The sequence below is a fragment of the Anomaloglossus baeobatrachus genome, chromosome 1, assembly GCF_048569485.1.
Source record: "Anomaloglossus baeobatrachus isolate aAnoBae1 chromosome 1, aAnoBae1.hap1, whole genome shotgun sequence".
NCBI classification, from domain to species: domain Eukaryota; kingdom Metazoa; phylum Chordata; class Amphibia; order Anura; family Aromobatidae; genus Anomaloglossus; species Anomaloglossus baeobatrachus.
The window spans coordinates 695233949-695378127 of record NC_134353.1 but is presented as its reverse complement, the minus strand read 5'-3'; the positions used below and the strand labels follow the sequence as shown (position 1 = coordinate 695378127).

The following is a 144179-nucleotide window of genomic DNA, read 5'->3' as shown; positions in this document are numbered from 1 at the left end:
GGAGGAGACAAGCTAACAGGGGCCGGGGCCTGTGAAAGGTCCGGTCTGGACTGCAATGCCTCAAGGAGCTTAGAAGACCATTTGTCCATAGACTGTGCAATGAATTGAGAAAGAGACTGAGAGAGTTTCTCAGCGAAAGAGGCCAACACCGGTGACTCTGTCCCTGCAGCCTGCTCAGGGGGAGCAGTGGGGTCTACCTGAGCCGAAGGGCCCACCAGTGCCCGAGGCTCCGGCTGAGCAAGCGTGGCAGGAGTAGAGCATTGCTCACAGTGGGGGTACGTGGATCCCGCAGGCAACATAGCCCCACAAGAGGTACAGGCAGCGAAAAAAACCTGTGCCTTAGTAGCTTTGCTCCTTGTGGACGACATGCTGTTGTCTCCTAGGAGAGTGACCACTGAGAGTATATGGGGAAAGGGTATACGGACTGACCGAACAGATATATATATCTATTATATATATATATATATATCTATTCCGGCACCCTAGGAGGGCCAGCACCGGGTGACCGGTGTGGCTTACCGACCGCTAACGAGCGGAGTGTGTCCTCCAGATTCCCTGTCTTGGATCCCCCGGAGCTGCTGAGCTGCGTTCACTGAGAAGCATCCACCGGCAGAATGCCAGAAAATGGCCGCCGGAGCTCTCAGGGGAGGAGTGGGGCCGAGGGCGGCGCCAGCAAAGAGCGGGAATCTGGTGCCTCCTTCCACACAAAGCATAAAACTGAGGAGCCCGTGGTCCACGGGAGGGTGTATAGGCAGAGGGGAGGGGTTACACTTTTTAAAGTGTAATACTTTGTGTGGCCTCCGGAGGCAGAAGCTATACACCCAATTGTCTGGGTCTCCCAATGGAGCGACAAAGAAAATATTAAACTTTTCATTTGCACAGCCTAGTATTATAATTCTGTAAATCAAATGTGGGTTTAAAATGCATAGCACACCTGTATGAATTCCACGGAGTCCGGTTTCGAATATGTGGTTACATGTAGAGGGGAGGGTTCTGCTAGCTTGGGATCTCAAGGCAGTCAAATGCCACTCTCCTTCCCTGCTGAGCCCTGGCCGGTGCCCAAACAGTAGTTTCTGATCACTTATGAGCTGTACAACAAATTGTGTGGTTCCTGCCTATTGTTACCCTTGTGAAAATGAGAAATTTTGGGATAAAACATTTTGATGGGGAAAAATATTTTTTTTCATTTTCATGCTCCAATGCAATAAAATTTCAAAAATCAACTGTGCAGTTAAAAAGCTCACTATCCCGCTTGATAAATTCTTTGAGCATTGTAACATCCAAAATGGTTCACTTATGGAGAGTTCTTGTTTTTTGGCTCCTAGGTGGCTCTCCAAATGCAACATGGCTTCTGCCATCTGTTTGAGCAAAAGATTGCTCTGCAAAAGTCAAATAGTGGTCCTTCCCTTCCAAGTCATGCTGTGTGCCCAAATGTACAACATGTGTCCTCAGAAGAAATTGCACAACATATTGGGAGTCCAATTTCTTCTGTTACCCTTGTCAAAATCATAAATTTGGAGCTAAAGCAATATTTGTGTAAAAAATATTGTCCCCATTTACGTTATTGAGAAGCACTGGAAGGGTTAAGTTTTCTGAATGCTGTTTTTAATTGAAGTACAGATTTCAAAAAGGGGTTGTTTGCAATTTTTCTGACATAGGTCTCTGTCACTATAAAAGTGAAGTGATTTCTAAAAATAGGTTTTATAAATTAAAAAAAAAAATAATAATTATTGATGAATTCCAACCATGTCACATCTTACCTCCCAAAAAATAAAAATGATGCTGATGTAAAGTAGACAGTTGGTAAGAGGTATTTATTAACTATTTTGTGAGGTATTACAGTTAAAGGCATAAAAATTCAATATTTGAAAATTGTGGATTTTTCAAATGTTGGATTTTCATAAACAAATGCCATATTCACTGAAGTTACCACTAATCAAGTACGATCAAAATAAATAAAATGTCAATCTGTAATGCTACCGCTAGTAATGAGCGAGCACTACCATGCTCAGGTGCTCTGTACTTGAAACAAGCAGGACAGCCGCTTGGATGTGTTTGAGTACAAAGTAAAATGAAAGTCAACAGGAAACTTGCATATTTACAGATGTTCTTGAAAAATGCTTGAGATTCCCATTGACTTCCATTATGCACGGTACAAAAATCGAGCCCGTCCAAGCGTCTGACCTGCTAGTTTCAAGTACCGAGCACCTGAACATGGTAATGCTCGCTCACTACTAGTGGACACCTTAGGACTCAGTTCCACTTACGATTTTCACGGAAGAGTGCAATCCGATAAAACATCGGATTGCACCAGTGTTAATCTATCAGGCAGTATCCATCTGCTATTTTTGCCTCCACTCTAATTGTGCTGCGTACATTGCACCAGACTTGCTAATGCAAGTCTATGGGAGAGAGAAAAATATTGCATGGCATTACATACGGCGGTCATACGAATCTCACACACATATTGGTGAGAAAAACCTACTCGCGTGTTATATAGATGCTAGGCGAGAAAAGAAAAAAAAAAACACGCACTCGCATGACACAGGCAAGACCATACACGACACATCCCACTTTTCAGGACGAGTATCGGAGCGATTTGTACGCAAGTGGAACAGAGTTGTTTAACATTTTTTCTTTAAGTTCTGTAGCAGTGGAATATCTCTCTCCATCTACTTGTGTCTGATTCTCCGATTGTCTGGTGACACGTATCTGTAAACTTCTTGTGGCTTCTACCCCATCTGGTCCTATGTTGAGGTTGCTGCCTGTTGAAGATAAAAATAACTAGAGGAAAAAGAAGGGAATTTTGTTTACTTACCGTAAATTCCTTTTCTTCTAGCTCCAATTGGGAGACCCAGACAATTGGGTGTATAGCTTCTGCCTCCGGAGGCCACACAAAGTATTACACTTAAAAGTGTAAAGCCCCTCCCCTTCTGCCTATACACCCCCCCGTGCCTCACGGGCTCCTCAGTTTTGGTGCAAAAGCAAGAAGGAGGAAAAGTTATAAATTGGTTTAAAGTAACCTCAATCCGAAGAAATTTCGGAGAACTGAAACCATTGAACATGAACAACATGTGTACACAAAGAACAACAGCCCGAAGGGAACAGGGGCGGGTGCTGGGTCTCCCAATTGGAGCTAGAAGAAAAGGAATTTACGGTAAGTAAACAAAATTCCCTTCTTCTTTGTCGCTCCATTGGGAGACCCAGACAATTGGGACGTCCAAAAGCAGTCCCTGGGTGGGTAAAGTAAAACCTCGAAATAGAGCCGTAAAACGGCCCCTTCCTACAGGTGGGCAACCGCCGCCTGAAGGACTTGCCTACCTAGGCTGGCATCTGCCGAAGCATAGGTATGCACCTGATAGTGTTTCGTGAAAGTGTGCAGGCTCGACCAGGTAGCTGCCTGACACACCTGCTGAGCCGTAGCCTGGTGCCGCAAGGCCCAGGACGCACCCACGGCTCTGGTAGAATGGGCCCTTAGCCCTGAGGGAACCGGAAGCCCAGAAGATCGGTAGGCTTCGAGAATAGGTTCCTTGATCCACCGAGCCAGGGTTGATTTGGAAGCCTGTGACCCTTTACGCTGGCCAGCGACAAGGACAAAGAGTGCATCCGAGCGGCGCAGGGGCGCCGTACGAGAAATGTAGAGTCTGAGTGCTCTCACCAGATCTAACAAGTGCAAATCCTTTTCACATTGGTGAACTGGATGAGGACAAAAAGAGGGTAAGGAGATATCCTGATTGAGATGAAAGGGGGATACCACCTTAGGGAGAAATTCCGGAACCGGACGCAGAACCACCTTGTCCTGGTGAAACACCAGGAAAGGGGCTTTGCATGACAGCGCTGCTAGCTCAGACACTCTCCGAAGTGATGTGACTGCTACTAGGAAGGCCACTTTCTGCGAAAGGCGTGAGAGAGGAATATCCCTCATTGGCTCGAAAGGTGGTTTCTGAAGAGCCATCAGCACCCTGTTCAGATCCCAGGGTTCTAACGGCCGCTTGTAAGGAGGGACTATGTGACAAACCCCCTGCAGGAACGTGCGGACCTGTGGAAGTCTGGCTAGGCGCTTCTGAAAGAACACAGAGAGCGCTGAGACTTGTCCCTTAACCCCTTCACGACCATGGACGGATCTTTCCGTCATGGATCGTGTCCCGGTAATCCCCGCCCCCTGCCGCGGGCAGGCGGCGTGGATCGGCACACATATCAGCTGTTTTCAACAGCTGACATGTGTGCCTACATGTTCCGAGTGGAATCGCATTCCACCCGGAACATTAACCCCTTAGATCTCGCTGCCAAAGTCTGGCAGCGAGATCTATATGCGCGCGGCCATCTTTTTTTCTTACCTCCGCCCCCTCCGGACGTCACGTGAGTGATCACGTGACGTTCGGTGGTTGCCATCGTAGCACAGGGTCATGTGATGACGCCTGGTGCTAAGAAGTTTCACTTTCATTCTTCCTCGGCACGGAGCAGAGGAAGAAACAAAGTGACTATTTCTGCTGTTTACAGCGGAATAGCTGTGATCAGCAGATAGCGATCAGCAATCGGATTGCTGATCGCTATAGCCCCCTAGGGGGACTAGTAAAATAAAATAAAAAAAGTAAAAAAAAAGTTTTAAAAAATTAAAAAAAAATAAAAAAACCTAAAAGTTCAAATCACCCCCCTTTCCCCCCATTGAAAATTAAAGGGTTAAAAAATAAATAAATATACACATATTTGGTATCGCCGCGTTCAGAAATGCCCGATCTATCAAAATATAAAATCAATTAATCGGATTGGTAAACGGCGTAGTGGCAATAAAATTCCAAACGCCAAAATTACGTTTTTTGGTCGCCGCAAGTTTTACGCAAAATGCAATAACAGGCGATCAAAACGTAGCATCTGCGCAAAAATGCTACCATTAGAAACATCAGCTCGAGACGCAAAAAATAAGCCGTCACTGAGCCACAGATCCCAAAAAATAAAAACGCTACGTGTTTCGGAAAATGGCGCAAAACGTGCGCCACTTTTATTGGACAAACTTGTGAATTTTTTTTAACCCCTTAGATACAAGTAAACCTATACATGTTTGGTGTCTACAAACTCGCACCGACCTCAGGTATCATACCCACACATCAGTTTTACCATATAGTGAACACCGTGAATAAAACATCCCAAAAACTATTGTGCCATCACACTTTTTTTGCAATTTTTCCACACTTGGAATTTTTTTGCTGCTTTCCAGTACACCATATGGTAAAACTTATGGTTTCATTTAAAAGTATAACTTGTCCCGCAAAAAACAAGCCCTCATATGGCAAGATTGACGGAAAAATAAAAAAGTTACGGCTCTCGGAAGAAGGGGAGCAAAAAACAAAAACGCAAAAACGGAAAGTGCCCCGGGGCTGAAGGGGTTAAGGGAGCCGAGCGACAAACCTTTTTCCAATCCGGATTGAAGGAAGGAAAGGAAAGTGGGCAAGGCAAATGGCCAGGGAGAAAAACCCTGATCAGAGCACCAAGATAAGAATATCCTCCACGTCCTGTGGTAGATCTTGGCGGACGTTGGTTTCCTAGCCTGTCTCATAGTGGCAATGACCTCTTGAGATAACCCTGAAGACGCTAGGATCCAGGACTCAATGGCCACACAGTCAGGTTGAGGGCCGCAGAATTCAGATGGAAAACCGGTCCTTGAGACAGCAAGTCTGGTCGGTCTGGTAGTGCCCACGGTTGGCCCACCGTGAGATGCCACAGATCCGGGTACCACGACCTCCTCGGCCAGTCTGGAGCGACGAGGATGGCGCGGCGGCAGTCGGACCTGATCTTGCGTAACACTCTGGGCAACAGTGCCAGAGGAGGAAACACATAAGGGAGTTGAAACTGCAACCAATCCTGAACTAAAGCGTCTGCCGCCAGAGCTCTGTGATCTTGAGACCGTGCCATGAATGTCGGGACCTTGTGGTTGTGCCGGGACGCCATTAGGTCGACGTCCGGCATCCCCCAGCGGCAACAGATCTCCTGAAACACGTCCGGGTGAAGGGACCATTCCCCTGCGTCCATGCCCTAGCGACTGAGAATCTGCTTCCCAGTTTTCTACGCCCGGGATGTGAACTGCGGATATGGTGGAGGCTGTGGCTTCCACCCATAGCAGAATCCGCCGGACTTCCTGGAAGGCTTGCCGACTGCGTGTTCCGCCTTGGTGGTTGATGTAAGCCACCGCTGTGGAGTTGTCCGACTGAATTCGGATCTGCTTGCCTTCCAGCCACGGCTGGAACGCCTTTAGGGCAAGATACACTGCCCTTATCTCCAGAACATTGATCTGAAGGGAGGACTCTGGCTGAGTCCAAGTACCCTGAGCTCTGTGGTGGAGAAAGACCGCTCCCCACCCTGACAGGCTCGCGTCCGTCGTGACCACAGCCCAGGATGGGGGCAGGAAGGATTTCCCCTTCGACAGAGAAGTGGGAAGAAGCCACCACTGAAGGGAAGCCTTGGCTGCCCGAGACAGGGAGACGTTCCTGTCGAGGGACGTCGACTTCCTGTCCCATTTGCGGAGAATGTCCCATTGAAGTGGACGCAGATGAAACTGCGCAAAAGGAACTGCCTCCATTGCTGCTACCATCTTCCCTAGGAAGTGCATGAGGCGCCGCAAGGGGTGTGACTGGCCTTGAAGGAGAGATTGCACCCCTGTCTGCAGTGAACGCTGTTTGTCCAGCGGAAGTTTCACTATCGCTGAGAGAGTATGAAACTCCATGCCAAGATATGTCAGTGATTGGGCCGGTGTCAGATTTGACTTTGGAAAATTGATGATCCATCCGAAACTCTGGAGAGTCTCTAGAGCAATGCTCAGGCTGTGTTGGCATGCCACTTGAGAGGGTGCCTTGACAAGCAGATCGTCTAAGTAAGGGATCACCGAGTGTCCCTGAGAGTGCAGAACTGCTACTACTGTTGCCATGACCTTGGTGAAGACCCGTGGGGCTGTCGCCAAGCCTGGTTGAGGTCTGTTTGGATTGGACTGGGGTAAGGATGAGTCCTTTCCCTTGGATTGTTTAATGATTTCATCCAATCGCTCACCAAACAGACGGTCGCCAGAAAATGGCAAACCGGTTAAGAACTTTTTGGAAGCAGAGTCTGCCTTCCATTCACGTAGCCACATGGCCCTGCGGACTGCCACCGAATTGGCGGATGCTACCGCCGTACGGCTCGCAGAGTCCAGGACAGCATTAATGGCGTAGGACGCAAACGCCGACGCCTGAGAGGTTAAGGACACCACTTGCGGAGCAGACGTACGTGTGACTGCATTAATCTGCGCATGACAAGCTGAGATTGCTTGGAGTGCCCATACGGCTGCGAATGCTGGAGCAAAAGACGCGCCGATAGCTTCATAGATGGATTTCAACCAGAGCTCCATCTGTCTGTCAGTGGCATCTTTGAGTGAAGCCCCATCTTCCACTGCAACTATGGATCTAGCCGCCAGTCTGGAGACTGGAGGATCCACCTTGGGACACTGAGCCCAGCCCTTGACAACGTCAGGGGGGAAGGGATAACGTGTATCCTTAAGGCGCTTGGAAAAACGCTTATCTGGACAAGCTCGGTGTTTCTGGACTGCCTCTCTGAAGTCAGAGTGATCCAGAAACGTACTCAATGTACGCTTGGGAAACCTGAAACGGAATTTCTCCTGCTGAGAAGCTGACTCCTCAATTGGAGGAGCTGGGGGAGAAATATCCAACACCTGATTGATGGTCGCTATAAGGTCATTCACTATGGCGTCACCTTCAGGTGTATCTAGGTTGAGAGCGGCATCAGGATCAGAATCCTGATCTGCTACCTCCGCTTCATCATCCAGAGAGTCCTCCTGCTGAGACTCCGAACAGTGTGAGGAGGTCGAGGGAATTTCCCAGCGAGCCCGTTTAGGCGGCCTGGGACTGCGGTCCGTGTCAGAGACCTCACCCTGGGACCTATGGGTCACCCCAGGAGCACTTTGCTGCTCCAACTGAGGGGGGCCTGGGGTCAATGATTGAACAGTGCCCGTGGCCTGAGTCACCGGTCTGGACTGTAAGGCTTCTAGTATCTTAGCAGACCATTTATCCATACTCTCAGACAGTTTGTCAGCAAATACTGCAAACTCCGTCCCTGTCACCTGGACAGTGGTAGCAGGTGGTTCCACCTGGGCCACCAGTAGCAGAGGCTCCGGCTGAGTAAGTGCCACAGGGGCCGAGCATTGCACACAATGACGATCGGTGGAACCTGCCGGTAGTATAGCCGCACATGAGGTACAGGTTGCAAAGTAAGCCTGTGCTTTGGCACCCTTGCTTTTTGCGGACGACATGCTGTTGTCTCCTCTGAGTACAATCCAGGAGGGTATATAGCCAAAAATCAACAGTGCGACCGTACAGTGTAAATGTATAGCATATAAGCATATATATATGTACACTTCGGCACTCAGTGGGGCCAGCACCCAGGTGCTGCTTACCGACCGCTCAAAGCGGTTGTGTGATCACCAGATTCCCTTGCCTGGGCCTCCCAGAGCCGTGTTGTCTCTCCTCTCCAGCGTCAGAAGTGCTGACAGGAATGGCTGCCGGCGTTCTGTGGGGAGGAGGGGGCCGTGGGCGTGCCCTAGAAAGTGCGGGAATCTGATGCCCCACTGAGCTGAGTGAGGGGGGAGGAGGATACAGAGTATGCTCCAGCCCTCAGCGCTGACGTCCTGTGCAGCGTCCCGCCCTTCCCCTGACTGGCAGGCCTGGGGGCGGGAATATGCGATACTAGGCCGCAAAAGCCGGGGACTAAAGTTATAAGCGCGGCCGGCGCGGTAGTCCCCGGCGCACTAACACACCCAGCAGTGCTGCAGTGTGTATGGCACAAGCGCTCCATGCGCGGTCCCCCAGGGGGACACAGAGTACCTCACAGTAGCAGGGCCTTGTCCCTGACGATACCCGGCTCCTGTCCAGCAGATTCCCCAGGGGCTGCGGAGGGAGCACGGTCTCAGTGCCTGGAGACCGATTAGGATCCCACTTCACCCAGAGCCCATTAAGGGATGGGGAAGGAAAACAGCATGTGGCTCCTGCCTGTGTACCCGCAATGGGTACCTCAACCTTAACAGCACCGCCGACCAGAGTGGGGTGAGAAGGGAGCATGCTGGGGGCCCTGTTATGAGCCCTCTTTTCTTCCATCCGACCTAGTCAGCAGCTGCTGCTGACCAAGATGTGGAGCTATGCGTGGATGTCAGCCTCCTTCGCACAAAGCATGAAAACTGAGGAGCCCGTGAGGCACGGGGGGTGTATAGGCAGAAGGGGAGGGGCTTTACACTTTTAAGTGTAATACTTTGTGTGGCCTCCGGAGGCAGAAGCTATACACCCAATTGTCTGGGTCTCCCAATGGAGCGACAAAGAAATTCCCCACACACAAATGAAGGGAATTTTGTTTACTTACCGTAAATTCCTTTTCTTCTAGCTCCAATTGGGAGACCCAGACAATTGGGTGTATAGCTACTGCCTCCGGAGGCCACACAAAGCATTACACTTAAAAGTGTAAGGCCCCTCCCCTTCTGCCTATACACCCCCCGTGGGATCACGGGTTCCTCAGTTTTAGTGCCAAAGCAAGAAGGAGGAAAGCCAATAACTGGTTTAAGAACAAATTCAATCCGAAGGAACATCGGAGAACCGAAACCATGCAACATGAACAACATGTGTACCCGAAAAAACAAAAATCCCTAAGCAAACAGGGCGGGTGCTGGGTCTCCCAATTGGAGCTAGAAGAAAAGGAATTTACGGTAAGTAAACAAAATTCCCTTCTTCTTTGTCGCTCCATTGGGAGACCCAGACAATTGGGACGTCCAAAAGCAGTCCCTGGGTGGGTATAATAACCCCTCGTGATAGGACCGTAAAAACAGCCCTACCCTACAGGTGGGCCGTCGCCGCCTGAAGGACTTGTCTACCTAGGCTGGCGTCCGCCGAAGCGTAGGTATGCACTTGATAGTGTTTGGTAAAAGTGTGCAGACTCGACCAGGTAGCCGCCTGGCACACCTGCTGAGCCGTAGCCTGGTGTCGTAATGCCCAGGACGCACCCACGGCTCTGGTAGAATGGGCCTTCAGCCCTGAGGGAACCGGAAGCCCAGCAGAACGGAAGGCTTCAAGAATTGGTTCCTTGATCCACCGAGCCAGGGTGGATTTGGAAGCTTGCGACCCTTTGCGCTGACCAGCGACAAGGACAAAGAGTGCATCCGAGCGGCGCAGGGGCGCCGTGCGGGAAATGTAGATCCTGAGCGCTCTCACGAGATCCAACAAATGCAAATCCTTTTCACATTGATGAACTGGATGAGGGCACAAGGAAGGCAAGGAGATATCCTGATTAAGATGAAACGGGGATACCACCTTAGGGAGAAACTCCGGAATAGGGCGCAAAACCACCTTGTCCTGGTGAATCACCAGGAAGGGAGATTTGCATGACAGCGCTGCTAGCTCGGACACTCTCCGGAGAGACGTGACCGCTACTAGAAAGGCCACTTTCTGTGAAAGGCGAGAAAGGGAAACATCCCTCATAGGCTCGAAAGGCGGCTTCTGAAGAACAATTAGAACCCTGTTCAGATCCCAGGGCTCTAACGGCCGCTTGTAAGGAGGGACGATATGACAGACCCCTTGCAGGAACGTGCGTACCTGAGGAAGTCGTGCTAGGCGCTTCTGAAAAAATACAGATAGCGCTGAGACTTGCCCCTTGAGGGAGCTGAGCGACAAACCTTTTTCCAACCCGGATTGCAGGAAGGAAAGAAAAGTAGGCAATCTAAATGGCCAGGGAGAGACTCCCTGAGCAGAGCACCAAGACAAGAATATTTTCCACGTCCTGTGGTATATCTTGGCGGAGGTAGGTTTTCTGGCCTGTCTCATGGTGGCAATGACCTCTTGAGACAATCCTGAACCCGCTAGGATCCAGGACTCAATGGCCACACAGTCAGGTTCAGGGCCGCAGAATTCTGATGGAAAAACGGCCCTTGAGACAGCAAGTCTGGTCGGTCTGGTAGTGCCCACGGTTGGCCTACCGCGAGGTGCCACAGATCCGGGTACCACGACCTCCTTGGCCAGTCTGGAGCGACGAGGATGGCGCGGCGGCAGTCGGACCTGATCTTGCGCAGCACTCTGGGCAACAGAGCCAGAGGTGGAAACATAAGGAAGCCGGAACTGCGACCAATCTTGAACTAAGGCGTCTGCCGCCAGAGCTCGGTGATCGTGAGACCGTGCCATGAAAACTGGGACCTTGTTGTTGTGCCGAGACGCCATTAGGTCGACGTCCGGCATCCCCCAGCGGCGACAGATCTCTTGAAACACGTCCGGGTGAAGAGACCATTCCCCTGCGTCCATACCCTGGCGACTGAGGAAGTCTGCTTCCCAGTTGTCCACGCCTGGGATGTGAACTGCGGATATGGTGGAAGCCGTGTCTTCCACCCACGTCAGAATCCGCCGGACTTCCTGGAAGGCTTGCCGACTGCGAGTTCCTCCTTGGTGGTTGATGTATGCCACCGCTGTGGAGTTGTCCGACTGAATACGGATCTGCTTGCCTTCCAGCCACTGCTGGAAGGCTTGTAGGGCAAGATACACTGCTCTGATCTCCAGAACGTTGATCTGAAGAGTGGACTCTTGCTGAGTCCACGTACCTTGAGCCCTGTGGTGGAGAAAGACTGCTCCCCACCCTGACAGACTCGCATCTGTCGTCACTACCGCCCAGGATGGGGGTAGGAAGGATTTCCCTTTCGACAATGAGGTGGGAAGCAGCCACCATCGAAGAGAATCCTTGGCCGCCTGAGAGAGAGAGACGTTGCTGTCGAGGGACTTCGACCTCCCGTCCCATTGGCGGAGAATGTCCCATTGTAGTGGACGCAGATGAAACTGCGCGAAAGGGACTGCCTCTATTGCTGCCACCATCTTCCCTAGGAAGTGCATGAGGCGTCTCAAGGGGTGTGACTGACCTTGAAGGAGAGATTGCACCCCTGTCTGCAATGAACGCTGTTTGACAAGCGGAAGCTTCACTATCGCTGAGAGAGTATGAAACTCCATGCCAAGATATGTTATCGACTGGGTCTGGGTTAGATTCGACTTGGAAAAGTTGATGATCCACCCGAAACCCTGGAGGGTCTCCAGCGCCACGTTCAGGCTGTGTTGGCATGCCTCTTGAGAAGGCGCCTTGACCAGCAGATCGTCTAAGTAAGGGATCACGGAGTGTCCCTGAGAGTGTAGGACTGCAACTACAGCTGCCATGACTTTGGTGAAGACCCGTGGGGCTGTCGCCAGACCAAAAGGCAGGGCTACGAACTGAAGGTGTTCGTCTCCTATAACGAAGCGTAGAAAACGCTGATGCTCTGGAGCAATCGGTACGTGGAGATAAGCATCCTTGATGTCTATCGATGCTAGGAAATCTCCTTGAGACATTGCGGCGATGACGGATCGGAGGGATTCCATCCGGAACCGTCTGGTTCTCACGTGGTTGTTGAGAAGTTTTAGGTCCAGAACGGGACGGAAAGACCCGTCCTTTTTTGGTACCACAAACAAATTGGAGTCCTGCAGGAGAGCATCGGCTCGGTCGGGAGGCGGAGACGTTCTGAAGAATCGAGTTGGAGGACGAGAACTGAACTCTATCCTGTACCCGTGAGACAGAATGTCTCGCACCCAACGGTCTTGGACCTGTGGCAGCCAAATGTCGCCAAAGCGGGAGAGCCTGCCACCGACCGAGGATGCGGAGGGAGGAGGCCGGAAGTCATGAAGAAGCCGCCTTGGTAGCGGGTCTTCCGGCTGTCTTTTTTGGGCGTGACTGAGCCCGCCAAGAATCTGAACTCCTCTGATCCTTTTGAGTCCTTTTGGACGAGGAGAATTGGGACCTGCCCGAACCTCGAAAGGACCGAAAACCCGACTGTCCCCTCCTCTGTTGGGGTTTGTTTTGTCTGGGCTGAGGTAAGGATGAATCCTTACCCTTGGACTGTTTAATGATTTCATCCAAGCGCTCACCAAACAGCCGGTCACGAAGAAAATGGCAAACTGGTTAAACATTTTTTTGGAAGTAGAATCTGCTTTCCATTCCCTTAACCACAAGGCTCTGCGTAAAACCACGGAGTTTGCAGATGCCACTGCCGTACGGCTCGTAGAGTCCAGGACAGCATTAATCGCGTAAGACGCAAATGCAGACATTTGAGAGGTTAAGGATGCCACCTGCGGAACAGATGTACGTGTGACCGTGTCAATCTGTGCAAGACCAGCTGAAATAGCTTGGAGTGCCCATACGGCTGCGAATGCAGGAGCAAACGACGCGCCGATAGCTTCATAGATGGATTTCAACCAGAGCTCCATCTGTCTGTCAGTGGCATCTTTAAGTGCAGCCCCATCCTCCACTGCAACTATGGATCTAGCCGCAAGCCTGGAGATAGGGGGATCCACCTTGGGACACTGGGTCCAGCTCTTGACCACGTCAGGAGGAAAGGGATAACGTGTATCCTTAAGCCGTTTGGAGAAACGCTTATCTGGATAAGCGTGGTGTTTCTGGACTGACTCTCTAAAGTCAGAATGGTCCAGAAGAAGGGAATTTTGTTACTTACCGTAAATTCCTTTTCTTCTAGCTCCTATTGGGAGACCCAGACGATTGACGATTGGGTGTATAGCTACTGCCTCCGGAGGCCACACAAAGCATTACACTAAAAAGTGTAAGGCCCCTCCCCTTCTGGCTATACACCCCCAGTGGGATCACTGGCTCACCAGTTTTAGTGCAAAAGCAAGAAGGAGGAAAGCCAATAACTGGTTTAAACAAATTCACTCCGAAGTAGCATCGGAGAACTGAAAACCATTCCACATGAACAACATGTGGACCCGAAAAACCAACCCAAAAATCCCGAAGGACAACAGGGCGGGTGCTGGGTCTCCCAATAGGAGCTAGAAGAAAAGGAATTTACGGTAAGTAACAAAATTCCCTTCTTCTTCGGCGCTCCATTGGGAGACCCAGACGATTGGGACGTCCAAAAGCTGTCCCTGGGTGGGTAAAGAAATACCTCATGTTAGAGCTGCAAAGACAGCCGTCCCCTACGGGGAGGCAACTGCCGCCTGCAGGACTCTTCTACCTAGGCTGGCGTCCGCCGAAGCATAGGTATGTACCTGATAATGTTTGGTGAAAGTGTGCAGACTCGACCAGGTAACTGCCTGGCACACCTGTGGAGCCGTAGCCTGGTGTCGTAATGCCCAGGACGCACCCACGGCTCTGGTAGAATGGGCCTTCAGCCCTGATGGAACCGGAAGCCCAGCAGAACGGTAGGCTTCAAGAATTGGTTCCTTGATCCATCGAGCCAGGGTGGCTTTGGAAGCCTGCGACCCTTTGCGCTGACCAGCGACAAGTATAAAGAGTGCATCCGAGCGGCGCAGGGGCGCCGTGCGGGAAAAGTAGATTCTGAGCGCTCTCATCAGAATTCAACAAATGCAAGTCCAATACATATCGATGAACTGGATGAGGACAAAAGGAAGGTAAGGAGATATCCTGACTGAGATGAAAGGGGGATACCACCTTAGGGAGAAACCCCGGAATCAGGCGCAGCACTACCTTGTCTTGGTGAAACACCAGGAAAGGAGCTTTGGATGACCGCGCTGTTAGCTCGGACACTCTCTGAAGAGACGTGACCGTTACCAAAAAGGCCACTTTCTGTGACAGTCGAGAAAGTGAAAAAACATCCCTCAGAGGCCCCAAGGGCGGCTCCTGAAGAGCAATTAGTACCCTGTGCAGATCCCATGGGTCTAACGGCCTCTTGTACGGAGGGACAATGCGACCAACCCCCTGCAGGAACGTGCATACCTGAGGAAGTCGTACTATGCGATTCTGAAAGAATATAGACAGCGCTGGGACTCGTCCGTTAAGGGAGCCGAGCGACAAACCTTTTCCCAAACCAGATTGCAGGAAGGAAGGAAAAGTAGGCAATGCAAATGCCCAGGGAGATACTCCCTGAGCAGAGCGCTAAGAGAAGAATATCTTCCATGTCTTGTGGTAGATCTTGGCAGACGACAGCGTCTTAGCCCGTCTCATGGTGGCAATGACGACTTGAGATAATCCTGAAGACGCAAGGATCTCGGACTCGATGGCCACACAGTCAGGATCAGGGCCGTAGAATTCAGTGGAAAAAAAACGGCCCTTGGGACAGTAAGTCTGGCCGGTCTGAGGGTGCCCACGGTTGGCAGTCCGTGAGATGCCACAGATCCGGGAACCACGACCTCCTCGGCCAGTCTGGGACGACGAGGATGGCGCGGCGGTAAGCGGAGCTAAGCTTGCGTAGCACTCTGGGCAACAGTGCCAGAGGTAGAACACTGTGAACTGCGGATATGGTGGATGCTCTGTCCCCCACCCACATCAGAATCCGCCGGATTGCCTGGTAGGCTTGGCGATGCGTGCCCCGCCTTGGTGGGCGATGTCTGCCACCGCTGTGGGATTGTCCGACTGAATTCGGATCTGTTTTCCTTCCAGCCGCTGCTGGAAGGCTTGTAGGGCAAGATACACTGCCCAGATTTCCAGAACATTGATCTGAAGGATGGACTCCTTGACCGCCTGAGAAGGGAAACGTTCCTGTCTAGGGACGTCGACTCCCCAACCCATTGGCAAAGCATGTCCCATTGAAGTGGACGCAGATGAAACTGCGCGAAAGTGACTGCCTCTGCAAGAGACGTCTTAAGGGGTGTGACTGGCCTTGAAGGAGAGACTGCACCCCCGTCTGTAGTGAACGCTGCTTGTCCAGCGGAAGCTTCACTATCGCTGAGAGAGTGTGAAACTCCATGCCCAGATATGTCGGCGAATGGGTCGGTGCCCGATGTAACCTTGAAAAGTTGATGATCCACCCGAAACTCTGGAGAGTCTCCAGCGCCACGTTCAGGCTGCGTTGGCATGCCTCTTGAGAGGGTGCCTTGACAAGTGGATCATCCCAGTAAGGATCACAGAGTGACCCTGAGAGTGCAGGACTGCTCCCACTGCTGCCCTGAACTTGGTGAAAACCCGTAGGGCTGTTGCCAGACCGAAGGGCAGGGCTACGCACTGAAGATGCTCGTCTTCAATAACGAAAACGTAGCAAACGCTGGTGCTCTGGAGCAATCGGCACGTGGAGATAAGCATCCTGATGACTATTGATGCTAGGAAATCTCCTTGCGACATTGAGGCAATGACGGAGCGGAGGGTTACATCCGGAACCGCCTGGCCTTCACATGCTTGGTGAGCAGTGGTAGGTCCAGAACGGAACGGAAAGAGCCACCCCTTTTTTGGCACCCCAATCAGGTTGGGGGAAAAACCGTGTCTTGTTCCTGAAGAGGAACAGGGATTACCACTTCTTCTGCCTGCAGAAGAGCATCGGCTCGGTGGGGGGAGGGGGGGGAAGTGCTGAAGAATCGCGTCGGAGGACGAGAACAGAGCTCTATCCTGTACACGTGGGACAAAATGTCTGTCACCCACCGGTCTGTGACCTGTGGCAGTAAATGTCCCCAAGCGAGAGATTCTGCCCCCAACCGCGGATGCGGAGAGAGAGAGCTGACAGTCATGAGGAGACCGCCTTGGTAGCGGTTCCTCCTGCTGCCTTCCTTGGGCGTGATTGAGCCCGGCCGGAATCTGAGCCCCTCTGAGCCTTTTGAGCCCTTTTGGACGAGGACAATTGGGACCTGCCCGAGCCTGGGAAGGACCAACCTCGACTGTCCCTCCAGGACAGCATTACTAGGGTAAGTCGCCAATGCAGACATTGCGAGGTTAAGGACACCACCTGCGGCACAGATGTACATGTGCTCAAGACCAGCTGCGCAAGCCCAGCTGAAATAGGTTAGAGTGCCCATACGGCTGCGAATGCCGGAGCAACCGACACGCTGATAGCTTCACAGACAGATTTCAACCAGAGGTCCATCTGTCCGTCAATGGCATCTTTAAGTGAAGTCCCATCTTCACTGCAACTATGGATCTAGCCGCAAGCCTGGAGATTGGGGGATCCACCTTTGGACCCTGGGTCTAGCGGTTTACCACGTCAGGTGAAAGGGATAACGCGTATCCTTAAAACGTTTGAAGAAAACGCTTATCTGGTAAGCGTGGTGTTTCTGAACTGCTTCTCTGAAGACAGCGCCAGAAAAATACGCAATATACGCATGAGAACTGAAAAAGGATTTCTCCTGCTGTGAAGCTGACTCCTCCAATGGGGGAGCTGAGGGAGAAATATCCAACATTCCATTGATGGACGCTATAAGATCATTCACTATGGCGTCACCATCCGGTGTATCCGGATTGCGAGCGGTGTCAGGACCAAAGCCCTGATCAGCTACGTCTGCCTCATCATACAGAGAGTCCTCCTGCTGGGACCTTGACCAGTGATGAAGCTGAGCGCCGCCCCCAGCGAGCTAGCTTAGGCTGTCTGGGACTGCCGTCCGTGTCAGAGCCTTCACCCTGGAATGCCTGGGACCCCCCCGGAGCACTGATTACGTTCCAAATGAGGGCGGCCAGGGAGCATTAATCAAGATTGCCCATGGCCTGTCTGGACTGCAAAGTCTCTATCCCATGACAATCCATCAGCCGAAACTGCAACTCCGTCCCTGTCCCTGGACAGGGTTCACGGATGGTTCCTTTGGCCACCTCTAGTAGAGACCCCGGCTGACCAAGTGCTACAGGGGAGCTTGCACACAATGGGGGTCAGTGGAACCTGCCGGTGGAACAGTATCACATGCAGGAAAAACAGCAGAGGAAGCCTTGTTGCTTTTTTGCTGCTGTATTCAATCATCTATGCAATGTATAGCATACAAGCATAAACACATCAGCACATGCAATACAAGCAGCATAGAAAGCCTGTGCCTTGGCACTCTTGCTTTTTTTTTTTTTTTTTTTGCTGCTGCTGTCCTCTAGGAGAATATCGCCCAGAGTAGCGACCGTACAGTGCAATGTATATCATACAAGCATAAGTACAAAAGAACACTTCAGCACATGCAATACAAGCAGCATAGAAAGCCTGTGCCTTGGCACCCTTGCTTTTTTGCTGCTGTTGTCCAGCCATCTAGGAGAATATTGCCAAGAGTAGCGACCGTACAGTGCAATGTATAACATACAAGCATAAGTACAAATGCACACTGCAGCACATGCAATACAAGCAGCATAGAAAGCCTGTGCCTTAGCACCCTTGCTTTTTTGCTGCTGTTATCTCGCCATCTAGGAGGGCATATAGCCAAGAGTAGCGACAGTACAGTGCAATGTATAACATACAAGCAAAAGTACAAATGAACACTTCAGCACATGCAATACAAGCAGCCTAGAAAACCTGTGCCTTAGCACCCTTGCTTTTCTGCTGCTGTTATCTCGCCATCTAGGAGGGCATATAGCCAAAGATAGCGACCTACAGTGCAGTGTATATACAAGCATCAAATACAAATGGACACTGCGGTATTTTGTGGGGTCAGCACTTCAGGTGCTGCTTACCGCCCGCCTATAACGCGGGTATGTGGTCGCCAGAGCCCTGTGTTGGTTGCCCAGAGCATGTCTCCGTTCCCCCGCTCGGACTGCGTGCAGGAATGGCTGCCGGCGTCCTTCTCCAGCTCGTGTGACGAGGGGCGGGCCGTGGGCGTGCCCCAGACAAGAGCGGGAAACTGGCGTCCCACTGTGTCCAGTGAAGGGGGCTGGAGAATGCAAAGCAGACTCCAGCCCTCTGTGCTGACTGTCTGTACAGCGTCCCGCCTCTCCCCTGACTGGCAGGGCTGGGGGCGGGAAACGAAACGAAAACTAGGCCGCAAAGCCGGGGACTCAAGTAATAAGCGCGGCCGTCCATGTGCACGGCCAGCGCGGAAGTCCCCGGCGCACCACAAGTCCCAGCCGCGCCACAATGTAAAAAACACCCAGCAGCGGCCGGCGCGGCAGTTCCCAATACATAAATTCACTCAGCTAAGCTGCAGTGAATAATAGCACGAGCGCACCGCGCTGTTACCCCCGGCGCACTAACACTCCCAGCAATGCTGGTGTGTGTGTGCGCGCTTGCCCGGGGACACAGAGTACCTTAATGTAGCAGGGCCCTGTCCCTGAAGATACTCAGCTCCATATCCAGCAGGTTCTCTGGGTCTGTGGATGGAGCCCGGTCTCAGTGCCTGGAGACCTGTAAGATCCCACTTCACCAGAGCCCTCAGGGGGATGGGGAAGGAAAGCAGCATGTGGGCTCCAGCCTCCGTACCCGCAATGGGTACCTCAACCTTACAAACCACAAGTGGGGTGAGAAGGGAGCATGCTGGGGGCCCCATATGGGCCCACTTTTCTTCCAACCGACATAGTCAGCAGCTGCTGCTGACTAAAAACAGTGGAGCTATGCGTGGATGTCTGACCTCCTTCGCACAAAGCAGAAAACTGGTGAGCCAGTGATCCCACTGGGGGTGTATAGCCAGAAGGGGAGGGGCCTTACACTTTTTAGTGTAATGCTTTGTGTGGCCTCCGGAGGCAGTAGCTATACACCCAATCGTCAATCGTCTGGGTCTCCCAATGGAGCGCCGAAGAAAAGTACTTAATTTACGCTTGGGATATCTGAAATGGAATTTCTCCTGCTGTGAAGCTGACTCCTCCACTTGAGGAGCTGGGGGAGAAATATCCAACATTTTATTGATGGACGCGATAAGATCGTTCACTATGGCGTCACCATCAGGAGTATCTAGATTGAGAGCGGTCTCAGGATCAGAATCCTGATCAGCTACCTCCGGCTCATCACACAGAGAATCCTCCTGCTGAGAGTCTGACCAGTGAGATGATGTAGAGGGCCGCTCATAGCGAGCTCTCTTAGGCTGTCTGGGACTGTCGTCCGTGTCAGAGCCATCACCCTGGGATGCGTGGGACACCCCCGGAGCCCGGAGCTGTTCCAACTGAGGGGGGCCAGGGAGCAATGAATCAACAGTGCCCATGGTCTGAGTTACTGGTCTAGACTGCAAAGTTTCTAGAATCTGAGACATAGTCACAGATAATCTATCCGCAAAAATTGCAAACTCTGTCCCCGTCACCTGGACAGTATTCACAGGTGGATCTCTCTGGGACACCTCCAGCAGAGGCCGTGGCCGAGCAGGGAGCACAGGGACCGAACACTGCACACAATGGGGGTCAGTGGAACCTGCCGGTAGAACAGCCTCACAAGCGGTGCAAGCAGCATAAAAAACCTGTGCCTTGGCACCCCTGTTTTTTGCGGACGACATGCTGTATTCTCCACAGAGCAATCCAGGAGGGTATATAGCCAAGAATCACCAGCGACCGTTTAGTGCAATGTATAGCATGCAAGCATAAAAATACAAATGAACACTTTCACTAGTGGGGTCAGCACCGGAGGGTGCCGCTTACCGCCCGCTAAAAGCGGGTGTGTAGTCGCCAGAATCCCGTGCCTGGGTCTCCCAGAACTTGTCTCCCCTTTCCAGCTCAGCCTGCACACAGGAATGGCTGCCGGCGTTCTGTGAAGAGGGGCGGACCGTGGGCGTGCCTCAGACATAGTGCGGGAAACTGGCTTCCCACTGTGCTCAATGTGAGGGCTGGAGTATGTAAAGCAGATTCCAGCCCTCGGCGCTGACTTTCTGTATAGCGTCCCGCCCTTCCCCTGACTGGCAGGCCTGGGGGCGGGAACGAAACGGAACTAGGCCGCAAAAGCCGGGGACTCTAGTAAAAAGCGCGGCCGACAAATATGCACGGCCAGCGCGGAAGTCCCCGGCGCACCACAAGTCCCAGCCGCGTCGCAGTAAAAACTGTCAGCAGGGGCCGGCGCGGCAGTTCCCCACACACTAACTCCCTTAGCAAGCTGTGGAAGTGTGGCACAAGCGCAGCAGCGCTATTGTCCCCGGCGCACTAACACACCCAGCAGTGCTGCAGTGTGTGTGCGGTCTGTACGGGGACACAGAGTACCTTGGCGTAGCAGGGCCCTGTCCCTGACGATACTCCGCTCCATATCCAGCAGATTCCCCCGGGGCTGTGGACGGAGCACGGTCTCTGTGCCTGGAGACCGGTAAATCCCACTTCACCCAGAGCCCAAAGGGGGATGGGGAAGGATGCAGCATGTGGGCTCCAGCCTCTGTACCCGCAATGGATACCTCAACCTTAACAAACACCGCCGACACAAAGTGGGGTGAGAAGGGAGCATGCTGGGGGCCCAAGTATGGGCTCTCTTTTCTTCCATCCGACATAGTCAGCAGCTGCTGCTGACTAAAACAGTGGAGCTATGCGTGGATGTCTGACCTCCTTCGCACAAAGCTTGAAAACTGAGGAACCCGTGATCCCACGGGGGGTGTATAGGCAGAAGGGGAGGGGCCTTACACTTTTAAGTGTAATGCTTTGTGTGGCCTCCGGAGGCAGTAGCTATACACCCAATTGTCTGGGTCTCCCAATGGAGCGACAAAGAAAGATTGTTTCCCCTTCCTTATCTCTTGTGCCAGCTATCAGTATTTTCTTTGAGGTAGTCAAGGCATAAAGGTACCGTCACACTAAGTAACATCGCTAGCAACATCGCTGCTGAGGCACGACTTTTGTGACGTAACAGCGATGTTGCTAGCGATGTTGCTGTGTGTGACATCCAGCAACAACCTGGCCCCTGTCCTGAGGACGCTGGTTGTTGCTGAATGTCCTGGACCATTTTTTAGTTGTTGCTCTCCCGCTGTGAAGCACACATCGCTGTGTGACAGCGACAGAGCAACAGCTAAATGTGCTGTGAGCAGGGAGCCGGCTTCTGCGGAGGCTGGTAACCAATGTAAATATTGGGTAACCAAGGAGCCCTTTCCTTGGTTACCCGATATTTACCTTCGTTACCAGCATCCGCCGCTCTCACGCAGCGATTGCCGGCTCCCTGCACACATAGCCAGACTACACATCGGGTAATTAACCCGATATGTACTCTAGCTAGGAGTGCAGGGAGCCAGCGCTAAGCAGTGAGCGCTGGTAACCAAGGTAAATATCGGGTTGGTTACCCGATATTTACCTTAGTTACCAAGCGCAGCATCGCTTCCACGCGTCGCTGCTGGCTGGGGGCTGGTTGCTGTTGAGATCTGCCTGTGTGACCGCTCACCAGCAACCAGTGTAGCGACGCTCCAGCGATCCCTGCCAGGTCAGGTTGTTGGTAGGATCGCTGGAGCGTCGCTTAGTGTGATGGTACCTATAGATTCGCAACCTTCCAGACCAGGACAAGAGACACTAATCTCCATACACAAGAAAGTAAGGCAATCCAAAGCCTCAAAAATAACACCTTTCTGATCAAGGAGGCAGATGAAGGCGGTAATGTGGTCCTTTGGCTGGTGGATATGTATGTGCAGGAGGACCAAAAGGCAATTAACTATAAATTTTACCAAAAGTTGCGCTCAGATCCCACTGAACTTTTTACATCTAAACTACATGCCTCCTTATTGCAGCTTTCAACATGGGTATAGGTTCAGTATCTGAGAAGTATATGTAACATGGTGGTCAGCAGCCCACCATACCTACTTTTTATATGCTACCTAAAGTTCACAAGAATGTCACCACACCACCTGGATGTCCATATGTTTCCAGTGTAGGTAGCCTGTGTGAGAAAGCCTGCATTTACATAGATGACTTTTTGCAACCCATGGTGGTACAGTTGCCCTCCCATGTCCCTGACACTACACACGTTATACAACTTTGTCAGAATATTGTCTCGCCAACACAGGTACGTCTGGTGACTTTTGATGTTGAGTACTTTTACTCCAACAGCAGCCATAGGGACGGTATGAAGGCAGTCATGCATTTTTCTTGACATCGAGTGCAAATTTTTTTTCTTTTATTGACCTATTAGACTTTATACTGCAACATAGAAAAAAGTTATTTGACAAGACCTCCTACAGACAGGTATCTGCTGTGGCCATGGGGACATACTGTGCGCAGGCCTACGCACGACGGGCACAAAGCCTATGCCTGCATGATCGTCCACTGTAAATCTACGGCAGCGCTGCCAAAACCCCGGTAAGCAAACATTTATCATTGTCAGTCATGAAGTTTAAAAAGGTTTCTGGTGCCTGAAATAATTGTCTTTTGTTAACCATGGTTATCTCCAAGAAAAATGTGCAATCATTGATTATCAAGGCAAAGAACTTCAAATAGGCTCAATTGTTGAAGGTTTCAGGCCATTCAAGAAAGACCAGCAAGTGTCAGGACCATATTAAAAGGTGATTGTTCTATGGTATCTGTTCAATTGAAGTGCAGAACCCGCTAAGCAATGACAGCAAGAAGGTGTCAGTGCATCTGCAGTGATTCAAAACCTTCTGGAGCCATGCCTGGTGTCTTGGTGGGAAGCCAAAAAAAAAAAGCCACTTTCCTCCAAGAAACACCAACATGCTGCTGGAAGTGCATGGAGTGGACTGAGGCAAGTTATTTTCTCTGAAGAAGCCCTATTCAAACGTTTTGGCTATCTGGAAGAATGATTTTCTGGGGAAGAAAACGAGTGCTAGCGTGAGCACTTTTAAAATGCCAACAGTAAATCAGATTTCACAAGAGGTGTTTGATTTATGAATAGCGCAATATATTTTGGGGCGCAATTACACTTAAGGTGGTGTCACACAACAGCGACGTCGTCGTCGCTAAGTCACCATTTTCTGTGACGTAGCAGCGACATCCCGTCGCTGTGTGTGACATCCAGCAACGACCTGGCCCCTGCTGTGAGGTCGCCGGTCGTTGCCGAATGTCCTGCTTCCTTTTTTGGACGTTGCTCTCCCGCTGTGAAGCACACATCGCTGTGTGTGACCGCGAGAGAGCAACGAACTGAAGCGAGCAGGGAGCCGGCGTCTGGCAGCCTGCGGTAAGCTGTAACCACGGTAAACATCGGGTAACCAAGAAGCCCATTCCTTGGTTACCTGATATTTACCTTAGTTACTAGCACAGCCGTTCTCAGGCTGCCAGTGCCGGCTCCCTACATACGTAGCTGGAGTACACATCGGGTAATTAACCCGATGTGTACTCTGGCTAGACGTGCAGGTAACAGGGAGCTGGCACTGGCAGCCTGAGAGCGGCGGACGCTAGTAACTAAGGTAAATATCGGGTAACCAAGAGAAGTGCTTTCCTTGGTTACATGATATTTACCTTAGTTACGCTTCCACGCGTCGCTGCTGGCTGGTCACTGGTGAGATCTGCCTGTTTGACAGCTCACCAGCAAGCATGTAACGACGCAGCAGCGATCCTGATAAGGTCAGATCGCTGGTCGTGATCGCTGCTGTGTCGCTATGTGTGACACCACCTTTAGTATTTAAACAGCCCTTATCTTGCTGTTCACATTGTGACATCAAGAGACCAAGACGACAATTGATCAACAGTAACTCACCATTGAGGGGCTTCAAGCAGGATGTTCTTAGAAGTGGCCAAGGAGCTTAGAGCGTCAGAGTCAGCAGGTTGCAACACCGATACAGAGACTAGAAGAGTCACAAAAGGCATAGAAGTGGACACATTGGCCACATCCAATACAGATGACCACTTCAGTGTGAACAACGCCCTTTGGAACTTTATGATGAATGCCACAACTCCAGGCCCATTTAACAGGTGAAAAAGCACCCAAGTGTCACGTCAGATGATTTGAAAGTCTGCATCAGCGTGATCTGCGTACTAGAGGACCTCCAAGGTTACCTAAGCACACCAGGTACAGGTGTCACAGTCTAGATGGATGAGGGACTAGTGGGCCTCAGTGCTGTTCACTGATGAAAGTTGATTTAAGCAGAGCAGAAATTATGGCCACCAACGATGTTGGAGACATCAATGAGTGCGCTATACATCAAGCCACTTTACACCAGACAGCCTTTGGTGGCTAAGGTGTCTAGTCAATAGAGAACTGCCCTACACTTTGTACACTTTGTGAATGGTACAGTGACAAGCCCCTACTACTTGAATATCATTAATTCAGTCATTGTCCCTCTGCATGAACAACACAGGCCTAATTTCATCTTCATGGACGACAGTGCTCCAGATCTTTGACGCATAATTAGGGAACGGCTGCTGGAGACTGTGGTACCTCAAAATGGAATGGCCTGCACGCTCTCCAGACGTGAATCCCATAGAAAACCTATGTGATAAGCCAAGTCACTCTGTAGCGGCTCACCCTAGAACCTCAGTGACTTGAGGGCTATCTTTCAAGAACAGGATGCTATGCCTTAGACAATAACTCCACTTGTGAGCTGCAGGAGAAGTCTTTTTCAAGCTGTAAGGCTATGTTCACACAGAGCATCTTTTGTGTTTGAGGTCACAAAGATGCACCAAAATGCATGCATTTCCTTCCCCAGCAAAGTCTATGAGACTTCCATTTAGCTGTCCACACTGCATCTTTTTTCTCTGCATCTTGGCTGAGTTTTTGAAGATGGAGCATGTCAATTCTTTTAGCATTTTTCCAGCGTTTGAGCCGATCCAGTCAATAAATTTGACAAAAACATTGAGCAAAGTGCAGTAAAAACGCAGCTGCTTTTGCAGCATGTGCATTTTTTTTGGGGCCAAAAACTGCCTCTTGCGGTTGGAAAAGATGCAGTGTGTGAACATAGCCCAATTGATACCCAAAGCCATGTGACAAGTTAGAGGCATTGAATTTTTTTTTTGAGGGCTTGGGGGGAGGGGCTGGTAAGTAGTGTACGTAATTTTCCATCAGAACACTGCTCGATAAAAGCTTCAGCTGGGAAGCTTAAATGTGGCACTTTTATTCCCACCTACTTTTTTTGGGGTGGGGGGGGGGGATGTCAAGTGCTGCTTCAATTTTTTTTATTTTCTATCCATCCAGAACACTTTCTTGGGTAGTGCTCTAGACGCAGAACTTTACATGCCTTTGACTATTATGCATCTGTCCGTTTGTACATTAAATACGTAATTACTTACCGGTAATGTGTTTTTTTCTGAACCCATGACTGCACCACGAGAGAGGGCTGATCCCCTCTCTCGTGGTGCCGTCATGGGTGCTGGAAAAAAAAAAAAAAAAATCAGTCTAATATTGACCTATTCAGGGCTGGCATCAGCACCCTGGCAAGTGTCGGGGCCCTGGACAGCCGGGTTGCTCCCCCTCGTCATAATTGGGGCGGTGATCAGTTCTGTGGTCCCCGGGCAGAGTTCCGGGGACCACAGTTCTCAGGCCAGCAGCTGGCCTTTTAAACCCGACACCTGCACCCCAGCGTTCACTGCTGAATGCTGGGGTGCATGTGTACAGAAGTTCATCTATGGGTGGAGCTACCATGTGATGTGCTGCGCTCCAGTCCCACAGATTACTAGAGCCGCAGCGCCAGGCAACATCACCCGGGCCAAGAATTTGTGTGGCCCTACCCCAGTAACGTACATACTGTAGCCCCCAGCCTCTCCTGTGATGTATATACTGTGTCCCCCAGCCTACAGCAATCTCACCGTGCGCAGCTAGGTCTAGTAAAGTCATGTCCATCACGCCCTGGACAGCCACATGCCCAGGAAGAGCTGGATGGAGACAAGCGGGGAGGAGAGTGAGACTTACTGCAGACTTCTACATATTAATAACTTTAGGTCTGTGGAAGTGCATATCTATGCATGTCACTATATGTGACTGTACATATTTGTCAGTTTATATGTATTTTAGGGAATTTGTCTTCAAATATGTATACAAGTATGTATCCGTTTACGTGCGTTTCTATATGTGCATGGCGTCCACAAAAACCTGGCGCTAGCCCTGGACCTAGCATCACACAGATACTGTTTGCTCACATCAATTTGGAAAGCACAGATAAAAAAAAAACCCAAAAACAGGAGGCGATAACTTCCAAGTTCATTTATTGTTTAAACTACAGGGGGAGAAAACCTCATCTTCCTTCAAGTAAAAGCCACAACCAAAGTGAAGTTGATTCTCGGAGGGTGGGATAAAAACATTAATAAAAAAAAAAAAGAAAAAAAAAGTGGTTAAGATTGTGATAATTAATTCACTGGTCCATTCTGTTCATTATGCCAGATAAGCAGCGCAGGTACATTCATCATGGAATAAGCCTATCCATTCTACAGCTAGCTCAGCATGAACAAGCCCCTCGGACACCAGATTATACAATCGTATTAATCATGTACAACCCAGACGTCTGGATTAGCACTGTGTGGGTAGAATTGCCCAGACCAGATGAATTATTAGTAAAATAAAAATTGAAAAGCCCCACTCTAAGGAGGCGCCAAATTAAGAAAAAAAAAACCCTTCAACCATAAATACTGCGAAAGTTCATTATAACAAGCAATGTGCGCAAAAATAAATGGGAAGTTTGAAGGAGTTGAAGTTGTCCGCTCATTTTGTGTGGACCACAGATGTGCTGAATAGAAGTTTCTGTTGCTTTTTCTTTTTCTTTCCTCCTTTCTCAACTGTAAAAAGGGAAACATTGATTGAGTCAACTAAGCAAGGCCATGTGGAATAGATACCAGATGTGAAAGCCTGATCTTACCAGATGGTGCAGTTGGCAGTGCAGTATCTAGCCTTAAAAAGGCTGCCTCCATGGCTTCACTGAAAGAATTCTGGTAACTTGGTACCGGCACCCGCTCCGAGCAGTCACTCTCCCCATCACTGTCTGCAGGAGCTGTACTTTTTACTGGATTTTCTGTTGGGGGGGGGGGAATAAAAAATTGGTGATTACATATGCCACTTACAGAGTACATAACCTATGCCACACCCTTGCAACCATTGGCCTTTTTTTCCCCTTTCATGTTTTGGAAATTAGTGGAGGGAGAAAACATTATGTTATTAAGGCCAAGTGTACAGGTTGGGTGCACGTGCCATGAGTATGAGCCGCAATCAGTATTGGAACACATGCTTTAACACTTACCTTTCTTTACTGCAACTTTTGGCCACAACTCTGTCTTTGCCTTGCCAACCCTTAGCATCTACAAGAATTTGAAAACATAAGCCAGACTGAAGCCATGACAAACTGTTTTAGTACAAATTGGTCTATTTAAAATATTGTTGAGTCAAAATCTTCACACATCGGTAGTCCTTGGCAGTCAGCCAGAGCCCTGAACTTCCATCTTCTGGCATCACCGGCTCCTCCTAGTTGTGGTTTGATGTCATGTAGGCCAAGCAGAGGAGCCAGGGATACAGTTAGGCAAAAGAAGGTTGCATGGTTCTGGTCTACAGACCACCAACTATGGTTACATGGCACTTATTCTGCTGGGTGCCAGAGTAAGATTCCAATCCTTTGTATATAAAAAGAATGCTGCGCTCCAAAGTACTTGAAACAAAAAGGTGAATTGTATGAGGGCGGGAGCAGAGGGCGGGAGCAGAGGGCGGGAGCAGAGGGCGGGAGCAGAGGGCGGGAGCAGAGGGCGGGAGCAGAGGGCGGGAGCAGAGGGCGGGAGCAGAGGGCGGGAGCAGAGGGCGGGAGCAGAGGGCGGGAGCAGAGGGCGGGAGCAGAGGGCGGGAGCAGAGGGCGGGAGCAGAGGGCGGGAGCAGAGGGCGGGAGCAGAGGGCGGGAGCAGAGGGCGGGAGCAGAGGGCGGGAGCAGAGGGCGGGAGCAGAGGGCGGGAGCAGAGGGCGGGAGCAGAGGGCGGGAGCAGAGGGCGGGAGCAGAGGGCGGGAGCAGAGGGCGGGAGCAGAGGGCGGGAGCAGAGGGCGGGAGCAGAGGGCGGGAGCAGAGGGCGGGAGCAGAGGGCGGGAGCAGAGGGCGGGAGCAGAGGGCGGGAGCAGAGGGCGGGAGCAGAGGGCGGGAGCAGAGGGCGGGAGCAGAGGGCGGGAGCAGAGGGCGGGAGCAGAGGGCGGGAGCAGAGGGCGGGAGCAGAGGGCGGGAGCAGAGGGCGGGAGCAGAGGGCGGGAGCAGAGGGCGGGAGCAGAGGGCGGGAGCAGAGGGCGGGAGCAGAGGGCGGGAGCAGAGGGCGGGAGCAGAGGGCGGGAGCAGAGGGCGGGAGCAGAGGGCGGGAGCAGAGGGCGGGAGCAGAGGGCGGGAGCAGAGGGCGGGAGCAGAGGGCGGGAGCAGAGGGCGGGAGCAGAGGGCGGGAGCAGAGGGCGGGAGCAGAGGGCGGGAGCAGAGGGCGGGAGCAGAGGGCGGGAGCAGAGGGCGGGAGCAGAGGGCGGGAGCAGAGGGCGGGAGCAGAGGGCGGGAGCAGAGGGCGGGAGCAGAGGGCGGGAGCAGAGGGCGGGAGCAGAGGGCGGGAGCAGAGGGCGGGAGCAGAGGGCGGGAGCAGAGGGCGGGAGCAGAGGGCGGGAGCAGAGGGCGGGAGCAGAGGGCGGGAGCAGAGGGCGGGAGCAGAGGGCGGGAGCAGAGGGCGGGAGCAGAGGGCGGGAGCAGAGGGCGGGAGCAGAGGGCGGGAGCAGAGGGCGGGAGCGCTGTGCCAGTTATTTACACACCTCAGTGTTTGAATGAAGTTTGTTAATTGGACAGAAACATTACTATGAATTTTCTGGGCATTCTGGAAATAAAAAAATTGCCTTTTTCTTTTAAGTACAACTTGCGTGCCAAGTGTTTTGGCATACTATGGATTAGTGAGGTGACCGTTGGGTCAGGGTTCTGAAAATCATCTTTGTCAACTGTACATGCCTACCTGGGCAAAGGAAGGGGACCTGGCATCATCCTCAAGGTTTCTGTGGAATTCAGTTGGGCTTTCAGCACCTTGACTAAAACTAGAGTCTTCAAAGTAAGAACAAATGATAAAATTAGAACAACAAATATCTTAAAGGTTAAAAAGGAAAATTAAATATGGGGGGAAAATGCACACAGTTCTTACTGGTTTGAGAGGCTGGGCTACAGCTCAATGGAGAGGGTATAAAAGGGCTCTGAGTGTCGACAGTGGTCAACGAAGGTGGTGAACCGGGCACTGGGTGTTCTGTTGCAGAACTCACTGCAGGGAACTGGTGCAAATTTTCAAGTGCAATATGCATTTCTGGATCTGTAACCGATAAATATATTAAATGTGAAGAACATATTAATGCCAACAAGCGACATGCATGTGAAGATCAGAAAGTAACGCATTACCAGTAATCAGAGGTAATTACAGGGAAAGTCTCCTCTGGCTAGTCATACTGCCGTAAAGGTAAAGCATCATTACTTATTGGCAATTAACATGATATGCTAAGAGTTCAAGTGGGGGTGGGGTATAGTTGAAAAGGGTCTCCCTTCTGTCATAATAGTGAAACATTAAAATATAGTGGCAGTCTTCAAGAGACAAGCCCATTATAAAGAAAAAGTTAACAGTTAAAGGAAAAAAAAAACCCCTTGTAGATTCAATATCAGACCCTAAAAGAAGAGGTTACCCAGATAAAATCTCCCACTCAATCTGACATCCTTTATGGAGGGATGCCATTGTATGCTGTGTAGGTTGGAAAGCCAACAAAATTATTGAGACCAGTGACCAACACTTTCTGGGCACCAGACAGTTGCCTTGTCTGACGAAGGCCTGGAAAACACCTTTAAAGAGATCACAAAAAAAAAAAAAAAAAAAAAATGTCTGACATTTACGCTGCAATAGCTTCAACAGGGAAAATTGTAGTATCGCTTGGCGTTAAAGCGTTAACTTCACGAATACATGGAACGCAGTGCTCCGTTCCCATCAATCATGCCCATACCAACCATAAAAAAAAAAAACAAAAAAAAACAAAAACACAAGCCCCAAGCTCACATTTTCCTTGCTTCCTGTTCTCTTCAATCTCGATCCTTTTCTCCCTGCGTCGCTCGTCTCGTTCTTTTCTCTTACGTTGCCTTACTCGCTTTTCCACCTCATCTAAAAGAATACAGAAAGTTAATTGTCTGAATTAAAATAAAGTGCCATCAAATTACATGTGTGCAATACTTTAACTAGAGGTTCATCTTTTCAACTTTGACCTTTATTGCACGAGTCCCAGTTTTAGAAGCCTTTCTACGTCTTACCAGAAAAGGCGGCTAGAGTTTCCTGTGAAACAACCGGGGGTCCAAGTGCCATCTCACAAACACTGAATTCACAGGTAAGTGGCAGATGGCACAGGTAACGGAGACGCCTACGCACCTCCTGCAAGAGACCAGAACATTTCCCAGTCAACACCACTCCAAACCATTAACACACACTTTCCCCTTTGTATAAAGTTTCCACTTTACCTCGGTCACTGTAAAGCCATCGATTTCAACCACATTAGCTGTAATAGTTTCCGGACAGCGTTCAAGACTGCCATATTCATAAACCAGGCATCGTACATTGACGGGGTGGAGATACACATGCTGCCCATCCACAGCTGTAGGGACAACAGTATTAAAAGGGAACCTGTCAGGTCAGATATGCACCCAGAACCATGAGCAGTTCTGGGTGTATATTGCTAATCCTTGCCTAACTGTCCTTATAGAGATCTATAGAAAATATATATTTCTAAAGATCGTATATTATATGCCAATAAGGTCAGCAACGACTAGTCACAAGGCCGTTAGTTCCCTTGGCTAGTCAGCCCACATAGCATGTTAGTACGCCCCTGTGGGCGCACTAACATGCTAATTAATAACGCAGCAACGCGCACATACCTCACTCTTGATGGTGGCCGGCGGATGATGGATGCCCAGTGCAGATGATCTGGAGTTCCCTGGATTTACGATCATGCGCACCAGGGCTGTGGAGTCGGTAAGCCAAACCTTCGACTCCGACTCCGACTCCTCAAATTCTCTTGCACCGACTCCGGCTCCGACTCCTACATATATTGCTTATAGTTAGGTGAAAAATTTATTGTAGTACATGAATGTGTGTATGTGAACATCAGACATTTAATAATTTTTATGATACAATAATCAAGACATTTGGATAGAACATAAAATATATTTATTGGAATACAACTTTAGAACACAAAAAACTGTAATAAATTGTAAATATGTAATACACTATGTAATATACAGTAGATTACATATATATCTTGTGTGTGTGTATATACACTATATATATATATATATATTATATATATTACATATTTACAATTTATTAGTTTTTTTGTGTTCTAAAGTTGTATTCCAATAAATATTTTATGTTCTATCCAAATATCTTGATTATTGTATCATAAAAAACAATTAAATGTCTGATGTTCACATTGTACTACAATAAATTTTTCACTTAAATATAAGCATTATACTAAATGTTGTTATTTAGTAAAATATTCAGCACATTCTGCATTGCACTCCTGTCCCCAATTTATTATATATTTTAGGAGTCGGAGTCGGTGCATTTTATACCGACTCCGACTCCACCAAAATGAGCTCCGACTCCGACTCCACGACTCCGACTCCACAGCCCTGATGCGCACTATACTGATGCCGGGTGTAAGCTTCCCGGTTTCAGTGATGTACAGTGCGCTTGACTGGAAGTGCTGAGGACTCCAGATCATGCGCACTCCGCATCCTTTAAGAGTGAGGTATGTGCGTGTTGCGGCGTATTGATTTGCATGTTAGCATGGTAGCACGACCCTGTGGGCGTACTATGTGGGCCGACTAGCCAAGGGAACTAACGCCATTGTGACTAGTCGCTGGCCTCATTAGCATATAATAAACAATCTTTAGAAAGATCTTTAGTGAAAGTATATCTATGCTAGCGTATACAGGGACTGTTAGGCAGGAATTCCTAATATGCACCCAGAACCGCTTGTGGTTCTGGCTGCATATTGCACCTGACAGGATCCCTTTAAGTTCAATTTGCCAAGGGAAAAAAATCCAAATATTTGTTAAGCTATGCCTGCATATACCTTGGTAAAAGTAGTAGTAATATGGGTTCATAAGTTGTCCAGATTCAGGAGGACTAGCTTCTTCATGACTGTCTGGAGTAGGATCATCGGCAAGGGCAAAATCTGAGTCCTCGGCAGACAATGGATCCACATTTGCATGAATTGAGGCTGCACAAAGTTCCTCATCTACTTGATCAACAATCTCATCGTCGAAAGCGGAGAGGTACTGCACCACCTTAGGGAGTTTAGAAAAGGAAGTGTTCAATAATATTCACTAGGGGCCAGTAACCCAAAACAGCCATGCTAAAAATGCTTATTTGACATTATCCTGAAGTTCGGCGTATAACTAGCATTGTATTTTACAGTTTTAATAGTTAAACTGCATTAGCATTAATTCAAATGTTACTCAGTAGGTTCATGCCAGTGACCGAAACATTTCCAAATGAGCATTTAGCCATGTCTAAAGCAACAAGGTGCCTCCAAAAGTACATAAACCCTATGAAGTATTCTGAGACACTTGTGTGCTGGTTGGTTATCACAGATTACACCTTGGAGGTGACTAACCCTACCTAGATCTCACACTGCACCTACCTTCTTCCCCTTAGAAATCTACAAAGGCAGTTTTACTTTGAGCCAATTAAACCCACAACATGTGAGCATCTTATGCTGTAGGTCTGAGTTGTGATTTATCGTATTTTTTGGATAAGACGCACTTTTCCTCCCAAAAATACGGGAGAAAAATGAGGGGTCCGTCTTATAAGCCAAATGCACCTTACCGGGAGGTGGTGGAGAAGTCGCAAGAGGCCAGGGTAATGCTGGGGCCTGCAGGGCGCTGTGCTGCAAACGGTGAGGCAGGGGCATCCTGAAAATGTCGGCAGTGCGGACTTCAAATAATGACGCCCAGAAGCGGCGCGTGCACATATGGAGCTCTTGGCGCGTGTGCAGATGAAATCTGCTTGTCATTCAGCCGAGAGCTCAATCTGCACATGCGCAGACTCTGCGCGCCATTTCTTCGAAGCCTGCACCCCCGACAGTTCTAGCAGTTGCCTACCTCCGGTGCGTCTTATAAGATGAAAAATACAGTACTTTGTTGTGTTTATGTGACTTATAGTGTCAGCCTCCTAGTGACAGCAGCATAACCCATGGTCCTGTGTCCCCCAATGAAACGATAGAGAAAAATGGACGTCAATGTCTCTTTTTAGTAGTCACCTACCTTACTATCCAAGCATGGATTTGCTTCTTCTGTCTTGCTCTCCAACGTCAACGCCTCTACTGAAGCTGCAACTGCTTCAACTTGATGCCCGGGAGCCTGAAGACTTTCCTCACGATCCTGTTAAGAGTTTGAACAGACATTTCCCTAAGTTCTCAGGGATTATACACAGCATTTTCCATTCAGTAGCAGTGTGGTGGTTCCATTCAGTCTCAAACTATGATGAAAATAATAAACGCTGTGGATTTAAGATCTGCAGTGCGTCGTTTTATGACAGATCTCAGCCTCTGCAGTGCAAAGAAGGGAATTTTGTTTACTTACCGTAAATTCCTTTTCTTCTAGCTCCAATTGGGAGACCCAGACAATTGGGTGTATAGCTATTGCCTCTGGAGGCCACACAAAGTATTACACTTAAAAGTGTAAGGCCCCTCCCCTTCTGGCTATACACCCCCAGTGGGATCACTGGCTCACCAGTTTTAGTGCCAAAGCAAGAAGGAGGAAAGCCAATAACTGGTTTAAAGACCAATTCAATCCGAGGAAACATCGGAGAACTGAACCATACCACATGAACAACATGTGTACCCGAAAAAACAGAAAAACCCCGAGAAAACAGGGCGGGTGCTGGGTCTCCCAATTGGAGCTAGAAGAAAAGGAATTTACGGTAAGTAAACAAAATTCCCTTCTTCTTTGTCGCTCCATTGGGAGACCCAGACAATTGGGATGTCCAAAAGCAATCCCTGGGTGGGTAAAAGAATACCTCATGATAGGGCCGTCAAACGGCCCTCTCCTACAGGTGGCCAACCGCCGCCTGAACGAGTTATCTACCTAGGCTGGCGTCTGCCGAAGCGTAGGTATGCATCTGATAATGCTTGGTAAAAGTAAGTAGACTCGACCAGGTGGGTGCCTGACACACCTGCTGAGCCGTAGCCTGGTGCCGTAATGCCCAGGATGCACCCACGGCTCTGGTAGAATGGGCCTTCGGCCTTGAGAGAACCAGAAGCCCAGTAGAACTGTAGGTTTCAAGAATTGGTTCCTCGAGCCCCCGAGCAAGGGTGGATCTGGAAGCTTGCGACTGTTTACGCCGACCAGCGACAAGGACAAAGAGTGCATCCGGGTGGCGCAGGAGCGCCATGCGGGAAGTGGAACCTGAGTGCTCTCACCAGAACCAACAGATGCAAATCTTTCTGAAATTGATGGACTGGACGAGGACACAAAGAAGGTGAGGTGATATCCTGATTGATATGAAAATGGGATACCACCTTAGGGAGAAATTCCGGAACCGGACGCAGAACTACCCTGTCCTGGTGAAGGACCAGGAAGGGAGTTTGTATGAGAGCGTTGCTAGCTCGGAAACTCTCCTAAGAGACGAGACCGTTACTAGAAGGCCACTTCCCGTGAAAAACGGGAAGGGAGACATCCTTCAAAGGCTCGAAAGGCGGCATCTGGAGAGCAATTAGAACCTTGTTCAGATCTCAGGGCTCTAACGGCCGCTTGTACGGAGTGCTGAGAAGACAAACTCCCCGTAGGAACGTGCGTACCTGAGGAAGTCGTCGTTTCTGAAAAAATACAGATAGCGCTGAGACTTGTCCCTAAAGGGAACTGAGCGACAACCCATTTTCCTACCTAGATTGCAGGAAGGAAGGAAACATAGACGATGCAACCGGCCAGGAAGAAACACCCTGCGCCGAGCACCGAGATAAGAACATCTTCCACGTCCTGTGGTCAATCTTGGCGGACGTTGGTATGCTAGCCTGTCTCATGGTGGCAACCACGTCCTGAGGTAATCCTGACGACACTAGGTTCCAGGACTCAATGCCACACCATCCGGTTGAGGGCCGTAAAATTCAAATGGAAGAATGGCCCTTGAGACAGCCAGTCTGATTGGTCTGGTAGTGCCCCCGGTTAGCCTACCGTGAGGCACCACAGAACCGAGTACCACAACATCCTCGGCCAATTTGTAGCGACGAGGATGGCGCGGCCGCAGTCGGTCTTGATCTAGCGCAGTACTCTGGGCAACAATGCCAGAGGTGGCACCTAAGGTAGCTGGAACTGCGACCAATGCTGAACTAAGGCGTTTGCCGCCAGAGCTCGATGATTGTGAAACCGTGCCATGAAGCTGGCACATTGTTGTTGTGCCGTGACGCCATTAGATCGACGTCCGGCCTCTGTCAGCGGCGCCAGATCTCCTGAAACCCGTCCGGGTGAGGAGACCATACTCTTTCGGCCACACCTCAGCGACTTAGGAAGTCAGCTTCCTAGTTTCCACACTTGGGATGTGAATTGTGGATATGGTGGATGCCGTGTCTTCCACCCACATCAGAACCTGCCGGACTTCCTGGAAGGCTTGCCGGTTGCGCGTTCTTCCTTGGTGGTTGATGTATGCCACCGCTGTGGAGCTGTCCGACTGAAGTCGGATATGCTTGCTTTCCAGCCGCTGTTGGAAGGATTGTAGGGCAAGATACACTGCTCTGTGTTCAAGAACATTGATCTGAAGAGTGGACTCTTGCTGAGTCCACGTACCCTGAGCGCTGTAGTGGAGAAAAACTGCTCCCCACCCTGATAGACTCGCGTCTGTCGTAACTATCGCCCAGGACGGGGATAGGAAGGACCCTCTTTTTGACCAAGAGGTGAGAAGAAGCCACCACCGTAGAGATTCCTTGGCCGCCTGAGAAAGAACGACGACTCTGTTGAGGGACGTCGACTCCTCGTCCCAATGGCGGAGAATGTCCCATTGTAGTGGACGCAGTAAAACTGCGCGAAAGGAACTGCCTCCATTGCTACCATCTTACGTAGGAAGTGCATGAGGCGTCTCAATGTGTGCGACTGGTTCTTAAAGAAGAGCTTGCAGCCCGTAGTGAATGCTGTTTGTCTAGCGGCCGCTTCACTATCGCTGAGAGAGTAAGAAACTCTATGCCTAGATATGTTATCGATAGGGTCGGGGTCGGATCTGACTTTAAAAAGTTGATGATCCACCCAAAACTCTAGAGAGTCTCCAGCGCAACGTTCGGGCAGTGTTGGCATGTTTCCTAAGAGAGTGCCTTGACAAGTAGATCGTCTAAATACGGGACCACAGAGTGACCCTGAGAGTGCAGGACTGTGACTACTGCTGCCCTGACCTTGGCGAAGACCAGTTGGACTGTCGCTAGCCGGAAGGTAGAGCTACGAACAGAGGGTGTTCGTCTCCTATAACGAAGCGTAGAAACGCTAGTGCTCTGGATCAATCGGCACGTGTGGATAAGCATCCTTGATGCCTAATGATGCTAGGAAATATCCTTGGGACCTTGAGGCGATGACATGGCGGAGGGATTCCATCCGGAACCGCCTGGTGTCCACGAGCTTGCTGAGCATTTTTAGATCCAGAACGGGACGGAACGGCCCGTTGTTATAGGTACCGCAAAGAATTTGGGGTAAAAACCGTGACCTTGTTCCTGAAGAGGAACGGGGGTCATCACTCTTTCTGCCTATAGAGTGCACCCTGTTTGCAGAAGAGCAGCGGCCCGGCCGGGAGGTGGAGAAATTCTGAAGAATCGAGTTGGAGGACGAGAAGTGAGCTCTATCCTGTACCCGTGAGACAGAATGTCTCACACTCAATGGTCATTGACCTATGGCAGCTAAATATCGCCAAGGCGGGAGAGCCTGCTACCGACCGAGGCCGCAAGTCATGAGGAAGCCGCCTTGGAAGCGGGTTTTCAGACTGTCGCTTTTTTGGGCGAGACTGAGCCCGCTAAGAATCTTAGCTCCTCTGATCCTTTTGAGTCCACATTGGACGAGGAAAAATGGGACCTGCCCGAGCCTCGAAAAGGCCGAAAACCCCGACTGCCTCTTGCTCTGTTGGGGTTTGTTGTGTCCGGGCTGAGGAAAGGATGAATCCTTACCCCTGGACTGTTTGATGGTTACATCCAACGCTCACCAAACAGTCGGTCAGCAGAAAAAGGCAACTGGTTAGGCAACCTTTTTTGGAAGCAGAATCTGCCTTCCATTCACTTAACGAGCAGACCAGGCTCTGCTTAAAAACACGGAGTAGCGGAGGCTACCGCCGCACGGTTCGCAGAGTCCAGGACAACCTGAATCGCGTAAGAAACAAATGCAGACATTTGAGAGGTTAAGGATGCCACCTGCGGCACAGATGTACGTGTAACCGTGTCAATCTGTGTAAGACAAGCTGAAATAGCTTGGAGTGCCCCAAGGGAGAGAATGCCGGAGCCAACGGTGCGCCGACAGCCTCATAGATGGCTTTCGACCAGAGATCCATCTGTCTGTCAGTGGCATCTTTGAGTTTGCAGTTCCATCTCCCACTGCAACTATGGATCTAGCTACAAGCCTGGAGATTGGAGGATGCCGCTCGGGACATTGGGTCCAGTCCTTGACCAAGTCAGGGGACAGGGATAACGTGTATCCTAAGCCGTTTGGAGAAGCGCATATCTGGATAAGCGTGGTGTTCCTGGACTGCCTCTCTGAAAGCAGAGTGGTCCAGAAAAATACGTGAAGTTGACTCCTCCACTGGAGGAGCTGTGAGAAATAACCCACATTCTATAGATGGACGCTATAAGATTATTTACTATGGCGTCACAATCAGGTGTATCCAGATTGAGAGCGGTCTCAGGATCAGAATCCTGAGCCGCTACTTCCGCCTCATTACACAGCGAGTCCTTCTGTTAGGACCCTGATGAAACCGAGGCCGCTCATAGCGAGGCCACTTAGGCTGTCTGGGACTGACGTCCGTGCAGAGCCGTGACTCTGGGATGCGTGTGACATTCCCGGAGCTGTTAGTTATTCACACTGAGGGGGGCCCTGGATCAATGATTCAACAGTGCCCATATTGTGAGAGACATGTCCGGACTGCTAGGCTTCTAGTATCATAGCCATAGTCTCAGAAAAACTGTCAGTAAATACTGCAGACACCGTCCTCATCCCCTGGCCATTAGTGCATACAATGGGAGTCTATGTACCTGCCGGCCGTATAGCCGTACATGCTGTACCAGCTGTATAGAAAAACATGTGGTTCTGCACCTTTGTTTTACACAGAGAATATGCTGATAACTCCTCCGCATAATCCAGGAGGGTATATACAACGTGCGACCAAACAGTGCAATGTATATAGTACAAGCATATCTATAAGTGCACTTCTGCACTAGTGGGGTTAGCACCACAGGTGCTGCTTAACGCCTGTTACAGCGATTGTGTGACTATCAGAATGCCAGGGTCTTCCACACTTGTCTCTGTATCGTACAGAAACTGACACTAATGGCTGCCGGTGTCCTTGTAGAGAAGGAAGCCGTGGGCGTGCCTGAGAAAGTGCGGGAATCCGGATTCACAGTGCACACAGTGAGAGGGGTGGAGTATGCAAAACATACTCCAGCTCTCAGCTCTGCTCTATGCAGCGTCACGCCCCTACCCTGACTGTCAGGGCTGTGGGCGGTAACGAAGGGAGACTAGGCCCAGAAGCCGGGGACTCGAGTTAACAGCGCGGCCGCCGTAAAAGCGCGGGCCGCGCTGAAGTCCCCGGCGCACCACAAGTGCCAGCCGCGCCGCAGTTCCAGCGGCCGGCGCGACCGATTCATAGAAGTGGCCAGCGTCCCGCCCCTCTCCTGACTGGCAGGTCTGGGGGCGGGAACGAACGGAAGCAGGCCGCAAAAGCCGGGGACTCTAGTTAGCGCGGCCGCCGTAAAAGCGCGGGCCGCGCTGAAGTCCCCGGCGCACCACAAGTGCCAGCCGCGCCGCTGCCAGCGGCCGGCGCGACCGATTCCTGGAAGTGGCCAGCGTCCCGCCCCTCTCCTGACTGGCAGGTCTGGGGGCGGGAACGAACGGAAGCAGGCCGCAAAAGCCGGGGACTCTAGTTATCAGCGCGGCCGCCGTAAAAGCGCAGGCCGCGCTGAAGTCCCCGGCGCACTACAAGTGCCAGCCGCGCCGCAGTCCCAGCGGCCGGCGCGACCAATTCCCATAAGTGAGCCTGCTTCAGCAAAGCTGAATGAGGCCATGGCACAGGCGCCGCAGCGCTGATGTCCCCCGGCGCACTACAACACCCAGCATGCTGCGGTGTGAGCGCCAAATGCACGGGGACACAGAGTACCTTGAGGAAGCAGGGCCATGTCCCTGATGTACTCCGCTCCATCCAGCATCTTCTCCAGGGGCTGTAGATGGAGCACGGTCTCAGTGCCTGGAGACCGGTAAATCCCACTTCACCCAGAGCCCTGTAAAAAGGGATGGGGAAGGAATCAGCATGTGGGCTCCTGCCGCCGTACCCGCAATGGGTACCTCAACCTTACAAACACCTCCGACATACAGTGGGGTGAGAAGGGAGCATGCTGGGGACACTATATGTGTCCTCTTTTCTTCCATCCGACATAGTCAGCAGCTGCTGCTGACTAAAAAGTGGAGCTATGCGTGGATGTGTTGCCTCCTTCGCACAAAGCACAAAACTGGTGAGCCAGTGATCCCACTGGGGGTGTATAGCCAGAAGGGGAGGGGCCTTACACTTTTAAGTGTAATACTTTGTGTGGCCTCCAGAGGCAATAGCTATACACCCAATTGTCTGGGTCTCCCAATGGAGCGACAAAGAAAGTTAAGTTGTGTGCAAAATGCTCAAATTTTGCAGTTACCCACTAAAAATTCCACAAATTCCCCATGGGAGCATACTTTAATGAACAAAAGCTGGATATTAAAGGGCAACTGTCAGCAGGTTCAGTCCAATGTCATCACAGTACCATACCTGTACTTCCATACCCACACATTATAAGTCTGTCTCCATTGTCTTGTTATCTATAGGTGAATTTATGTAAATGAGCCTGAAAGTACAAGGGCATGGCTTACACTAAAGGCCCCGTCACACTAAGCAACATCGCTAGCAACATCGCTGCTAACGAACAACTTTTGTGACGTTGCTAGCGATGTTGCTGTGTGTGACATCCAGCAACAACCTGGCCCCTGCTGTGAGGTCGTTGGTTGTTGCTGAATGTCCTGGGCCATTTTTTAGTTGTTGCTGTCCCGCTGTGAAGCACAGATCGCTGTGTGTGACAGCGAGACAGCAACAACTAAATGTGCAGGCAGCAGGAGCCGGCTTCTGTGGAGGCTGGTAACCAATGTAAACATCGGGTAACCAAGAAGCCCTGTCCTTGGTTACCCGATATTTACCTTTGATACCAGCCTCCGCCGCTCTCACTGCCTGTGCTGCCGGCTCCTGCTGTGTGCACATGTAGCTGCAGGACACATCGGGTTAATTAACCCGATGTGTGCTGTAACTAGGAGAGCAAGGAGCCAGCGCTAAGCAGTGTGCGCTGCTCCCTGCTCTGTGCACATGTAGCTGCAGCACACATCGGGAAATTAACCCCATGTGTGCTGTAACTAGGAGAGCAGGGAGCCAGCGCTAAGCAGTGTGCGCTGCTCCCTGCTCTGTGCACATGTAGCTGCAGCACACATCGGGAAATTAACCCCATGTGTGCTGTAACTAGGAGAGCAGGGAGCCAGCGCTAAGCAGTGTGCGCTGCTCCCTGCTCTCTGCACATGTAGCTACAGCACACATCGGGTAATTAACCCCATGTGTGCTGTAACTAGGAGAGCAAGGAGCCAGCGCTAAGCAGTGTGCGCTGCTCCCTGCTCTGTGCACATTTAGCTGCAGCACACATCGTGTAATTAACCTGATGTGTGCTGTAACTACGAGAGCAGGGAGCCAGCGCTCAGTGTGCGCTGCTCCCTGCTCTCTGCACGTGTAGCTCCGTGCGGTGGTAACCAAGGTAAATATCGGGTTGGTTACCCGATATTTACCTTAGTTACCAAGCGCAGCAGCTTCCACGCGGCGCTGGGGGCTTGTCACTGGTTGCTGGTGAGCTCACCAGCAACTTGTGTAGCCACGCTCCAGCGATCCCTGCCAGGTCAGGTTGCTGGTGGGATCGCTGGAGCGTTGCAGTGTGACATCTCAACAGCAACCTCCTAGCAACTTACCAGCGATCCCCATCGTTGTTGGGATCGCTGGTAAGTTGCTTAGTGTGACTGGACCTTAATAGCTCTCTGCCCCATTTCACTCCTCTTTGGTTACCAACCCCCTGCCAGTGATTGCCAAGTCACTGACATCCATCTGAAGTCTTGTGCAGGCACCATCATTTCTGGGGGCGGCGCATGCGCCGTAACATCCTGAAGGTGTTGCAAGACCATTATGCAATCTCCAGGAATGACACCGCCTGCGCAATATTGAAGAGTGACCTGTAAATCAGTGGCAGGATGCTGGCAACGGGAGGAAGGAGAGGGAACGAGTCTATGGAGCTCTAAGCCCACCCAGTTGAGGGCACATGTGCATGAGAACATGCATACATACATACACCGATATAATAAAACTGGTATGAAAGTAATCATTACAGGTCTAAAAACCTGCCGACCGGTCTTTAAAAACACCCAACATTATCTGCTCCCATCATATGCAGAGTAAGTATATTCAAGGCATTTTCTCAACATGAGACCATTCTACTGCATATTATCCTGAAAAATACCCCTCACCCATAGCTTCTGCTAAGTACTGTGCATATTCATGCATCATTTCGCACCTTCAACTCCTGAATGGCAGCTTCAATAAAACAGGCTTCTGGGGTGTCCCCCTCGATGCTGTACTGCTCGAGCAGGGCGGCCTTCTCCACGGAAATCACTTGGTTGAGTATCTGGGCTTTTGTTGCCAGAAGTAGCTTGGAAAACATGAAATGTTCCTCATCTAAGACAAAAAAAAAAAAAAAGTTTGGGCAGTTTAGCAATTACACTTACGGAAAGGGGGTTGAGGCGGTGGGAGAGGACAAAGTAAACATCCAGATCAGTCGTACGTTGGAAACTTCTGATGGAAGAAGCAGTCTATGGGGTCAAACTAAATGCTCCAGGAATCAGCCACAGTTTGAAACTGTTTTGGGACCTGCCCCATATTTACACCCTTTAGTACCTGTGGACTGACATGGGGGGCATGGCAAACGTGGTGAGATTTAGCAGCAAAGGGGTGTGGATTAACATGCAACAAAAAAAAATAAAAAAAAAAAATTGAGCAAATTTTTGCCACAAAGTAAGCTAACAAATAAGTGGACAGAAAATGTCACATTCAAACAGGATGAACCAGGTCCAATATAAGGCTATGTGCGCACTAGGCGTTTTTTACGCTGCGTTTTTATGTGCGTTTTTGTCTAAAAACGCACCCGCGGCTAAAAAAACGCGGCAAAAACGCATGCGTTTTTGCCGCGATTTGGTGCGTTTTTTGCTGCGTTTTTGCTCACTGCGTTTTTAATCAGTGCACAATGCCATTAAAGATTGTTGATGAAAAAAAAAAAAAAAAAAAGGTCTGATGTCATTTCCTTCTTCAAAATGTTCATTGTATGCAGGAGAGCAGACAGCTGCAGAACTAGTGTATGCAGGAGAGCAGACAGCAGCTGCAGAACTACAAGTCTCAGCATCCTCCATTCACTAGTGTATGGAGGAGAGCAGACAGCAGCTGCAGAACTACAAGTCTCAGCATCCTCCATTCACTAGTGTATGCAGGAGAGCAGACAGCAGCTGCAGAACTACAAGTCTCAGCATCCTCCATTCACTAGTGTATGCAGGAGAGCAGACAGCAGCTGCAGAACTACAAGTCTCAGCATCCTCCATTCACTAGTGTATGCAGGAGAGCAGACAGCAGCTGCAGAACTACAAGTCTCAGCATCCTCCATTCACTAGTGTATGCAGGAGAGCAGACAGCAGCTGCAGAACTACAAGTCTCAGCATCCTCCATTCACTAGTGTATGCAGGAGAGCAGACAGCAGCTGCAGAACTACAAGTCTCAGCATCCTCCATTCACTAGTGTATGCAGGAGAGCAGACAGCAGCTGCAGAACTACAAGTCTCAGCATCCTCCATTCACTAGTGTAAGCAGGAGAGCAGACAGCAGCTGCAGAACTACAAGTCTCAGCATCCTCCATTCACTAGTGTATGCAGGAGAGCAGACAGCAGCTGCAGAACTACAAGTCTCAGCATCCTCCATTCACTAGTGTAAGCAGGAGAGCAGACAGCAGCTGCAGAACTACAAGTCACAGCATCCTCCATTCACTAGTGTATGGAGGAGAGCAGACAGCAGCTGCAGAACTACAAGTCTCAGCATCCTCCATTCACTAGTGTATGCAGGAGAGCAGACAGCAGCTGCAGAACTACAAGGCTCAGCATCCTCCATCCAGGACTGTATGCAGTTTTTTGCCCAAAAAGAAAAAAAAAAAATGACATGGGCTTCGCCATATTGTTGTATGCTAGCCGGGTACAGCAGGCAGGTACGGGCTGCCCCCAACCCCCAGCTGCCTATTTGTACCCGGCTGGGAACCAAAAATATAGGGAAGCCCTTTTTTTTAAAATTATTTCATGAATTTCATGAAATAATTTTAAAAAAAAATGACGTGAGCTTCGCCCAATTTTTGAGTCCAGCCGGGTACAACTAGGCAGCTGGGGATTGGAATCCACAGTGCAGGGTGCCCATGCTTTCTGGGCACCCCCGCTGTGAATTGCAGTCCCGCAGCCACCCCAGAAAATGGCGCTTTCATAGAAGCGCCATCTTCTGGCGCTGTATCCAACTCTTCTAGCTGCCCTGGTGACGGGTGGCTAGCTAGGTAATAATGGAGTTAGGGCTAGCTGTATATTATCAGCTAGCCCTAAGCCCGAAATTCATGGTGTCACGCCAATATTAGACATGGCCACCATGAATTTCTAGTAATGATAAAAAAAAAAACACAACACACAGAAAAATATTTTTATTAGAAATAAAACACAACACAATTAGTGACTCCATCTTTATTGAAATAAACCCCCCTCCGCAGTAATCCTGGGTCAGGGTCCCGCGCCGTCCAATCAGGATCCAATATCATCTGATCGGTTTGCTGGAAGGCAAAGCGATCAGATGATGTGTCAGGATCAAGTGCCTGAATCCCATCACACATCAGCTGATTGTATAAAAGCCGATTATACAATCAGCTGATGCATCAGTAGAAAAAAAAAAAAAAAAAAAAAAAAAAAAAAAAAAAATAATACTCACTTATGTGCTGTGGTGATTACCGGCAGCTCCTGGAGCGATCGATTGGACAGGAGTATGATCCCGTCCGATCGCTGCCGGTAATCAGCTGATGAAGTCCCCTGACGGCAGGATCAGCTGATAGCCGGCCGGGCGCGAAAAAGCCGGCGAGACTACGATCAGCTGATGCGTCAGGTGACTGCATCAGGTGATCCACAGCCAGGTCCTGCAAGCAAGGTCCTGCCCCGGGGAGACTGCACTCAGCCAGAGCGGCGGGACCGGGAGGAGATGGGAGCGGGCATGGCACCGGGACCCTGCGGACAGGTGAGTATATGACATTTTTTTTTTTTCTACTGTTCACTTTGTTTTTCGCCGCTGCCTCCACCTCCCGCCCAGACATGGCGCCGCACGGAGCTGACATGCACAGGACGGGAGGTGGACGCAGCGGTGACGGTACCGGGAGGATTCATGCTTCTGTGTTTACCAACAGAAGGAATCCTCTTCCTGTACACGTCACTGTAGTGCCCACCCCTTGCGTGTATAGCTGCGTTTTTAGTCATAGAAACGCGGCTATATGCGTTATTCATTGCGTTTTTAACATCTCATTGAATTCAATGAGTGAAAAAAGCAGTGGAAAACGCAGAAATAATTGACATGCTGCGTTTTTGTGGTCACCACAAAAACGCAGCTAAAAAAAAAACGCTGTGTGAGGACAGCACTTCTGAAAACCCATTGACATTGCTGGGGAAGCAATGTCACTGCGTTTTCAGCACAAAAACGCGGTAAAAACGCCGCTAAAAACGCGGCAAAAACGCCTAGTGCGCACATAGCCTAAGACCATCTAGTGACTAGTCTAAGGCTGTGTTCACACCGTGCATCTTTTATGCATAGATTTCCTTCCCCAGCAAAGTTTATTTTGCAGTCCACACTGGGCATCTTTGACTGCATTTTTAAAGATGGAGCATGTCAATTTTGTGTTTGAGCTTTTGGGCCCTTCCAGTCAAATTTGACTTAAACGCATTGGTCAAAAATGCATGTGTTTTTGCTGCGGGTGCGGTTTTTTGGGGCCATAGCCTCAAATTGGGGCGATGTGTGAACATAGCCTAAATGTATCTACACTAGTTACAATATGCCCTAATGTCTGCAAAACCAGCAAAGTGTGGATTTCTTACCTCCCAAGTGGACCGGCTCATCCAGTTTTATCCACTTAGATTTGGGCATAGCCACCAGCAGACCCTTCTCCCTCCTCATCAGCTGCATTGTAATGCTGCCACCGACAGAATAAAGTGGTCGCTCTGTCGCAGCAACACTGCAAACAAAAGAAAGAAGGGAATTTTGTTTACTTACCGTAAATTCCTTTTCTTCTAGCTCCAATTGGGAGACCCAGACAGTGGGTGTATAGCTACTGCCCTCTGGAGGCCGCACAAAGAACTACACTTAAAAGTGTAAGGCCCCTCCCCTTCTGGCTATACACCCTCCCGTAGGAGTACGGATTCCTCAGTTTTAGTACCAAAGCAAGAAGGAGGAAAGCCAATAACAGTTTCAAAAACAAATTCAATCCGATAACAAGATCGGAGAACTTAAGAAACAACATGAACAACATGTGCACCCGAAAACGAAACCCTAAGAACAAATAGGGCGGGTGCTGGGTCTCCCAATTGGAGCTAGAAGAAAAGGAATTTACGGTAAGTAAACAAAATTCCCTTCTTTTTCGCTCCTAATTGGGAGACCCAGACAGTGGGACGTCCAAAAGCAGTCCCTGGGTGGGTAAAAAGATACCACATGAACGGGCTGTCAGACAGCCTCTTCCTACAGGTGGGCCACCGCCGCCTGAAGGACCTGTCTACCTAGGCTGGCATCTGCCGAAGCGTAGGTATGCACTTGATAGTGTTTGGTAAACGTGTGCAGACTCGACCAGGTAGCCGCCTGGCACACTTGCTGAGCCGTAGCCTGATGCCGCAATGCCCAGGACGCACCCACGGCTCTGGTAGAATGGGCCTTCAGTCCAGATGGAATCGGAAGCCCAGCAGAACGGTATGTGTGAAGAATTGGTTCCTTGATCCACCGCGCCAGGGTGGATTTGGAAGCTTGCGATCCCTTATGCTGCCCAGCGACTAGGACAAAGAGCGCATCAGAACGGCGTAGAGACGCCGTGCGAGAAATGTAAATCCTGAGTGCTCTCACCAGGTCCAACAGATGTAAACCCTTTTCAAATTGGTGAACTGGATGCGGACACAAAGATGGCAAAGTGATATCCTGATTGAGATGAAAGGAAGAAACCACCTTGGGAGAAAACTCTGGAATTGGACGCAGTACTACCTTGTCTTGGTGAAACACCAGGAAGGGAGATTTGCAAGATAACGCCGCTAGCTCGGACACTCTTCGAAGAGACGTGACCGCCACAAGAAAAACTACCTTTTGTGAAAGCCGAGAAAGGGGAACCTCTTTCAAAGGCTCGAAAGGCGGCTTCTGGAGAGCAATGAGAACCTTGTTCAGATCCCAGGGTTCCAATGGCCGTCTGTAAGGAGGAACGATATGACAAACTCCTTGGAGAAACGTGCGTACTTTAGAAAGCCGTGCCAAGCGCTTCTGAAAGAATACGGATAGCGCGGAGACTTGACCCTTAAGAGAGCTAAGCGACAAACCTTTTTCCAACCCAGACTGCAGGAAGGAAAGAAAAATTGGCAATGCAAATGGCCAGGGAGAAAACCCTTGAGCCAAGCACCACGCTAAGAAAATCTTCCACGTCCTGTGATAGATCTTAGCTGAGGATGGTTTTCTAGCCTGTCTCATTGTGGCAACAACTTCATGAGATAAACCTGAGGCCGCTAGGATCCAGGACTCAATGGCCACACAGTCAGGTTCAGGGCCGCAGAATTCAGATGGAAAAACGGCCCTTGAGACAGCAAATCTGGACGGTCTGGTAGTGTCCACGGTTGGCCTACCGTGAGGTGCCACAGATCCGGGTACCACGACCTCCTTGGCCAGTCTGGAGCGACGAGAATGGCGCGGCGGCAGTCGGACCTGATTTTGCGGAGCACTCTGGGCAACAATGCCAGAGGTGGGAACACATACGGTAGCCGGAACTGCGACCAATCTTGAACTAAGGCGTCTGCCGCCAGAGCTCGGTGATCGTGAGACCGTGCCATGAAAACCGGGACTTTGTTGTTGTGCCGTGACGCCATCAGATCGACGTCCGGCATCCCCCAGCGGCGACAGATCTCCTGAAACACGTCCGGGTGAAGGGACCATTCCCCTGCGTCCATGCCCTGGCGACTGAGAAAGTCTGCTTCCCAGTTTTCTACGCCTGGGATGTGGACTGCGGATATGGTGGATGCCGTGTCTTCCACCCACGTCAGAATCCGCCGGACTTCCTGGAAGGCTTGCCGACTGCGTGTTCCCCCTTGGTGGTTGATGTATGCCACCGCTGTGGAGTTGTCCGACTGAATTCGGATCTGCTTGCCTTCCAGCCACTGTTGGAAGGCTCGCAGGGCAAGATAGATTGCTCTGATTTCCAGAACATTGATCTGCAGGGTGGACTCTTCCTGAGTCCACGTCCCCTGAGCCCTGTGGTGGAGAAACACCGCTCCCCACCCTGATAGGCTCGCATCCGTCGTGACCACTGCCCAGGACGGGGGAAGGAACGACTTTCCCTGTGACAATGAGGTGGGGAGAAGCCACCAACGCAGAGAGTCCTTGGCAGTCTGAGAGAGGGAGACAGTCCTGTCGAGGGACGTCGATTTCCCATCCCATTGGCGTAGAATGTCCCATTGTAGAGGGCGCAGATGAAACTGCGCGAACGGGACTGCCTCCATTGCTGCTACCATCTTTCCTAGGAAATGCATGAGGCGCCTCAGCGAGTGCGAATGGCTCTGAAGGAGAGATTGCACTCCAGTCCGTAGCGAGCACTGCTTGTCCAGTGGAAGCTTCACTATCGCTGAGAGAGTATGAAACTCCATGCCAAGATAAGTCAGAGATTGGGTCGGGGTTAGATGAGACTTTGGAAAGTTGATAATCCACCCGAAACTCTGGAGAGTGTCTAGTGCCACCTTCAGACTGTGTTGGCATGCCTCTTGAGAGGGTGCCTTTATAAGCAGGTCGTCTAGATACGGGATGACCGAGTGACCCTGCGAGTGCAGAACAGCTACTACTGCTGCCATGACTTTGGTGAAGACCCGGGGGGCTGTTGCCAGACCGAAAGGTAACGCTACGAACTGCAGGTGTTCGTCGTGTATGACGAAGCGTAGGAAACGCTGATGCTCTGGTGCAATCGGCACGTGGAGATACGCATCTTTGATATCTATTGATGCTAGAAAATCTCCTTGAGACATTGAGGCTATGACGGAGCGTAGGGATTCCATCCGGAACCTCCTGACTTTTACGTGTCTGTTGAGCAACTTTAGATCCAGGACGGGTCGATACGATCCGTCCTTTTTTGGGACCACAAACAGATTGGAGTAAAAACCGTGACCTTGTTCCTGAAGAGGGACGGAGGTCACCACTCCTTCCGCCTTTAGAGCGGCCACCGCCTGCAACAGAGCATCGGCTCGGTCTGGTGGTGGAGAAGTTCTGAAGAAACGAGTTGGCGGACGAGAACTGAACTCTATCCTGTACCCGTGAGACAGAATATCCCTCACCCAACTGTCTTTGACGCGTGACAGCCAAATGTCGCCAAAGTGGGAAAGCCTCCCACCGACCGCGGGTGTGGGAATCGGAGACTGCAAGTCAGGAGGACGCCGTCTTGGCAACGGTTCCTCCGGCTGTCCTTTTTGGGCGTGACTGAGACCTCCAAGGATCTGAGCGTCTCTGGTCTTTTTGAGTCTTTTTTGACGAGGCGAATTGGGACCTGCCCGGTCCTCGAAAGGACCGATAACCAGACTGACCCTTCCTCTGTTGGGGTTTGTTTTGTCTGTGTTGCGGTAAGGATGAGTCCTTACCCTTGGAGTGTTTGATGATTTCATCCAAACGCTCTCCAAACAATCGGTCACGAGAAAAAGGCAAATTGGTTAAGCACTTCTTGGAATGAGAATCTGCTTTCCAATGTCTCAACCACAGGGCCCTACGCAAAACAACGGAGTTGGCTGACGCCACTGCCGTGCGGCTTGTAGCGTCAAGAACAGCATTAATCGCGTACGACGCGAATGCCGCCATTTGCGAGGTCAATGGTGCTACCTGCGGGGCAAATGCACGTGTGACTGAGTCGACTTGCGCAAGCCCGGCTGAGATAGCTTGGAGTGCCCATACGGCCGCAAAAGAAGGCGCTAATGACGCTCCAATCGCTTCATAGATGGATTTCAGCCAGAGCTCCATCTGCCTGTCAGTGGCATCTTTAAGTGCCGCTCCATCTTCAACTGCAACCAAGGATCTAGCTGCAAGCCTGGAAATTGGAGGATCCACTTTTGGACACTGGGTCCAACCCTTGACCACCTCAGGGGGAAAAGGATAGCGTGTATCTTTAAGCCGTTTAGAAAAACGCCTTTCAGGATAAGCGTGGGGTTTCTGGATTGCGTCTCTAAAGTCAGCGTGGTCCAGAAAAGTGCTTAATGTACGCTTAGGGTATCTGAAATGGATTCTCTCGTGCTGCGAAGCTGACTCCTCTACAAGAGGAGCTGGTGGGGAAATATTTAACATCTTATTGATGTTAAATATAAGATCATTAACTATGGCGTCACCATCTGGTGTATCTAGATTGAGAGCGGTCCCAGGATCAGAATCCTGGTCAGTTACGTCCGCCTCATCACCCATAGATTCATCTCGCTGGGATCCTGACCATTGAGATGAATGTGAAGGCCCGTCATAGCGAGCCCGCTTAGGCTGCCCTGGGCCATCGTCCGAGTCAGAGTCTTCACCCTGAGGTGTATATGCCCGTCCCGGAGCTTGGAGGTAATTCAGCTGAGGGGGACCAGGGGGCAATGATTGCACAGTGTCCGTGGCCTGAAGTACAGGCCTAGCTCGCAATGTGTCAAGAATTTGTGACATAGTGAGAGACATTCTGTCAGCAAAAGCTGCAAACTCAGTTCCTGTCACTTGGACAGCATTCACAGGTGGTACACCCTGGGTCACGTCCAGCAGAGGCCCCGGCTGTGCAAGCGCCGCAGGGGCCGAGCACTGCACACAATGGGAGTCCGTGGAGCCTGCCGGTAGAAAAGTCCCACATGCGGTGCAGGAAGCATATAATGTCTGTGCCTTGGCACCCTTGCGTTTTACGGACGACATGCTGCTGGCTCTCTGCAATGTGAGAGAGTCTATAGCCAAAGGGCGACCAGCGCTATGTAATACCAAGTATTTGTAAAAACAAAATACTAAGAATACTACTGGCACAAGAGGGGGTGAGCCCTGAGGGCTGCTTACCGCCCGCTGAATAGCGGGTAAGAGGCGAAGATTCCTTGTCTGGGTCTCCCCGGCTCCCCTCTGCAGCCCAGCGTGTCAGCAGGAATGGCTGCCGGCGTCTGTGGAGAGGGGCGGTCCGTGGGAGTTCCCAAACAAAAGTGCGGGAAACAGTGTCCCCTCTGTGCCTATTGTGAGGGCTGGAGTATGTAAAAACGACTCCAGCCCTCAGCGCTGATGCACTGACCAGCGTCCCGCCCCTCTCGTGACTGGCAGGTCTGGGGGCGGGAACGAACGGAAGCAGGCCGCAAAAGCCGGGGACTCGAGTTATCAGCGCGGCCGCCGTAAAAGCGCGGGCCGCGCTGAAGTCCCCGGCGCACCACAAGTGCCAGCCGCGCCGCAGTCCCAGCGGCCGGCGCGACCGATTCCCAGAAGTGTGCCTGCTTCAGCGAAGCTGAATGAGGCCATGGCACAAGCGCCGCAGCGCTGATGTCCCCCGGCGCACTACAACACCCAGCATGCTGCGGTGTGAGCGCCAAATGCACGGGGACACAGAGTACCTTGAGGAAGCAGGGCCATGTCCCTGATGTACTCCGCTCCATCCAGCATCTTCTCCAGGGGCTGTAGATGGAGCACGGTCTCAGTGCCTGGAGACCAGTAAATCCCACTTCACCCAGAGCCCTGTAAAAAGGGATGGGGAAGGAATCAGCATGTGGGCTCCTGCCGCCGTACCCGCAATGGGTACCTCAACCTTACAAACACCTCCGACATACAGTGGGGTGAGAAGGGAGCATGCTGGGAGCCCTGTATGGGCCCTCTGTCACAAACCACCGGGGGGGTCACTCAGAAATCCCCCGCGCTGGCTACCAGTACGTCACAATCGGGGGGTAACAAGTGGGGGTCACCCCTCCTTTATACCTCCCGACCGACAGACAGAGCACGTGACGCGCTCTCTAGCGCCCCTCTTATAGTCAGGCCAATTATGGAATTGCCCGACAATAAGCAAGGAGGCCGCTATACTACTTATGCCGATTATTGAAGGGTCCCCGGTGAGAGTAGGGTATATATTCCCCCGACCTCCGCGGGCGGAATATATAATATCTTCCCGAATCTCACTGGCCTCCCCACAATAATCCTTGGCACAACTCGCTGCCACCAACCGCTTCACGGTAACTATTAGCCGAACACACAGACGTGGGATTCAAGATCGAGATAACAGAACAGCCCAAGATTAATTATATAATTTAATCGGCCTAAAGCACACTAGAACTACAATATATACAATAGGGAATCTACAGAATATACATATGTCAGAGTACAGTTACAATCAAAGCATGGGTTACAAACAGGCATACACAGTTCCAGCAGTTACCTTGTTGCGTCTGGCCACAGGGGGGCGCTGTAGGCCAGGTTTCCAGGAACTCCCTCACAGGTCTTTCCCAACCAGGCCCCCGAGCAGAAGAACACTGGAAAATGGCCGAAGTAGGGTTATCAACCTGGGCAATCCAGGTCCCCTCCTACCTTAGTGACCTCACAGGGAAGCACTGCTCCACCCCTGGCTGGAGTTATGGACAAAATCCACAACATGGAATATGGCCATAACTTGGCCTGGGAGCGTCGTAGGCGGACGCCAATGCTCTCATTGTGACAGTTATGAATTTAGCTACAGAACGAGGGGACTCATGACCTGTCTGCCAGTTCCCCATTGGCTGATATCACGCCTGGGGCATTTCCCAATGTCCTGCTCCCATAAAAAGGGGGTGCCGGCATCGTCCACATGCGGAGACACCATTTTTATGGTTGCCATATTTATCGGAAATATGGCTTGCGAGATATGAACCATTTTTTACTGGAGTCGTTCTGTCTGGCTATTTCCATAGCCTTGCTAACTAGCTAGCAGCTCCTACTACAGGGTGACGGCAGGGAGTCATCCTGTGTCCATTGTCCCTAAGCCACCTAATTTCCATATCACAGGACATGGCCATGGGATTTGTTGCTAAACCAGTTGTGTGAAGGAAAGGGGGGGTGACACCAGGAGAGGGCTTCCTGACATACTTGAATATCATGATTTATCGTCATATCTCCGGATTTACCTCACACCTCCCCCCTTTTGAGGGCGCTAGGGGGCAGCACACTCCGGTGTTCCCCCGTGCGCCCGTCCGCGACCTCTCCTTGTCGGGACAGCCCGTCTGCGTTACCGTGGTCACGGCCCCTTTTGTGGCGAATGGTGAAGTTGTATTGCTGGAGCGCAAGGCTCCATCGCAACAATCGCCCATTCGTCCCAGAGACGGTGTGCAACCAGCTGAGGGGATTGTGGTCCGTCTCCACGATGAAGTGGCGCCCGTATAGATAGGGTTGCAGACGCTGCAGGGCCCACACTATGGCCAGGCACTCCTTCTCCATCGTGGAATAGGCAACTTCCCTTGGTAACAGCTTCCTGCTCAGGTACAAGACTGGGTGCTCTTGGCTCGCAGAGTCCACCTGGCTGAGCACCGCACCGAGGCCGAAGTCACTGGCGTCGGTCTGTACTACAAACGGCCGCGTGAAGTCGGCCGCCTGTAGCACGGGCGGGCTGGACAGGGCGTCCTTTAGGGCCCGGAAGGCTGTCTCGCAGTCCATTGTCCAATCGACTGCAGAGGGCAGCTTCTTCTTGGTGAGGTCCGTCAAGGGCTTTGCCAGGCTACTATAGCATGGAACAAACCTCCTATAGTACCCAGCGGTCCCCAAGAAGGACATCACCTGCTTCTTGGTCCTGGGGGTGGGCCAGGATGCGATGGCCTCCACTTTCTCAGGCTCGGGCTTCAGTGTTCTCCCGCCTACCCGGTGACCGAGGTACTGGACCTCGCTCATGGCCAGCTGACACTTTCCCGGCTTGATGGTCAAACCTGCCCGGTGGATCCGCCTGAGCACCTGTGCTAGATGCTCTAGGTGGTCCTCCCAGGTGGGACTGAAGACGGCAATGTCATCTAGGTACGCGGCCGCGTACCCTTCAAGTCCCTTGAGCAGGGTGTTGACCATCCGCTGGAAAGTGGCAGGGGCATTCCTCATCCCGAATGGCATCACCGTGGACTCGTACAGTCCAAATGGGGTAATAAAGGCAGAGCGTTCCCTGGCCTTGCGAGTCAGGGGGATCTGCCAATATCCCCGGCTCAGGTCCATGATGGTCAGGTACTGAGCCCCGGCCAACTGATCGAGCAGGTCATCGATGCGTGGCATTGGGTACGCATCGGCGACCGTGACAGCATTGAGCCCCCTGTAGTCCACGCAGAACCGAGTGGTTCGGTCCTTCTTAGGGACGAGGACTACAGGCGAGGCCCAAGCGCTGTTGGATGCCTGGATCACCCCCAGCTTCAGCATCTCGTCAATCTCCTGGCGCATGTGTTGCTGCACCTCCAGGGAGACCCGATATGCTGAACGCCGGATCGGGGGATGATCCCCAGTGTCCACGTGATGGACAGCCAAGTCAGTCCTTCCGGGCTGGTTGGTAAACAACCCCCGGAAGGGGAGGAGGGTGGCCCACAGCTGGGACCGTTGGTCTTCCAAGAGCTGGTGGCCAACCTCCACATCCTCAATGGATCCGCCTGCCCTAACCTGGGCTAGCATATCCAAGAGGGTTTCCGCTTCTCCCTCCTCGGGCAGGTTGCACACGGGGAGCGCACATGCCTCCCGCTCATGATGTGCCTTCATCATGTTCACATGGAAGGGCTTCCGCCTTCCACGGGCAGGGTCCAGGGTGACCAGGTACGTTACAGGGTTGAGCTGCTGGTACACGAGGTATGGGCCTTTCCAGGCTGCCTGAAGCTTGTCCTGTGGTACGGGGACCAGTACCCACACCTCTTGACCCACTTGGTAGGTCCTCTCACAAGCGTTCTGGTCGTACCAACGCTTCTGATCGGCCTGGGCTTGAGCCATATTGTCGTGTACCAGTTGCGTCAAGGCCTGCATTTTGTCCCGGAAGCGCATGACATACTCGATAACCGACACTCCAGGGGTGGCCAAATCCCCTTCCCAAGCCTCTTTCACCAGAGCCAGGGGGCCCCGCACACGTCGCCCGTACAGGAGCTCAAACGGTGAGAATCCTGTTGAGGCCTGTGGAACCTCCCGGTAAGCAAATAACAGGTGTGGGAGATACCGCTCCCAGTCACGCCCATGGGAGTCGACCAACATCTTAAGCATCTGCTTTAAGGTGCCATTGAACCGCTCGCACAGGCCATTAGTCTGTGGATGGTACGGGCTGGCCACCAGATGTCGCACCTGGACTTGCTTACAGAGGGCCTCCATCAGCTGGGACATGAATTGGGTCCCCCGGTCAGTGAGCATTTCCTGGGGAAAACCCACTCGGGAGAAAATCTCCAGCAATGCGGTGGCCACCTTGTCAGCCCGAATGGACGACAAGGCCACTGCTTCTGGGTACCGGGTGGCATAGTCCACTACCGTCAGTAGGAAGCGTTTCCCGGAGCTGCTGGGGATGGCCAGCGGGCCGACCAGATCCACAGCCACCCTCCTGAAAGGCTCATCGATGATTGGCAGAGATACTAGTGGGGCTTTGGGGCGTGGCCCCGCCTTCCCCCCTCTCTGACAGGTTTCACACGAACGGCAGTAGGCAGCCACATCGGCCCCCATTTTTGGCCAGTAGAAATGCTGGTTTAACCTTGCCTTGGTCTTAGCGATCCCTAGGTGTCCGGCCATCGGAATCTCATGTGCGATCCGCAACAACTCCGTCCGGAACGGATAGGGTACCACCAACTGTCGGTCCCTGGGCCACGCCTCCGGTGAACCCTGCTGGACCGTGGCCCGGTACAGCCGTCCTTGGTCCCAGACCACTCGCTCCGGGTCCGAGTCCGAGGGAGGCTGTGCCGCCTGCTCCTTAAGAGCTTTCAGGCTGTCGTCAGCTTCTAACGCTGCCTGAAACCCCTGACTAGATGTGGCCAGAATCGACGAGACTGTCACATCTTCAGTCAGTACCCCGGGACCTGTGTCCTGGCCTCCACCTGACTCGGCTGCCACTTGGTCAGAAGGGGAAGAGCTATCGGACCTCCGGGAGGCCCCTTGGCTTCCAGCACTCCCACTGCGGGTGACAGCGGCCACAGCCGCTGCGACCGTGGGTCGTGCCTGCTCCTCCTCCGTTCCTGACCAAGTCGCCGGTTCAGGCAGACCTACCTGGCTTCCTGACACCCCGGTTGTGGGGGAACCATGCACCGAGATCTTACCTGGGAGCACTTCCGCTCCTGGACCGGCCCCAATCTCACCTGCCTGTTCCCCTCCTGCAGCAACAGAACCCCGCTGTGAAATCTCTGGGGACCCCACATTTGCTGTGGTAGCCCCCACCCCACACACTGGTCCTCCCCCTGCAGCACCCTGCTCTCTGCTTATCCCTGCAGAGGGCAACAGATCCCAGCTCACAGGCTGGTTACTTGTAGAGGCATTGTCACACCTTTCTCTGACCCCCTCCCCTGTCACAGCTGCAGCTGAGTGTGTGTCTATGGTGTCTATGCAAGCAGAAATATCAGAGTTCACTCCCTCCTCCCTTACATCATTCATAGATAACACATTAACATTGTTAGGAGTCATGTCAGTACGGGCTGAAGGTTCAGCCCTTGGGGGGGGCCCAAACTGGGAGGTTATCTGCCCCAAATCTGTCCCAAGTAGCACGTTTGCAGGGATCCGATCAGTTACCCCCACCTCCCTCACCCCCCGCCCTGCGCCCCAGTCCACATAAATGTCAGCAACAGGCAGCGCCGGGTCAGTGCCTCCAATCCCGGAGACAGCGAGGGTTTTTCCAGGGATCAAGTCTTGGGGGGACACCATCTCAGGCCGCACCAGAGTCACCTCCGAGGCGCTGTCTCGCAGTCCTATGGTCACAGACCGGCCGACGGTGACAGGTTGGAAGCTGTCCAGGGACCTACCACCACCCCCACCCACACAATACACCTTGGGCGGCCCTTGGGACGGGGATGGAGCCGGGGCCTTGGGACGCTGAGGGCACATGGCCTTGAAGTGTCCAGGTAGGTTGCACTGGTGGCACCGTCTTGGTTCTGCCACGGGCCTGGAGAGGGGAGTTGAGGGGGACACCCCCTGCAGTCTAGGGGCAGGTGGGGCAGTCGCAGAATTCATCTTACCCCCTCTCCAGGTGCTGCTGGTGGCCGCTCTCCTGGCCTCAGGGGCCCGGTTGTTGGTGTAGTCATCGGCAAGGGCAGCTGTAGCCGTGGACCCCTTTGGCTTCTGGTCTCGGATGAACTGGCGGAGATCCTCAGGGCAGTTCCACAAAAGTTGCTCCGTGATGAACAAGTCCAGGATCTCCGGTCCGGTGGAAAGCTGCAGGCCTTGGGTCCAGTGGTCGGCAGCTCGGGCAAGTGCCCGCCTGTGGTCAGCCCAGGAGTCCTTTGGTCCCTTCTGCAGGGTCCGGAACTTCTTGCGGTAGGACTCCGGAGTGAGGTTGTACTGTTGGATCAGGGCCCGCTTGATGGTGTCGTAGCCCTGATCTGCCTCAGCAGGCAAGTCCCCAAGGATATCCAGGGCCTTACCCCTTAGACGGGGGGTCAGGTATTTGGCCCACTGGTCCTTGTTCAGATGGTGCTGCAAGCAAGTCTGTTCAAACGCAGTCAAGAAAGAGTCCAAGTCTCCATCCTTCTCCAGCACTGGGAGGTCCTCAACACGGACCTTTGGAAGTTTGGTGTCTTGAAGGTCACGTGTGGCTGATGAGGGCCGGAGCTGAGCTAGCTGCAGCTGGTAGTCACGCTCTGCCTGGCGCTCTTCACGCGCTGCCTGCCGCTCCGCAGCCTCAGCCTCACGCGCTGCTTGCCGCTCTGCCCTGCGCTCTGCCAGGAGTCCCTTGTAGCCCTCCTGGTCTCCAGCCTGGAGAAGGGCCATAGCCATTTGAAGAAGGCTATCCGAGCCTCCCAGGCTCGGTGGAATGGCACGTGGTGATCTGCGGCCCGCTGCGGAGCCTGGTGATTCACTGTCCCTTTCAGAGCGGAGGGCTGGCATCTGGCTCGTTGAGGAACCTTGGGTGAGCTCCTCCTCATCTTGTCCAGCAGTGCCAGGTTGTGCAATGTCCTCGGCAGAACGGTTTTCTGGCGTCGAGCTCCTGGAGGACTCGTGGGCAACCTCCTCATTGCTGTCCACAGCACCGTCCTCCCTCTCTTCGGCTCCTGCCTTAGCATTGGCCAGTTGCATAGCTCTGCTCCTGGTGCCATCAGCCATTCTTGCAGACTTTTGGTCACTGACACAGAACTGACACCTGATGCCTCCACACACCTTACAGTATCTGCACTCTGACACTCTAGTGTTGAGCTAGTCTGAAGACCCCAGCAGCCACAGCTGCTGCAGGCAGTCTTTAGTGTCTGGGAGTATGGGTCTCACACTCACACACACTATTATCTCGATCCCACCGCTATGCCACCAATATGTCACAAACCACCGGGGGGGTCACTCAGAAATCCCCCGCGCTGGCTACCAGTACGTCACAATCGGGGGGTAACAAGTGGGGGTCACCCCTCCTTTATACCTCCCGACCGACAGACAGAGCACGTGACGCGCTCTCTAGCGCCCCTCTTATAGTCAGGCCAATTATGGAATTGCCCGACAATAAGCAAGGAGGCCGCTATACTACTTATGCCGATTATTGAAGGGTCCCCGGTGAGAGTAGGGTATATATTCCCCCGACCTCCGCGGGCGGAATATATAATATCTTCCCGAATCTCACTGGCCTCCCCACAATAATCCTTGGCACAACTCGCTGCCACCAACCGCTTCACGGTAACTATTAGCCGAACACACAGACGTGGGATTCAAGATCGAGATAACAGAACAGCCCAAGATTAATTATATAATTTAATCGGCCTAAAGCACACTAGAACTACAATATATACAATAGGGAATCTACAGAATATACATATGTCAGAGTACAGTTACAATCAAAGCATGGGTTACAAACAGGCATACACAGTTCCAGCAGTTACCTTGTTGCGTCTGGCCACAGGGGGGCGCTGTAGGCCAGGTTTCCAGGAACTCCCTCACAGGTCTTTCCCAACCAGGCCCCCGAGCAGAAGAACACTGGAAAATGGCCGAAGTAGGGTTATCAACCTGGGCAATCCAGGTCCCCTCCTACCTTAGTGACCTCACAGGGAAGCACTGCTCCACCCCTGGCTGGAGTTATGGACAAAATCCACAACATGGAATATGGCCATAACTTGGCCTGGGAGCGTCGTAGGCGGACGCCAATGCTCTCATTGTGACAGTTATGAATTTAGCTACAGAACGAGGGGACTCATGACCTGTCTGCCAGTTCCCCATTGGCTGATATCACGCCTGGGGCATTTCCCAATGTCCTGCTCCCATAAAAAGGGGGTGCCGGCATCGTCCACATGCGGAGACACCATTTTTATGGTTGCCATATTTATCGGAAATATGGCTTGCGAGATATGAACCATTTTTTACTGGAGTCGTTCTGTCTGGCTATTTCCATAGCCTTGCTAACTAGCTAGCAGCTCCTACTACAGGGTGACGGCAGGGAGTCATCCTGTGTCCATTGTCCCTAAGCCACCTAATTTCCATATCACAGGACATGGCCATGGGATTTGTTGCTAAACCAGTTGTGTGAAGGAAAGGGGGGGTGACACCAGGAGAGGGCTTCCTGACATACTTGAATATCATGATTTATCGTCATATCTCCGGATTTACCTCACACCCTCTTTTCTTCCATCCGACATAGTCAGCAGCTGCTGCTGACTAAAAACAATGGAGCTATGCGTGCGTGTCTGACCTCCTGCGCACAAAGCTAAAACTGAGGAATCCGTACTCCTACGGGAGGGTGTATAGCCAGAAGGGGAGGGGCCTTACACTTTTAAGTGTAGTTCTTTGTGCGGCCTCCAGAGGGCAGTAGCTATACACCCACTGTCTGGGTCTCCCAATTAGGAGCGAAAAAGAAATATAAATTAGAAGTATTTAACCCGTCCCCATAAATTTTAAACCTTTGAAAATTTCAGGGAACCTGTCACCAGATTTGTCCCCTATAAGCTGCGCCCACCACTAGTGAGACCTTATATACAGCCTTCCAGATTTCTGTATACGCGTACCTAGGCTGCTCTGTATAACAAGACCTTTTATTATACTCACCTGCAGGGCGGTCTGGTCTGATGGGTGTCACTGGTCTTTATTCGATGCTTCCTCTCTTTTAATGGTCATCCTCATTTATTCGTGTGGAGGACGTGTCCCAAGTCATCCCCACACAGGCCTCCATTGTGCTCCCGTTCATGTACACTTCACTACCTGCTGCGGGCAGAGCAGAATTCTGTAATGTGCAGGGGCAGGGAGAGGCCAAAGTCTGCCAGGGCACTACAATACTTTGCCCTCAGCATGGCAGAGAAGTGCGATATAAGACACTGTAGGACGCGTCATCCACGTGAAGCAGAAAAGAACGGCAATCACAAGGGGAGGCGCCGGATCAAGACCAGCGATTCTCATTAGACCGGACCACCCTACAGGAGTATAATACAAGGTAGTTTTATGTTCTACAGAGCGACTTGGAGGACTTCTATACAGTCATCTAGAATGCTGTAGATTAGGGAATATAGGTGATGGCTGCAGCTTGTAAGGGAAAGAAGGGAATTTTGTTTACTTACCGTAAATTCCTTTTCTTCTAGCTCCAATTGGGAGACCCAGACAATTGGGTGTATAGCTATTGCCTCTGGAGGCCACACAAAGTATTACACTTAAAAGTGTAAGGCCCCTCCCCTTCTGGCTATACACCCCCAGTGGGATCACTGGCTCACCAGTTTTAGTGCCAAAGCAAGAAGGAGGAAAGCCAATAACTGGTTTAAAGACCAATTCAATCCGAGGAAACATCGGAGAACTGAACCATACCACATGAACAACATGTGTACCCGAATAAACAGAAAAACCCCGAGAAAACAGGGCGGGTGCTGGGTCTCCCAATTGGAGCTAGAAGAAAAGGAATTTACGGTAAGTAAACAAAATTCCCTTCTTCTTTGTCGCTCCATTGGGAGACCCAGACAATTGGGATGTCCAAAAGCAATCCCTGGGTGGGTAAAAGAATACCTCATGATAGGGCCGTCAAACGGCCCTCTCCTACAGGTGGCCAACCGCCGCCTGAATGACTTATCTACCTAGGCTGGCGTCTGCCGAAGCGTAGGTATGCATCTGATAATGCTTGGTAAAAGTAAGTAGACTCGACCAGGTGGGTGCCTGACACACCTGCTGAGCCGTAGCCTGGTGCCGTAATGCCCAGGATGCACCCACGGCTCTGGTAGAATGGGCCTTCGGCCTTGAGAGAACCAGAAGCCCAGTAGAACTGTAGGTTTCAAGAATTGGTTCCTCGAGCCCCCGAGCAAGGGTGGATCTGGAAGCTTGCGACTGTTTACGCCGACCAGCGACAAGGACAAAGAGTGCATCCGGGTGGCGCAGGAGCGCCATGCGGGAAGTAGAACCTGAGTGCTCTCACCAGAACCAACAGATGCAAATCTTTCTGAAATTGATGGACTGGACGAGGACACAAAGAAGGTGAGGTGATATCCTGATTGATATGAAAATGGGATACCACCTTAGGGAGAAATTCCGGAACCGGACGCAGAACTACCCTGTCCTGGTGAAGGACCAGGAAGGGAGTTTGTATGAGAGCGTTGCTAGCTCGGAAACTCTCCTAAGAGACGAGACCGTTACTAGAAGGCCACTTCCCGTGAAAAACGGGAAGGGAGACATCCTTCAAAGGCTCGAAAGGCGGCATCTGGAGAGCAATTAGAACCTTGTTCAGATCTCAGGGCTCTAACGGCCGCTTGTACGGAGTGCTGAGAAGACAAACTCCCCGTAGGAACGTGCGTACCTGAGGAAGTCGTTGTTTCTGAAAAAATACAGATAGCGCTGAGACTTGTCCCTAAAGGGAACTGAGCGACAACCCATTTTCCTACCTAGATTGCAGGAAGGAAGGAAACATAGACGATGCAACCGGCCAGGGAGAAACACCCTGCGCCGAGCACCGAGATAAGAACATCTTCCACGTCCTGTGGTCAATCTTGGCGGACGTTGGTATGCTAGCCTGTCTCATGGTGGCAACCACGTCCTGAGGTAATCCTGACGACACTAGGTTCCAGGACTCAATGCCACACCATCCGGTTGAGGGCCGTAGAATTCAAATGGAAGAATGGCCCTTGAGACAGCCAGTCTGATTGGTCTGGTAGTGCCCCCGGTTAGCCTACCGTGAGGCACCACAGAACCGAGTACCACAACATCCTCGGCCAATTTGTAGCGACGAGGATGGCGCGGCCGCAGTCGGTCTTGATCTAGCGCAGTACTCTGGGCAACAATGCCAGAGGTGGCACCTAAGGTAGCTGGAACTGCGACCAATGCTGAACTAAGGCGTTTGCCGCCAGAGCTCGATGATTGTGAAACCGTGCCATGAAGCTGGCACATTGTTGTTGTGCCGTGACGCCATTAGATCGACGTCCGGCCTCTGTCAGCGGCGCCAGATCTCCTGAAACCCGTCCGGGTGAGGAGACCATACTCTTTCGGCCACACCTCAGCGACTTAGGAAGTCAGCTTCCTAGTTTCCACACTTGGGATGTGAATTGTGGATATGGTGGATGCCGTGTCTTCCACCCACATCAGAACCTGCCGGACTTCCTGGAAGGCTTGCCGGTTGCGCGTTCTTCCTTGGTGGTTGATGTATGCCACCGCTGTGGAGCTGTCCGACTGAAGTCGGATATGCTTGCTTTCCAGCCGCTGTTGGAAGGATTGTAGGGCAAGATACACTGCTCTGTGTTCAAGAACATTGATCTGAAGAGTGGACTCTTGCTGAGTCCACGTACCCTGAGCGCTGTAGTGGAGAAAAACTGCTCCCCACCCTGATAGACTCGCGTCTGTCGTAACTATCGCCCAGGACGGGGATAGGAAGGACCTTCTTTTTGACCAAGAGGTGAGAAGAAGCCACCACCGTAGAGATTCCTTGGCCGCCTGAGAAAGAACGACGACTCTGTTGAGGGACGTCGACTCCTCGTCCCATTGGCGGAGAATGTCCCATTGTAGTGGACGCAGTAAAACTGCGCGAAAGGAACTGCCTCCATTGCTACCATCTTACGTAGGAAGTGCATGAGGCGTCTCAATGTGTGCGACTGGTTCTTAAAGAAGAGCTTGCAGCCCGTAGTGAATGCTGTTTGTCTAGCGGCAGCTTCACTATCGCTGAGAGAGTAAGAAACTCTATGCCTAGATATGTTATCGATAGGGTCGGGGTCGGATCTGACTTTAAAAAGTTGATGATCCACCCAAAACTCTAGAGAGTCTCCAGCGCAACGTTCGGGCAGTGTTGGCATGTTTCCTAAGAGAGTGCCTTGACAAGTAGATCGTCTAAATACGGGACCACAGAGTGACCCTGAGAGTGCAGGACTGTGACTACTGCTGCCCTGACCTTGGCGAAGACCAGTTGGACTGTCGCTAGCCGGAAGGTAGAGCTACGAACAGAGGGTGTTCGTCTCCTATAACGAAGCGTAGAAACGCTAGTGCTCTGGATCAATCGGCACGTGTGGATAAGCATCCTTGATGCCTAATAATGCTAGGAAATATCCTTGGGACCTTGAGGCGATGACATGGCGGAGGGATTCCATCCGGAACCGCCTGGTGTCCACGAGCTTGCTGAGCATTTTTAGATCCAGAACGGGACGGAACGGCCCGTTGTTATAGGTACCGCCAAGAATTTGGGGTAAAAACCGTGACCTTGTTCCTGAAGAGGAACGGGGGTCATCACTCTTTCTGCCTATAGAGTGCACCCTGTTTGCAGAGAGCAGCGGCCCGGCCGGGAGGTGGAGAAATTCTGAAGAATCGAGTTGGAGGACGAGAAGTGAGCTCTATCCTGTACCCGTGAGACAGAATGCCTCACACTCAATGGTCATTGACCTATGGCAGCTAAATATCGCCAAGGCGGGAGAGCCTGCTACCGACCGAGGCCGCAAGTCATGAGGAAGCCGCCTTGGAAGCGGGTTTTCAGACTGTCGCTTTTTTGGGCGAGACTGAGCCCGCTAAGAATCTTAGCTCCTCTGATCCTTTTGAGTCCACATTGGACGAGGAAAAATGGGACCTGCCCGAGCCTCGAAAAGGCCGAAAACCCCGACTGCCTCTTGCTCTGTTGGGGTTTGTTGTGTCCGGGCTGAGGAAAGGATGAATCCTTACCCCTGGACTGTTTGATGGTTACATCCAACGCTCACCAAACAGTCGGTCAGCAGAAAAAGGCAACTGGTTAGGCAACCTTTTTTGGAAGCAGAATCTGCCTTCCATTCACTTAACGAGCAGACCAGGCTCTGCTTAAAAACACGGAGTAGCGGAGGCTACCGCCGCACGGTTCGCAGAGTCCAGGACAACCTGAATCGCGTAAGAAACAAATGCAGACATTTGAGAGGTTAAGGATGCCACCTGCGGCACAGATGTACGTGTAACCGTGTCAATCTGTGTAAGACAAGCTGAAATAGCTTGGAGTGCCCCAAGGGAGAGAATGCCGGAGCCAACGGTGCGCCGACAGCCTCATAGATGGCTTTCGACCAGAGATCCATCTGTCTGTCAGTGGCATCTTTGAGTTTGCAGTTCCATCTCCCACTGCAACTATGGATCTAGCTACAAGCCTGGAGATTGGAGGATGCCGCTCGGGACATTGGGTCCAGTCCTTGACCAAGTCAGGGGACAGGGATAACGTGTATCCTAAGCCGTTTGGAGAAGCGCATATCTGGATAAGCGTGGTGTTCCTGGACTGCCTCTCTGAAGGCAGAGTGGTCCAGAAAAATACGTGAAGCTGACTCCTCCACTGGAGGAGCTGTGAGAAATAACCCACATTCTATAGATGGACGCTATAAGATTATTTACTATGGCGTCACAATCAGGTGTATCCAGATTGAGAGCGGTCTCAGGATCAGAATCCTGAGCCGCTACTTCCGCCTCATTACACAGCGAGTCCTTCTGTTAGGACCCTGATGAAACCGAGGCCGCTCATAGCGAGCCCACTTAGGCTGTCTGGGACTGACGTCCGTGCAGAGCCGTGACTCTGGGATGCGTGTGACATTCCCGGAGCTGTTAGTTATTCACACTGAGGGGGGCCATGGATCAATGACTCAACAGTGCCCATATTGTGAGAGACATGTCCGGACTGCTAGGCTTCTAGTATCATAGCCATAGTCTCAGAAAAACTGTCAGTAAATACTGCAGACACCGTCCTCATCCCCTGGCCATTAGTGCATACAATGGGAGCCTATGTACCTGCCGGCCGTATAGCCGTACATGCTGTACCAGCTGTATAGAAAAACATGTGGTTCTGCACCTTTGTTTTACACAGAGAATATGCTGATAACTCCTCCGCATAATCCAGGAGGGTATATACAACGTGCGACCAAACAGTGCAATGTATATAGTACAAGCATATCTATAAGTGCACTTCTGCACTAGTGGGGTTAGCACCACAGGTGCTGCTTAACGCCTGTTACAGCGATTGTGTGACTATCAGAATGCCAGGGTCTTCCACACTTGTCTCTGTATCGTACAGAACTGACACTAATGGCTGCCGGTGTCCTTGTAGAGAAGGAAGCCGTGGGCGTGCCTGAGAAAGTGCGGGAATCCGGATTCACAGTGCACACAGTGAGAGGGGTGGAGTATGCAAAACATACTCCAGCTCTCAGCTCTGCTCTATGCAGCGTCACGCCCCTACCCTGACTGTCAGGGCTGTGGGCGGTAACGAAGGGAGACTAGGCCCAGAAGCCGGGGACTCGAGTTAACAGCGCGGCCGCCGTAAAAGCGCGGGCCGCGCTGAAGTCCCCGGCGCACCACAAGTGCCAGCCGCGCCGCAGTTCCAGCGGCCGGCGCGACCGATTCATAGAAGTGGCCAGCGTCCCGCCCCTCTCCTGACTGGCAGGTCTGGGGGCGGGAACGAACGGAAGCAGGCCGCAAAAGCCGGGGACTCTAGTTATCAGCGCGGCCGCCGTAAAAACGCGGGCCGCGCTGAAGTCCCCGGCGCACCACAAGTGCCAGCCGCGCCGCAGTTCCAGCGGCCGGCGCGACCGAATCATAGAAGTGGCCAGCGTCCCGCCCCTCTCCTGACTGGCAGGTCTGGGGGCGGGAACGAACGGAAGCAGGCCGCAAAAGCCGGGGACTCGAGTTATCAGCGCGGCCGCCGTAAAAGCGCAGGCCGCGCTGAAGACCCCGGCGCACTACAAGTGCCAGCCGCGCCGCAGTCCCAGCGGCCGGCGCGACCAATTCCCATAAGTGAGCCTGCTTCAGCAAAGCTGAATGAGGCCATGGCACAGGCGCCGCAGCGCTGATGTCCCCCGGCGCACTACAACACCCAGCATGCTGCGGTGTGAGCGCCAAATGCACGGGGACACAGAGTACCTTGAGGAAGCAGGGCCATGTCCCTGATGTACTCCGCTCCATCCAGCATCTTCTCCAGGGGCTGTAGATGGAGCACGGTCTCAGTGCCTGGAGACCGGTAAATCCCACTTCACCCAGAGCCCTGTAAAAAGGGATGGGGAAGGAATCAGCATGTGGGCTCCTGCCGCCGTACCCGCAATGGGTACCTCAACCTTACAAACACCTCCGACATACAGTGGGGTGAGAAGGGAGCATGCTGGGGACACTATATGTGTCCTCTTTTCTTCCATCCGACATAGTCAGCAGCTGCTGCTGACTAAAAAGTGGAGCTATGCGTGGATGTGTTGCCTCCTTCGCACAAAGCACAAAACTGGTGAGCCAGTGATCCCACTGGGGGTGTATAGCCAGAAGGGGAGGGGCCTTACACTTTTAAGTGTAATACTTTGTGTGGCCTCCAGAGGCAATAGCTATACACCCAATTGTCTGGGTCTCCCAATGGAGCGACAAAGAAATCCTGGTGACAGGTTCTCTAAGATGTTTCCAGTTTTGTCACATTTCACTTTTATAAAAAAACATTCTAAAAAGTCTACAAATTTTTATTCTGGTTGTGCCCATTTCACACCACAGGGTGGTATCACAGTCTTGTGATACTAATGCTACATTTGATGGGCTGCACAGCACTGCTCCGATGTGTTATCACCAGCTCCATTCCCTTATTATTCATCTCCCTCAGTCTCTCCTTCCCTGCGCTGTGCCCATGATCCCCACAATGGTAAGTGCCCTGCCCTTTAACTAGTGCCACCTGCTCTACCAGTCAAGTTGCCATCCAGTGATTGCTCTTCAAAAATGTGATGCCTCTAGTTATACAGTGGCATAGTTTGTATGCCCTATTGTACATCACGTTATCGGCCAGAGCCAGTAAATAGCTTAAACTGGTCAAGATAAAATGTGTTAAACCTATACTGGAAGCCAGGTCCCTGAAGCCATTCCCACTTTGGATAATGGCAAAAAGGTCCACAACGCCAAGTTGTAGTTCATTCTGTCTACTGGCTTAGATTAGGACCAGTATGTCCCATCATTCAGATTCAGTATATTATGGTAGTCATTCCCATGACTACTTTGTTACTAGACTGATAGGATCTAGAACAATTTCATGGATATTTTTCCAGGTAACAGATTTTTCAATTATATTTGGTTTGTGAAGTTGCTAAAAAATTCGACATATAACATTAAAGGGAACCGGTGACCACTTTTTTCGGCCTATAAGCTGCGGCCACCACCACCAGCCTCTTATATACAGCATTCTAACATGCTGTATATAAGAGCCCAGGCCATGGGTATAACATAAAAAAAACACTTTATAATACTAACCTAACGGTTGCACGGTTGGCCATATGGGAGTCTCCATTGTCTGGTGCCTGCGACTCCTCTTTCGGCCATCTTCGTCCTCTTTCTGAAGCCTGGGTGCATGACGCGTCTACATCCTACACACTCGCCGGTCCTGCGCAGGCGCACTACTATACTTTGATCTGCCCTGCTCAGGGCAGATCAAAGTGCGCCTGCTCAGGACCAGAATGCCGGCGAGTGTGTATGACGTCGGATCCTACCTGCACAGCGGCTAGAGAAGGAGAGCAAAGATGGCTGAAAGAGGCACCGCCGGCACCGAACACACCCATAAGGCCCACCGCGCGACTGGTAAGTATTATAAAGTATTTTTTTTATGTTATACCCCCGGCCTGGGCTCTTATATACAGCATGTTAGAATGCTGTATATAAAAGCCTGGTGGTGGTGGCCGCAGCTTATAGGCCAAAAAATGGTGATAGGTTCCCTTTAATCTCCTTGCCCTATGTATGAATGGGTACAAGAAGTGATCAGTGTCATTAACAGAGGAAGCTACAGTACAGGCATAAGAGTCTTAGGCTATGTGCGCATGTTGCATTCTGTCCCTGCAGAAATTTCTGCAGTGATTTGAACAGCACACGTGCGCTTCAAATCGCTGCAGAAACAAAAGCAGATTCCATGCGCTCTGCATGTAGTCCCTCCCATAGACAGAGCAGGGACTTCATGCAGAGCGCACGAAAGTAGTGACATGTCACTTCTTAGAACGTGCGCTTCGGGCAGCAGCCGAAGCGCTGCGCTCTAATACGTCACTTGCGCACGTCTCCTGCATAATCTCCATAGATTATGCAGGGGACGCAGGACGCATGCAGTTACGCAACGTGCGCACAGCCTTATACCTACGTTTCTATTCAGAATGCCACAATTACACCCCCTCTCAGTGACATCAGGTACCACAGTGTTACCTTTTCAGGTCTTTTTTAATAATTGAGCTGTAGCAAATTGGACATCGACTCCAGTCCTTTTCGCTCAGTGACAGGTAGTGCAATATGCAAGCCCAGCAGTAAATGTGTCCACAGCGAGTGATCTTTGCAGCAATGGGAGGATACAGACATATAGGACAAGATGGCACTTCATGGCTGGAGACGCGCTGAAACAGGCAAAACAATTACACATTTAGAAAGTCAGTTTGTACAGAAATGCCACCCCAGCAGTGTACAGTTCTGGGCAGATCCTAAAGCATTAAAGCGTTCAGAAGTCAATAACTAAACTGGTCATTTGCTCAGAACTTCCCTCTATTAACACCTTAGGATTTGCATACTTGTGGCCACATTCCAACTAGACCTGCTGAGTCCCGCTCAATACAAGTGAATTGAGTGAGGCTGTGCACGGCTAGTTGGCACGTGATCCCATGTATGCAAGTGGCATATTTAATCACATGAGCATCCACCAGCACCAGAGAATCCTGACGGCGTGCACACTGTGGGATTAAAAGAAGTTGAGTCAAAGTGCCATCCCAAGCATGTACAATCCCCTTTAATGCAAAAAGGACGTACATATGTCAACTGCAGAGTGTACTAGTCCCTGAATAGTTCTAGTCATTGAACAGGTGCTAGCCCCATGCAATCACAGATAGGACACTGACTACAACTGTCAAGATAGGTGAGAACTAGCCAGGATCAACAATAACTGACGACATGATCTATAAAGGTCACCACTTTATTCTATCCACACAACGAAAAGTGTAAAATTAATGCCAGAATTAGACAGTGCAAGAACTGCTGCTTGCTCACCCTTCCACAAAACTGAATATCAAAAAGGTTACCTGTAAATACTATAACATGTCAAAATAAACTGGCATCTTTATACACAGGGCACCACCAGCAATCTATATATTAATGCCAGCATATATAATCACTCGACAAGCGAAGGGTTTTGCCCTCTCGTAGGGTGATACAAACCGAGTGCTTGTTGCCTATCAGCTGGTCTAAAGAGCCATGCTGCCTTATACTAGAAAAAAAAAAAAACACACACACCACACACACACACCACACACCACACACCACACACCACACACCACACACCACACACCACACACCACACACCACACACCACACACCACACACACACACACCACACACACACACCACACACACACACACACACACCACACGTCTTGTCAAAGAGGCCTGTTCCTACACACAACTGGTTGGATAGTATCAGTGTATACATTGGACACCCCCTCCATTGTCAATTCGCATATTTCCAGGAGGAACAGAGGAAATCCACAACATAACTAGTATGGGCCACAATTTCAGTCTTATGGGCAATACATAATAAAATGGACATTTCAGGAGAGGTATCGGATTAGATTTATACAGATTGTACATAGCTCTGCTTACCACTTGTTCCACCAGATCCCAGCTGACGAGTGTGTCTGGATCCGTGAAATGTACACTGTAATCCTGATCATCCGACACCACGAACTGGCAGCTAGAACATACCACGGATGCAGGGCAAAAATCAATGTAGAGAGATTACCTAAGAGAACTTATACCATTCACAGCTGTCTTCTGCATCATGAGATTAACATGATAAAACATAACATGGATGAATGCTGTCATAATAAAGGGACAGATATTACAGACTATAGGGAGATGTCATGTGAAAGCAAGTCTGCAAAGAAAGTCTGGCTGCAGGGACCGGCATAACTGGGAACTTTTTTTTGTCCCTGTCAGGGTATGTGCCCAGGATCAGGACTCTCTGTCCTCGACGCAGCGGGTCCTGACCTGCGGGGCCGCACATCTCCTCCGCAAGAGAACACAGCTGTTTGTACTATCAGGGTTTAGTGCGCTGCGGTCTCTTGCTTGTGTTCTCCCTACGAAAGACGCATGCGAATCCGCAGCAAACAATTGACATGCTGCGGTCTGGAAAAATGCACCGCAGGTCAGTGTTTGCTGTGGAAAAAACAAGCACAGTGGGCACGGGATTTCTAGAAATCTATAAACTGTGCTTGTACTGTACAACGCAGCGTTTTGGATGCAGCTGAAGGACGATGCGTCCAAAACGCTGCAAATACTGATCGTGGTCACGCAGCCTTCGAAAGGAGCAGCAGAGTGCATGCTGGATCACTGCGCCATATTTTCCTTCTGGGACTTACAAGCAATGCATTTAACTTCTCCCCATAGAGTATGAATGGAACAGTGGTAGTACATCAGATCTCCTGATCCTTATTCTAATGGGGATGTTGGGAAATAAAAATTCCCTATACTTTTAGTCTGTTTGAGCAAGAGGCCAGAACCCCCACCCCACTATCATGTTTCTCCTTAAAGGGATCTAATCACCAGGATTTTAGTATACACCGTATTTTTCGTTTTATAAGGCGCACCGGATTATAAAATGCACCCCAAATTTAGAGGTAAAAAAAAAAAATGGGGTCAGTCTTATAATCCGGTGTTGTCTTATCAGAGGGGGGCAGCAGTGGTGGTGAAGCGGGGGTCACAGGAGGCAGAGATTGTGCTGGCAGCCGCGGCGGGTTAGTAGAGTCAGCCGCAGCGGGTCCGTGGCGGCAGCAGCAGTCAGTGGCGGCGTCATCCGTGGTGGGTGCCGCGGCGGGTCCGTGGCGGCGGGTGACAGGTGGAGCATGCCGGTGAAGTGTCAGTGTGTCCGCGGTCCCGCTTCAAATGATGGCGCCTGGAGCGGCGCATGCGCAGATGGAGCGCTCATCCAAGGGCTCCATTTGCGCACACGCTGACTCCCGTCACCATCATTTGAAACTGGACCGTGGAGACACTGGGACACCTGCCGCACAGCCACCCGCCCGAAGTACACACGCACAGTGACAGCGAGCAGGCCGCCTGCCCGCCCAGAGGCAGGCGGCACCGACAGGCACCCGGCTGCCCGCACGCACAGAGGCAGCCAGCACCGACGGGCACCGGCTGCCCGCACGTACAGAGAGGCAGCCGGCACAAACAGGCAGCCGGCTGCCTGCACGCAGCCACAGGCACTCGGCCGCCACACAAACTGCACCCCGGTAAGCTGTATTCGGATTTTAAAGACACACGCCTCATTTTCCTCCCAAATTTTTGGGAGGAAAAGTGCGTCTTATAATCCGAAAAATACGGTAACCTAAAGCCAGTGCTATACTGGCACTATCAGGCTGATTCTATACATACCTGTAGTGGTCAGCTCGGATGTTTAGGTTTTGAAATCCAAGAAAGTGAAGTTTATAAAATCAGCAGCTTCTTGAGTGACAGCAGCTGAGTATCAGAAAATAGCTGGGGGATATTCATAGTTATCCCCTCCCCCTGTTTGATTGTAAAATACTTATGTAAATTCTATAACTTTTCACTAGCAGGACCTGTGTGAGGTCATACCCATGTGACCAAGAGGGGCGGAGCCTCAGCCAACAAAGTGATACCAGGAAGCAACATTTTTCTGTTGGCTGAGGCCCTGCCCCTTCTGGTCACATGGGCATGACCTCACAAGTCCAGCAAGTGAAAAGTTAAAATCGATTATATAATACTTCTGCTAATTGTAACAGGGGGAGGGGATAACTATGAATATCCCCCAGATATTATCTGATCCTCAGCTGCTGTCACTCAAGAAGCTGCCAAATTTATAAACTTTACTTTCTTGGATTTCAAAACCTAAACATCCGAGCTGACAAAGGTATGTGGAGAATCAGCCTGATAGTGCCAGTATAGCACAGGCTTTAGGTTATGACAATCCTGGTGATTGGTTCCCTTTAAAGGGAAACCATCAGGTCCTTTTTGTTCTCTAACCCAGCAGCATTCATACCTGTGTGCCCAAATTCCCTGCCTGACCAGCCCTGTATAATGCTATTCACTAATACTAATGTTTAATCAAAGAGCATTTATAACAAGTCTGCTTTTCCTACTAATTAGGCCTGTGACTAGTTAATGGGGCATTAGTTCCCCATGCTAATCGGCCCGCTTTCAGTGTTAGGTCCCTGCGGGCGTGATAACATGATTTCCACGAGCAGGGGTCACCGCAGCTCCTGGACATATCAGGCATGAGTCTTTGTTCACTCACATTGACCCTCAGACGCCGGGTGTACGCGGCCCGGCCTCAGAGAGGCGCAAGATGGAAGAACAGAAGGAATTGAACACATTTTATTTTAATCAACATGAAAGAAGCCCTTCAATCAGAACTTACTTGGCTTGCAGAAACAACTCCTTGTTAAATGGCTTGTGGCCCCACTTTCTCCGGCCCCAGTTTCCGTGGCTTTCTCTATGTGCTCCAGGATGACCACGTGGTTCATATGTAAAGTTTAACAAGTGGTTCAAGCTGATTTTCTTCGGTCCTGAATACTGTGCTGGGCTAAACTCTGCCCGTTGGGTGTCTGCTACCTGCAAACAATAGGCAGTGTTCAGGGTGGACTATATCATACTGTATACCTGGGAACTGGACCTGGTGTTGGGAGGCCCAGCTGAATAAAATCTTCTCCTGTGCTTACCTCTTCTCTTCTTCCATATGTGTACTGTTTCGATCCTCCTCTCTGAGGGGGAACCTTGTTAAAAGTCTTGCTTTTCTGTGGACCGGGGCGGCGGGCCTGACCGGTAAAGCTCTCAGTTTTGGGGCAAGAATTTTCACGTTTGCGGCTATAGCGTGGCTTTGAGCTACTGCCACTTTTTCCATCTGAAATTTAGATATAAAATGTTAGTAACATTAAAGACATAAGCTACAAATAAAAGCATGAAAATTGGGAATATCCGCTAAAACACGACATGACTGTATAACTAGTGATAGAACACCAGCACCATGGCCCCTGGGATTGGTCCATATCCCAATGCAAAGCCAGTGCCACAGAACCCCAAGACCAGCGCGGTGGGCCCCCAGGCTTTTGCTACCCACTCAGCAAACAATGCAGGGGGCAGAGACCTCGATTCTGGTGATTTATCACTTCCTGGCCTGCTTGTTTGAATTTGGATTAAGAAAAACTACATTTTGCTGCAGATCTACTAGTTCTCTGAACCCAGAGCTCTATATAACCCCTTCCACACCCCTGATTACACACGCCGCATAGGCAGAAAGCAGGGTTATACAGAGTACATGTGTGTAGAGAACCACATGGCAGCAGATTTGCTTGTTTGAGTGAAAAAAATCACTTATCAGGAGATTAGTGAAACAGCAAACAGCCCAATAAGTGACATCACTGGAATCAGGGTCTCAGTCCCTACATCATGCTTCTCTCAGATGAGGTGACAAAACTAGTAAGGCTGCTTTCACACATCAGTTTTTGGTTATCAGGCGCAATCCGGCAGAAACATGAAAGACACATCCGGCCTCTGTTGTCGCCGGAAGAGTTTGTCCCCCACAGACTTCTATTAGCACCGGACGGCCTTGCGTTCCATCCGGCTTTCGCCGGATACAGCAAAATTTGCTTTTGCGGATGAAACGTGAAAGAACGTTTGTGTCCGGCAAAAAAAAAAAAAAAAAATGATCACGCCGTACGGCGTGTTTTATGGAAGCCTATGGACGCCGGATCCAGAGTAATGCAGAAAAAACTGATACAGCCAGCGGATCCGTTTTTTTGAACTGAGCATGCTCAGTAACAACGGAGCTGTCAAAAAACTGAAGGAACTGATCCGGTTTTTTTTTGCCGGATCCGTTGCATCAGTTTTTTCGCCGTATCGTGCCTGATGGCAAATACTGATGTGTGAAAGCAGCCTAAAGAGTCTTTAAAAAGGACTGTCAGAGAATGACTGCGCAAACCAAGTGCAGCTGCTCCGTGCGTCACGGTGGGGCCGAACATTTATACACATGTTCTATGTCCATCTCCTCTTTGGCTTTATGAAGCTGGAGACAAATGGAAGACGAGCAGGTGGGAAGGTGTATATGAAGGATTGGCCACACCATCACACCGAGCGCCTGCGCTTGATTTGCACATTCTGTGCGGACAGTCCCTTTAAAGCTGGGGTGCACGTTGCTTGGTCCAAGAGTCACTCTCATACTGAACCAATCTAGGGGCTGAAGTAAAGATGAATGGGGTATAGCTGACCGTTCTGGCATGCCGGGATGATTTCCACCTACTGACAGGGCTCTTCCACCAATCCACTCAGATTGCATCAAATACATGTCTGATCTTAGAGGAAAGCTCCCTCCGTGCAGTGTTGGGTTATTTCACATAATTTTGAACATTTCCCAAGAAAACCAATGGGAAGCCAATTCTAACAGTAAAGAACCGAGTACACCCTAGACCGGGCGCAGTCCTGCATGCATATGGCTATACGATAAGTCATGTGTTTTGTAGACTAATGTTTCACAACTCCCATAAACTACATCGGAGAGTCACCGGGACAGAAGACCTGATCCACACACTCCTTTCTGGAGGGCAAAGCTGGTGACTAGACCCCAATCTCCTAATCCGGCGAGGTCTGCACCGGGCACCATTAGTTGCCAGTTCCTGATCACATAGGGAACCAGACAAGCATTTTTCTGTCCATATGCTTAGGGACCACACAGAATGGCAGTCGCCGGCCACATGTGGCCCCTGGATGTGCACCCCTGCATTAAAGGGGACCTCACTCAGTTATGCTGCCCTGTCTGATGGTATACAGTAGTGACATGCCGATCAGAGGTTTCCAGAAATATGAAAACACTGCTTGCCTTGTTCCATAGAACAGCGCCACCTCCTATCTACAGGCTGCGACTGGAACTGCAACTCCACACAAGCTGTAGAGTAGTGATGTGTCGGTCGCGAATGATCCGACACAAAGATCCGGCTCACTGCTGTGAACGACAGGAGCCGGATCACCAAAGTGAGCCACTTAAATATCTAAACTGCTCTTTTCGCTGTCAAAACCCCGCCCACCCGCGGCTAAACCCCGCCTACTCAGCAATCTAATTGGCTGCTTGTAAGTGGGCAGGGTTTAGCCGCGGTTGGGTGGGGCTTTGGCTGAGTTACTATAATCTTAAATATGTGTTCACCTAAGGTAAACACATTTAATAAGGAGCCGAGAACGAGCTGAAAGATCCGGCTCTTTTTGGTGAACGGAGCCATAGGAACCAGATCACCCAAAAGAGCCGGACTGCCCATCACTACTGTAGAGCAGTAGCACTGGTTTTCGGTATAAAACAGATTTATCTAAATCTGAACAATCCCATTAAGAGTTAACTAGAAGTAGCTTTTGAGAAGGTTCATTTTTTGCGGGGACCCCCCAGATGCTTGAGCCACTGATTGACAGCCTCTCCCCGACTCACGGTGCTTGGTAGAAAGCCATCAATCTGAGGAATATATATCTGCACATCACCATCTAATGCAGGAAAATAAGAACTAGGATCGTGAAGGAAAGTCTCTCTTCACAAACTTAGTTGAAGTAAACAAGTGATAGTGTCACCACCCTGACTCGTCTGTCCTATCTGTGACGGCACAACTGGGTGGAGTAACGGAAGGCAGACGGCTCTCCCATGTAAAATCAGATTATACTGGGACGTCCAGGGAGCAGTCACCATCAGTACAGATCGGACGAGGGTCTCCCACTGCCTCGTATACTCAGGACCCCACATTACAGGGATGTGGCATGTACCAGACCATGGGGGAATTGTGGCCACACAGGGTCCTAACTAGATTTGGCAGGACTATCCCTTGAGCAATCTGTAGTTCTGAGGACCACCCAACTGAACAGCCACAGCTCTTGTTTTGATTAGCCAACCTGGTGCTGGCTAACAAGGCGCCCAATGACTACAGATGTGGCCACTGGTCCGGGTCCTGCAAGTCAACTCGCACCCACTACAGTCCAAGCAATGACTTCTAACTCCCACAGGGGTGGATGACTCCTCCAGGTGGTCGGGGCACATGCGTGGCCTCTGCTGGTCACCTGCTCCCCAGTGCTCTCTGTATACTGACATCTCCCCCGCACACAGGCGGCCGCAGGCTCATTACCGTTCTTGGCCTTAGAGTCCCCGGACGGCCCGGCAGAGCCCGCACGGTTCTGGGTTTTGCTGGTGTTGTTGGATCCGGGATCCATGTCTGCAGCTGAGCTCAGCGGCATAGGCCGCACGGACAGCGGGGGAAGCACCGAGCAGAGGCCGGCGGGGGGCCAGGAGCATGGCCTGCAGAAGCGGCGAGGAACGGAGAGAGGGATTCATGGCGACATCTTGATATCCAACCAGAGAAGAAAAAGAAAATAAACAGTGTAGAAGGAGGAAAGACGCTGGGGCTGGAGCGGAGCGGGGGCCCCGCCGGAGGCGATCAGAGTCGGGCGCTGCGGGCCCCACCGGAGGCGATCAGAGTCGGGCGCTGCGGGCCCCACCGGAGGCGATCAGAGTCGGGCCCCGCTGTACACGCAGTCTGGAGGGCAGAGGCCCAGGGAGCGGTGGACCCGGTTGCTGGGAGTCCGGAGGGGACTCTCTGATCTGCTCGGTGGAGGATTCCCCCGCTCCCGTGAAGGGGCAGACAACCGAAGCCGCTTGTGTAATGGCGACTGTCCGCCTGGCAGCGTCACGTCCCCGATGACGAGCTTTTATACAGGGGGGTGTGGCTTGGCACTTGGACTTCTGGGACATGTAGTTTTATGGCCTGTTATTCTGTGGTGTAGTATAGTGTAATACACTGTGCAGAGGTCACCAGGGCTGTGGGGGGCACGAGTATGGCGGCTTCTATGAAGTGTGCCAGCCGCTGGTGCCCGGTCTCATGGAGGAGTGTGAGGCTCAGCTGGCAGCGCCCTCACCAGACAGACGCGCCCGGGAGACAGACGCACTTCGGCTTCCAGACTGTCCCGGAAGAGGAGAAGGGAGAGAAAGGTAACGAGAGCCCGGCTGTGATAACGGAATGTGGCTGGGCGTGTGCACCGATTACACAGGGGCAGAGGGTATACAGCGCGGATATGGGGAGTAGCCAGGGGGCAGAGGGTATACAGCACGGGTATGGGTAGTATCCAGGGGGCAGAGGGTATACAGTGCGGGTATGGGGAGTATCCAGGGGGCAGAGGGTATACAGCACGGGTATGGGGAGTATCCAGGGGGCAGAGGGTATATAGTGCGGGTATGGGGAGTAGCCAGGGGGCAGAGGGTATACAGTGCGGGTATGGGGAGTATCCAGGGGGCAGAGGGTATACAGTGCGGGTATGGGGAGTATCCAGGGGGCAGAGGGTATACAGTGCGGGTATGGGGAGTATCCAGGGGGCAGAGGGTATACAGTGCGGGTATGGGGAGTATCCAGGGGGCAGAGGGTATACAGTGCGGGTATGGGGAGTATCCAGGGGGCAGAGGGTATACAGTGCGGGTATGGGGAATATCCAGGGGGCAGAGGGTATACAGTGCGGGTATGGGGAGTATCCAGGGGGCAGAGGGTATACAGTGCGGGTATGGGGAGTAGCCAGGGGGCAGAGGGTATACAGCGCGGGTATGGGGAGTATCCAGGGGGCAGAGGGTATATAGTGCGGGTATGGGGAGTATCCAGGGGCAGAGGGTATACAGCGCGGGTATGGGGAGTATCCAGGGGCAGAGGGTATATAGTGCGGGTATGGGGAGTAGCCAGGGGGCAGAGGGTATACAGTGCGGGTATGGGGAGTATCCAGGGGGCAGAGGGTATACAGTGCGGGTATGGGGAGTATCCAGGGGGCAGAGGGTATACAGCGCGGGTATGGGGAGTATCCAGGGGGCAGAGGGTATACAGTGCGGGTATGGGGAGTATCCAGGGGCAGAGGGTATACAGTGCGGGTATGGGGAGTAGCCAGGGGGCAGAGGGTATACAGTGCGGGTATGGGGAGTATCCAGGGGCAGAGGGTATACAGTGCGGGTATGGGGAGTATCCAGGGGGCAGAGGGTATACAGCGCGGATATGGGGAGTATCCAGGGGGCAGAGGGTATACAGCGCGGGTATGGGGAGTATCCAGGGGCAGAGGGTATACAGTGCGGGTATGGGGAGTAGCCAGGGGGCAGAGGGTATACAGTGCGGGTATGGGGAGTATCCAGGGGCAGAGGGTATACAGTGCGGGTATGGGGAGTATCCAGGGGGCAGAGGGTATACAGCGCGGGTATGGGGAGTATCCAGGGGGCAGAGGGTATACAGTGCGGATATGGGGAGTAGCCAGGGGGCAGAGGGTATACAGTGCGGGTATGGGGAGTAGCCAGGGGGCAGAGGGTATACAGTGCGGGTATGGGGAGTAGCCAGGGGGCAGAGGGTATACAGTGCGGGTATGGGGAGTATCCAGGGGCAGAGGGTATACAGCGCGGATATGGGGAGTAGCCAGGGGGCAGAGGGTATACTGTGCGGGTATGGGGAGTAGCCAGGGGCCAGAGGGTATACAGCGCGGATATGGGGAGTATCCAGGGGGCAGAGGGTATACAGTGCGGATATGGGGAGTATCCAGGGGGCAGAGGGTATACAGTGCGGGTATGGGGAGTATCCAGGGGCAGAGGGTATACAGTGCGGGTATGGGGAGTATCCAGGGGCAGAGGGTATACAGTGCGGGTATGGGGAGTATCCAGGGGCAGAGGGTATACAGTGCGGGTATGGGGAGTAGCCAGGGGGCAGAGGGTATACAGTGCGGATATGGGGAGTATCCAGGGGGCAGAGGGTATACAGTGCGGGTATGGGGAGTAGCCAGGGGGCAGAGGGTATACAGTGCGGGTATGGGGAGTAGCCAGGGGGCAGAGGGTATACAGTGCGGGTATGGGGAGTATCCAGGGGGCAGAGGGTATACAGTGCGGGTATGGGGAGTATCCAGGGGGCAGAGGGTATACAGTGCGGGTATGGGGAGTATCCAGGGGGCAGAGGGTATACAGCGCGGGTATGGGGAGTAGCCAGGGGGCAGAGGGTATACAGTGCGGGTATGGGGAGTATCCAGGGGGCAGAGGGTATACAGTGCGGGTATGGGGAGTATCCAGGGGGCAGAGGGTATACAGTGCGGGTATGGGGAGTATCCAGGGGGCAGAGCGTATACAGTGCGGGTATGGGGAGTATCCAGGAGGCAGAGGGTATATAGTGCGGGTATGGGGAGTAGCCAGGGGGCAGAGGGTATACAGTGCGGGTATGGGGAGTATCCAGGGGGCAGAGGGTATACAGCGCGGGTATGGGGAGTAGCCAGGGGCCAGAGGGTATACAGTGCGGGTATGGGGAGTATCCAGGAGGCAGAGGGTATATAGTTCGGGTATGGGGAGTAGCCAGGGGGCAGAGGGTATACAGTGCGGATATGGGGAGTAGCCAGGGGGCAGAGGGTATACAGTGCGGGTATGGGGAGTATCCAGGGGGCAGAGGGTATACAGTGCGGGTATGGGGAGTAGCCAGGGGGCAGAGGGTATACAGTGCGGGTATGGGGAGTAGCCAGGGGGCAGAGGGTATACAGTGCGGGTATGGGGAGTATCCAGGGGGCAGAGGGTATACAGTGCGGGTATGGGGAGTAGCCAGGGGGCAGAGGGTATACAGTGCGGGTATGGGGAGTATCCAGGGGGCAGAGGGTATACAGTGCGGGTATGGGGAGTAGCCAGGGGGCAGAGGGTATACAGTGCGGGTATGGGGAGTATCCAGGGGCAGAGGGTATACAGTGCGGATATGGGGAGTAGCCAGGGGGCAGAGGGTATACAGTGCGGGTATGGGGAGTAGCCAGGGGGCAGAGGGTATACAGTGCGGGTATGGGGAGTAGCCAGGGGGCAGAGGGTATACAGTGCGGGTATGGGGAGTAGCCAGGGGGCAGAGGGTATACAGTGCGGGTATGGGGAGTATCCAGGGGGCAGAGGGTATACAGTGCGGATATGGGGAGTATCCAGGGGGCAGAGGGTATACAGTGCGGGTATGGGGAGTATCCAGGGGGCAGAGGGTATACAGTGCGGGTATGGGGAGTATCCAGGGGGCAGAGGGTATACAGCGCGGGTATGGGGAGTATCCAGGGGGCAGAGGGTATACAGTGCGGATATGGGGAGTAGCCAGGGGGCAGAGGGTATACAGTGCGGGTATGGGGAGTAGCCAGGGGGCAGAGGGTATACAGTGCGGGTATGGGGAGTAGCCAGGGGGCAGAGGGTATACAGTGCGGGTATGGGGAGTATCCAGGGGCAGAGGGTATACAGCGCGGATATGGGGAGTAGCCAGGGGCCAGAGGGTATACAGCGCTGATATGGGGAGTATCCAGGGGGCAGAGGGTATACAGTGCGGGTATGGGGAGTATCCAGGGGGCAGAGGGTATACAGTGCGGATATGGGGAGTATCCAGGGGGCAGAGGGTATACAGTGCGGGTATGGGGAGTATCCAGGGGCAGAGGGTATACAGTGCGGGTATGGGGAGTATCCAGGGGCAGAGGGTATACAGTGCGGGTATGGGGAGTATCCAGGGGCAGAGGGTATACAGTGCGGGTATGGGGAATATCCAGGGGCAGAGGGTATACAGTGCGGGTATGGGGAATATCCAGGGGCAGAGGGTATACAGTGCGGGTATGGGGAGTAGCCAGGAGGCAGAGGGTATACAGCGCGGATATGGGGAGTATCCAGGGGGCAGAGGGTATACAGTGCGGATATGGGGAGTATCCAGGGGGCAGAGGGTATACAGTGCGGGTATGGGGAGTAGCCAGGGGGCAGAGGGTATACAGTGCGGGTATGGGGAGTAGCCAGGGGGCAGAGGGTATACAGTGCGGGTATGGGGAGTATCCAGGGGGCAGAGGGTATACAGTGCGGGTATGGGGAGTATCCAGGGGGCAGAGGGTATACAGTGCGGGTATGGGGAGTATCCAGGGGGCAGAGGGTATACAGCGCGGGTATGGGGAGTAGCCAGGGGGCAGAGGGTATACAGTGCGGGTATGGGGAGTATCCAGGGGGCAGAGGGTATACAGTGCGGGTATGGGGAGTATCCAGGGGGCAGAGGGTATACAGTGCGGGTATGGGGAGTATCCAGGGGGCAGAGCGTATACAGTGCGGGTATGGGGAGTATCCAGGAGGCAGAGGGTATATAGTGCGGGTATGGGGAGTAGCCAGGGGGCAGAGGGTATACAGTGCGGGTATGGGGAGTATCCAGGGGGCAGAGGGTATACAGCGCGGGTATGGGGAGTAGCCAGGGGCCAGAGGGTATACAGTGCGGGTATGGGGAGTATCCAGGAGGCAGAGGGTATATAGTTCGGGTATGGGGAGTAGCCAGGGGGCAGAGGGTATACAGTGCGGATATGGGGAGTAGCCAGGGGGCAGAGGGTATACAGTGCGGGTATGGGGAGTATCCAGGGGGCAGAGGGTATACAGTGCGGGTATGGGGAGTAGCCAGGGGGCAGAGGGTATACAGTGCGGGTATGGGGAGTAGCCAGGGGGCAGAGGGTATACAGTGCGGGTATGGGGAGTATCCAGGGGGCAGAGGGTATACAGTGCGGGTATGGGGAGTAGCCAGGAGGCAGAGGGTATACAGTGCGGGTATGGGGAGTAGCCAGGGGGCAGAGGGTATACAGTGCGGGTATGGGGAGTATCCAGGGGGCAGAGGGTATACAGTGCGGGTATGGGGAGTAGCCAGGGGGCAGAGGGTATACAGTGCGGGTATGGGGAGTATCCAGGGGCAGAGGGTATACAGTGCGGATATGGGGAGTAGCCAGGGGGCAGAGGGTATACAGTGCGGGTATGGGGAGTAGCCAGGGGGCAGAGGGTATACAGTGCGGGTATGGGGAGTAGCCAGGGGGAAGAGGGTATACAGTGCGGGTATGGGGAGTAGCCAGGGGGCAGAGGGTATACAGTGCGGGTATGGGGAGTAGCCAGGGGGCAGAGGGTATACAGTGCGGGTATGGGGAGTAGCCAGGGGGCAGAGGGTATACAGTGCGGGTATGGGGAGTAGCCAGGGGGCACAGGGTATACAGTGCGGGTATGGGGAGTATCCAGGGGGCAGAGGGTATACAGTGCGGGTATGGGGAGTAGCCAGGGGGCAGAGGGTATACAGTGCGGGTATGGGGAGTAGCCAGGGGGCAGAGGGTATACAGTGCGGGTATGGGGAGTATCCAGGGGGCAGAGGGTATACAGTGTGGATATGGGGAGTATCCAGGGGGCAGAGGGTATACAGTGCGGATATGGGGAGTATCCAGGGGGCAGAGGGTATACAGTGCGGGTATGGGGAGTATCCAGGGGCAGAGGGTATACAGTGCGGGTATGGGGAATATCCAGGGGCAGAGGGTATACAGTGCGGATATGGGGAGTAGCCAGGGGGCAGAGGGTATACAGTGCGGATATGGGGAGTAGCCAGGGGGCAGAGGGTATACAGTGCGGGTATGGGGAGTATCCAGGGGGCAGAGGGTATACAGTGCGGGTATGGGGAGTATCCAGGGGGCAGAGGGTATACAGTGCGGATATGGGGAGTATCCAGGGGGCAGAGGGTATACAGTGCGGGTATGGGGAGTAGCCAGGGGGCAGAGGGTATACAGTGCGGATATGGGGAGTATCCAGGGGGCAGAGGGTATACAGTGCGGGTATGGGGAGTATCCAGGGGGCAGAGGGTATACAGCGCGGGTATGGGGAGTATCCAGGGGCAGAGGGTATACAGTGCGGGTATGGGGAGTATCCAGGGGGCAGAGGGTATACAGCGCGGGTATGGGGAGTATCCAGGGGGCAGAGGGTATACAGTGCGGATATGGGGAGTAGCCAGGGGGCAGAGGGTATACAGTGCGGGTATGGGGAGTAGCCAGGGGGCAGAGGGTATACAGTGCGGGTATGGGGAGTAGCCAGGGGGCAGAGGGTATACAGTGCGGGTATGGGGAGTATCCAGGGGCAGAGGGTATACAGCGCGGATATGGGGAGTAGCCAGGGGGCAGAGGGTATACTGTGCGGGTATGGGGAGTAGCCAGGGGCCAGAGGGTATACAGCGCGGATATGGGGAGTATCCAGGGGGCAGAGGGTATACAGTGCGGATATGGGGAGTATCCAGGGGGCAGAGGGTATACAGTGCGGGTATGGGGAGTATCCAGGGGCAGAGGGTATACAGTGCGGGTATGGGGAGTATCCAGGGGCAGAGGGTATACAGTGCGGGTATGGGGAGTATCCAGGGGCAGAGGGTATACAGTGCGGGTATGGGGAATATCCAGGGGCAGAGGGTATACAGTGCGGGTATGGGGAGTAGCCAGGAGGTAGAGGGTATACAGCGCGGATATGGGGAGTATCCAGGGGGCAGAGGGTATACAGTGCGGATATGGGGAGTATCCAGGGGGCAGAGGGTATACAGTGCGGATATGGGGAGTATCCAGGGGGCAGAGGGTATACAGTGCGGGTATGGGGAGTATCCAGGGGCAGAGGGTATACAGTGCGGGTATGGGGAATATCCAGGGGCAGAGGGTATACAGTGCGGATATGGGGAGTAGCCAGGGGGCAGAGGGTATACAGTGCGGATATGGGGAGTAGCCAGGGGGCAGAGGGTATACAGTGCGGGTATGGGGAGTATCCAGGGGGCAGAGGGTATACAGTGCGGATATGGGGAGTAGCCAGGGGGCAGAGGGTATACAGTGCGGGTATGGGGAGTATCCAGGGGGCAGAGGGTATACAGTGTGGATATGGGGAGTATCCAGGGGGCAGAGGGTATACAGTGCGGATATGGGGAGTATCCAGGGGGCAGAGGGTATACAGTGCGGGTATGGGGAGTATCCAGGGGCAGAGGGTATACAGTGCGGGTATGGGGAATATCCAGGGGCAGAGGGTATACAGTGCGGATATGGGGAGTAGCCAGGGGGCAGAGGGTATACAGTGCGGATATGGGGAGTAGCCAGGGGGCAGAGGGTATACAGTGCGGGTATGGGGAGTATCCAGGGGGCAGAGGGTATACAGTGCGGGTATGGGGAGTATCCAGGGGGCAGAGGGTATACAGTGCGGATATGGGGAGTATCCAGGGGGCAGAGGGTATACAGTGCGGGTATGGGGAGTAGCCAGGGGGCAGAGGGTATACAGTGCGGATATGGGGAGTATCCAGGGGGCAGAGGGTATACAGTGCGGGTATGGGGAGTAGCCAGGGGGCAGAGGGTATACAGTGCGGGTATGGGGAGTAGCCAGGGGGCAGAGGGTATACAGTGCGGGTATGGGGAGTATCCAGGGGGCAGAGGGTATACAGTGCGGGTATGGGGAGTATCCAGGGGGCAGAGGGTATACAGTGCGGGTATGGGGAGTATCCAGGGGGCAGAGGGTATACAGCGCGGGTATGGGGAGTAGCCAGGGGGCAGAGGGTATACAGTGCGGGTATGGGGAGTATCCAGGGGGCAGAGGGTATACAGTGCGGGTATGGGGAGTATCCAGGGGGCATAGCGTATACAGTGCGGGTATGGGGAGTATCCAGGGGGCAGAGGGTATACAGTGCGGGTATGGGGAGTATCCAGGGGGCAGAGGGTATACAGTGCGGGTATGGGGAGTATCCAGGGGGCAGAGGGTATACAGCGCGGGTATGGGGAGTATCCAGGGGGCAGAGGGTATACAGTGCGGATATGGGGAGTAGCCAGGGGGCAGAGGGTATACAGTGCGGGTATGGGGAGTAGCCAGGGGGCAGAGGGTATACAGTGCGGGTATGGGGAGTAGCCAGGGGGCAGAGGGTATACAGTGCGGGTATGGGGAGTATCCAGGGGCAGAGGGTATACAGCGCGGATATGGGGAGTAGCCAGGGGCCAGAGGGTATACAGCGCTGATATGGGGAGTATCCAGGGGGCAGAGGGTATACAGTGCGGGTATGGGGAGTATCCAGGGGGCAGAGGGTATACAGTGCGGATATGGGGAGTATCCAGGGGGCAGAGGGTATACAGTGCGGGTATGGGGAGTATCCAGGGGCAGAGGGTATACAGTGCGGGTATGGGGAGTATCCAGGGGCAGAGGGTATACAGTGCGGGTATGGGGAGTATCCAGGGGCAGAGGGTATACAGTGCGGGTATGGGGAATATCCAGGGGCAGAGGGTATACAGTGCGGGTATGGGGAATATCCAGGGGCAGAGGGTATACAGTGCGGGTATGGGGAGTAGCCAGGAGGCAGAGGGTATACAGCGCGGATATGGGGAGTATCCAGGGGGCAGAGGGTATACAGTGCGGATATGGGGAGTATCCAGGGGGCAGAGGGTATACAGTGCGGGTATGGGGAGTAGCCAGGGGGCAGAGGGTATACAGTGCGGGTATGGGGAGTAGCCAGGGGGCAGAGGGTATACAGTGCGGGTATGGGGAGTATCCAGGGGGCAGAGAGTATACAGTGCGGGTATGGGGAGTATCCAGGGGGCAGAGGGTATACAGTGCGGGTATGGGGAGTATCCAGGGGCAGAGGGTATACAGCGCGGGTATGGGGAGTAGCCAGGGGGCAGAGGGTATACAGTGCGGGTATGGGGAGTATCCAGGGGGCAGAGGGTATACAGTGCGGGTATGGGGAGTATCCAGGGGGCAGAGGGTATACAGTGCGGGTATGGGGAGTATCCAGGGGGCAGAGCGTATACAGTGCGGGTATGGGGAGTATCCAGGAGGCAGAGGGTATATAGTGCGGGTATGGGGAGTAGCCAGGGGGCAGAGGGTATACAGTGCGGGTATGGGGAGTATCCAGGGGGCAGAGGGTATACAGCGCGGGTATGGGGAGTAGCCAGGGGCCAGAGGGTATACAGTGCGGGTATGGGGAGTATCCAGGAGGCAGAGGGTATATAGTTCGGGTATGGGGAGTAGCCAGGGGGCAGAGGGTATACAGTGCGGATATGGGGAGTAGCCAGGGGGCAGAGGGTATACAGTGCGGGTATGGGGAGTATCCAGGGGGCAGAGGGTATACAGTGCGGGTATGGGGAGTAGCCAGGGGGCAGAGGGTATACAGTGCGGGTATGGGGAGTAGCCAGGGGGCAGAGGGTATACAGTGCGGGTATGGGGAGTATCCAGGGGGCAGAGGGTATACAGTGCGGGTATGGGGAGTAGCCAGGAGGCAGAGGGTATACAGTGCGGGTATGGGGAGTAGCCAGGGGGCAGAGGGTATACAGTGCGGGTATGGGGAGTATCCAGGGGGCAGAGGGTATACAGTGCGGGTATGGGGAGTAGCCAGGGGGCAGAGGGTATACAGTGCGGGTATGGGGAGTATCCAGGGGCAGAGGGTATACAGTGCGGATATGGGGAGTAGCCAGGGGGCAGAGGGAATACAGTGCGGGTATGGGGAGTAGCCAGGGGGCAGAGGGTATACAGTGCGGGTATGGGGAGTAGCCAGGGGGCAGAGGGTATACAGTGCGGGTATGGGGAGTAGCCAGGGGGCAGAGGGTATACAGTGCGGGTATGGGGAGTAGCCAGGGGGCAGAGGGTATACAGTGCGGGTATGGGGAGTAGCCAGGGGGCAGAGGGTATACAGTGCGGGTATGGGGAGTAGCCAGGGGGCACAGGGTATACAGTGCGGGTATGGGGAGTATCCAGGGGGCAGAGGGTATACAGTGCGGGTATGGGGAGTAGCCAGGGGGCAGAGGGTATACAGTGCGGGTATGGGGAGTAGCCAGGGGGCAGAGGGTATACAGTGCGGGTATGGGGAGTATCCAGGGGGCAGAGGGTATACAGTGCGGGTATGGGGAGTAGCCAGGAGGCAGAGGGTATACACTGCGGATATGGGGAGTAGCCAGGGGGCAGAGGGTATACAGTGCGGGTATGGGGAGTATCCAGGGGGCAGAGGGTATACAGTGCGGGTATGGGGAGTAGCCAGGGGGCAGAGGGTATACAGTGCGGGTATGGGGAGTAGCCAGGGGGCAGAGGGTATACAGTGCGGGTATGGGGAGTAGCCAGGGGGCAGAGGGTATACAGTGCGGGTATGGGGAGTAGCCAGGGGGCAGAGGGTATACAGTGCGGGTATGGGGAGTATCCAGGAGGCAGAGGGTATATAGTGCGGGTATGGGGAGTAGCCAGGGGCCAGAGGGTATACAGTGCGGGTATGGGGAGTATCCAGGAGGCAGAGGGTATATAGTGCGGGTATGGGGAGTAGCCAGGGGGCAGAGGGTATACAGTGCGGGTATGGGGAGTATCCAGGAGGCAGAGGGTATATAGTGCGGGTATGGGGAGTAGCCAGGGGGCAGAGGGTATACAGTGCGGATATGGGGAGTAGCCAGGGGGCAGAGGGTATACAGTGCGGGTATGGGGAATATCCAGGGGCAGAGGGTATACAGTGCGGATATGGGGAGTAGCCAGGGGGCAGAGGGTATACAGTGCGGGTATGGGGAATATCCAGGGGCAGAGGGTATACAGTGCGGATATGGGGAGTAGCCAGGGGGCAGAGGGTATACAGTGCGGATATGGGGAGTAGCCAGGGGGCAGAGGGTATACAGTGCGGATATGGGGAGTAGCCAGGGGGCAGAGGGTATACAGTGCGGATATGGGGAGTAGCCAGGGGGCAGAGGGAATACAGTGCGGATATGGGGAGTAGCCAGGGGGCAGAGGGTATACAGTGCGGGTATGGGGAGTAGCCAGGGGGCAGAGGGTATACAGTGCGGGTATGGGGAGTAGCCAGGGGGCAGAGGGTATACAGTGCGGGTATGGGGAGTATCCAGGGGGCAGAGGGTATACAGTGCGGGTATGGGGAGTAGCCAGGGGGCAGAGGGTATACAGTGCGGGTATGGGGAGTATCCAGGGGGCAGAGGGTATACAGTGCGGGTATGGGGAGTATCCAGGGGGCAGAGGGTATACAGTGCGGGTATGGGGAGTATCCAGGGGGCAGAGGGTATACAGTGCGGGTATGGGGAGTAGCCAGGGGGCAGAGGGTATACAGTGCGGGTATGGGGAGTATCCAGGGGGCAGAGGGTATACAGTGCGGATATGGGGAGTAGCCAGGGGGCAGAGGGTATACAGTGCGGGTATGGGGAGTATCCAGGGGGCAGAGGGTATACAGCGCGGGTATGGGGAGTAGCCAGGGGGCGGAGGGTATACAGTGCGGGTATGGGGAGTATCCAGGGGGCAGAGGGTATACAGTGCGGGTATGGGGAGTATCCAGGGGGCAGAGGGTATACAGCGCGGGTATGGGGAGTATCCAGGGGGCAGAGCGTATACAGTGCGGGTATGGGGAGTATCCAGGAGGCAGAGGGTATATAGTGCGGGTATGGGGAGTAGCCAGGGGGCAGAGGGTATACAGTGCGGGTATGGGGAGTATCCAGGGGGCAGAGGGTATACAGTGCGGGTATGGGGAGTATCCAGGGGGCAGAGGGTATACAGCGCGGGTATGGGGAGTAGCCAGGGGCCAGAGGGTATACAGTGCGGGTATGGGGAGTATCCAGGAGGCAGAGGGTATATAGTTCGGGTATGGGGAGTAGCCAGGGGGCAGAGGGTATACAGTGCGGATATGGGGAGTAGCCAGGGGGCAGAGGGTATACAGTGCGGGTATCCAGGGGGCAGAGGGTATACAGTGCGGGTATGGGGAGTAGCCAGGGGGCAGAGGGTATACAGTGCGGGTATGGGGAGTAGCCAGGGGGCAGAGGGTATACAGTGCGGGTATGGGGAGTAGCCAGGGGGCAGAGGGTATACAGTGCGGGTATGGGGAGTAGCCAGGAGGCAGAGGGTATACAGTGCGGATATGGGGAGTAGCCAGGGGGCAGAGGGTATACAGTGCGGGTATGGGGAGTAGCCAGGGGGCAGAGGGTATACAGTGCGGGTATGGGGAGTAGCCAGGGGGCAGAGGGTATACAGTGCGGGTATGGGGAGTAGCCAGGGGGCAGAGGGTATACAGTGCGGGTATGGGGAGTATCCAGGGGGCAGAGGGTATACAGTGCGGGTATGGGGAGTAGCCAGGGGGCAGAGGGTATACAGTGCGGGTATGGGGAGTAGCCAGGGGGCAGAGGGTATACAGTGCGGGTATGGGGAGTAGCCAGGGGGCAGAGGGTATACAGTGCGGGTATGGGGAGTAGCCAGGAGGCAGAGGGTATACACTGCGGATATGGGGAGTAGCCAGGGGGCAGAGGGTATACAGTGCGGGTATGGGGAGTATCCAGGGGGCAGAGGGTATACAGTGCGGGTATGGGGAGTAGCCAGGGGGCAGAGGGTATACAGTGCGGGTATGGGGAGTAGCCAGGGGGCAGAGGGTATACAGTGCGGGTATGGGGAGTAGCCAGGGGGCAGAGGGTATACAGTGCGGGTATGGGGAGTAGCCAGGGGGCAGAGGGTATACAGTGCGGGTATGGGGAGTAGCCAGGGGGCAGAGGGTATACAGTGCGGGTATGGGGAGTAGCCAGGGGGCAGAGGGTATACAGTGCGGGTATGGGGAGTATCCAGGAGGCAGAGGGTATATAGTGCGGGTATGGGGAGTAGCCAGGGGCCAGAGGGTATACAGTGCGGGTATGGGGAGTATCCAGGAGGCAGAGGGTATATAGTGCGGGTATGGGGAGTAGCCAGGGGGCAGAGGGTATACAGTGCGGGTATGGGGAGTATCCAGGAGGCAGAGGGTATATAGTGCGGGTATGGGGAGTAGCCAGGAGGCAGAGGGTATACAGCGCGGGTATGGGGCAGTATCCAGGAGGCAGAGGGTATACAGCGCGGGTATGGGGAGTATCCAGGGGGCAGAGGGTATACAGCGTGGGTATGGGGAGTATCCAGGGGGCAGAGGGTATACAGTGCGGGTATGGGGAGTAGCCAGGGGCCAGAGGGTATACAGTGCGGGTATGGGGAGTAGCCAGGGGGCAGAGGGTATACAGTGCGGGTATGGGGAGTAGCCAGGGGGCAGAGGGTATACAGCGCAGGTATGGGGAGTAGCCAGGGGGCAGAGGGTATACAGTGCGGGTATGGGGAGTAGCCAGGGGGCAGAGGGTATACAGTGCGGGTATGGGGAGTAGCCAGGAGGCAGAAGGTATACAGCGCGGGTATGGGGAGTATCCAGGGGGCAGAGGGTATACAGTGCGGGTATGGGGAGTAGCCAGGAGGCAGAAGGTATACAGCGCGGGTATGGGGAGTATCCAGGGGGCAGAGGGTATACAGTGCGGGTATGGGGAGTATCCAGAGGGTATACTGTGCGGGTATGGGGCAGTATCCAGGGGGCAGAGGGTATACAGTGCGGGTATGGGGAGTAGCCCGGGGCCAGAGGGTATACAGTGCGGGTATGGGGAGTAGCCAGGGGGCAGAGGGTATACAGTGCGGGTATGGGGAGTAGCCAGGGGCCAGAGGGTATACAGTGCGGGTATGGGGAGTAGCCAGGGGGCAGAGGGTATACAGTGCGGGTATGGGGAGTAGCCAGGGGGCAGAGGGTATACTGTGCGGGTATGGGGAGTAGCCAGGGGGCAGAGGGTATATAGTGCGGGTATGGGGAGTAGCCAGGGGCCAGAGGGTATACAGTGCGGGTATGGGGAGTATCCAGGAGGCAGAGGGTATATAGTGCGGGTATGGGGAGTAGCCAGGGGGCAGAGGGTATACAGTGCGGGTATGGGGAGTATCCAGGAGGCAGAGGGTATATAGTGCGGGTATGGGGAATAGCCAGGAGGCAGAGGGTATACAGCGCGGGTATGGGGCAGTATCCAGGAGGCAGAGGGTATACAGCGCGGGTATGGGGAGTATCCAGGGGGCAGAGGGTATACAGCGTGGGTATGGGGAGTATCCAGGGGGCAGAGGGTATACAGTGCGGGTATGGGGAGTAGCCAGGGGCCAGAGGGTATACAGTGCGGGTATGGGGAGTAGCCAGGGGGCAGAGGGTATACAGTGCGGGTATGGGGAGTAGCCAGGGGGCAGAGGGTATACAGCGCAGGTATGGGGAGTAGCCAGGGGGCAGAGGGTATACAGTGCGGGTATGGGGAGTAGCCAGGGGGCAGAGGGTATACAGTGCGGGTATGGGGAGTATCCAGGAGGCAGAAGGTATACAGCGCGGGTATGGGGAGTATCCAGGGGGCAGAGGGTATACAGTGCGGGTATGGGGAGTAGCCAGGAGGCAGAAGGTATACAGCGCGGGTATGGGGAGTATCCAGGGGGCAGAGGGTATACAGTGCGGGTATGGGGAGTATCCAGAGGGTATACTGTGCGGGTATGGGGCAGTATCCAGGGGGCAGAGGGTATACAGTGCGGGTATGGGGAGTAGCCCGGGGCCAGAGGGTATACAGTGCGGGTATGGGGAGTAGCCAGGGGGCAGAGGGTATACAGTGCGGGTATGGGGAGTAGCCAGGGGCCAGAGGGTATACAGTGCGGGTATGGGGAGTAGCCAGGAGGCAGAGGGTATACAGTGCGGGTATGGGGAGTATCCAGGGGGCAGAGGGTATACAGTGCGGGTATGGGGAGTAGCCAGGGGCCAGAGGGTATACAGTGCGGGTATGGGGAGTAGGCAGGTGGCAGAGGGTATACAGTGCGGGTATGGGGAGTATCCAGGGGGCAGAGGGTATACAGTGCGGGTATGGGGCAGTATCCAGGGGGCAGAGGTATGCAGTATCCAGGGGGCAGAGGGTATATAGTGCGGGTATGGGGCAGTATCCAGGGGGCAGAGGGTATATAGTGCGGGTATGGGGCAGTATCCAGGGGGCAGAGGGTATGCAGTGCGGGTTTGGGGCAGTATCCAGGGGGCAGAGGGTATACAGTGAGGGGATGAGGTAAAATCCAGGGGGCAGAGGTTATACAGTGAGGGGATGAGGTAAAATCCAGGGGGCAGAGGGTATACAGTGAGGGGATGAGGTAAACTCCAGGGGGCAGAGGGTATACAGTGAGGGGATGAGGTAAAATCCAGGGGGCAGAGGGTATACAGTGAAGGGTTGGGGTAGTATCCAGGGGGCAGAGGGTATACAGTGAGGGGATGAGGTAAAATCCAGGGGGCAGAGGGTATACAGTGAGGGGTTGGGGTAGTATCCAGTTGGCAGATGGTATACAGTGCGAGTATGACGAAACCACTGTATCGTCAGCAGTAGTGGTCTGTGACCGCTCTGTGTTAGCGAAGAACAGTCTCAACAAGCAGGTAGGAACTAGTTTGTTGTTAGTGCTTGGGCATATTTTTATTCTATTTTTTTAAAGTCCCAGATATACCCATTAAAGGGAACCAACCAGCAGGATTTTTCCTATATGAAGTAAAGGCATTGCCATACTGCCGGTAAGATGCTGAATGTAGGCATACCTGTTAGGCCCCCTTCATACACCCGTGTCTCTGGTACTGGAGACACATGTAGACCTATTAAAATCAATGGTGCTGCACACACGTGCGTGTTTTCCCATGGTCGGTGTGTCTGTGTGGAGCATACGTGTGTCCATGTGCTGTAGCACAGGTGTCACACGGACTGCACAGACTGTACACTGATGTGCTCCGAGTGATATCAGTGTGACACGTACCGGACAAAACCACGTGTCTGTGAAATAAAATGCTTTTCTATACTCACCTGTCTCTGCCGCTGCTGTCACTTGCTTCTGACCCCCGCTCATTATGCTCATTGCATATTCACTGCACCGAGGACCGGAAGCAGCAGCACCATGGACTGATAAGCATGGAAGTTCATGCTGTCAGTGTGCTATGCGGGTAGCACACAGACAGCACACGCTGAACAGATGCACACTCATACACACCTACTCCTCAGACTATGCAAAACGTGTGTGTTTTGCACGGACGCGTGAATGAGGCCTTATAGAAAGATCTGATTCCTGGTCGCAGAAATATCTTTAATCACTGTTGCAGAAATGCCCTGCACTTTGATTGAAGTGTGTCGGTGTTTTTGGGTCGGGTCCACTTCCAGCGTCCTCTATGATGTGCCCCCTTTATTTGAATATCGTGTTGTGCTGCCATTGCTGCTGTTGGTGGTGCATTGACACAGTAATTCTGTCTTCATTAAAATGGCGCTGGGGTCCGCACATGCGTGAACTGCAATATCTGCCACCTTTTTATTGAAAACACTGCAGTGAAGACTATGAGCTGCAGGGGCGCATGCACAGATGTAAAAACAAAAATCTGCACACGCACCGATGCCTCTTAGTCTTCACCGCAGTGTCTTCAATAAAATGGCACCGGAGATCGCGGTATACGTGGGCTCTGGTGCCATTTTAACGAAAAAACAATTACTGTGTCGATGTGCACACCGCGCCAACAGCAATGCCGGCGCAATATTCAAATAAAGAAGAGGGGGCACATCATAGAGGACGCAGGAGGAGGACTTTACAGCAAGGACCCGACTCACAAAGGCTCGGACCGCTGCACACTTCAATCAAAGTGCAGGGCATTTCTGCAAATTTTATTACAGATATTTCAGCAATCAAGCCTCCAATCTTCCTACAAAAGGTATGCTTGTATACAGCATCCTAGTGCCAGTAAGGCTCTGCTTGCACTTCATATTCCAAAATCCTGGTGGGTGGTTTCCTTTAAATATTGAAAAACCAACAGCACTTGGGGGGCACCATGAATGGCATCTGTGTGCCATCCAAGTATTTCACCAGCCCCTAGACTTGAATGTGCGTTTTTGAGCCATGCATCAGATCAGCAATGGATGTGCCTCCATTTAGGTGTTTTTACATTGGCATGTGAACTGCTCCGTAGAGTATAATAGGTACTTGTTATATTTGTGAAGAAAAACATGACTTAGGCCCTGTGCGCACTCTGCGTTTTTTGCCTCATTTTTGGCACGTTTTTGGGTGCAGTTTGTTGCCCAAAACTGCATGCATTGCCTTCCCCAGCAAAGTCTATGAGAATTAAGTAAGGCTGTGCGCACATTGCTTCTTTTATCCTTCAGGTTTTGGGTGCAGAAAAAAAGCAGCATGTCAATTCTTTTTGCGTTTTGTCCCAGTGTTTCGGAGGGTTGGCAGATCAATTCCACAGTGACTCAGAGTCGGCGGGGGATTGATCTTTGTTATCTGGCCAGATACTGGTCCCCATGTAAAGTCTTTGGGGACCAGAATCCAGCGCAAAGGGGTAAGAAAAAGCGCTTCATACTCACCGATCACCGGCGCGGCTGTGACACTGCTCCCGCAGCCTCTCATTCTTTTTCCTGGGCCACTCATTAGGCTCATACATATTCACTGCTTCACCCGCCCACCGGTGGCTGTGATTGGTTGCTGTCAGATGCGCCCTAATGCTGAATGACAGCTGTCTGACTACAACCAAATACAGACGCCGGTGGGCGGGTCTATATCATACAGCAAAATAAATATTTAAAAAAAAAACGGCATGCAGTCTCCTCAATTTTGATACCCACCCAAGATAAAGCCCCACATCTGGGGGCTGGTATTCTCAGACTGGGGAGGCATATGGTTATTAAGCTGCCCCCAGCCTAAAAATATCAGCCAGCAGCTGCTCGGAATGGCCACATTCATTAGATGTGACAGTTCCAGCACTTTACCCGACTGTTCCCAGGTAATTTATTAATCTCAAAATCACCACTCCGGGTCCGACGTAATCCAAACAAGGTCCCACGATGCTGACAGCACTGCTACATCTGACTATCACACCGAGCGCCATAGAACATAACTGCCTACTGTGAGGGTCAGGCCGCGACTGAAGTAAGCCGTGCGATCAGCGGTGACGTCACTAATGTAGGACTTAGTGGCAGCTATGGGCTGCTATTAACTCCTTATTACCCCCATTGCCACCGCACCAGGGCAACGGGAAAAGCTATGTCCAGCGCCAGAATTGGCACATCTAATGGATGCGCCACTTCTGGGGTGGCTGTGGGCTGCTATTATTAGACTGGAAAAGGCCAAATAACCATGGCCCTGCCCACCCTAACAATATCAGCCCCCAGTTGTCTGCTGAACCTTGACTGGTTTTAGAAAAATGGGGGGGGACCCCTTGTCTTTTTTTTTTTTTTTTTTAAATAAATCAATTTAAAAAAAAGCGTGGGATCCCCTAGATTTTTCATAACCAGCCAAGATACAGCAGACAGCTGAGGGTTGCAGCCCACAGCTGCTGCTGTTCCTGTGCTAGATATGAAAAAAGGGGGGAACCCCACGTAATTTTTTTACCAAAAAGTAATTTAAAAAACAGCGGGCCAAGCTAGCTATCCCTCTATCGAGCTATTCTCTTATTTCTTTCTATCAATTCTCTGTTCTTTCTTATTATCTGTTCTATATGTTCTTTCTATCAGTTCTATATGTTTTATCTATTCTTTCTATTTTTTTCTAGCTATTCTAGCATCCTTTTTTTGTTTCACCTTTAAAAAAACGCATCAACAAAAACTGCGGGGTTTTTTTAGGCCAAAAACGTGCATCTTTGTGGTCACCACAAAGATGCAGTGTGCGCACATAGCCTTTCTGCGTTTCTGACCTGTGTTGCATTAAATATTGTGAAAAATGCATGGGAAAAATGTATCCATCATTGGACCAAAAATGCTCCGGAAATGCGGCAAAAGGGCATGCGTTTTCTTATGCGTTTTTCGGTCAGAGGGTGCGTTTTTTGCTGAAGAAACAAAACTGCAGGGTGCGCACATGAGCTAGAACACACTGAAAAAGGCCTGAGGTGTATTGTAATCACATTAGTGCACAGATAGCACCTACTTTGCCCCTGGGGACTGTCCGCCTTATAAATAACACTCAGTTTATTCCCATGTTCCATGGTGTGTAACAATGCCGTGCCAAGCCATCTCTCAAAGCCTCAAGTAAAATCGCACCAATTCCCATTAGTGTTTTGGATCATATTTTCATCAGTGTCTCTTTTGTTAGTGTGTCAGGTTTTACGATTATTGTTTCATCAGCAATTTTTCTTAAAAAATTAAAAAAACGTTTTGCAAAGTTTCTACTGATAGCAATGTTAAACATAGAAAGCACACGAAAATCACAGATGGCACAGGGATGCCATCCAGGGACCCCTAAACACGAATGTGCAATTCTCATCTGTGACTCGGGTCACAATAACCTCTCTCAATGCAAACAAAGTCATATTCTACACCAGGGGTCTCAAACACACGGCCTGCGAGCCACATGTGGCCCCTGAGGCTTCTTCTTGTGGCCCGCAGGCCTGTGGACCCCCTGATGATCGCTGCCAGTGCAGTTACTTTCCTGTGATTTGGCCGGCGGCTGCCTTAAGTATAACTACAGAGAGCCTCTCTGTGCAATGCCGACAATTCATTCAAATGAAATAAAGCATTGAGGGAGGCGCCCCCCTGCACTAAACGCAATCGTCAGGGGGTCCCTGGACTTGCGGACAGAAAGAAGCAGAAAACCGGACACAAGTTAACGGAGGGCAGGTGAGAAGATTTTTTTTTTTTTGTTTTCAATGCGTATATGAAGAATGGCATATTAAGGGAAATTACTACAGGATAGGACATTACTAGAAGACTGGGACTAGGAAAGGGGCCATTACTACAAGATGGTGACAAGGATGGACACATTACTACAGGGACAAGAATGGGCATATTACTAAAAGAAGGGGCCAGGGTGGGGTATTACTACAAGAAGGAGACCAGGTTGGACACATTACTACAGGGTGGGGACAAGGATGGTCACGTTACTACAGGATGGGGACAAGGATGAGCACATTACTTCAAGGGGACAACAAAGGGCACATTACAACAGGATGGGGACAAGAATGGGCACATTACGACAGGATGGAGACAAGGATGGGCACATTATGACAGGATGGGGGACAAGGATAGGCACATTACGACAGGATGGGGACCAGGATGGGCACATTACTACAGCATGGAGACATGGATGGGCACATTACTTCAAGGTGACAAGGATGAGCACATTACGACAGGATGGGGACAAGGATGGGCACATTACGACAGGATGGGGGACAAGGATGGGCACATTACGACAGGATGGGGGACAAGGATAGGCACATTACGACAGGATGGGGGACAAGGATAGGCACATTACGACAGGATGGGGGACAAGGATAGGCACATTACGACAGGATGGGGGACAAGGATGGGCACATTACGACAGGATGGGGGACAAGGATGGGCACATTACGACAGGATGGGGGACAAGGATGGGCACATTACGACAGGATGGGGGACAAGGATGGGCACATTACGACAGGATGGGGGACAAGGATGGGCACATTACGACAGGATGGGGGACAAGGATGGGCACATTACGACAGGATGGGGGACAAGGATGGGCACATTACGACAGGATGGGGGACAAGGATGGGCACATTACGACAGGATGGGGGACAAAGATGGGCACATTACGACAGGATGGGGGACAAGGATAGGCACATTACGACAGGATGGGGGACAAGGATAGGCACATTACGACAGGATGGGGGACAAGGATCGGCACATTACGACAGGATGGGGACAAGGATGGGCACATTACTAGAGGATGGGAACCAGGAAAGCTCACATTACTACAGGATGGGGACATTACTACAGGATGAAGACCATGGTGGGAACATTGCTACAGGTTGGGGACCAGGATGAGGACATTACTACAGGATAGGGACCAGGATGGAGACATTGCTTCAGGATGAGGAGGACATTAGTATAGGATGGGGACATTACTACAAGAAGGGGACCAGGATGGGGGACATTACTACAAGACGAGGACCCCATGGGAAAGTTATAACAAGATGTTGGCCAAAATTACTATATGGCGCTAATTGTAAAACAATGTTACTTACAAGAATGGGATAAAATGTTAAAAAAAATAATTCAAAACAAAGCATTACATTTTTTTTTACCATTAAAAATGTTTTTTTATATATCCACTAAAATAAACAAAAAAAATGCATGTTTGTTATCGTTACATCTGTAATGATTCAAGCTGTAAAACTGTTCCATAACCCATACGGTGAATGCCATTTAAAAAAAATGAGTGAAAAATGTTAAAAAAAAAAATTGATCCAAATGTGTATAGAAAAAAACATGGTATTACTAAAAATGTCACTTTTGTCCTGGAAAGAATGTGGAGCCCCAAATATATACCGTATATATTTTTTTTCTATGTGCGACCCATATACCCACCTGAGATTGAGACCCCTGCTCTAGGCTATGATATGTACGTGTTCTATCCATTAATAACAGAACGTAGGACATCTGAATGAGGCCTTAGGCACTGTTCTCTTTCCTTTGCACTAGGTTTGGTGACTTATCTCTCCTCCATGAAGGTTTTATGTGATACAATATAAATTATTGGTATATTTATTCACAAGTATTACTACAGATGATCTGATTTCATTTTAATGTTTATATATTTTTCAGTGTATCATGTATTTGAAAGTGTCGCTAAAAACTATGATATCATGAATGACTCAATGAGCCTGGGAATTCATCGGATGTGGAAGGACTGTCTGGTACGTCATATGAACCCTACTCCTGGCACTCAGTTACTGGATGTAGCAGGAGGAACAGGTAATGGCTTTATGTTGTGGTATAATCAACTTTTCTTAATGTGTACCTTTTAGTTTTGCAAGAAAGGGATAATAGTTCAAGACTAGTATAAGAAGCAGTATAGAAGTCGGTGCTGCAAGCTATAGTACCGTGTTTTTGCAAAAAATAAGGCCTACCCCAAAAATAAGCCCAATAAGCTCAATAATGAAGTGTCCATGCAGCTAAAAAAAGTTAAAGAATACTGCAGGACACTTCATTATAGAAAGCAGACATCCCGCAATCATACTCACCAGACACCGAGCGGGAGGACCTGCAGTGGATTGCACACCCACACACATCAGATTGCACACCCACACACATCAGATTGCACACCCACACACATCAGATTGCGCACCCACACACATCAGATTGCGCACCCACACACATCAGATTGCGCACGCACACACATCAGATTGCGCACCCACACACATCAGATTGCGCACCCACACACATCAGATTGCGCACCCACACACATCAGATAGCACATACACACTCACCACATCTAGCGATACAGATTTCTGGCCGGCAGAGAATCCTGAGACGCAGATGCCACTCCACTGCTTGTCATCTTTCCTTGCTGGCAGGAAGCAATTGGTATTGCCGGATTGTGTGTGTGTGTGTGTGTGTGTGAGCGAGCGTGTTGGCTAGAAGCAGGGGGTGCAGCATGAGACTTACCTGCTGGGAATGCCTGTTGAAGATCACAGGAGGACCTGGGAGCCACACAGATATCCAGGGTCTGGTAAGTATGAGTCTCCTGGGAAGGTGGGTCTGCTTTTTTAAGGGGGTAAACTTACCCCGCCAAGGCCCCAACCATGTTTCTCCAAGAATAAGACCTACCCCGAAAATAAAGCCTAGTACTTTTTTTCGGGGCAAAAAAAGTATGAGTGTGTCTTATTTTTGTAAAAACACGGTAGTAGTTGTGTGCTTTTAAGGTAGTAGTTGTGTGCTTTTAAGCTGCCATTTTTTTATTTATTTTTTTACAGGAGATGTTGCATTTCGCTTCATTAATTTTATCCAGGCACAGAGGGACAAAATAAACCGTAATAAACTAGATAATGAGCGAAATCTGTCCTGGTCAGACATCTCAAAATCCTATAGCCACCATCAGGAGGGCTCATTGATGGGCTCTAAGGCTGTGATCTGCGATATAAACAAGGAGATGCTGAAGGTTGGGAAGGAGAAGTCACTGCGACTTGGTTATTCTGAAGGTATTACAAATTGCTTTTCACCATTTGTTTGTTCTGTCAGTGCATCTTTAAGCTGACCAGTGACAATATGGCTTTTATTCCTTCTTATTTTTGCTGACATTTGGCCAGTGTATAGGAAGCCTCCCTGCATCTACACTAAGCATGTAGTCAGAAGAGTCTTTTGGCATACGCTAGGCTGGTATGCATTGCCCTATAAAACGTATTCTGTTGAATGAGGGTTAGTGAAGGATAATACTCCCAGCTGTATTGTAGATGGAAACATCAGCAAGATGTGAACAAACTCTTAGAGCTCATGGAGACACCCATGCTAATTGATCTAATCTTGGACCGTAATGTCCGGACTGGCCACGGGTCTGCTGATCGGAGCATGACAGCTTCACATATTCCTATGAATCTTTGATGCTCGGGTCGGGACAGCCGCAGCCAGTTCATGCGTTACCGTCTGATTTTGGACCATTTTGCACAGACATCTGCATGAGCTTTAACGTTCAAATCATATATGGCCTTTTTGAGCAAATATGGGAACGATCATATCTCACTTATGGAAATGTATTTAGCTGAAAATGTAATATTGTCTCTTACTAAGGGCTTTCTTGGGTGGCTGGCGATGCTGAGGAATTGCCCTTTGCTGATGAAAAGTTTGATGTCTACACAATTGCTTTTGGAATTCGAAATGTAACCCATATAGACAAAGTAAGTAGTAAAAATTAACGAATAACTCTTACAGGAACTTACTCTAAAATCTGTGTAGGGCATTCATTGTCAGGTTTTCAGGCACCAAACATGGAGACATGTCCAATTTTGATCCAAGTCACAAATCAAATTCGCCAATGCAAGTATATAGGTCTGTAATAAAAAAAAAAGCAGTTAGCCATCCGTGTTTTCATGTTTGTTTAACCCTTTAATGACGAGCCGTGCTTTGGTTACAGCTTTACTGCTCATTGGAACAATGGTTTTGTACAATGCCCAAGTTGCACAAAGCCATAATGCAGCAGAGAGCTGTGAGCTTACTACACCTCGGTATGGCTCTGATTTGATATAAACAGGTTTTCTTTCAGAATTATTTTTTTTTATAAAGCTCTACATCATTAACAGATTCAGTATTTCTTTAACCCTTTCACGACATCTGCTGTACAACTACGGTGCAAATCGGAAGCAGGTGTATGGAGTGAACTCACGAGGTGAGCCCGCCTCATACTCTGCAGGTAATGTCTGTGTATTTCATCCAGGACCTGCACCCATGATTTGATGCAATATGAATGTCATGGGCGCGCCAATGGTTGCTTAAAATGGCGCCCGTGACGTGACCGCGGGTCGCCAATAAATTACTATGACAGAAGGGGGTCTGCTGAAGATCTCCGTGCTTGTCATAGCAGCGCTTCTCTGAAACCCTGCCTGTGGACGGGCTTCAATGGACACTGTGATTTTAACTATGTACAGTAATGCTGGGGCGAACATAAGATTGGAGCGTCAAGTGTAAGAGAAAAAAAAAGTTTTTTAAAAATGATTTTTAAAAAAAAAAAACCCATAAAATTTTAAATCAACGATCTTTTGCCTCCATTAAAAATAAATATTTTTTCAGAATACACATATGTGGTATCTCAGGGTTCTGAAAAGTCTGATCTATCAAAATATAAAAATTATTAACCCGGTCGTTAAACACTGTAAAGAAAGAAAAACAAATTCAGAACACTAAAATTACGTGTTTTTTGGGACTCTGCAATATCACTAAAATCAATCAATAAAAACTTCATCTCGCCCCGCAAAAAATAAGCCATCACACATCTTCATCATCCAAAAAATGAAAGCGTAACGGGTCTTGGAAAATGGTTACACAACCCACCAAATTTTTGGGGGGAAAATATAGAATTTTTTTTCAACACTAAAATAATAAAAACAGATGGACATGTTTGGTGTCATCGTAATCGCACTGATGAGGAGAATCTTACTGCAAGTCATTTTTGCTACAAGATATACACTAAAAACAGTTCACAATTTCTTCCCATTTGGAATATTTTCCAGTACACTATGTGGCAAAATTAATGGTGTCATTCATAATTACAACTTGTCCCGCAAAAAAAAAAAAAAACAAACAAAAAAAAAACAAGGCCTCATATGTCTATGTGAACACATAAATAAAATAGTTATGGCTCTGGAATGTAGCGGAGGAAAAACGGAAATTGGCCTCGTTGGGAAGGTGTTACTGGGCGATCTTCTAGAACACAAAATGAACACAATTGATGAAGCTTTTGTCTGACCAAGGACTGATGAAAATCTGCTCTGGAACATTGGTGAAAATCCGTCCTTTTTTTTTTTTTTGCATACAAGAAATATCACTGACATCTAGCTCAAAAAAAAAATAACATCAGATTTAGTAAATGCTATCATTCTTATTCCTTCAATAACATGTTCTTGATGGATTTTTATAAATTGTGCACAAATACAAACAATGCATACTTATATGCACATAATGTAAGCTATAATACAATACCATGACACATCACTGCTACTAATGCTTCTTCCTTTATTACACTACAGCAGGTTTATTTGTGAGGCTGTTTTACAGGGACATCCCGGGGCTTAACTGAGACTTAATGAGGGGGTGGTGCATGACACACGGATTATTTATTTGCTTCTATCGCAAACCCTATGTCATAGTTTTTACTTTTAACCCCTTCGCGACCATATCATGTAAAAAAATTGGTTTACATGGATGAAGTGAGGGCACAAAACTAAGTCCATATGATGCAGATGATGGCTACGTTACACAGCCAGCATCTGCCTGTAACAGCAACGTGAACCAACTGCTGCTGTTTAACCATAAAAATGCCACTGTCATTTACTGACTGCAGCATATACATGGCTAAGTTGCCAAAGTGTGCGTGAAACTGTGCCTGCCCCTCTACACGACATTTACACATGGCACCCATAGGCTATGGCTAGAGTTGAGCGCGGTTCTCCAGTTCGCGGCTCGAGTGATTTTGGGGGCTGTTCTAGATCGAACTAGAACTCGAGCTTTTTGCTAAAGCTCGATAGTTCTAGATACGTTCGAGAACGGTTCTAGCAGCAAAAAGACAAGCTAATTACTAGCTGGCTTTCCGCTGTAATAGTGTAAGTCACTCTGTGACTCACACTATTATGAAATTTCAGCGTATAGTGTGCGGGAACAGCGCATTCAGATCACTGCTGTTTGGATAATGGCGATCGCCATTTTTTTTTTTTTCCTTGTCTTCCTTCCCTAAGCGCGCGCGTGTAGTGGGGCAGGCCAGCATGTCAGCCAATCCCAGACACACACACAGCTAAGTGGACTTTTAGCCAGAGAAGCAACGGCATGTGTGATAGGATGTCCATGTCACATGTCCATGCATTATAAAAATGGACATTTTCCTCCAGCACGCCATTATCTGCCTTCTGCGTCTTGGTGTCAGTCATCACTGGCGTAACTCCTGTCTCCGATACTGCTGTGTACGCTCTATACACAGCGCTATACAGAATAGGGATAGAAGTTTCTATTAGTCGTTGTAAGGGCTAATACCGGCAGGGTCAGAGCCATAGGTGACAGTCAGGTCCGTGAAAGCAGCTACACAAGATGACAGCGTCTGTGTAGCTAAGGTCAGGGATTTCCTCGCTGCATTTCCCCATTAGGAGGGATAGAAAGGGAGGCTTCCTTTCTTCTACCCAGACCCACAACCCTGCCACTGTACCCTCCTGCCTTTTGCACACTCAAACTCATTGTTACTAAGCCATTATACTAGCAAACACTGAGTAAACTTAGTGGCATCCTAAAAGTGGCTGTTGGACTTCCATTAGTGTCCCACTGGTGCAAAGCTATTTGCAGCACCACTGCATTGCACACTCAAACTCATTGTTACTAAGCCATTATACTAGCAAACACTGAGTAAACTTAGTGGCATCCTAAAAGTGGCTGTTGGACTTCCATTAGTGTCCCACTGGTGCAAAGCTATTTGCAGCACAACTGCATTGCACACTCAAACTCATTGTTACTAAGCCATTATACTAGCAAACACTGAGTAAACTTAGTGGCATCCTAAAAGTGGCTGTTGGACTTCCATTAGTGTCCCACTGGTGCAAATCTATGTGCAGCACCTCTGTATTGCACACTCAAACTCATTGTTACTAAGCCATTATACTAGCAAACTATGCTGCCAGTTTAAGGGCCGTAGTTGATTGTCAGGGATAGTTATTGTTGTTTATTCTGCTGTTAATAAAGATAGACCACCGCTGCAATCTACACCACCTCTCAATTTTTACTACCACATTTTAAGTGCACAATCTTGTCGCAATCAAAATGAGTGGCAAAATGACAGATGCTGGTGGAAAGGGGAAGAGGCTTGTTGGAAAAGGAAAAAAAGGGTTTGTCCGTGGGGAAGGTGGCAAAGCTCCATTAACATCTGCTGAAGATAGACCATCTTCCAGCAAAAGTAAGATGTCTACTACTTACCGTGGACAATCCGATGTGCTCCCTTTTTTACGGACACGAACAACTGGAACAAAGGTAGATGATGGCCAAAAAAGGAAAATGCTTGAATGGATCTTAAGTGGTCCAACAAGTGCCCTCTCAGCCACCTCAACTACCGCATCCAAAAAACACCAGTCCTCTGAGTGAGTTGTCATCCCAATCACACTTGCTTTCTCCCAGCTCTGAAGTCTCCATCCGCCCTGCACAGTATGGTGGAACTGAGATGGCTGAGTCTGCAGAGCTGTTCAGTCACACTATAGCCTGGGAATCAGAGGTCTACTCCCATGCTACAGTGAGTACAGACCAGGAAATGGTCTGCAGTGATGCCCACAACCTTTGTGACTCCGATTCAGGCCGTGATGACCAAGTTTCTGAGCATAATGTTGACCCTTATTCACAAACTGAAACACCTGTTGTAATAGACAATGAGGAACATACTGATGACAACGAGACGCAGATACCAGATTGGGATGACAACTTAAATATTCGGTCAGGGCAAGAAGAGGCTCGGTCTGAGGGTGAGGGGAGTGCAAACACAACAATTGATGAGGAAGTTCTAGATCCCACCTACTGTCAACCCACAGTCAGGCCCTCGAGGAGGTCAACAGAGACGGTGGAGGAGGATGCAACTGATGACGAAGTTACCTTGCGCCTTCCTGGACAGAGTCGGAGTACTGGTAGCACGTCTACAACTGCATCCTCAGCCACCACTGTGCCTCTGAGCACTAGTCGGGGTGGATCAGCAGGTCGCATGCCCTCTAAGCCTTGCCTAGCCTGGTCCTTTTTTGACAAAGCAAAAGATCGCCCAAATTATGTGATCTGTAAAATTTGTCGTGATTCTGTTAGTAGAGGGCAAAACCTCAGCAGTTTGACAACTTCTTCCATGAATCGTCACATGAATAAATATCATATCTCCAAGTGGGAAGCTCACCGTGCTGCAATGCGGCCTAGCGGAGCGAACCATCCACCGCCTGCCCCTTCCAGTGCATCCGCGCGCTCTTCATCTTCTAGGACTGTGGGGACAGCTGTCACACCTGGTTTTCCACGCACGACTTCCACCACTGTAACCGCAACAGGCAGTTTGCTTGGTAGGTCGTCAGTTGGTTTGGAAGGGGAAACAAGTGCGTGTGTACAGCTCTCTCAGACATCGATAGCACCAACGTTGGATGAAGGCAACATCATGTCTACGCCTTTACTTTCCTCACAAACCTGCATTTTTCCAGGGACACCTTACTCAACACCATCTACACACAGCAGCCAGATCTCTGTCCCTCAGATGTGGACAAATAAAAGGCCATTTCCTGCGACCCATGACAAAGCTAAGAGGTTGACTTTATCCCTCTATAAGCTCTTGGCTACCGAAATGCTGCCTTTCCGCCTGGTGGACACACAGGATTTTAGAGACCTTATGTCTGTCGCTGTGCCCCAGTACCAGATGCCCAGTCGCCACTACTTCTCTAAGAAAGGTGTGCCCGCGCTACACCAGCATGTCGCACACAACATCACCGCTTCCTTGAGAAACTCTGTGTGTCAACGGGTGCATTTCACCACCGATACTTGGACCAGTAAGCATGGACAGGGACGTTACATGTCGCTGACTGGGCACTGGGTAACTATGGTGATAGATGGTGAAGGGTCTGCTGCACAAGTCTTGCCGTCCCCACGACTTGTGTGTCAATCCTCTGTCTGTCCAAGTTCCGCCACTGCTTCTGCCTCCTCCACCTCATCTGGGTCCTCCACCTCCGCCCCAAGCCTGCCTGGTCAGGCCACCAGCGTTCTCACTGCGCAGAAGGAATCACGCACCCCTCATTACTATGCTGGCAGCAGAGCGCAACGGCATCAGGCGGTCTTTAGCTTGACATGTCTTGGAAATAGGAGTTACACAGCGGCTGAGTTGTGGGCAGCTCTGGAGACTGAGTTTAATAAATGGTTGTCTCCACTCAATCTGCAGCCTGGTAAGGCCGTGTGCGACAATGCTGCAAACCTGGGTGCTCCTTCGCGTGGGCAAGGTGACACACGTGCCTTGTATGGCTCACGTGTTGAACCTTGTTGTCCAGCAATTTTTAACACACTATCCCGGCCTAGATGGCCTTCTGAACAGGGCACGAAAACTGTCTGCTCACTTCCGCCGTTCAACCACCGCTGCTGAGCGACTTGCATCGCTCCAGAAGTCTTTCGGCCTGCCGGTTCATCACCTGAAATGCGATGTGGCGACACGCTGGAATTCGACTCTCCACATGTTACAGCGACTGTGGCAGCACCGCCGAGCCCTGGTGCAATACGTCATGACGTATAGCCTGGGCCAACGAGATGCAGAGGTGGGGTAGATCACCCTGATGGAGTGGTCTCAGATCAAGGACCTATGCACCCTTCTGCACAGTTTCGACATGGCGACGAATATGTTTAGCGCTGACAATGCCATTCTCAGCATGACAATTCCAGTCATTTACATGCTGGAGCACACGCCAAACACTATTCGGAGTCAGGGGGTGGGACAACAGGAAGGGGAGGAACTACAGGAGGATTCATATGCGCAAGACACAACAACATCACCAAGGTCCAGACGTTCATCATCACCAACGCGGCAGGCATGGGACCATGGGGGACAGGGATCAACAAGTGCGCATGGTAGCAGGCGAAATGTTGAGGAAGGTGCAGGAGAACATGAAGAAATGGAGGATGAACTGTCCATGGACATGGAAGACTCAGCGGATGAGGGAGACCTTGGTCAAATTTCAGTTGAAAGAGGTTGGGGGTAGATGTCAGAGGAAGAAAGAACGGTTAGCACCTCTATGCCACAAACACAGCGTGGACTTGGTCCGCATGGCTGCGCAAGACACATGAGCGCCTTCTTGCTGCACTACCTCCAACATGACCCTCGTATTGTCAAAATTAGAAGTGATGATGACTACTGGCTTGCCACACTATTAGATCCCCGGTAAAAGTCCAAATTTTGTGACATAATTCCAGCCATAGAAAGGGACGCACGTATGCAGGAGTATCAGCAGAAGCTGTTACTCGATCTTAGCTCGGCTTTTCCACCAAACAACCGTGCAGGTGCAGGGAGTGAATCTCCCAGTTGTAACTTGACAAACATGGGACGGTCTCGTCATCTTCAACAGTCTACCCGTACCAGTAGGACCGTATCTGGTGCTGGTAACAGCAATTTTATTGAATCTTTTCATACTTTTTTTAGACCCTCCTTTGCAAGGCCACCAGAGACAACAAGTCTGACACATAGTCAACGGCTGGAGAGGATGATACAGGAGTATCTCCAAATGAACATCGATGCCATGACTTTGGAAATGGAGCCTTGCTCATTTTGGGCTTCAAATCTTGAAAAATGGCGAGAGCTCTCCACTTACGCCTTACAGATTTTGTCGTGTCCAGCTGCCAGCGTTGTCTCTGAACGTGTCTTCAGTGCTGCTGGGTGTGTGCTGACAGATAAGCACACGCGTCTGTCCAGTGACAATGTGGACAGACTAACGTTCATCAAAATGAACAAGTCATGGAACCACAAGGAATTTACTACCCCGGTGTCATCCTGGGGAGAGTAAATGCTTGTGGATTTGGAATGTGCTTGATGCAAATCTAGCTGTGAAGTGTACAACTAGGGCACAAGTGCTGCCACTGATGGGGTGTCTGTGTGGCCCAATTTTTGGAAAAAAGGGAGACTTTTCTTGGAGTAACCCTTGCTGTGTTTTTAAAAATGATCCAAGATGCACAGCGCTGGGATCAGGAAAGACTTTGCTACCTACCCCGGTGTCATCCTGGTGACGGTTAAGTATGGCGTATTTTTGAATGTGCTTGATGCAAATCTAGCTGTGAAGTGTACAACTGGGGCACAAGTGCTGCCACTGAAGTTGTGGGTGTGTGTGTGGCCCAATTTTTGGGAAAAAGGGAGACTCCGCTTGGAGTCACCTTGCGGTGTTTTACATGATTTTAGAAGGGCGTGCCATGCCTATATCTGTGTCTCCTCCTCTTTTTCCTTGTCCAACTTTTTTGTTTTCGCATCAGTATATGTCCTTGTCACTTTCCTATGTGTTTGTGTTGTGAGTTGTTTGTCACTTTTTGGACACCTTTGAGGGTGTTTTCTAGGTGTTTTTATGTGTTTGTGATTGCCTCCCATTGTTTCATATGCGGTTCGAGTGGTTCGCCGAACCAAACTCGAACGAGACCTCCGTTCGGCGAACCGAACTCGAGCCGAACCGCGACCGGTTCGCTCATCTCTACCTATGGCATCCAGGGTTCTTTTGCCATTCCCCATGGCTACCATTTTAGTCCTCCTATAAAGCCCTGTCTAAAGGCCCTGTCACACACACAGATAAATCTGCGGCAGATCTTTGGTTGCATGAGCTGAGATGAACTGTTTTCCTGATTTGATAGAACCACAGGCCACACACCCACTGCATCTAAAACAACCCTTATTGTTGCTACAAAGCCATGTTTTTTTGGGGGATGTAACGTGCCTTCTTGTAGGTAATGGCAGGTAACAATGATAAAAAAGGGGCAATATCTTCATCCATTCATAAGGCCCTGTCACACACACATAAATCTGTGGCAGATCTTTGGCAGATCTGTGGTTGCAGTGAAATTGTGAACAATCAGTGCCAGGTTTGTGGCTGTGTACAAATGGAACAATATGTCCATGATTTCACTGCAACCACAGATCTGCCAAAGATTTATCTCTGTGTGTGATGGGGCCTTTAGGCTATGTGCGCACTTACCGGATTTTGCCGCGGATTTGCTGCATGTTTCGCTGCAGAAAATGTTCATAACATCTCTGCAGTGAATCACCAGCAAATCCTATGGAGAAAAAAAATCCTGTGCGCACTGGGCGGAATTTGACAGCTGCATGTTTTGCTGCGGGAATCCCGCAGCAAAAACAAGTGCATGTCACTTCTTTTCCGCACATCGCTGCGGGATTTCACTCCATTGACTCCAATGTTAATCATGAAATCCCGCAGGGAATAACGCAGGCAGCAAATTCTGTGTGGTTCACTGCGTTTTCCTGCGTTATTCCCTGCGGTATTTCGCGGTTTACCTCCGGTAATGTACATCGCCTGTCTGCGGTTTTGCAGGGAAGTGATGTCATTACAGGAAGAGGAAGCCGTGCAGAGAGTAAACACAAACACATCACAGACATAGAACACATCACAGACATAGAACACATCACAGACATAGAACACATCACAGACATAGAACACATCACAGACATAGAACACATAGACACAGACACATAGAACACACATAGAAAGAAAACGGAAATATAGAAAAAAAAGAACGTGGGCTCCGCTGCATATTTACCTTCCAGCCGAGGTAAACACACAGCGGCGGCCCGGTATTCTCAGGCTGGGGAGGGAGAGGGGCAGGGGTAATGTCCCCCGCCTCACTCCCACCTCCCGCAGCCGAGAATATCAGCCGCAGCTGCCCCGGCACTGTCGCATGCAATATGCGGCAGCACCGGGAGTGTCCTCGGCTCTTCTTGCCACCGTGTAGCAGTGGTGGCAAGGTAATACAAGGGGTTAATGGTGATGGGGGACCACCGCCATTAACCCCAGGCTTGATCATGGCAGCGTCTATGTGACAGCTGACATGATCAACCCGTAAGTAAAGTGAAAAAAACACAGACACCGAAAAATCCTTTATTTTAAATAAAACCAACAAGCCTCGTTCACCATTTTATTAACCCCCCCCAAACAAAGCTCCGGCGTAATCCACAGGTCCGACGTCCTGCGCTGCTTCCATCCAGCCGCGACTGTCACAGACACAGGCTGAATGCAGCAGACAGCAGAGGTAATTACCGGTCATTTCCCACGGCCGGTAATGTGAACTCCCTGCCGACCGTGGGAAATGCAGCGATCTGTCCTCTATCTATCCCTCTATCTAGCTGTCTGTCTGTCTATCTATCTATCCCTCTATCTATTCTTCTGTCTATCTACTATCAGAATTAAATGTATTTTTTTTTTTTTTTCTTCAATGTCCTTTATTGCATTGAATGCAATAAAGCACATCCCAACCCGCACGCGGCAAAACCGCGGCAATACCGCGAACAATACCGCGGTAAAACCGCAGCAAACCACGGCAAACCGCATGCGGTTTTCGGGTGCGGTTTCCTGCGTTTTTTTTTACCGCGGGTGCGGTAATCTTTGAGAGAATGCGGAATTTACGCAAGGAAATTTCATTTCCCAATGCGCACAGAGCCTTAGGCTGGGCTTCATAGGAGAAATGAAATTTAGCTATATTCTGGACTACTGTACTATTGCAGTAAATGGCATAAACGATCATGTAATTGCAGATTAAATTTCCCTAAGGCACTAAAGAAATAGAGTAAAAATACAAAAAAAAGTTGTTAAAAATATTAAAAACAAGAAATATGGAAAGTTTAAATCACCCTACTCCTTTTATATACACATTTTAATAATAATAATAATAATAATTAATTCAATGGTAAACATTTTTTATTCCACATCCGTAAAAGTCTGATCTATCAATATATAAAATTATTTTACCATACATGAACCATCAATTGGAAAAAAAAAATTGAAGGAAAAAAATGTCTTTTTTTTCCCTGTTATTGTACAGTGCTGGCCAAAAGTATTGGCACCCCTGCAATTTTGTCAGATAATTCTCAGTTTCTCCTTGAAAATGATTGCAATCACAAATTCTTAGGTATTATTATCTTCATTTGTTTTGCTTGCAATGAAAAAACACAAAAGAGAATGAAACAAAAAATCAAATCATTGATCATTTCACACAAAACTCCAAAAATGTGCCAGACAAAAGTATTGGCACCCTTAGCCTAATACTTGGTTGCACAACCTTTAGCCAAAATAACTGCGAACAACCGCTTCCGGTAACCATCAATGAGTTTCTTACAATGCTCTGCTGGAATTTTAGACCATTCTTCTTTGGCAAACTGCTCCAGGTCCCTGAGATTTGAAGGGTGCCTTCTCCAAACTGCCATTTTGAGATCTCTCCACAGGTGTTCTATGGGATTCAGGTCTGGACTCATTGCTGGACACTTTAGTAGTCTCCTGTGCTTTCTAACAAACCATTTTTTAGTGCTTTTTGAAGTGTGTTTTGGGTGATTGTCCTGCTGGAAGACCCATGACCTCTGAGGAAGACCCAGCTTTCTCACACTGGGCCCTACATTATGCTGCAAAATGTGTTGGTAGTCTTCAGACTTCATAATGCCATGCACACGGTCAAGCAGTCCAGTGCCAGAGGCAGCAAAGCAACCCCAAAACATCAGGGAACCTCCGCCATGTTTGACTGTAATGGCCGCGCTCTTTTCTTTGAATGCCTCTTTTTTTTTTTTCCTGTAAACTCTGTTGATGGCTTTTCCCAAAAAGCTCTACTTTTGTCTCATCTGACCAGAGAACATACTTCCAAAACGTTTTAGGCTTTCTCAGGCACGTTTTGGCAATCTCCAGCCTGGCTTTTTTATGTCTCTGGGTAAGAAGTGGGGTCTTCCTAGGTATCCTACCATACAGTCCCTTTTCATTCAGACACTGATGGATAGTACGGGTTGACACTGTTGTACCCTCGGACTGCAGGGCAGCTTGAACTTGTTTGGATGTTAGTCGAGATTCTTTATCCACCATCCTCACAATCTTGCGTTGAAATCTCTCGTCAATTTTTCTTTTCCTTCCACATCTAGGGAGGTTAGCCACAGTGCCATGGGCTTTAAACTTCTTGATGACACTGCGCACCGTAGACACAGGAACATTCAGGTCTTTGGAGATGGACTTGTAGCCTTGAGATTGCTCATGCTTCCTCACAATTTGGATTCTCAAGTCCTCAGACAGTTCTTTGGTCTTCTTTCTTTTCTCCATGCTCAATGTGGTACACACAAGGACACAGGACAGAGGCTGAGTCAACTTTAATCCATGTCAACTGGCTGCAAGTGTGATTTAGTTATTGCCAACACCTGTTAGGTGCCACAGGTAAGTTACAGGTGCTGTTAATTACACAAATTAGAGAAGCATCACATGATTTTTCAAACAGTGCCAAAACTTTTGTCCACCCCCTTTTTTATGTTTGGTGTGGAATTATATCCAATTTGGCTTTATGACAATTTTTTTTTTCTTTCATTGAAGACATATTTAATGAAGATAATAATACCAAAGAATATTTGTGATGGCAATCATTTTCAAGAAGAAACTGAGTATTATCTGACAGAATTGCAGGGGTGCCAATACTTTTGGCCAGCACTGTATGTATGCCAAATGGTATCTATAAAAATGTTAAGCTCAGTGCACAAAAAACATCTGCCTCCATTTATTGAAAAATAAAAAAGTTATAGATCTCAGAAAATGTAGACACAAACCAAATTTTGACCTTGCAATTAGACTGTCCTCATCAGTACGATTATGGCAATACCAAACATATAAATATTTTTTTGTTATCTTTATTTTTAATGTAGCAAAAGGGAAGTGATTTGCACTTTTATGGGGGTTTTTTTTTGGGGGGGGATTCATATTTCTTAAAACAATTTTGTTTGTTTTTTTTTACTGTTTTTAATAGTTCTCTTAGGTGACTGATCGCTTGTGCTATGTACAGCAGGGCCACAGCTTTGCTGCACATAATGAAAAAATCAGTCTCCTTTGAAGCCCAGCCACAGGCTATAGACCCCTGCTGTCATGGCAACCCACCGGCGATCATTTCACTACCTCGCTGTTAAGCGCTAAAAATGGCGCTCCCCTATGACGTGTGTTAAATCTTGTGTAGAGGTTAAAAGCAGGGCTGTGGAGTCGGTAAGCCAAACCTTCGACTCCGACTCAGACTCCGACTCCTCAAATTCTCTTGCACCGACTCCGACTCCGACTCCGACTCCGGCTCCGACTCCGACTCCTACATATATTGCTTAGTTAGGTGAAAAATTTATTGTAGTACATGAATATGTGTATGTGAACATCAGACATTTAATAATTTTTATGATACGATAATCAAGATATTTGGATAGAACATAAAATATATTTATTGGAATACAACTTTAGAACACAAAAAACTGTAATAAATTGTAAATATGTAATACACTATGTAATATACAGTAGATTACATATATATCTTGTGTGTGTATATACACTGTGTGTGTGTATATATATATATATATATATATATATATATATATATATATATATATATATATATATATATATATATATATATATATATATATATTACATATTTACAATTTATTAGTTTTTTGTGTTCTAAAGTTGTATTCCAATAAATATTTTATGTTCTATCCAAATATCTTGATTATTGTATCATAAAAACAATTAAATGTCTGATGTTCACATTGTACTACAATAAATTTTTCACTTAAATATAAGCATTATACTAAATGTTATTATTTAGTAAAATATTCAGCACATTCTGCATTGCACTCCTGTCCCCAATTTATTATATATTTTAGGAGTCGGAGTCGGTGCATTTTATACCGACTCCGACTCCGACTCCACCAAAATGAGCTCCGACTCCGACTCCACGACTCCGACTCCGACTCCACAGCCCTGGTTAAAAGGAATGTCTAACAAACAGCATACATTTTAATCAATAGGTCTTGAAATAACAATAATAAGTTCCACAATTTAATGTGTTAAAAAATGTTCCTGTGCTGGGATAATCTGACCATGCAGGAACATGGTTGGCACTTACCACAGCTCCTGGCCAGGGTAGGATGACTTTGTGATTATACAGATGAGTTAGTGGCTTCCAGCACCAGGTTTCTGTGAGGTAACATATTACCCTGCCTGATTTGTCACAAGAGTGAGGGATTCTGCCACATCTCTTATCCCTTGAGCTCTTCATAAATTAAGTTAGTGAGGTAGAAGCTTCAGCTTCCGCTGACTTTATTTTTGATGAGCTCAGGGGATTGGGATTGAAGATGTGGCAGAAATGCTATTTTTTGTGCTAAATTAGGCAGGGTAATGTGCTACCTCACAGAATCAGCTGTGATTCCATGCTGTGCTATCTGTATATATTTTTGTTTCCTCCCCTGCCCAGGAGCTGTGGTATGATCAGACCAAGCACCTGTACGGTCAGATACGGCCATTACACAGTACACAGCAGGGACACATATATAAGATTATTTCAGCACAGGAACATTTACTGTATTTTTCGCTTTATAAGACGCACTTTTCCTCCCAAAAATTTGGGAGGAAAATGGGGGGGGTGTCTTATAATCCGAATATAGCGGTACCTGGGGGTCCTTTCTGTGCGGCGATCAGGTGGCCGGGTGCCTGTGGCTGCGTGCAAGCGGCCGGGTACCTGTGCTTGCGTGCGGTGGCAGCCGGGTACCCGTGGCTGCGTGCGGGCGGCAGTCGGGTGCAGCGTGCGGGCGGCAGCCGGGTGCCTGTGTTGCGGGCGGCAGCCGGGTGCCTGTGTTGCGGGCGGCAGCCGGGTGCCTGTGTTGCGGGCGGCAGCCGGGTGCCTGTGTTGCGGGCGGCAGCCGGGTGCCTGTGTGCGGGCGGCAGCCGGCTGCCGCCCGCACGCAAGCACATGAACCTGGCTGCTTGCACTCGGGGTGGGCGGGCAGCCTGCTGGCTGCCACTCTGTGCTTGCGGGGCGGGCGGCTGTGCAGCAAGTTACCCAGTTTGTCCGCGGTCCTAGTTTCAAATGATGGCGCTGGGAGCGGGCGCGTGCGCAGATGGAGCCCTTGGATGAGAGCTCCATCTGCACATGCGCCGCTCCAGGCGCCATCATTTGAACCGGGACCGCGGACACCACTGGCACACTCACTGCACCGGTCTGCTGCACGACTCACCCGCCGCTGCTGCTGCTTACGCCACCACGGACCCCGTGGCTCCTGCCACCACAGACCACGCGGCGCCTGCCATCCTGGACGCCACCGCACCTGCCACCACGGACGCCACCGCACCTGCCAACACGGACCCCGCTGCCACTTACCCGCCGTGCCTGCCAGCACAACCTCTGCTTCCTGTCACCCCGCTTCACCACCACTGCTGCCCCCCTCCGGTAAGAGAACACCGGAGTATAAGACTGACCCCATTTTTCTTTTTTTTACCATTTTTTATGTCTAAGTTTGGGGTGCGTCTTATAATCCGGTGCGTCTTATAAAGCGAAAAATGCGGGGGAAAAAAATTTAAATTGTGTAACATTATCATTATTATTATTCCAAGATCTATTCATTTAAATGCAGTTTCTTTGTGGGACAACCCCTTTAAGGTTTTGTTTTTTTTTCCAGTTAGATATTTATTGAATTTTCCACATACAAAGCTTATAAAGAAAAAAGTCAAAATATCGCCCACCCTTATCCCTTTCACGCCATGCCCATTTTCCATTTTTCCGCTTTTGTTTTTTTCTTTTCTTCCAAGAGCCATAACATTTTTTTTTTATTTTTCCATCAATAAAGCCATGTACGTTTGAATGACACCATTCATTTTACCATATAGTGTACTGGAAAATGGGCAAAAATTCCAAATGCAATGAAATTGCAAAAAAAAAGTCCAATTACACAATTCTTTGTTTTGTTTTTTTCTGTCATATTGACTGTATAGTAAAACTGTCCTGGCAGTGTGATTCTCAAGGTCAGTATGTATACATAGATGCCAAACAGGTATAGTTTTTCTTTAAATTTAACCTCTTCACGACACATGACGTACTAGGTACGTCATGGATCGTGTCAGGTTAATCCCCACCGGCTACTGCCGCCAGCGATCCTTGCACATGTCAGCTGCTTTGAACAGCTGACATGTGCGGCCATCAGGCATGAGTGGATCTTTGTTCCTTTTATGCCTGTTAACCCCTTTCATCTCGCTATCAAAATGTGACCGTGAGATGAAACAGTGCGCCGTGGTAAACATTCACTTACCCAGCGCCATCGGAAGTCACGTGACGTGATCACGGGGATCCGATGGTTGTCATGGTAGCACAGGGTCATGTGATGTCTCCTGTAGCTATTATGAGTCACTTCCTCTTATACCCGGCAGAGCGCCGTGTGTGAGAGTAAACGCCGCTTTACACGCTACAATATATCTTCCGATGTGTCGGCGGGGTCACGTCGTAAGTGATGCACATCCGGCATCATAAGATACATTGTAGCATGTAACAGCTACGTGTGATTGCGATTGAACGGTAAAATGTTCATCGCATGCACGTCGTTCAATTCCTAAAAATTGAACGTCAGGTTGTTCATTGTACCCGGGGGTAGCACACATCGCAGTGTGTGACACCCAGGGAACGATGAACAGATCTTACCTACGTCCCGCGGCTCCCGGCCCACAATGCGAAAGGAAGAAGGTGGGCGGGATGTTTACGTCCCGCTCATCTCCGCCCCTCCGCTTCTATTGGCCGGCTGACGCGTGACGTCGATGTGACGCCGAACGTCCCTCCCACTCCAGGAAGTGGATGTTTGCCGCCCACATCGAGGTCGTATGGACGGGTAAGTACGTGTGACGGTGGTTATTCGTTTGTGTGACACGTTCAACAAACTGAACATGCCACACATACGATGGGGGCGGGTACGATCGCATACGATATCGTATGCTGGATCGTATGGTGTAAAGCAGGCTTAAAGCAGCGTTTCTGCAGATCTCAGCTGTGATCTACAGAAAGGAATAAGCAATCAGACTGCTGATCCTTATAGTCCCCTAGGGGGACTAGTAAAATTTAAAAAAAAAAAAGATTTAAAAAAAATAAATAAAAAAACCCTCAAAGTTCAAATCACCCCCCCATTCGCCCCATTGAAAATTAAAGGGTTAAAAAAATACACACATTTGGTATCACCCTATTCAGAAATGCCCGATCTATCAAAATATAAAATCAAATATTCTGATTGGTAAACAGCGTAGCAACAAAAAATCCAAACGGCAAAATCACGTTTTTTGGTCGCCACATATTTTGTGCAAGATGCAACAACAGGCGATCAAAATGTAGCATCTGCACAAAAATGGTATTGTTAAAAAATGTCAGCTCTAGATGCAAAAAATAAGCAGCCACTAAGCCTCAGATCCCGAAAAATGAGATTGCTACGGCTCACGGAAAATGGCGCAATAAGTGCACCATTTTTTTGGATAAACTTGTGAATTTTTTTTAACCCCTTAGATAAAAGTAAACCTATACATGTTTGCTATTTACAAACTTATACCGACCTGAGACATCACATCAACACATCAGTTTTACCATACCATATAGTGAACATGGTGAATAAAATATCCCAAAAACAATCATGCAGTCACACTTTTTTGCAATTTTTTCGCACTTGGAATTTTGTTACCGGTTTCCAGTACACTATATGGTAAAACTTATGTTTTTATTTAAAAGTACAACTCGTCCCGCAAAAAATAAACCCTTATATGGCAAGATTGACGGAAAAATAAAAAAGGTACGGCTCTCGGAAGAAGGGAAACAAAACAAAAACGGAAAATTGTCTGGGAGTAAAGGGGTTAAAGGGAACCTGTCACCAGGTTTTTCCCATAAGCTGCTGCCACCAGCAGTGAGCTCTTATATACATTCTACAATACTGTATACATGTGCCCAGGAATATCGGTGTAAAAAAACACCTTTTATTATTAGACTCACCTGTGGGGAGGTTGGGTTCAATGAGCATCGCTGGTCTTACATAGTTACATAAGTTGAAAAAAGACCTAGGTCCATCTAGTTCAACCTTCCTCCACCAGTTCTACATTGTGTCACTAAGTAACTTATAACTGACAATGTTGTGTGTACTGAGGAAATCATCCAGCCCTTTTTTAAAAGCTGTCATAGTATCTGCTAGTACTACCTCTTGTGATATGAAATCGTAGCGTGTAAAGCAGCCTTTAGTCATTTATAACCAACAATGTTGTCTGTACTGAGGAAATCATCCAGGCCTTTTTTAAAAGCTATTATAGTATCTACCATTCCACAGTATGACTGCTCTAACTGTAAAGAACCCTTTCCTATTTAGCTGCTGGAATCGCTTTTCTTCCACTTGCAGTGAGTTCCCCCTGGTCCTTAGTATTGTCTTTGGAAGGAATAAGTCATGTGCCAGTCCTTTTATATGGACTACACATGTATTTATACATATAAATGAGATCTCGTCTAAGTCGTCTTTTTTTTTTTTTCTAAGGCTGCATTCACACTTATGTTGTTTTAAATCCGTCGTTACGACGCAACGACGGATACGTCGATTTTTAGTTGTCAACTGACGCAACGGATGTGTTATCTCACAGGACTCCGTAAACTGGAATCCTATGGAAAAAAACTGATCCGTCGCGTCCGTTACATCTGCTGTGCGTCCGTTTTTTGACGGATCCATCATGATCCGTTTGTGCTTGGGACAGCGTGATGGGGCCATCAGTCACAATCCGCCGCTATTAGACGTCTATGGGGAAGAAACTGATTCCTGCAAAATATTTTGTAGGATACCGTAATTCCTCAAGGCGACAGATTGTGACTGATGCAAAACAACGGAAGTGTGGATGTAGCCTAAGCTAAACAAATCTAACTTTTTCAACCTCTCATCATATGGGAGGCCTTCCATTCCTTTCTATAGCGCCAACATGTTCAAACAGCACTTTAAAATTCAGAGGTTCATATACAAACAAACATAAGTAACAGTTTTAGAAGATAAAATAATTAAAGCAAAAAATAGACAACCCTGCTCGTAAGAGCATAAAATTTACAATGGAGTGAGGTGGGGGGTTACACAAGGTTCAAGTGTTTATTTACAACGACTGTCCAGCCATCTTGAAGAAATGGGGATAGATAAAAGGCTCCATGAACCAGTCATCCGCCAGTCTTTGTAATGCTTTTTGGGTGCGGTGCACTTTGAGGGTGAATTATGTTCTGAGAAATAGTGGAGGGGATATATATGAATTGAGTTTGATTAGGGAAGGTGATAGGCTACCCTAAAAAGATGTGTTTTTAAGAAGCATCAGAAGCTGTGCAAGTTGTGGGTCATCCTGGTTTCTTGGGATAGACCATTCCAGAGGATTGGTGCAGCTCAGAAGAAGTCTTGGAGTCGGGAGTGGGAGGTTCGGATTAGTGTGGATGTTAGTCGAATGTCGTTTACAGAGCGTAGAAAACGGGTAGGGTGATAGACAGAGATGAGGGTTGAAATGTAGGCGGGTGTCATATTGTGAAGAGTTTTGTGGGTGAGAACAAGCAATTTAAATTGGATCCTATAATGTACTGGCAGCCAGTGCAATGACTGGCACAGTGTGGAAGCGTTTGAATAACGATTAGCCAGATTGGATGACCCTGGCTGCAGCATTAAGGATGGACTGGAGAGGGGAAAGTCTAGTGAGGGGAAGGCCAATTAATAGAGAATTACAGTAACCAAGGCAGAATGGATCAGGGCCACAGTGAGGGTTTTTGTGTTTTCCATTTTGAGAGCGGGGCAGATTCTAGAGATGTTCTTTAGGTGTAGGCGACAAAAGCAGGCTAGAGATTGTATATAGGAGGTGAAGGAAAGATCGGTGTCAAGCATAACACCCAGAGATGTTATTGTGGTTCTGCACACAGAGAGGGATATGTCAGGTTTAGGGAGGTTAGTAGATGGAGGTAGAAGAAGAAGTTCAGTTTTGGAAATGGTAAGTTTCAGATAGAGAGCAGACATGATGTTTGAAACTGCAGACAGGCAGTGACTGTTGTTCTTTAGTACAGCGCGGGTCAAGTCAGGGGATGAAATGTATAGTTCTGTGTCATCAGCATAAAGATGTTACTGGAAGCCAAATTTGTTGATTGTCCAGTTGGGGAAGTGTAGTTAGAAGAGGGTAAAGGACTATACTTGGAGGAACCCCAACAGTGAGAGGAAGAGAAGAAGATGTGGAACCCTCAAATGATACACTGAAAGAGTGGTCTGGAAGAGACCCAGGAGAGCACAGTGTCCTTTAAGCCGATTGAGTGGAGCATAGCGAGTAAGAGATGGTGGTCAACAGTATCGAAAGCTGCATAGAGGTCAAGAAGAATAAGCAGAGAGTAGTCACCAGTACGTTTGCTGTCAGACGGTCATTGATCACTTTGACAAGAGCAGTTTCTGTAGAATATAGGGGGCGGAAGCCAGACTATAATGGATCTAGAAGAGAGTGAGTGGAGAGGTAACGGGTGAGATGGGAGTAGACGAGGCGCTCCAAGAGTTTAGAGATGACGAGGAGATTGGAAACCAGTCTAGTTATTTATGCAGGATGGGTCAAAAGAACAGGTTTTTTTTTTTTGTTTGTTTGTTTTTTTTAATAATGGAGTAATGATAGAGTGTTTGAAGGAGGAGGGAAAGATACCAGAGGAGAGCGATTGGTGAGCAGCGATGACAGGAGAGAGACTGAAGTAGGTGTGAGGGAAAAGGGGTCAGTAGTGCAACTGGTAGCACAAGAAGAAAAGAGAAGCCTGGAAACTTCTTCTGTGACTGAGTCAAATGTGGAGAGTGAGCCAGACGGGATGTGGCTAGGTATGGGAATCACGACCCTTGGTGGCTTTGAGACGATTTCCTGACGAATGTTTTCTATTTTCTCTGTGAAATAGGAGTCCAGATCATCAGCATAAAGGTCTATGATAGGGGGCTCCACTTTAAGGGGTACTTTGCATGTTGCGACATCGCTACTGCGATATCGTCGGGGTCAAATCGAAAGTGACGCACATCCGGCGCTGGTAACGACGTCACAACATGTAAAGCCTAGATGCGCCGATAAACAATCGCAAAAGCGTTGTAAATCTGTGATCTGTGTAGCGTCGACCATTTTCATAATGTCGCCCCAATAAGAGATACGATGTTGTTCCTCGTTCCTGCGGCAACACACATCGCTGTGTGTGAAGCCGCAGGAGCGAGGAACATCTCCTTACCTGCCTCCACCGGCTATACGGAAGGAAGGAGGTGGGCGGGATGTTTACGTCCCACTCATCTCTGCCCCTCCGCTTCTATTGGCCGCCTGCCATGTGACGTCGCTGTGACGCCGCACGACCCGCCCCCTTAAGAAGGAGGTGGGTCGCCGGCCAGAGCGACGTCGCAGGGCAGGTAAGTGCGTGTGAAGCTGCCGTAGCGATAATGTTCACTACGGCAGCTATCACAAGATATCGCATGTGCGTCTGGGTCGGGTACTATCGCGCTCGGCATCATTTGCATCGGCTAGCGATGTCGCAGCGTGCAAAAGTACCCCTAAGACTGAGGAGGGAGTGAAAGGTGTCAAAGAGTTTCTTTGGATTGTTGGAAAGTGAGGAGATCAGGGTGGTGAAGTAGGTCTGTTTGGCGAGGTGAAGGGCAGACTTATAGGTTCTTAACATAAATTTATGGTGGATAAAGTTTTCTGGTGTGCGCGTTTTCCTCCATAGGCGTTCAACACTCCTAGAGTATCGCTGTAGAAATTGAGTTTTCAATGAGAGCCAGGGCTGTTTTACTCTGTTTAGAGGTTCTCAGGGTGAGGGGCCCTACTTGGTCTAGGGTGCTTCTGAGAGTGTCATTCTAGTGATTTACAGCCTGATCAGGACAGGAAAATGAGGAGATGGAGAGCAGTAATGAGTGTAGAGAGTCTGTAAGTGTATGAGGGTCAATGGCCTGTAGATTTCGGAATATGGGATAGATGGGAGTGTGCTGGTGTGGGTGAGGATTTGTGAGCATGAAGGAGAGTATGTTGAGACGTCATGTCTAATGTGTTCTTATTATTTTATTTCTAAAGGCTCTTGAAGAAGCTTACCGTGTTTTGAAACCAGGGGGAAGATTTTTATGTCTGGAATTCAGCCAAGTTAACAATCCAATACTAGCCCGGTAATTCATGTATTTTTATTATAATTATAATTATTATTATTATTATTATTAATACTAGAAAGCTATAGAAACCGACTTTTCAAGCTGGCCCATAAATTTATGTGCACTAGAATAATAGTAATCTTCATTATTTTAATTTGAGAATCACTATCCACACAATTGAAGCTGGTTTAGTGAAGCTGCATTTACACTGGGCGATAATCTATCAGATTTTAACGGTAAAGAGCCACCGTTCACAATAATTGAGTGATGTAAATGTCTCCAAAAAAAAGCTTGTTCATCGCGTATGAAATAGTTTTGGAAAACAAAACCACTCTTGTTCAACGTTCAAAAATTGTGTAACCTAAAATGGAGACTGCTTATTCATTGATTAGCCTGGTGATAAGGAGTAGTATTAATAGGGCTGATGGTGTCCCAAGGCAGTAAGTACAGTGGATGTTGGAGCGCTGACACAAGTACATATTTGTGTTCTATCAAAAAATGTTTCCTTCCCTAATTCGACTACACTTTCTTTGTACAGTATCAACGAAATCTTATACGATACTTTCTGAAATCATGTATTCAAAAGAAACAATATCGCGTATGGGATTTGAATGTTGAACATGAATATTTTTCAGATTATCGGTCTGTGTGGGCACAGTACACGATGTTATTATCGCTATTCAACCATTTCATGGACGATTCTTGTTCTTGGTAGTGCATTATTATTATTATTATTATTATTACCATTACCATTGAAATTTCCCTGGGTCAACTAGAACTATACCTATTAATTACCTTTATCCATATAAAAAAGTAGTGTTAAGTATCTAACTGAACACCAGAACAGTTTCTAAAATGTTGACAAGACTGAGTGTCATAGAATTTATTTTTTTTAACCCTTAATATGACTGTAAGATTAATTAGATAACTTTTTATTACAAAATCTGCAGTTCTACTCAATTTAGTTAATGCAAAAAGTGAATACACCACACATCAAACTCAACAGCTAGTATTCTGTATGACCGCTTTGATTTTTAGGACAGCATCAAGTCTTCTTGACATGAAAGGTGCAAGTTGACAACATATTGCAACATCTGTCTTTCTCTGACGCCTTATTGGGGGACACAGGACCACGGGTGTTATGCTGCCTATCCATAGGAGGACACTAAGTAGATGCAAAAGCATAGCTCCTCCTCTGCAGTATACACCCCCTGGCCGGGCCAGGCAACCCCTGTTTTAGCTTAGTGTCTGTAGGAGGCACTTTCTTTCAAGGTTTGTTATTTTTTGAGGCCGACGGTTTCCTTTTGGGACCGATCTCCCACTACCATCAACGGGCGGGAACGTGGAGTGTCGCCTCCACGTACCCCCTCCTGCGACGCTGGATCCTGGGCTGGACGACGGGTTCCACAGACACCGATTTTCCAAAGCCCAGGGTAGAGGTCTGTGCCCCTATAGCCCAATTCCTCAGCCCCTCTTTGCAGGCTCTGAGTTGAATATGGCACCGGTGTGACCGGACACAGCAAGCTGACTCTATTTTCACTGCCTGGACTGAAGCAGTGTTTTAAGGTGAGATCCCCCCCTGACTGGTTTCCCAGACAAAGGGAGAAAAGACGCTGCAGGGAAGGCTCCCAGGACATTTACAGTATTTATTATGAGAAAGTCCCTTGCTGAGTGCAAGGAGGAGAGCCCCAAGGATCCTGCACACACAGTGTTAACTTTTCTCTAGCTTGCTGGCTGGAGGAGGGGGGGAAGTCACTCCTGTTTGCAAAAAGTCCTGCAGATAATTTCCCGGTGGCAGGGGGAGGGCCCAGGGCTCAGGGACTCATGCTGTTTATTTGCTCTGTTTATTTGCTCTAGCAGAAAAGCCGGCTGATAACCACCAGTGACAAGCTGTGTGCTGACTGGAGGGAGAGGGAGGAAAACTATCAGAAGCTCCCTTCCCGCTGGTTTTTACTACCCACAGCAGGGGGGGGGGCCACACTGACTTCATCTTCGCGCTCTTTTAGCGCTAAGCCCCGCCCCCCGCGGCCACGATAAGCCCCGTTCCCCCAGGAAAGCGTGCGAAGATCTCCATAGAGCTTAATCCTTCCTGAGGACAGGGCCATCGGCTGATTCTGGTGAGGTGCTTGCTTCACTTGTAGCTCTGCTGAGCATTGCTCCCCCTCCTGGCATACTCCTATTAGGAACATGCAGAATTCTAAGGGCACTAAGAGTGCTAAGGCCCACATAGTCTATTATTCAGCCTGCACTGCCTGCCATGCTGAGCTACCACGTAAACACACCTCTTCTCTCTGGGAGTCCTGTGCCCCTATAGCCCCCCAAGACCCCCCAGCCACCGCCGCCGTAACCGTCAGCCCAGAGCCTAGGGCTCCCAGCCCACTGGAATGGGCACAGTTTCTGTCCCAATCCATGGAAAAACTGTCTCAGAACCTGGTGCTGGCTATGCAATGTCGTCCTCCACACCCTTCTGGGTCCCTGGACGGAACGCAGCCTGAGGATACCCCTATGGAGGATCCTTCTGAGGTAATCCGGGCACATGCTTCACCGGTTGCAGGGATCAGGAAAAGAGCACACGGCCGGGTGTCTCCAGCGGGCTCTCCCTCGGGAGCACACAGGACAGGCTCTCCCACACGCTCCATGGCTTCTGAAGAGCTGGAAGAGGGAGAATGCTGTTTATACCAAGAGGATTCCTTGGTTTCAGCCTCCCCAGAAAAGCCGGATGTGTGAAATCGGGGTCCCTCTTGCAGACTCTCTTATTGCCAGCTGCAGCGTGTGCACAACACAGCGCATGTGATAAATATGAAAGTGTTTTGAAGTAGCTTCAACAAGATCACCTAATCCTAAAGTATCATTTTGCTGTTCTTCTGTTGTAATATCTGTTTGTTCCTCAGCTACATGAACAGCACTGTGGCCTTCCATCTCACACATACTAAATCCTAAATCTTCTTCTAGATGTTGTTCATTACTCTCATTCATCAGTTTAATTGTACTTATCATGTTTGAAGCATTGTTCGTTACAATGACAAGAACCTGTTCTTTTTTGAGTTTGTAATCTTGCAGAACTTTTTCCAGTAAAGCGGGCTTTACACGCTGTGACATCGCTAGCATTTGCTGGCGATGTCAAGAGCGATAGCACCCGCCCCGTCGTACGGCCGATATGTGGTGATCACTGCCGTAGCGAACATTATCGCTACGGCAGCGTCACACGCACATACCTGCCCTTTGTCGTCGCTCTGGCCGGCGAACCGCCTCCCTTCTAAGGGGGCGGTTGGTGCGGCGTCAAAGCGATGACACACGGCAGGCGTCCAATAGAAGCGGAGAGGCGGAGATGAGCGGGACGTAACATCCCGCCCACCTCCTTCCTTCCTCATTGCCAGTGGAGGCAGGTAAGGAGATGTTCGTCGCTCCTGCGGTGTCACACACAGCGATGTGTGCTGCCGCACGAACGACGAACAACATCGCTAATAAGCAGAGAATGATTTTTTGTTTCAGGACGACCTCTCCGTGTCAAACGATTTTGACCGTTTTTGCGATCGTTTAAGGTCGCTCATAAGTGTCACACACTGCGATATCGTCAATGAAGCCGGATGTGCGTCACAAACACCGTGACCCCGACGATAATTCATTAACGATATCGTAGCGTGTAAAGCCCGCTTAAGGCCTGGATAAACTGGCTGGTGTGATGAGCTTTAGTATCTTTTACTGCCAGTGTCTTGCTAACAATTTCTTTCTTGTCACAAACATATCGAACATTGATGGCAAAATAATTCAGTGAAATGCAGTGACTCTGGGATCCCAGCAAAGGCAATTGGTGAAAAGATAGGACATTCAGACACAGCGTTCTGTGAGGAGCCTCACATAGAATGAGCAGTCAGTTTGTGGTGTTTCTCTAATCTGCTTTTGCTATTGACATTATCTATGAGCTCAAAAACCTTTCAGGTGATGCGGTTTTTTAAAAAGCTGATCTGCTTTTGCAGTTGAAAAACGTATCCTCAAAAAAGGCAGAAAAATTGTTGTGTGTGAGTGCAGCCTTAGATCAGGAATAGAACAGACATTTATAGGACATTTCATAACTTTCCCAAATTCCTATGAAAAAATTTTCAGCACATTCTGCATTGCACTACTGTCCCCAATTTATTATATATTTTAGGAGTCGGAGTCGGTGCATTTTATACAGACTCCACCTAAATGAGCTCCATCTCCACAAGTCCGACTCCACAGCCCTGTATATATATCAATATTTGGTGTGACCAACCGTTTGAATTCACAACCGCATCAATTCTAGGTACACTTGCACAGTGTTTGAAGGAACTCGGGAGGGACAACTAACCACAGAACTTGTGTGGGATTTGGGATTACACAAATCCTCCTGGGTCTTCATATAATCCCAGACAGACTCGATATTGAGATCAGGACTCTGGGGGGGCCATACCGTTACTTTCAGGACTCCTTGTTCTTCTTTACAACCTCAGCTTACTTCAGGATCTGAATTAAAATAAAAACAGCGTATACTCATTTTATAGCACCACACACATTGAATCAATCACCAGAAATAGCGGTGCCGACATAATTGGAACTCCGCCACTGTATGAGGAGAGTATATGCTATTTTGAGGTCCTGAATAGTAGACAGCCCTTTAATGACATTGGCTATATGTTTGGGTTGCTGACTTGCTGCACAATAAATTTGGAGCCAGGCATATATATTGGTCCCAGTTTTATGAGAATTTCAGCCTCCTGTATAGCAAAGTTGACTGGTCTTCTAGAACCCAACAGTTCCTACTCCTACAACCAGAGATCACATTTTCACTGGGTCCCGAGGAGGAAGCAAGTGCTAAGCCTGCTTTAAACGCTGCAATATATCTTACAATGTGTCGGCGGGGTCACGTCGTAAGTGACGCACATCCGACATCGTAAGGTACATTGCAGTGTGTGACAGGTGCGTGCGATTGCGATTGAACGTTAAAACGTTCATCGCATACACAACGTACCTGTCTCTAGAATTGCACGTCAGATTGTTCATCGTACCCGGGGTAGCACACATTGCAGTGTGTGACACCTCGGGAACGATGAACAGATCTTACCAGCGTCCTGCGGATCCCGGACCACAATGCGAAAGGAAGGAGGAGGGCGGGATGTTTACGTCCCGCTCAGCTCCGCCCCTTCGCTTCTATTAGCCGGCTGCCGCATGACGTCGATGTGACGCCGAACGTCCCTCCCACTCCAGGAAGTGGACGTTCGCCGCCCACATCGAGGTTGTATGGACGGGTAAGTACGTGTGACGGGGGGCTACTCGTATGTGCAGCACGTTCAACAAATTGAACGTGCCACACATACGATGGTGGCGTTGCAAATCGTATGCGAAATTGCAACGTGTAAAGCAGACTGTAGTCAGTGCTATTGCTTCCTAATTTACATACACAGGCACTGGTTCACTGCTGTGTATACCGAGATCAGAAGGGGTACATGATAATAAACCATGTTTACACTCTTTGGGGGAGGGTGGGTTCTGGCTGTGTGTGACAGCTGGCTTTCCACCCCCACAGTTACACAATCTTGTGCAAGATGCTTAGATTACATTGACATTTTAGAATGTTATTGCAGAGTAATGTGTAGACTTTTCAGACTTTTGTAATTTATGGACAGTCTAGAAGTAGTTAACTGTCTTCAACATAAAGACAAGGAATCTTGGAAGGGATAATATTTCTCCCATAGAGCTGAGCAGAAATGGTAAGGAATTTTGAATTAAACTGTATTAGAAAGGCGTGTCAATTATTATGTCAGACATTTAGGATTAAATTCAACTTTGGGTTAGAACTACCTCTGTAAGGCAGGAATTATTGGATCAATCCTTAATTGAATGGTTTATTGAACAGAGCCTCTCTTTTAAACACAAGCCATCACTCAGAACAGATATTCTGGAGGCTCACACAGATACAGTGTGCTCTAGGACACATGCCATCTACTACAAATGCTTCGAACATTTTTTTTTATTTTGCAAACACCCACAGATTGGCAGCGAATGTGACTATTGCCACAGTTTTACAGAGACATTGCAGCTCCTCACCAGACTAAACGTTAGTGACAGCATTTGATTTCTTGTTTTGTAGATCTCAAGTATTTGCCAATTTGCTAAGTCTTAAACAATTTAAAGGTAGTGAGCCAATACAAAACCTATAGCTGGCTGACTCCTTGGGAACTTACTAACTAAAGGCCACTTTACACGCTGCGATATCGGTACCGATATCGCTAGCGTGGGTACCCGCCCCCATCTGTTGTGCGACACGGGCAAATCGCTGCCCGTGCCGCACAACATCGCCCAGACCCGTCACACTACTTACCTGTGCGGCGACGTCGCTGTGACCGGCGAACCGCCTTCTTTCTAAGGGGGCGGTTCGTTCAGCGTCACAGCTGCGTCACTGAACCGCCGCCCAATAGAAGCGAAGGGGCGGAGATGAGCGGGACGTAACATCCCGCCCACCTCCTTCCTTCCTCATAGCGGCCAGGAGGCAGGTAAGGTGATGTTCCTCGTTCCTGTGGTGTCACACGGAGCGATGTGTGCTGCCGCAGGAACGAGGAACAACTTCGTTACTGCTGCAGTAACGATTTTTGAGAATGGACCCCCATGTCACCGATGAGCGATTTTGCACGTTTTTGCGACGATGCAAAATCGCTCATAGGTGTCACACGCAACGGCATCGCTAATGCGGCCAGATGTGCGTCACCAATTCCGTAACCCCAACGAGTTCGCATTAGCGATGTCGTAGCGTGTAAAGCCCCCTTAAGGCTACTTTCACACATCAGTCTTTTGGCATCAGGCACAATCCGGCGTGTGCCTTATGCAACGGATCCGGTGCAGAATATGCAAAAACGGATGCTCCTGATCCTTTTTTTTCACAGATCCGGTATACCTGATCCATCAAAAAACGGATCCGGTGCATCTGTTTCGTCCGTTTTTTTTTTTTTTTTGCTGTATCCGTTTTTTTTCCAATACATTGGAGCATGCTCAGTTTACAAAAACTGATCCGGCGGCCGCATCCATTTTATGCCGGATCCGGTGTCCATAGGCTTCCATTGTAAATCTCGCTGTATCGCGCCGGAGCAGAGACAAAAAACGTTGCAAGAGACGTTCCATCCGGCCGCCACATTAGCCAATTACGACAGATCTGGCAAAAGCCGGATGCAACGCAAGGCCATCAGGCACAATCCGGCGCGAATACAAATCAATGGGGATAAAACGGATCCGGCGCCGGATCCATTTTATCCGTTTGTTTCCGGATTGTGCCTGATGGAAAAAACTGACATGTGAAAGTAGCCTAACCCTATTGGCATTTCCTGCAGTCCTTTGCTTTAGCTTGTGCTGTGCTAATACACCCGATGTACACCTGTATAACTGTCTTATATTATTTTTGGCCCACGAAAACTGCACTAGGGCTTATTTTCGGGGTAGGGCTTATTCTTGGGGAAACACAGGTTGGGGTTAAGTTTAAACATCCCTCCCCCCTTCCCCCAAAAAAAAAGCAGACCCTCCCCCCCCCCCCTTCCTTCCCAGAGGAATCATGCTTGCCAGACCCCGTACTTCTGCGTTGCTCCCAGGTCTTCCTGCGATATTCGGTGGGCACTCCCAGCAGGTATGCTACATATCTGTCTTCCTCTGCTTCCAGCTAGCGCACACACACGCCATCCAGTGATACCTGTTGCTTCCGGCCGGCAGGGGAACCTGGGACGCAGTGCAGTAGAGCGCGATGACCTGCAGTGGCATCAGTGCGTTCCACCGCAGGTCCTCGCATCCACTTCACTGGGTTCCCCTGCCATTAAGAAACGATAACAATAGGTACAATAGGATGTGATGAGTGTGTGTGTGCGCTCACAATCTGATGTGTCTGGGTGTGTGATCCACTGCAGGTCCTCCTGTTCGGCGTCTGGGCAGTATGATTGCGGGGTCTTATTTCTTCTCTCTTTTGGGGGTGTCTTCTTTCTATAATGAAGTGTCCTGCAGTATTTAATTTTTTTAGCTGAATGGACACCATTATTGAACTATGACTAGGGCTTATATTTCGGGGTAGGGCTTGTATTTAAGCCTTATGCTGAAAATTTTTACTAGGACTTATTTTCGGGGAAACATGATATTTGTATGGTGCACATTTGGAGTTTACACTGCATAACTGGCTCTTGAAATAAACTCATTATGTCATTATTAATCTTGTTTTGTTTGTTTTTTTTAATACAAAAATCTATTTTCTGATAAGTGCCCCTTATAGGAGAGATCCAATGTAACTAAACATGCACCTATGACCTAATGCAACATGAAAGTAATACATTCAATGTATTCTCTTTTTTTTGGCAGTCTTTATGACTTGTATAGTTTCCAGGTTATTCCAGTGCTTGGGGAAGTCATTGCTGGAGACTGGAAGTCTTACCAATACCTAGTGGAGAGTATACGACGCTTTCCTCCACAGGTAAGTCATAAAAAGTATGTATATTCTTGCATCGCTTTCCATCAGACTACATACTTTGATAGCAGGAATAAATGTCACATATATTGACCATTAAACCTTTTGTGACCACTTTGCAGACCTGGGTTAGCCATTTTCGGGGCTAACAGTTCGAAAGGACTTCCCTGGAAATTAAAAAGAAAAACAATACATAAAGCTCTAAGTACTTTCCCGTGTGTAACTACTGCACTCCCATGATCACTAGATTTGATGTTCCAAACACCAGTTCCCTAGTAGTGACACTCACGCCTCATTTGTAACTGATCAGCTTGAAGGGAGAGAGTGCTTGACTATTGCCTTCAAACCCTTAATTGAATGGTGGGCTAGTGAACAAGAACGATCACCTCTCCATTGAAACCTCTCTGGAACAAAGGATTGGAATCACCATTCTAGTGGTTCAAGGGGATTCCAGTGTTCATAAATGTTTCACCTATCTGGCAATAAAGGTTGAGTTTATGGAAACTGTTCAAGGCCTCTTGCGCTAGACTTTGACAGGATCTGTGTCACTACTTTTATGCTCCCAGATAGGGCAGCATGTCTGGCAACAAATTTAAAGGGTGCTTTACACGCTGCAACATCGCTAGCGATCTCGTTAGCGATGTAACACGCCAGATCGCAGATGCGATCTGCCGAGATCGCAAATAGGTCGTTTTTATAGCGCCGGTCACATGTGCGATCTCGGCAGATCGCATCGCTAACGAGATCGCTAGCAATGTCGCAGTGTGTAACGCACCCTTAAGAGCGTATGCCACTGAGATTCATGGTGTCGTTCCTAACAAACATTCTTTTTCATTTTAGGAGGAATTTAAAGAAATGATTGAAGATGCAGGCTTTTTCACTGTCACCTATCACAACTTGACATCCGGTGTTGTGGCGGTGCACTCAGGTTTTAAATTATGACACTAATTAGATACAGATACTGTAATAATGTCATGCATCTATTCTCGGCGGAGGCCTTAAAACCGATGTGAAATAATCTGTTTCTCAAAAAATGTATTATGTAAATTATTTTTTTTAATAAAATGTTTGCTGCTTTAAACGTTTACATAAAGTGAATAGAAAAAAAAACAAAAAACAATCCTATGAAACGCTGAAAACGAAACCATTAATCATTTATTTCTAAACATTTCTCGGCCACCTTGCAGCACAGAAATGGGCTAATTGGCTGCTCCTTGGGCCAGAAGGGCCTAAATTTCTGTGGTTAGAGGGATTTCCTGTGCAGAGTGGTCTTCCATACATGTAGATTGTAAGCCATGATGGCAGGGTCCTCTCACTCTCTTCCAGCCTTGTATATGTTTATTGGACTTGCTTGTATTATTTGTATGTACACCCTCCTCGCATGTACAGCACCCTTGATTTAATGGTATTTTAAAATAATACAAAATGCCAAGTAGCTGCAATACACATTCTTTGTATACAGATTAAAGGGGTATTTTGGGAAGAGTGTGGGGGGGGGGGAATTCTACTGTCCCTGCCCTCAAACTATAAAGATGAGATGCAGATACTCACTCTACCAGTAATTCAGCGTGACACTGGAGCTGCTCCCCCTTGCCCATTGGGACATTACATGTTACATCACACATCAGGGGGCGTAGTCTGCTCCATGCTGTTGGTAACAGTCAGTCCCCTGTTCTAGGACTATAGGGAAGCAGCTATTATCCGGGGGTGGGAAGATACTAACCACTTGGAGCACACCATGCTCCTTGTTCTCAGACTGCAGGGACAAGAAAGAAGCTGTTATCAAGGGGATAGTTATGTTTCCATGAAAATAAGACCTAGCATGATTTTACATGATTTTTGGGAGTATGCTTGAAATATAAGCCCTACTCCAAAAAAAAAAGAGAATTTTGTTACTTACCGTAAATTCTTTTTCTTATAGTTCCGTATTGGGAGACCCAGACCATGGGTGTTTAGCTTCTGCCTCCGGAGGACATACAAAGTACTACACTAAAAAGTGTAGCTCCTCCCTCTGAGCTTATACACCCCCTGGTAGCCAGTCCTAGCCAGTTTAGTGCAAAAGCTGAAGGAGAATAGCCACCCACAAGTAGAACCGAGTAAGAACCGGAACAACCGGAGAGTCTGTCCACGACAACAGCCGGTGATAACACATGGAACAAGAAAATTGCCAACAGGCAACAGGGAGGGAGCTGGGTCTCCCAATACGGAACTATAAGAAAAAGAATTTACGGTAAGTAACAAAATTCTCTTTTTCTTTATCGTTCCTTTGGGAGACCCAGACCATGGGACGTTCCAAAGCTGTCCCTGGGTGGGAATAAACAAAAAAAACTAAGAAGTAGGCGGAGCCTAACTTCACAAGTGGGCGACAGCCACCTGAAGGATGCGTCTGCCCAAGCTCGCATCTGCCGAAGCATGAGCATGCACTTGGTAGTGCTTCGAAAAGGTATGCAGGCTAGTCCAAGTGGCAGCCTGACAGACTTGTTGAGCTGTAGCCTGGTGCTTAAAAGCCCAAGAGGCACCGACAGCTCTGGTCGAGTGTGCTTTGATCCCCGGCGGGGGAGGCACCTGAGTACTCTGGTAGGCGTCCGAAATGGTCGATCTAATCCAACGGGCCAAGGTCGGCTTAGAAGCAGAGAGACCCTTGCGCCGCCCTGTGGTTAGCACAAAAAGAGAGGTGCACCGCCTAAGTGCAGCGGTGCGAGACACATAGATCCGGAGAGCACGCACCAGATCTAGAGTATGCAGCGCTTTCTCAAAGCGATGAACAGGGGCCGGACAGAAGGAAGGCAAGGAAATATCCTGGTTAAGGTGGAAGGGAGAGACCACCTTAGGAAGAAAGTCCGGGGTCGGACGGAGAACTACCTTGTCTTGGTGAAAAAACAAAAAAGGTGACTCCGAGGAGAGCGCAGCCAAATCAGAGACTCTCCTGAGAGAAGTTATGGCAACTAGAAAGGCCACCTTTTGAGAAAGACGATACAAAGAAACCTCCCTAAGGGGCTCGAAAGGGGGTTTCTGCAATACCGTGAGGACCAAGTTAAGGTCCCAGGGATCCAAGGGCCGCCGATAAGGCGGAATGATGTGAGACGCACCTTGCATGAAGGTGCGGACCTGAGCCAGCCGGGCGAGACGCCGCTGGAACAGCACTGATAGAGCTGAGACTTGTCCCTTGAGAGAGTTGAGGGACAGTCCTAGCTGCAGACCGGACTGTAAAAAAGACAGAAGGGTCGGCAACGAGAATGGCCAAGGAAAATGGCTGGAAGAGCGACACCAGGACAGGAAAATTTTCCAAGTCCTGTGATAGATCTTGACGGAGGAAGACTTACGGGCCCGAGTCATAGTGGAGATGACTTCAGGAGGAATACCAGAAGCCGTCAAAATCCAGGACTCAAGAGCCACGCCGTCAATTTGAGTGCCGCAGAATTCGGGCGGAAAAACGGACCTTGCGAGAGCAGGTCTGGACGGTCCGGAAGATGCCACGGCATCTCCACGGACAGTTGGAGCAGGTCCGGATACCAAGCTCACCTGGGCCAGTCCGGTGCAATGAGGATGACTCGACGGCCCTCCATTCTGATCTTGCGCAGGACTCTGGGCAAGAGAGCTAGAGGGGGAAACACGTAGGACAGACAAAACTGGGACCAGTCTTGAACCAGAGCGTCCGCGGCGAAGGCCTGAGGATCGTGGGAGCGAGCCACGTAAACCGGAACCTTGTTGTTGTGACGGGATGCCATTAGGTCCACATCCGGAGTGCCCCACTTGCGGCAGATTGACTGAAACACTGCCGGGTGCAGGGACCACTCGCCACCGTCCACGGATTAACGGTTGAGATAATCTGCTTCCCAGTTTTCTACGCCAGGGATGTGGACTGCGGATATGGTGGACTTGGAGTCCTCCAACCATTGAAGAATGCGTTGGACCTCCAACATTGCCAGGCGGCTGCGTGTCCCGCCTTGGTGATTGATGTAGGCAACCGCTGTCGCGTTGTCTGACTGGACTCTAATGTGCCTGCCCGCCAACAGGTGGTGAAAGGTTAGGAGAGCTAGAAGCACAGCTCTGGTTTCCAGCACATTGATTGAAAGGGCTGACTCGGACAGAGTCCAAGTGCCCTGTGCTCTGTGGTGGAGATGTACCGCTCCCTAGCCGGATAGGCTGGCATCCGTGGTGAGAATCACCCAGGACGGAGTCGGGAAGGAGCGCCCTTGGGACAGGGAGAGGGGTCGAAGCCACCACTGAAGAGAGCTCCTAGTCCGTGGCGACAGAGCCACTAACCTCTGTAAGGAGGAAGGCCGCTTGTCCCAACAGCGGAGAATGTCCAGCTGCAGAGGACGCAGATGGAACTGGGCAAAGGGAACCGCCTCCATGGAGGCCACCATTTGACCCAGCACCTGCATCAGACGCCTGAGGGTATAACGGCGGGGCCTCAGGAGAGAGCGCACCGCCAACCGGAGTGACAGCTGTTTGTCTAAGGGCAACTTCACAAGTGCCGGCAAAGTCTCGAACTGCATCCCTAGGTACGTGAGACTCTGGGTCGGAGTCAGAGTGGATTTGGGAAGATTAACAATCCACCCGAATTGGGCTAGTGTGGCGAGAGTGAGCGAAATACTCCGCTGACAGTCTGCGCTGGATGTACCCTTGACCAGAAGGTCGTCCAGATAAGGAAGCACTGCTAACCCCTGGAGGTGCAGGACCGCAATCACTGCCGCCATGACCTTGGTGAATACCCGAGGGGCCATGGCTAACCCGAAATGGAGAGCCACGAATTGGAAATGATCCTCTCCTATCGCAAAACGTAACCAACGCTGATGTGACACTGCGATTGGCACATGTAGATAGGCATCTCTGATGTCGATGGACGCCAGGAACTCCCCTTGGGTCATAGAGGCAATGACTGATCGCAGAGACTCCATGCGAAAATGCCGCACCCGGACATGCTTGTTGAGAAGCTTGAGATCCAGGATGGGCCGGAAGGTACCGTCCTTTTTTGGAACTAGGAAGAGATTTGAGTAAAAACCTCTGCACCGTTCCTGAGCGGGAACTGGGACAATCACTCCGTTTGCCTGCAAGGACGCCACGGCCTGCGAGAAGGCGGCGGCCTTGGAGCAGGGGGGAGTTGAGAGAAAAAATCTGTTTGGAGGGCTGGAAGAGAATTCTATCCTGTAGCCGTGAGATATGATGTCTCTCACCCACTGATCGGAGACTTGCTTTAACCAAGCGTCGCCAAAGTGGGAGAGCCTGCCACCGACTAAGGACGTGGCTGGAGCGGGCCGAGAGTCATGAGGAAGCTGCCTTAGTGGCAGAACCTCCTGCGGACGCGCTTTTGGGCGCCAGTTGGATTTCTGATCCTTGGCTGAGTTAGCGGACGAGGCAGAAGGCTTAGAGGATGACCAGTTGGAGGAACGAAAGGAACGAAACCTCGATTGATTCCTACCCTGGGCGGGTTTCCTGGTCTTGGTTTGTGGCATGGAATTACTCTTCCCGCCAGTAGCTTCTTTAATGATTTCATCCAGCTGTTCACCAAACAGCCGTGAACCAGCAAAAGGGAGCCCAGCAAGAAACTTCTTGGAAGAAGCATCTGCCTTCCACTCTCGAAGCCACAAAATCCTGCGGATAACAAGAGAATTAGCTGAAGCCACCGCAGTGCGGTGAGCAGCCTCTAGCATGGCAGACATGGCATAGGATGAAAAAGCTGAAGCCTGAGCAGTTAAGGTAACCATCTCAAGCATAGATTCCTTGGTGAGGGAATGCATCTCCTCTAGAGAAGCAGAGATGGCTTTGAGAGCCCACACTGCTGCAAAAGTCGTGGAAAACGCGGCCCCCGCAGCTCCATACACAGATTTGGCCAGAAGGTCAATCTGACGGTCAGTGGAATCCTTAAGTGAGGTTCCGTCAGCCACCGACACAACGGTCCGGGCTGATAGCCTAGACACCGGAGGGTCTACCTTTGGGGAGTGAGACCACTCCTTGACCACCTCAGGTGGAAATGGAAACCGGTCATCAGAACCACGCTTTGGAAAGCGTTTGTCAGGGCAGGCCCTGGGTTTGGTCACAGCGGTCTGAAAACTGGAGTGGTTAAAGAACACACTCTTCACTCTCTTAGGCAAGGTAAACTGATGTTTTTCTGCCAAAGAGAGTTGCTCCTCTGACACTGGCGGATTGAGATCCAGCACAGAATTAATAGAAGCAATCAAATCACTAAGATCTGAGTCACCCTCAGAGAAATCGGTGGGATACATAGCCTCTGAGCCCCCAGTGAGGGCATCCTCCTCATCTTGAAAGTCAGCTCTTGAGACAGAGCCGTGGGATGGGGAGGGGGAGGAAACCCTGCGCCTTCTCTTAGAAGGACGGGGTCTGGGATCAGATGATGAATCCTCCGTGAGCTCCGATGGACGGAGGTCAGAGGATAGGAGTCCTCTGTCAAGAGTATTAGAGGCACCCTGTGAGGGGGGCTGATGCATATTCATCAAAGTCCTGGACAAAAGTCCCATGGACTCAGCAAATGACTGGGATATGGACCTAGAAAAGGACTCTACCCAGGCCGGGGGTTCAATCACAGGTGCAGCAGCAACAGCCTGAGAGACCACTGGGGGTGAGACTCCAGGCTGTGGCACCGCCAAGTTAGAGCAGACATCACAATGTGGATAGGTGCTCGGCTCAGGCAGCAGGAGCTTACATGCAGTGCATGCAGAATAAAGCTTTGGAGCCTTGCTCCTTGTGTGAGACATGCTGCTGGAGTGGGGGCTTTGCAGAGAATGAACCCCAGGGAGAATATACAGAGGTCCACAACCGGAGACCGGCTGTGGCTTACCAGACCGCTGAGAGCGGTGTTGTGTGCCCTCCAGATCCCGAAGCCCGGTCCCCCAGTCGCAGCACCTCAGCAGAGATGCAGAATGCAGGATGTCCCAGAGCAGAGTGAACTCTGCCTGAGAAGAGGGCGTTCCTATAAAAGAGCGGGAACTGGATGGCTATAGAGACCTGCAGGAAAGGAGGGACGCCCCAGCAGTGGGGAGTGTCCCTCCCCTGTGTAGAACGGCCGCCGGGAGGAGCCGAACCTGTCCCTCTGCATGAGTGACATGCGAGGGCAGGAAAATGAAACTAGGCCTCCGGCAAAGCCGGGGCCTAAATTTAAGCGGCGAGGCCGACAAGCAGGCACCATCGGCGCGGTTCTCAAACAAAAGCTAGAGACGCAGGGCCATGTCCCTGGGGATGAGTGCTCCGGTCCAACAGAATCCTCAAGGGGCTGTGGATGGAGACCGGACTCCTGCTAAGCATGGAGACCGTGCTGGCTCCCACTTCAAGCCAGAGCCCAGAAGGGTTGGTGAAGGAGCGCGGCATGTAAGGCTGCAGCCTTGTAAATCAACCTTAACAACACCGCCGACACAGTGGGGTGAGAAGGGACATGCCAGGAGTCCAGACATGGACCCGCTTTTCTTCAAACTCTTTCCAAAAGTCAAACAAATCAGATGTGAATGCATATGTGGATGTATGCCTCCTGCCACAAAGCAATAAACTGGCTAGGACTGGCTACCAGGGGGTGTATAAGCTCAGAGGGAGGAGCTACACTTTTAAGTGTAGTACTTTTGTGTGTCCTCTGGAGGCAGAAGCTAAACACCCACGGTCTGGGTCTCCCAAAGGAACGATAAAGAAATAAGCCCTAGTTAGTCAGGGCCAGCTAAGGGGAGAGTCGTACCGCAATTTCTTAGGGACCCCAGCAGTTGTATTGAGGTTGTTTAAGGACCTTTGGTGGTTTCACAGTCCTTCAAATGTCTCTTAATGGCAGAAGTCTAAAAGAACTGGACAGGAGACAAGCTGATATGCAGGACTGGCATAAGGGAGAGCAAATTAGGCAATTCCCCTCGGGGGCCCAGGGTATATATCCAGATGATAACATTGCTTCAGGACCTTTCTGACATCGCATCATGTGACCAAAGGTCATTGCAGAAATCTAAAGCTGAAGAGGAGACAGGCTGGTGTGTGTGGATAAGAAACAGATAATAGATTCTGTAGATACATACACTGGACATCAAAATTAGAGAACAACCTACAATTTCCTAAATGTTAAGGTCATTGTTTAGTCCTATATGATTATATTCTAACATGAGTAATCTAGCAGTATTTTAAGCTTATTTGATAAATTGAATTTATTCCAAAGCAAATTAAATGTAAATGAGAAATGAAAAAGAACACGAATCAAAATTAGGCCGGAGTCAGACTTGCGATTGAATCGCATGAGTGCAATGCGAGAAAATCTTGCATTGCACTTGGACCAATGTTAATCAATGAGGCAGCTCCCATCTGCTATTTTTTTCCTCAGCCCACATCGGACTGAGGGGAAAAAAAAAATAATCGCAGCATGCTGCGATTTCAAGAGTTTCTCATGCGAGACTCTCCAATGCAAGTCTATGGGTGTGAGAAAAAAAATGGATGTAACACGGACCATCCTAGTGACATCCGTTTTTCTCAATACATTTCCATCATGTAGCAGAGAACACTGTAAATGCTCCTGTACATGACAGTAAATGAGTAGCAGCTGCTGAGGAATAAAACAGATTGCATACTGATGAAAAGTGAGAAAAAAAAATCGTCCTACTTTCTGGCATGAGAATCGGACCGATTTTTCAATAGCAAGTGTGACTCCGGCCTTAGAGAACACTTTCTGCAAGTTATTGGTGTTCTTGTCACACCTAGTGCTAATTTCCTTAATTATCTGACAAACCCTATGTAAGGCTGGAAACACATCTATGCGAGTAAAATCGGTCCGACTGGGCTGAAAAATACTCGGCTGATTTTAGTTCACGTTAGGTGCGAGTGCAACGCAAGTGCAATGCTTTTTGCTCGCGTGTGTGTCGCGTTTGCGATGCTAGTTTCATGCAACATCTTAATTATATAAAAGCTATTACACATGTGTCATTTAATTTACCTTTGGGAATGTGATGTCACATTCATCTATTGAATATTTAATGAGCGAAGTTACTGCCACACTCGCAAATGTGAACGCTGGTGCGCATGTGTGATCCTACTTTTAATCCCCTTCCATAGGAAATCATTGGGACAAATGGTGCGAGAAACTCGCAAAAAAGCAGCATGCTGCGATTTTTTTTCTCAGTCCGATTTGGACTGAGAAAAAAAAAAAATCGCAGATGAGAGCTGAATCATTCACTAACATGTGTCCGATTCCAATGCGAGTTTTTCTCGCATTGCTCTACTGCGAGAAACTCGCAAGTGAGAAGCAGCCCTAACTGGCAGCCTAACTTCCAATTTGCACTGACTTTGCAAAAATGTTGTGCCGTTCCAAAGTGACTGAAACCCTCCAGCAGCAGGTTGTCCAGATAAAGGCCAAAGGGGTGACCTTATCAGCCATAGCAAGAGAAGTTGGTTGCTCCAAGTCTATGATTTTGAGAATTTTGTGTCTTTACAATATCACAAACTCTTTCAAGTCACCCAAGCAGTCTGGTCACCCTCGAAAGATAAATGCAAGAGGACAGGATAATGCAGAGAATCTCCATAATCGTTTCAACACTGCAGCTGGAATTGCTCGACAGCTGAGCACTGAACAGGGTAAAGGTACCGTCACACTAAGCGACGCTCCAGCGATCTGACCTGGCAGGGATCGCTGGAGCGTCGCTACATGGTCGCTGGTGAGCTGTCAAACAAGCAGATCTCACCAGTGACCAGCCCCCAGCGACGCGTGGAAGCGATGCTGCGCTTGGTAACTAAGGTAAATATCGGGTAACCAAGCGCTTGGTTACCCGATATTTACCTTGGTTACCAGCGCACACCGCTTAGCGCTGGCTCCCTGCACTCGTAGCCAGAGTACACATCGGGTTAATAAGCAAACCGCTTTGCTCATTTACCCGATGTGTACTCTGGCTACGAGTGCAGGGAGCCGGCACTGACAGCCTGAGTGTGGCGGACGCTAGTAACCAAGGTAAATATTGGGTAACCAAGCAAAGCACTTCGCTTGGTTACCCGATATTTACCTTGGTTACAGCTTACCGCAGGCTGTCAGAAGCCGACTCCCTGCACATTCAGTTCGTTGCTGTCACACACAGCGATGTGTGCTTCACTGCGGGAGAGCAACAACTAAAAAATGGTCCAGGCCATTCAGCAAAAACCGGCGACCTCACAGCAGGGGCCAGGTTGTTGCTGGATGTCACACACAGCGACATCGCTAGCAAGATCGCGGTTGCGTCACAAAAAACGTGACTCAGCAGCGATATTGCTAGCGATGTCGCTTAGTGAGACATGGCCTTAAGGATTTGTCTCGTCATACAGGATCACAACGTTTAAGAGCATTTGCACTGAAAGCCCACTCTGCAGTAACCAAATCTCTGATTAGCAGAAAGAATCAAAAGGCTTGGTGAGTATGTTGTGTGTACAGAGGAGAAATGGTCCACAGTTCATTTTAGCGATGAAAGCTAGTTTTATTTATTAGGGTCTGATGGGAAACATTATTTGTCAAAATGGGGAAAGACTGAACCCAAAGTGTATTAAGAAGTCAGTGAAAGGTGGTGGAGGAAGTGTCATGGTTTGGAGAATGTTTTCTGCAGCAGGAGTTGGACCTCTCATACAACTACATGGCAGAGTGAATACAAGTGTGTATCAGAACCTTCTTCAACAACACATGGTTCCTTACTTACATTCATCACTCAATCAGCCAGCAATTTTCATGCAGGACAATGCTCCCTGTCACACAGCAAAACGGGTAAAGCAGTTCATTGAAACATAGAAACAATGAAATTGCCAGCCCAGAGTTCTGATCTAAACCCAATAGTAAACCTCTGGAAAAAAAATCAAAGAACTGTGGAAGAGACTGGAAGAACAGTGGAACAAAATCACACCAGAGCAGTGTGAGACTAGTGATGTCCTGTGGTCACAGAAGTGCTGAAGTCATTCACAGCAAAGGCCTGTACACTTCCTAATAGGTGACTATTGTTACCTTCAGAAAACGTAGATACAATATTTCGCAGTGCTACAGTCATTGCTGTTCTCTAATTATGATCAAATTTTGGGCAAAATAAAAGGTTTTATGTTGATAAACTTTAGATCTTTCGTAAACCACTATTCTAGAGGCATGGTGTACCCCTTACAAAAACAGTCAAATGTTGATAAATAGATTACATTATTTCTGGAAAAATAAGTGATACAATCCACCAGAATCTGCACTGGCAAATAAAATTGCCCTCCTCCCTACGAAGGCTAAGAATTTGCCTACACCACAGTTATAGTGCAGCTGTAAGGCATTTCTGTAGTGAAAAGTGGCCACTTACCCCCAGAGCTTTCACTTTTCTCACCAGGCCAAATGTTTCAATTGCATATTTTTATTTTTTTTTTAAATTTAGAATTAGCAGTTTTCAAACTTTTAATTATTCCCTAAAGTCTTACCAGTAAAAAATAATTACACTTCCAATATGTCTACTTTACTTCACCATCATTAAATAGATTTGTTTTAGAAGTGTAGAAAGGTTACAAGTTTAGCAGCAATTTTTCTAGCAAAATGTACAAAACCGGATTTGAGGACCACTTCACATTCAAAATTATTTTTGGGGGCCTATATACCAAAAAAAATAATTGCCCAAAAGTGACCGTTATGTTAACCCCTTCAGCCCCAGAGCGTTTTCCCTTTTTGGTTTTTGCTCCCCTTCTTCCGAGAGCTGTAACTTTATTTTTCCGTCAATCTTGCCATATGAGGGCTTGTTTTTTGCGGGACGAGTTGTACTTTTAAATGAAACCATAGGTTTTACCATATAGTGTACTGGAAAACGGCAAAAATATTCCAAATGCAGAAAAACTGCAAAAAGAAGGGAATTTTGTTTACTTACCGTAAATTCCTTTTCTTCTAGCTCCTATTGGGAGACCCAGACAATTGGGTGTATAGCTTCTGCCTCCGGAGGCCACACAAAGTATTACACTTTAAAAAGTGTAACCCCTCCCCTCTGCCTATACACCCTCCCGTGCATCACGGGCTCCTCAGTTTTGGTGCAAAAGCAGGAAGGAGAAAACTTATAAATTGGTCTAGGGTAAATTCAATCCGAAGGATGTTCGGAGAACTGAACCATGAACCAAAAGAACAATTCAACATGAACAACATGTGTACACAAAAGAACAACCAGCCCGAAGGGAACAGGGGCGGGTGCTGGGTCTCCCAATAGGAGCTAGAAGAAAAGGAATTTACGGTAAGTAAACAAAATTCCCTTCTTCTTTGTTGCTCCATTGGGAGACCCAGACAATTGGGACGTCCAAAAGCAGTCCCTGGGTGGGTAAAAGAATACCTCAATAACAAGAGCCGAAACGGCCCTCCTCTTACAGGTGGGCAACCGCCGCCTGAAGGACTCGCCTACCTAGACTGGCGTCTGCCGAAGCATAGGTATGCACTTGATAGTGTTTCGTGAAAGTGTGCAGACTAGACCACGTCGCTGCCTGACACACCTGCTGAGCCGTAGCCCGGTGCCGCAATGCCCAGGACGCACCCACGGCTCTCGTAGAATGGGCTTTCAGCCCTGAAGGAAGCGGAAGACCAGAAGAACGGTAGGCTTCGAGAATCGGTTCCTTGATCCACCAAGCCAAGGTTGACTTGGAAGCCTGCGAACCCTTACGCTGGCCAGCGACAAGGACAAAGAGCGCATCTGAACGACGCACGGGCGCCGTGCGAGACACGTAGAGCCGGAGTGCTCTCACCAGATCCAAAGAGTGCAAATCCTTTTCACATTGGTGAATTGGATTAGGGCAAAATGAAGGCAAGGAGATATCCTGATTGAGATGAAAAGTAGATACCACCTTAGGGAGAAATTCCGGAACCGGACGCAGGACCACCTTATCCTGGTGAAACACCAGGAAGGGGGCTTTGCATGATAGCGCTGCAAGCTCAGACACTCTCCGGAGTGATGTAATTGCCACTAGAAAAGCCACCTTTTGCGAAAGACGTGATAGAGACATCCCGCAGCGGCTCGAAAGGTGGTTTCTGAAGAGCCGTTAGCACCCTGTTAAGATCCCAGGGCTCCAGCGGACGCTTGTAAGGTGGGACTATGTGGCAAACTCCCTGCAGGAACGTGCGGACCTGCGGAAGCCTGGCTAGACGCTTTTGAAAAAATACGGAGAGCGCCGATACTTGGCCCTTGAGAGAGCCGAGTGACAAACCCTTGTCCATTCCGGATTGGAGGAATGAAAGAAAAGTGGGTAAGGCAAACGGCCAGGGAGTAAACCCATTATCAGAGCACCAGGATAAGAAGATTTGCCAAGACCTGTAATAGATCTTGGCGGACGTTGGCTTCCTGGCCTGTCTCATGGTGGCAATGATATCCTGAGATAACCCTGAAGACGCTAGGAGCCAGGACTCAATGGCCACACAGTCAGGTTGAGGGCCACAGAATTCAGATGGAAAAATGGCCCTTGTGACAGCAAGTCTGGGCGGTCTGGAAGCGCCCACGGCTGACCCACCGTGAGATGCCACAGATCCGGGTACCACGACCGC

At 50.2% G+C, this 144179-nt stretch overlaps 2 protein-coding genes across 2 annotated transcripts; one reads left to right on the top strand and one right to left on the bottom strand.

The window, feature by feature from the left end:
• Positions 1-26671: 26671 nt before the first annotated feature.
• On the bottom strand, positions 26672-77242 carry RNF10 (ring finger protein 10). The gene is made up of 17 exons (XM_075320554.1): positions 76673-77242; positions 73244-73425; positions 72943-73136; positions 70167-70257; positions 68730-68914; positions 45917-46053; positions 42287-42447; positions 33756-33872; positions 32564-32777; positions 30948-31081; positions 30744-30861; positions 30496-30597; positions 29605-29766; positions 29422-29507; positions 27714-27771; positions 27336-27488; positions 26672-27255 (listed from the first exon to the last, which is right to left on the bottom strand). Exons 1-17 carry the CDS (start codon positions 76779-76781, stop codon positions 27182-27184), a joined length of 2277 nt encoding a protein of 758 aa, XP_075176669.1. The 5' UTR covers positions 76782-77242; the 3' UTR covers positions 26672-27181.
• Positions 76759-131795, top strand: COQ5 (coenzyme Q5, methyltransferase). The gene is made up of 7 exons (XM_075320567.1): positions 76759-77532; positions 98715-98864; positions 99866-100090; positions 100677-100783; positions 122192-122280; positions 130609-130720; positions 131555-131795. Exons 1-7 carry the CDS (start codon positions 77379-77381, stop codon positions 131654-131656), a joined length of 939 nt encoding a protein of 312 aa, XP_075176682.1. The 5' UTR covers positions 76759-77378; the 3' UTR covers positions 131657-131795.
• The last annotated feature ends 12384 nt before the right edge of the window (positions 131796-144179 follow it).

What these genes read in the sequence shown, in the direction of transcription:
- RNF10 (XM_075320554.1), bottom strand. Translation starts at nt 76,781, where the DNA reads ATGCCGCTGAGCTCAGCTGCAGACATGGATCCCGGATCCAACAACACC. An exon ending in GGGATCTGGTGGAACAAGTG is followed by an intron (nt 68,915 to 70,166) that starts GTAAGCAGAGCT and finishes TGCCTGTTTCAG; the next exon opens with CGCGTCTCCAGCCATGAAGT. An exon ending in ATTAAAAAAGACCTGAAAAG is followed by an intron (nt 46,054 to 68,729) that starts GTAACACTGTGG and finishes TTTTGTTTGCAG; the next exon opens with TGTTGCTGCGACAGAGCGAC.
- COQ5 (XM_075320567.1), top strand. Translation starts at nt 77,379, where the DNA reads ATGGCGGCTTCTATGAAGTGTGCCAGCCGCTGGTGCCCGGTCTCATGG. An exon ending in AGAGGAGAAGGGAGAGAAAG is followed by an intron (nt 77,533 to 98,714) that starts GTAACGAGAGCC and finishes TATATTTTTCAG; the next exon opens with TGTATCATGTATTTGAAAGT. An exon ending in TACGACGCTTTCCTCCACAG is followed by an intron (nt 130,721 to 131,554) that starts GTAAGTCATAAA and finishes TTTTCATTTTAG; the next exon opens with GAGGAATTTAAAGAAATGAT.